Here is a 144179-nt window from a genome sequence, read left to right as displayed (position 1 = left end):
GGAAGTTAATATAGAGCTAAGAAACCAATACAATTCTGAGTTCAAGAAATACGTTTTCACCAAACAAGTTATTTATAAAAGCTGGATTATTTATTATACCACGCCATCTAACTGTTAGATGTTTTCATCCTTCCTGTGACTATACGAGATTTTCAGTCCTCTCTATAACTGTTCAGTGGAGAAATATATTTACGAGATTTCCCACTCGTAAATCTGTATCGTGGTCAATGGAGTATTTAGTTGTTAATATTACTCGAACCACACACACGTACACACATATATTTTGCTTTGAACAAGGAAAATGCAATTGATTTTTAATTCCTACATGTATTTCTGTAATCGAGTAAATACATGCAGGATCCCTGTACTGTTAACCCCACGATCGATACATACTAGACGCTGGATTCTGCATTCAGTAAGCTGGCATATAAATGTCGGTTTTCTGTAGGTTAGATGTAATGTGTTGTGTAGTTCTAAATGTTTCACGAATAGAACAGAAAAATACACGAACTGCATATTTTTGTAAGTTAGAAACCGTAGATAATTATGACCATAAAATTACCTCCCTTCATGAGTCAAAAAATAAGTAGTGTATGGGGGAAATACTATGACATAAATTTAAAAAATTAATTCGAGGTGGTGATGATAGTTAACAATACTGAAAGGTGATTTTCTGTTTATATTTTTTCGATAAAGCGGTTTTATATATATTTTCTGCCACTTTTTGTACTGAATGTGAGTGAATATCAAAATATTTCGCAGCAGCACACATCGAACGAAAAATAATTACTTCGCCAGTTTCTGTGTTTGTAGCCTTGATCACCCTTCTAGAAACTGTCTTACATCTTCCAGTATTACCACGTGCATTATTCTCGCTGTGAGAGATAGCTTGTAAATTGGATAAATTATTGTTTTGAGGATTTCCATCAATATGATCAATAACAAGACGGTCATTGATCACTCCGAAGAAACATTCATACGTAAATCTATGACATAAATAATGTTTCTTTCCCCCCCCCCCCCGCATGTGAACATTAGATAACCAACATTAGTAATATAACCAACCAGTCTTTTTAACCTGCAGTGTCTGATGACACCATTAATATTTGATTCATAGTTTGTTATGACAGGATGTGGGATAAATATATTTTGCTCCATTATAATAATATTATTTGTTTAAATCATTGTTTGTGTGAAATCTTGATATATAATCCTCCACGGAATTTACTGCATTTTCACTATTATTATTTTTTTGTCATAATATCTTTTAAGCTCTCTGTATCGTTTACCACCGCACTTTCCGCATAATTCTGTTTTGCCTCGCACTCCAACACCACACTGCAGACATGGTATTGGTCCTAGACTCCCCCGCCGGTGCATCCAACAAAATTCACCTCTACAGGATTTATTGCATCGATTTACTGAACCCACCATGAGCCATTTGCATTGAGACATTGTATACATATATTCTTTATTTAAATATTTGTTTGATATATATGAACGAATTCGATAGATTATCCCGAATAAAACCCTCAGGTGGAAATAGATTTAATCTTGACAGAATATCCTCTGACTTACCGATGAAATATTTGGTTGATCCGAAAAACAGAGGTTTGATTAATAAAATTCACGACGCCAAGAAAGAATTTCACACAGATGGTGCATCTCATGTCTGGTCAACGTTCAAGATTATACGCAACAAAAATATCGTTAACGCTATGATGAACGACAAACGAGCGGCAACTATCATTAACTTCCTCTTTGATATTCATCAAGGTAATCGCAAGTATCTTTTCAGAATAAAATTCATCGTGTTGACAGAAACAGATGATTGGATTATCCGTGACAAATATGATCCTGTCCACGGCAATAAAAAAACTGTCGTACTAAGTAGAAATTCCAAACCAGGTCTATTGACTGGCATTGACAAACCGTATTATGAACGAGCATATCCCGTGACCGCGGTTATTTATGGAATCTATGTGTTAAATGAAAAACCCAGCGTTGATAAACTATCACCGATGAAACTTTCAAAAATAAATTGTGTGGCTGAACGAGTAACAGAACATTTTACAAACGCGGCCCGTGGAAACGGTCTAACGGATAAAAGACGTAAAATAATAAACACGTGGGGAGATATGGTTAAAGATACCGGTGCGTCTATCAAAGATGTAGCTGGGTTAGGAAAAATATTAAAATTTCCAATAACCGTAGCGACGATAACAGGGGAGATTTTGTATGAATCAAAATATAAATCAAAAGGAGCCTCAATTACAATTATTGATCATAACGCACACGCGTGGACTAACGCAGTAACAGTGTTTCCACGAAATCGAACTGTTAAATGTTATTCCGGAGGTATGTTTGATTTTATTAACGAAATAAGTAAAAACGATCCTGTGTCAGTATGGTTATTTCAGAGTTCTAACGACGAATCAGATATGAAATTTGATCAGTTTGTGAGACCGAATGGCGTTATTTATCGAACAGATCTTCTTCACGAGAAAATGAAAAATCTTGCACTGCAATATACTGATGACGCTGACGAATTATTGAGTAGCTGTTTTACTATTCCGTCAGTTGCGGCTCATTTTGCTAGAGAGAAAAATTCGTGGAAACCAACTCGGTTTGATTTTCTCAATGACATAGTATCTAGTTGTGTCGAATATGGACACGGCGGATTGTGGAATACTAAATACGATCACAGAGATGTTATTTCAGTTGATATGGTTGCGTGTTATCCCGGAAGTTTTCTTGGATACGGAGATTGTTCTGTGTATTTTGAGCGATTCGGTCATCCGACGCATGAAATGACGCGAGTATCAATAAATGGACCATTACCGGATTTTGACCTAACCGGATTCGCTCGTATCGAGTCATTCGAAATGTCTAAAGGACTTCATCCAATTTGTTATGTTTGGTTTGGAAAACATTTTTCAGATAAAATGTGGACACCAATAGTACTATTGCGGTATATGCTTGATTATACGATATTAACACGGTTGATTGTAAGTGAAGAAATTATATCATATCGAAAACAAACAGAGGTTTGGTTACCACATTCGGACGAAAAAAAATAATTGGCAAGTTTACACAAGGATCAGCATATGATCACAGACGACATTGTGCAAGATTGATCATGGACGATACTGAGTTAGATTTTATAATCGTTGATACAACGAACAAGAACACGTTTATAAGTCGAGAAACAGTTTTCTTGTCAAATGGAAATAAATTAGGTACAATTGTGAGCTACATGGACGGTGAGTCACCTCAGTATACTCATTTAAGATCATCGATGCTCGCGTATGTTTCAATAAATCTATTATCGATGATAAATAAGGTTCTGCGCGTGCCGTCAGAGTTGCTACTGATTCGTTTTATATAAATAAAAAACATTCAATACTGTTAGAAGGATTAAACACATCGTGGGGTTCGTGGAGAATAAAGAATGAATATATGCTCGATTATTCCGAATCCGCTGATGTTGCGGTTAAAGATATTTACTGTAAAAAATGTCAAACGTTGACAACTTCGTTGTTACCATCGGTATACGATCCAATAACCAGACACAAAACAGTTTATCTAAACGGACCTAGCGGTTCTGGTAAAACCACTCGAGCTATCGAACTATTTCAGAATTCAGATATGATTGTACTAACACCTACACATAGACTAGCGAGAGAGATGAAACAACGCGGTGTTAATTCCTGTACTTATCACAGCTTTTTTCGATGGAAGGGTGATGCATGGACATCTTTAAGGATGGGAGAGAAATACATTCCAAGGATCATAATATGGGATGAGATATGCACTGTACCGCTAGAAACATTAAAAACATTTCTTGATTGGTTGTTAACAAGAAATACTGCCGTGATAATGTGCGGCGATCATGGTCAACCACCACCCGTAGCTGGACCATCTCCACATGATTGGCTGAAAAATTTCGTTGACCACGCTGAAGAAGTATCTGATGATCATAGAGCACTTGATGCAGCGTTGAAGGAATTTAAAAAATTAATCAGACTACAACCGAATAAAATTCAGTGTGAAACAATGCGTGAAATAATTTCAGAAACACCCTTGAAAGACTTTCTGCAAACGTGGCGACCAAACGATTTGATAGTTGCAAGCAGAAAGATAGTTCGTGATAAACTTCAACGGGAATTGTTTCAGTTACAACGAGAAAAGTTTCCAACGTTGTCAGTTCCGTTATGTTATCGACCAGCAGATACGCGACGGCAAAATATCGACGTTGATATACCAGGAGAGTCAAGAGGAAAACAGAATCTTGTATTGAATGATATTGTTGCAGTTGATGTTGATGTTGTTGAAGATGCTCTACGTGCTGATAAATCCCCGTGGACGCTTGGATACGCGATGACGATTCATTCATCTCAGGGATTAACTATTACTGATACAGTTGTTTGGATCGTTGATGATCACATCGAATGGTCGAACTTGGTTTATCTCGCAGTGTCTCGAGTTAGAAAAATATCTCAATTGAGACGAATCGTCATGGACTCGTCAGTGATTAGTGATGATATTGACGAAAGTCAAAGCGATATAATAAGAAAAAAATTATCTGGTTATGAACAGTGCGATAAAAAAAATAAACGCAATTTTGATCTTGATGTTGATTTTATTAATGCGCTGAAACAACAACAGAATAATCATTGCGCAAGTTGTAATTGTATAATGCTATGGCGGTATCTGAAAAATGATCCAAGACAATTTACCGTAGATAGAAAAAATAACAATCTTGGTCATACACGAGAAAATATAATGTTGACCTGTCTTGAATGTAATCGACGTAGAGGCGCTAGTGCTAGTTAAGTGATCGCGGTGGTAGTTGTGTATCCGTGGGGATTATTTGTAGTTGTTCACGTGTAAATCCACGTTGAGGAGCAGCTGAATCTAATCTGTAGATTGCAGGTCTACCTGAGGATATTTTGTGTGTGGTAACACTCCAAATAGGATCAGTCGCTCTCGCTTTACCACCTTCAAGTTCACCAGGCTCATATAAATACCTGACTGTGACATCACCCAATATTTTCTGTTTTTCAACATCTTTTCGTTGTGTTGGTATATTTTTTTTCGTAACTGCGCTAGTGGGTTTCATGTTGGTCGTTCTAGTAATCTCATCATTTAATGCAGCTATCACGTTTGGTAATCTTGCCACCCATTCACGAGATCTCGTATCCTGAATAAATTCCTTCGCGTACTGATATCCAAATAACCGCTCGGCAAGTGTTCGATTAAATCGCTCAACAATTGCCTGATCACGATGAATTGCAGTATGTCCTCGTCGTATTTTGGTATTATGTTGTTTCATCAACGATGATACTGGACCAAGAAATTCCTTGCCAGGATCAACCTGTAGTAGCTGTGGCCATCGTAGACCACCTTGTGGTCCACCACCTCGTTGATAAATTCGTTTAAACGCGTCGGCTACCTCAGTTGCTGTTTTAGTCGTTAACGGTTCTGCATCTTTATATCTACTTGCAACATCAACAACAGTTAGCGCGTATTTGTACGTTTTTCTACGTACAGTATCATGTGGTTAAAACAGAATATCAGCTTGATGAACCTCATTAGGAACACTGACACTAAAATGAGCAAATCGAATTTGCTAAGGACGTGGTAGATAAATTTGCCATATTGCCTGCCTGGACAACCACGCTTTAGCAGTAGAATGTTTAACCGCTGCTGCATCAGCGAGTTTACTAATTGCTGCTTTACCCTTCCAGTATCTGATTGGTGAATAATAAATCGATTCCATTTATATATTACCAGCCCCTAGCGCTAATTTACCTTTCATCGCGGATCTTACTAACCAATTAGCTAATGACTCTCTAATATTTTTATTTTTTATGGAATTTAATGCATGAATTAATTTCACATCTGCAATATGTCTATCTTGTAGATTTTGACTTTTATAAGCTACATCATGAACATGACAAGCACGATCAATAGCGTTTACTGGTTCCTCGCCTGGTTTTGGTTGATCCTGATTATCAAGCCTGATATCGAGTCGAGTACCAGGACCGCAATAATTATATCCTGGTAGATGTTTTTCTCCGCTGTATTTAGCCCATGGAGCACCTGGAAACTTTGACATCAAATTTGCAATATCACCACCGCGCCTATTAGGTAAAAACGAAAATTTCTTTCTACCGCATATAGAACATTTTCCACCGTATGCTATTTTTTTATTTTTTGTTATAACCGTAGCTAAATCAGTAGCTGGAGTTTTAACTCTACAGCGTAAGCAATATAAATTCATAGATATTTTATACAACATGGATATAATTGATTTCTCAGCGACAAGAAAACAAGAACCTGTCAAGCACCATCCTGCGTTACCAAATTCCATCAGAATGATAATAATAGGACCATCTGGAAGTGGAAAGACACAGTTGTTACTTAACCTTATAATGAGATGGTTAAAATGGGATAAATTATATTTGGTAGCCCCGTCAGTTGATGATCAGCGATGTTATAATGTACTTAAGGATTTTAATGAAAACGCTAACGACGTTATCGAGTTTATAACCGATATTGATGAAGCACCATCAGTTGATTCCATAGACGGACTTATTAATAATTTAGTTGTATACGACGATGTGATGCTGGACAAACAATCAAACCCAGCCAGGATTTTTTCTCGAGGTAGACATAAAAATACCGACATTATTTATGTTACTCAACGATACACACAGATACCAAAAGTGATCAGAGATAACTGTAATATTTTAGTTGTGTTTAATGGCGTAGACACACATACGTTGCGAACTATTCATCAAACCTGGTGCAGCGGTGACATGGATATAATTAAATTCAGAAATTTCTTTTCACAGGCGCAAGCTACTCCGCATGGGTTTATAACAATAAATTTACACGATCCTAGAACAAGATATCGTATTGGACTTGATAAAATATTTGGATAGATTAATAGCAGCAGAGGGGGTGATGACCTCAGTGAAGGCGTAATTGCGTAAACAGCATGCATAATAAACTAGAAAAAATCACCAACGACAATGGAGTAATATTAATTAGAAAAATTCCAGAGATTTTTCTCAGTAAAGTGTCGACGCTTTTTATTTTTCAATCGTTCGTAGGAGGGTTTATTTTCGACGTTTCGACGCCTTTCAGGCAAAGGTCTGTTCACCCCCTCTGCTGCTATAACACTGACTGTCAACTGAACCACTCCGATTAGTTCTTTCTTGTGGATAGCTATTCATATGCAAATGAATGACTGCGACTGTGCGGTAGCTAACAGTATATAATGTCCTGTTGTCACCGTTGGTCACAGGCCATGCTAATTGACCTTACGCCAGAAGGTAGATCGCTCCGCCTACCGAACACGTGACTTGACAACGTCATCACCTCCGACAAACATTCTGTGAAAATTGGCGGGCGTGATAACATTAAAAGATATACCAGACGATATTGGTGAGCAATATTTGCCATATGAAACAACATTGAGACAGAGACAGAAAGCGAGAGCATTTATCCATCGCTCGCACTTCTCTAAGTTACGTCGGTATGCGGAGAACTCGCCCCCACGTATCTGGAGAAGTCGCCCCAGAGTGGTTGGAGAAGTCGCCCCAATTGGTTGGAGAAGTCATCCCAAAACTTGTCACCCAAATAACCTTTTTATAACAAAATTAAGTCATCTTTTACGTGATTCATGTTTATATTTTTATATATACGCGATCACAAAAGAGATATTAACTAAATTAAAGCAATATCATAGTAATATTTATACGGACGAAATTAAGTCCGTATATAATCTGATGAATGACGACAGTATAGTGATTAAAAAGGATGATAAGTCAAACACTATTATTATTGTGAATCAAGATGATTATGTTAAAGAAGTTGAACGTCAATTAGAAATTAAATAAAAAATTTGAACATGCATTAATGAGATCGCTAAAAATAATAATTCCGTATGTGAGGAATTTGATACTTTCCCTCTTAACATACGTACACCTCAAAAATAATAATTCCGTATATGAGGAATTTGATACCGTCCCTCTTAACATCCGTACACCTCAGTTCTACATATTACCCAAAACTCATACAAATCCTGACCATAATTTACCTTTAAATTTTCCAGGACGACCCATTATATCAGGTTGTAGTTCATATACTGAAAACCTATCCAAATTTATTGATAGTGTTTTACAACCTTTAATGAAATCACTTCCTTCACACATTAAAGATACAACTACTTTCATTAAAAAGTCGAAGTCTATTCTACATCTATCTGATAATTTCAATCCTGGTATCATTAGATGCAACATCACTATATACCAACATTCCGCATGCAGATGGTATTGAAGCGTGCAAATATTTTCTTGATAACAATCATAATAATAGCACACTATCTAGCGAAGATATTTGTAAAATAATAAAAACTTATCTTGGAAAATAATTATTTTCAATTTAATAATACGAATTACATACAGATAATCGGTATTAATATGGTTCCTATATACTCTTCCCTTTCATGGGTGAATTAGAAAAGGATTTTATTCAAAACGAAAGTTTAATCCATCTCTTTGGTTCAGATTTTTAGATGACATATTTATGATCTGGAAGCATTCAACTGAAGAACTGAAGAAAAATGGTTGATCGCCTAAATCATTTTCACCCGACGATTAAATTTACTTATATTGTATCTAGTACATATGTTTCACTTTTAGATGTAAATGTAATATAAAATATTGATAACACTATCTCTACAAATATTATTAATATGCATCTAATGATTTGAAGAGCAGAGCAAAAGGGACAGATAACACGTATTTTTCGTTAAGTACAAAAGCGGAGTTGATCAAACGAAAAAGTTGAAAAGTTAAAAAATTTTATAAAAAGTTGAAAAGTTAAAATTTTTTATAAATTTAATAAGTTATTAAGTTGAAGAAAAAACAACAATAAATAAAGCCTTAACCATGTGGCTATATCTCAGAATTACTATATATGATCCTTAGGGCGACTTCTCCAGGCGAAGTGGGGCGACTTCTCCGAACCGTTGCGAAATTTGTAAATATATACAATAGCCGAGTCGATATCGACAGAAGCAGCTTGTTGGAGGAAAATGGCGGACGTAAACAGTGCTTGGAGGTGTGTATAATAGCGCTCGCTGATTGGTCAATCGAGCAAAATGATTGATAACTGGCGATAGGTCAATTACTTCCGGGTCAGTACGAATGTAGTCCCTGTCTATTTTAGAGCATTTCTTCCTCGCTCATTAACATGAGTTAGATTTAGGCATTCTTGGTGTTGATTGAAAGGAAACTGTTTACTCTTTAAAATATGTGCATTATGGTGTTATTGTCTGTGTGTATTTTGGCGACAGTACACATTGAGTAATAAGGCATTAATTTCAGGATTTGTCTTTACAAAGTTTAATAAATTGTTTATTTTTACGTATGGTGTCAAAATGTCAGGTCAGAGAGAAGTGTTAATTTTTGCAGGGGAAAAATCAGAAGAGAGGTATTAGTTTTTGCAGGAAAAAGTCAAATATATGTGTATTTCTTTGTTAAAGCTTGTGCACTCCGCAGAAAATTTATTTAGCTTTTACATGATAACAAATATGACTAACTTTAATGAAAGATGAAGAAATGCTTAAAACAGAGCGACTGGTAAGTATTTGAAAGTAACGACGGGAAAGCATTTCAAGTTATTTCAAAGACAGAAACCTTAAATATGGCCCTTAAAAATAAAATGAGATTTCCTAAAGCTTCGGGAATCAGTAGAAAATTCGAAAATGTATTTCACTTTTAAATGATACCAGACATAACTTAACTTTATTGTAGGATGAAGAAATGCATTTCAAAATAGGCAATGGAGATATTACCAACCAATTTGAATATCGATTTCGCACCCGCCCCTTGAATAATTGCCCACATATTGTAATCATTTTCTCACAAATTTCAAATAAAAGATATAAATTATAATACCAATTTTATTTTCGTTTTAAAATCGATGATATAATAAAGAGATATCATAGAAAAATAAAATTAAACTGAATTGTGAAACAATAAGAAAACGTGCGTTCTTGCGGTAGACTCGTGATGTAGCCGTCTCGGTAATGTTCTCGCTTAATCACGCAGTGCCACGTGATGCTACCGAGGTCCTTTCATAACAGAGGACCTGGTGGGGAGTTGCCAGTCTTTGATTTGTATATGTTTCTAATAACATATTGTAAGGAATCAACAATGGAAAAGCTGCTTCAGAAGTGTCCATATACTTAAGTAAATAATTTAGAAACCGTTGTACTTTGTGAACACTGACCCATGTGACCTTGATCTGTTCCATTTGGTTTCAGTTACAGTTTGTATGTGACATCTGGGGAATAAATGAGGCATTTTTTTATCAAACAGGTTGCATCTTTAGAAAGCTCAGTGTGCATCGTGAAACTATTTCACTTTTCATATTTGTGTGGTACTAATATGGTGGGTGAGATGAAATTAGGGCACTAATGTATATACTTCTCTATCGAAGAGTGGTATGGTAATTATTCAAAAGAATGATCAAATTACACTATGTTTAAATAACAGCTATAACACTCGAAATAAATTTTACAATAACACCATTTGTTGGTCCTCGAGAGATAATTGAACATGAACAAAACCCTTTATTTTTTTAATTAAATAACGTGCATTGTTATGAACAGAATAACACATCAATATTGATGCTATGGGCAAAACAATGTTACTGGTGCCTATTTTTCTCTTCTTCATATACTTACTCATGTGGAACTTACAACTCTTAGGATATCGAAATAAAATCAACTAAATTTACAACGGACGAATTAAGGAGAAAGAGAAAATATAGCAGAAACTGTTCCTTTTATTTATTTTCAATAAAAATATGAAAACTATTTATTATGAAAATACAGATTCAGAGGCTTTCATGTACTGATGTATGAGAAATCAACATACGGTTTCAATCATATAATTTATCAGTGGCCTCTAGGTAATTTTTGAGGCAAGTTTTGTGTTTATCTGTCCTAGCATAAAACTAGTTGCTATGTAAGAAATGTACATGCTAAAAAAATCACTATTTACATTAATTTATTTATTTTTCTTTTTTCGGTGGAGGGGGCGTGGCTTGTGAAATTTAGGTTCAAATGAATCGCCATGCTTTTCTATGAAGTAAATGTGTGGCAGCTACTCCGAAGAATGGTCTAAATGCATTAGATTTAAATTATTCATCTCTATAACTGCAAATAAGTAATGCAATAATGGCTGGTCCTGAAGGTTCCGCTTCTTAGATTTGAAATGTCGATTTAAGATAGCAAAGTACATGGCGATGTTGTTTCTCAACTTTCACAATGTAGAGAAAGTTAACATACACCTATATGGCTTTCACCTATTTGGCTGACATTTATTTATTTGTTTATTTTTTTAAATTATTATCGCCGTTAGGAAAGTCAAGTGCTCTATGAAACAGACAGTTTATGAAAGCGACTGATCCTGTTTGCACAGAAGATTAACCTGAAAATGCACAAATGGTTGTAACTTTACCTGATCTTAAAATATGGAAATGAATTTTCACTGTGCAGGCATTAATGTTTGTTGAATGTGCATCGATATAATGTTAAAGCATTTTTAAAACTATCATTTTTATTGATTTTTATTTTTTGTGTTGTTTTTAAAAATAATTTACGTCTGAAGATCTAAAAGTGAAATAGCTAGGAATCGCCCGCGGGATACATACGAGAAGCAATTGGACCAAGATCGGTCTTTTCTGTAAAGCTAGAACAAAAAGAATGAACAGAATGGATTGATTACGCGATATTTCTGAAAAGGGACCAAAAATAATCCAAACAAAGCATGCAGCATAAATTTCATGAGCAACAAAATTAGTAGTTGTCTGTCACGTGACACGTTCATTCTTATAAATGATATGCAAACATCGAAGTCTGTGTTGTTTTTGTTTTTTAATTTTGTAAATCTATTTTGACGGAAAAGCCCGAGGATGCTCTGGTTGATATAGGAACAGCGTTTTACTCGCAAATCCAAACCAACCCCCTATCATCCTGATAACAAGGTATAGCAATTTGTAGGTTGTTTCCCTTCAACATATGCAATCGTCTTTCAAGTTTTGATTCTGTGGAAAAGTACGAAACAATTGTGGGTTACTTCAGCCTGGCTTACAGTACGGTCAGTTTTCTTAAAGTTGTAGTTTGTCCATATTGGCACAGTCTCAATAAGATGGATTAATTAATGTTAATCTTTTTTCGATGGATTATCAGCGGGGAAATAAAAAAAATATATTGGCAAAGCAAACCGACGACACCGACGACTTCATACAGGTTAGCTTACCCCGTCCTGACATCTCGAATATCGCCACTGCCATCACAGGCTGAAAACTGTTAGAAACTTGCAGAAAGTTATTTTTTATCTCGACTTAACCTTGCTTTCGAAAGAATTTGCTAAAGATAACAAGTTAAATAGAAAATGTAACGGTTAAGTTTGCAGATCAAACGCTGTTATAGTAAATTTCTTGCTTTTTTCGTGAGTAATCATCGATGACATAACAGAAATTACGTTTCAAAGCAAGGTTGCCCACGGGGTACAACGGTGTTTGCAGGCAGTAGTATTGTTTATGGCGTTATGGCGGGCTGGGGTTGGTTTTATGATACATGTTTCAAGTTTTTTATTGATCGAAACGTCCTCAGCTTTCCTCTCACAGTTAAAGAAAGCATCAACAACAACAAGAACAAAATTTTTCTTTAAAAAACAGATGTCAGTCGTGCTCATTTTTAATTGTGTTCAGATACGTGGTTCTTTTTACGTTGTATTAATTATCAATGTCACAACGACTGCATAACGTGTCACCACTAATAGCAACGTAAGCAATAGTTTGAGGTTTTTGACGCCGAATGACTCATTCGATAATCTTAACTCAAACGTTACCGTTAAAAGTTATTAACAAATATAAAATGAAGGTTTTTCATTGATTATTGAAACGGCGTTGAATGTTATATTCTACGCATATGAAACATTTGCAGGATGTTATCTTCCCACATCTAGCCAGGTATTCGTTCGCCAAAACTGACAGATTTGGGAAGTATCACTAGAAATAGCTAATGTGTATATCATAGGACTTTTCCATCAAGCTGAGAAAGAAACATATGTAATCACCGCCATTGAGAACTGTGTTTACATGGCACAATATGGCGGCAGGAGGAGACCAAGTCACAATTGGAGCATTTTCGTCCCTTTTCTGTTGCAACTTACACGGTGCACATCATACAGACATTTTGCTAATTATCGAATATTGACGATGTATTATGTTTATTAATACTTTACGTGACGGATTTTATATACTCCTCAATCCTAATTTTGCGTCATGAATAAATTGGCAATAATCGGAAGCATCTGAGTATTTCTTACTTTCGTTCTCTTGCTGTAGTAATGACATGCTTAGGAATAAGTTAACATGTAGTGTTTCATGAGAACAGAAGATTTTTTCCTAGAGCAGATTGTTACGAAAAACTGAGTGCAAATTGTATACGCCCACTACCTGAAATCTTTTCTTTTCATTTCAATACTTCTCCACAGTCATTCATCCTCAATCATCCATACATAAATGTCTCATTTTCTGATCGTATGCTTCCAGTGCTTTCGTCGACTGTGATCACTCGATTCAAATGCAGTTTGACAACTGTGCTCATCTGAACGTACAGGAGATATTATGGGTCTACCATTTATTTCCTGTTTTATAATAGGTCCAATAATAAAGGAGTAAATTACCACAATTCTAACGAATGTGATGTCGATAATGCAGATTTGTATAATCAATGTATAACATAAACATTTAAACTGAATCGGTCAGTGTCCATCCTTCTGACTGCTCGCTGCAACCAATGCATCTTATACATAAACACCTGTATTTTTTTCTCTCTTTCTTTCTGTTTGTCCCGCTTGCCAAACAAGAAGTAGTGAGTTCGAAACTGTGGTGGAATCCGAATTTGTTTATACTTTTATGTAATTTTATGCTCAAACTTTCTTGTAAACTCGCTCATCCCAATTTTTTTAATTATTTCTTTTTGTTCAATAAGTTTTATGTTGAAACTTTCTTTTATTGCTCCCGTTCTAGGAAAGGGAATCCGACTGCCAAATAAAAGGTTACAAGTTCGAAACTCGGTAGCGGCATCCCAATTTATTCGAACATTTTTTGTAATTTTATGTTCAAACTTTCTTTTCAACTCGCTCATCCCAAAGTTTTTGTACTTATTTTTACTCCCGTCCTAAGACGCGCAATTAACCTAGTCCCTTAAGAATTATATATCTTTCTGTATATGTCTGTCCGTCTTCTTTTGTGCAAAAATGAAGGATCAAATTGATTTCATATGTATGTTGCACGACCAGAAAACTAACGATTAAAGGCACAGATAACCTAACAACTAAGTAAATCTTTTGCAGTTTATGAATTTCACGTGGCAACAACGCAAGTACACCAGGAATTAGCAACGACTGGGAGCAATCACAATGCTGAGTGAAGATACATCATTACCAGAGGACACGAATGCATTCTCACACAGTAACCTGGACAAATTAAAGCAATTAAAATGCTGCTTGAAGACACGTCATCACTAGATGACACGAACACATTCTTACACAGTAACCTGGACAAATTAAAACAATCAAAATGCAGAGTGAAGATACATTATTACTAGAGAACACGAATACATTCTCAAAAAGTAACCTGGATAAATCAAATAAACAATACTAAAATGTGCAATTAAATTTCAAGTTGAGGATAAAGTATAAAAAGGATTAGAAAACTGAGGTGCAAATTATACGTATAAGGTGATACATTTCACATACTGACAGTTTGAATATTGTTACGGTAATTTTAAGATCGTTCTGAATTCTCCTTTGGCATGTTTAGCGAAATGTGTTGTATGTATGTATGGATGGATGGATGGATGGATGCATGGATGTATGTATGTATGTATGTATGTATGTATGCATGTGAGTGCCCGGATGCGGGAGGTCGTGGGTTCGTACCCCGGCCGAGTCATACCAAAGACTTCTAAAAATGGTACTAACAGCTGCCTCGCTAGGGGCTCAGCATTAGGGGGTTAGTGTTAGGACTGGTCGGCCTGGTGTCAGAATAATGTGACTGGGTGGGACATCATGTTACATGTCTGCGGCATGATGCCCCAGTGCTAGACATCACTTTAAACTGCCACACTGCAGACATCGTAGCGATATGACTGGAAAATTGTTAAAGCTACGTTAAAAATCTAAATCACACACACACACACACACACATGTATGTGAGTGTTATTTTTTGTAACATTCGTTAAACGAGTTATACTGTACTAAGGTGTAAGGGAAATAATCGCAGTTTGCTAGGTACAATGTACCTCAGGGTAGTTGCTGCCCATTCAGTCTACAGCTTTTAGACGAACATGATCAACATTGAGATGAAAGAAACAACAGCTTACAAAATTGCTTCTCCTACCACCTGGCCCACGTGATCAATATATCGTTATACTCATATAGAGATGGTTGATCTAACTGCAAGCTGCATAGACCTAGTTCTGACATCGCCTAATGTACTGGTAGATCTGATCTATGTAGTTCATTAGGAGAAATCAATAGAACAAACAACATACACTTTCGTCTGCTGGCGCATTATGTGACAACAGATCATGGTCTATGCCGTTGCAGTTCTATCCGACTTATAAGCGAGTAAGGAGCAGCAGAGGGGGCGAATCGGACATTTTGTCCAATCGTTATTTGGCTTAATTAATACTTTCTGAAACTCAACGATCTATTGTCGTCAGCGCCTGGTAAAAAAAAACGACGACGTCGTTGGGGGATCGTCCAATCGTCATTTGGTTTAATTAACACCTTCTGCGCGCCGATCCCCAGCGTCGTCAGCGTCCGGTAAGCACATCGACGACCGCGTCGATGTCGTCGCCCCCTCTGCTGCTAAGGAGTTATTTACAATGATCTTACAAACAGAGTGATCACTAACTCCTCCTCTTGTAGATCAATTAGGTTATTTGACTGATCGGTAAGTCTAAAATTAATTTTCGTTAAAAACCGATCATGGCATCGCATATAGACCGGATTAATCGGACTCTCAACGATTAAAAATCCCGGAGGGGCTGTTGGTGAAAATGAATAAAGAATATACCCCTGTTGAGCTTGATTTGATTGCTTGGTATCCACCTGGTAACTCCCTTCGATAGCATCACACACTAGATTAATCGCTATCACCGATGCAATATTTACGTTGTATGGAGCAATATGCCTACCACCATCTCCGTTATCGTGTTTGAGGATATAAGTTGATGGACCGAGAAAATCATTAAGAGACTTTCTTAGTTCTGGCGCGTTGTATCCTGGAAACTTGAAATCGGGTAAATCGGCTTCTGTGATATTATACTCGGTTAGGAATTTTTGTTTATCATTATCGCTTCTATCGGATATCATTTTAACTAATCGTTCATTGATATATTCCATGTCTGATATAAGTTGATTTAACACCTCAACGTGTTTTCGTGCTTTTGTCTCCCGTAGCTGTTCTAGTTGTGATTGGTAAATACGATTAATCTCGCTAAAAATATCAGTGATATCATTTAAATTAACTGTTAATGTGACGACCGATTCAGGGGTTTTGTCATGATGAAACTCCCACTTCATGGCATTTCCGTCTTGAAATATAAACCAACTGGGTAATAACGTGCTTTTTATAATAAATAATTTATCTCGATAACTGGTAATAATTTCATGATACGATTTCTCATTCGTGTGCAAGTCCGCGGGGTTTTCCTTAGGCCATCCTAGTATGGTTCTTATTGAACTGTTATAAATATCAACCATATACCCCGGTGTGCTTATTTCAATCGTCGACGATAACGTCGGTTCATGAACCGTAATAGCGATTTTTGATTCTTTTCCTGTGATCGATTTTATCCTGCGTTGAAATTCTTTATTGATTTGTTCTATTTGGTATGACCCAGTTGGTATTGTAACCTCATTCCAGTCTGGGGTCCCATCGGGTTTATTTGTCCATGCAAAAACCAGCGAGTTATTAGGTTGTTGTCCGTTAAATGCGTCCGCTCGGATATTAGGCCAACTGTGATATACTCGCAATTTTGCCAGCGCTATTTCCTTTACTGGAACCGGCGATGGGAAGTTCACACTGAATTCGGGTTTCGTTGACGTTATTGATATCATATTTGTTTGTACCGGAGTGGTGTTCTCCGCGATCCGCTGAAGTAATTGAAACCCTTCGGGGTTCAGCGACATTATTATTATTTGTTGTCTTTAGTGTCTAATTTCAACAACCAGGTGGTTCCGGCTTCCAGTTGAAAATCCTCGATTTTTGACATCGCGGAGCTATACAACTGGACCATCGTGGAGAATTCAACATCGGATACGAACAAATTATCAATTGACAACGAGATCAACCCGGATAATTTCGAGTACGCGTCGGATACTATTTGATGTTTTACTGTATACTCGTTGAGTTTTTTCTGAAAACACGATGATATCTTCCTAGTGATTGCGTTGGCGACTCCAGCAACTGTTGTCATCGCGGAGACAGCGATTGGAACAGCGATCGGGGCTATCGTGGTCACCGTGGATAAAATAACACCGGCGCCAGCTACTATACCCGACACCGAGTACACGACCGCGTCGATGGCGGTTATTTTTCGGCGGTATTTTTTTATTTTTGCACGGTATTGTTCGGAAAGCGTTTTCAAGTTCGCGGAGAATTCTTTTGCGGTATCGAATCGATATTGATGTGACGTCGGTGATACCTCTGATTCAATTACCTTGGTGGTCATTTTTATTTTAAAAGAGCTAGTGTTTTTAATTACTTAGATCCACTACAAATTCCGCATACCATGTGATGTTTGCCCTAAATAGACTGCTATCAACGGCTTTAATTATAAACCGTTCGATTGTATCCTTGTCAATGATTGTTGATATTGTATTGTTAAACCCGGATGAACTCGGCGATGATATACTGAACTGCATCGCCGAAATCAATGTCAATCGATAAATGCCCTTAACAATTGCGGTGACATCTATTGCATTACGCGTAGGAGTCCAATCGAATGATCCGTATTGAACCGTGTATACGCCACTGCCGATGATCCCATGAGGTGTTTTCATTTTTTCGAGTTGCTCTGTCATTCTAGGTAGTCTGTCCTTAATCGCTTCAACATCAGTTTTGATTGTTTTTATTTCCCCTCCATACGCGTCTACATTTTTTTTGTTCGCTTCAATATTAGTTTCGAGTTGCTCTGTTATTCTCGGTAGTCCGTCTTTAATCGCTTCAACATCAGTTTTGATTATTTCTATTCTCCGCAAATTCGCGTCTATATTATTCTTGTTCGTTGCAACATTAGTTTTGATTGTTTCTATTTCCCGTGTATTCTCGGTCATACTTTTTTTGTTCGCTGCAACATCAAGTTTGATTGTTCCTATTTCATATGTATGTACGTCTATACCTTTTTTGTTCGCTGCAACATCAGTTTTGATTAATCCTATTCCCCGCCAATACGCGTCTACCTTTTTTTTGTTCGCTTCAATATCGGTTTTGATTGTTCCTATTTCCTGTGTATGCGCGTCCACACCCTTTTTGTTCGCTTCAATATCAGTTTTGATTGTTCCTATTTCCTGTGTATGCGCGTCCATATTATTTATGATCGTTGTAACATCAGTTTTGATTGTTTCTATTTTCCGTCCATGCGAGTCTACATTATTTATGATCGTTGCAACATTAGCGCCGATTATTTCTATTTCCCGTTCATGCGCGTCTACACTCCTTTTGTTTGTTGCAACATCAGTTTTGATTGTTTTTATTTCCTGTCCATACGCAGTGATATCATTTATAGTTATTGTAATCTCATCCGGCTTGGTATTTTTTTTACCAAAGAATTTATCAAAGTTGTCATCGATCCTGTTAACATTTTTTCGCAACGGGGGTAAATTGGCCGACATCGCCATAAGTTCCGAAATAGCGTTTGTTATTATTGCAAAATTCGGTTCGGTTGCCGTCGGGGGTCCCCGAAAAAAACTATTGACAATGTCTCGCATTTCGCCGATGTGCGTTATCATCGACCTGAACTGTTCTCCATGCAAGTTAAATTCACCACGTAAACCCTTTAACGAATCCGACATGGTTACATAATTGTTGCCAAGTGTACTTATTTTTCCATTTATTGTCAAGATGGATTCACCCGGTTTGAGTCGTCCGTCGCCGGTATACAGCGCGATAGCGTTCTCGGCGGCATCACGCTGTCGTATTAAAACGTCATTCAGTGACACATTACCGGATTTCAATTTACCCTGGCGGTCTTGAAATACAACTATTTCGCCCGGGTCAACACTTGTTAGATTCAACATATCAGCGATTTCATCCTCAATTAGTTTTTTTATGTCGGCGGCGGCCGTTTCCGTGGATTCTTTCAGCGCCGAAACCGGTCGTCCCCAAATATCAATCATTATTATTGTAAATGTTATTCTCTAAAATCCGTTGAGCTTCTACGACCCTACTAGTGTATTCGTTTACAACCACATGAGGTGGTTTCCGCGATGATGAAATCGCCGCGAGTACGTTCAATACCTCACGACCACATATCGGTGGGTCACTTAATTGCTGTGTTGGCAGCGTGGAATAAAAAACCGGGGCTGAACACGCCGGGGCTGAACACGCCCGGATATACCGCATGAACTCTTTCGGCGGAGCTAACCCGTATGAATCAAAATAGACGATCGCACGCGGATCAATCGCGTATGCAACCCAATGAGTCCCCGCTCCGGAGGACCCATCGAGGTTAATTATGCCTGTTTCAGTATTCCTTGGGGCCGCCGGTAATTGATCCCTCATAAAAACACCTCTGAAGTTTTTTATCGCTAACGCGTTTGCGGCGTCTATTAAATCAAAATTAGACATTGGAGTCATAGACTCAGGAGTCATTGACTCTTGAGTTAATAAACGGTTCCCGGTAGTCTTAGACCCTTTCCCGAATACCATGAATACGGGGTTCCCGGTAGTCTTAGACCCTTTCCGGCCACGGGTCGTTTTTTTTTGTAGCCTTTCCCGGTTGCCTTCTTCAATGCCATTCCCGCCGCGGTACCAACGGCTCCTAACGCCGCCGCCTTAGCCACTGCTGGTGCGGCCGCGGCAATCAACGCTGGAATCGCAGCTAACAGCGGAAATATCCCACCGGTCTTTTCCATGTTTTTAATTGCTGCGGCGGAAAAATCTATTTGAACACCCTTTTTATTCTTCATCGCATCATTGAAATGTTTTATTTGACGCGCCGTCAACGATATCTTATGATTACCACCCGCCATCTGCGACGGCTTCAGCGTTATTGTGGTCCCGCATTGTTTAGCCGACTTTGATCGTAATTTCTTGACTTGACCATCAGTCAACTCTACACTGACGACACTATACGACATTTTATTGTAAACGCGTTTGTGTTTTCAATTACATGTTTTCCACTGGCGCATCAACGATTCTCATTCGTCCACCAACACCTTCTAGCAGCATTGATTTATCGCTGAGAATGACAGCAACCGCTCTATAATTAACATTAACCGGGGCTATATGAGCTCGGAAGTGTATATCAACGACGGATTGTCTCGTTAAATCAAGATGTTCCAGCGAAAAATAATAAATCGGATACCGGTTTTTAAAATCAAGTTGTGATATTTGCAAACCAGTGTCGACGTTTTGATCACGACCCATATATGACAGCAATCGATGATACACACGTGCGATATGGTTGTCACCGTAATTAAGCTGTATATCCTCGGATGGTTCCTGTTGTCCGTTTATTCTCAGCGAAACATCCCTGACTCCTAATTGATCAAATATCATATGGCTGTGTTCTTGATTACCCAATCGATTCCTATTCTGTAGCGCTATGAATATATGACGCGGGGCTGAAACACCCTGTTTTGATGCTAGGTGCCATGTAAACGTATCGGCGACGTTATCCTCTTTAGCATCAGTTGTTACCGCTAGCCAACTCAACAGCGATTTCCCTCCCTGTTCCATAAATGCTAACAATCGTGCTTCCGTGGTAACTGATGGAGTCAGCACCGGCATCCACAATGCCATTTTAGTTAAAATGACTTTACCGGCAGCGACGCCAGCAGCACGCCATATTGCATTGTTATCATCGCCCCTTCGCGTCAGCGCGATTGTATGCTTAGCCCCATAGACAACTTTTCTGACATTTCTGCAGAATCCAAATATGTGATGGAGTGGAATCGCGCATGAAAACTTTCGGCGTGGTCCTTGCAACATCCCTACTCGTGTTGCAAACCCTAGATTAAAATTATCGTTAGTACTTTTTATGATATTGAAATCAGCGCCTGGTCTTGCTCTGCGGTCTGGGTTATTTGCTTCAGCTTGATTAGCAACTGAAGTATCTTGTGGTGTCAGCACGTTGATGTACTGAAGATGGTCAGCGTTATCGGTGGAGTCCTTTGCGAACATTATAGATGGGCCCGCCGATCTTGTATAATCATCCGAGTATCTCGCCAACCCAATTATCGTCGTTGCAACATCAACCTCGCGTTCTATTGATTCAATTTCTCGCCCGTCAATAAGATATCTAGCGCTCTCAAATAACGCCATGATACCGTTGTTGACGAAGCCAACTCGAACACGATGGTCATCTGCGTATGGTGCATTATCGGCAGCATTTGTCACGAGTTCTCCCTCGATTTCGATAAACGCTTCACACGGCAAAAAATATTTACTGGTATCTTGGACTTGAAGTTCAATTCGCGATCGTAGGTCGGGTTGCGCTGCATAATAAGAATAATATTGATAATCACGGACAGAATCATCCCTGCGCACTGGGGCATCCATATCAAACGCGGGATCAGCGGTACGTGCAAACATTCTATTATTTATCATGTTGATGTTTTCAATTGCGATTTTTTCGTCGTAAATTCTTTGAATTTAAACCACTCCCCGCTATCGCGTTCATGAGCGCGTTGGTTGCCGCATCGGCGGATGGCGAAGTCGCCAACGACGGAGTCGCCGCCAACGACTCTAATTTTTCTTCCACGGCGTTATTTATTACTTTACTGACATTTGCAGGCATCACTGTCGTTGATGGCATTACCGGTGGTTTCTGTTTTCTTTTTGAGAATCTCTTAGATTTCACCAATGACATTAGTTTGTCCCGCGCGGCTGAAAGCGCCTTTCCGGCAACATCTCCAATGGCACTAATACCCTTATCACGAATAACATCAATAGCCTTCATTCCTAATTGTTTGGCTAACGGCGCTACTTTTGGAGCCATTCTTGTAAATAACCCCGCAATGGTGCTACCGAGACCATCTCCATAGTACGCGCGGTAAACAGGCAATCGCGAGTTTACCACGTAGACGAGTACTGGTTTATCATGGTTGTAGTGTATGATCATCCTTATTAAAAACACCAGTTTTCCAATTAATCATCCACGAGTTCGTCTATGAGCGTTCGATATGCATTAATGTCCATAATACCGCCTGCAAATAACCGCTTGCAAATATCAGCGGCCTCATTGATTATTTCTGTAGAGTTATTTCCGGCTCGTTTTCCTCCAATTAGTACCTCTAGCCGTGATATATCACTGAGAACACTACCAGGACAGGTAACGCCGTAGGATTCTTTACCAACAGAGTATCCTTTTCCTTTTTTTGGTGTTATACTTTTTACTTCCTTGTGGAATTCATCGTAATCGGGATCACCACGATGTGGTAATGCTTCTTTATGTTTACTCGCTAAATACACTATTCTTACCCAGTCCTTTAACGACTTTATACTTTTCTCGTAACCGCTATTGATATGCTTCTTATCTCGTATGATCTTAGCAAAATTGTTGGCAGCAAAATTAATTAATTCTTCCCTGCTGCTGAAGCCTCTAATTTGATCTATTGTGTTCTTCTTGAGTATAACACGGGGTATATTTTCCTCTTTTTCTTCCGGTTCTCTTGCGGTGGCGCCTAGTTCTTCTTCTGGTATTTCTTTTTCTGGTTCTTTCGCAGTAGCACCTAATTCTTCCTCGTCGGCCATTGTAACATAAGGTTCTTGTGGTTCGGTTATAGCGAGTGGTGGTGGCCTCCGTGTTGTAGCAGCCGCTATTTTTGCAGGGAGTGTTTCTAAAGACCTTTTTGTTTGTTTTGTCTCTGCCGCTATCTTTTCAAGCGCACCAAGAACGGGCACAGTTGCCGCTGTAACATCCTTAGTCGCTTTAGTTACCGGGGCAAAGAGTTGTTCGCTTCCAACAGCAAAATCAGTTTGCATTTGTTGTCGCGTTTGAAGTTTTTCTCTCACTCTGTCTCGTAACGGTATAAACTTTTTAAGCGCTGCTAGCCGCTCTCTGGCTAGCCGAGTAGTAAGTGATTCACCTACCATTATTGTAAATTGATCCGCAATTTTCTAATTTTCCGCCGAGTGTACCATCGGGGGCTCCACGGAGTTTTCGTCTATAATCCTTCTAATGTTTTTGATCTTACTAGAAATCTCCCGGCGTCGTTCATAAACACGTCCGAGTTTTTTTCGTATTATTTCAACGGCAGTGAATAGTCCAATGAATGCATTTGCGTCATTGTGGTACAGGTTCTCATTAATCGTATGTTGTAATCGTTTTATAAAAAAATACTCGCGGGCCAGGGTAAAACGCCCCCGTTTCGACTGTTCGTTAATAATCTCATAATCGGATAATATTTTTTCACTGTCGAGACTATCAGATAATTCAATTCCTTGATTTTTTAATTTTGAAATCTCAGTTAATGTATTATTGATGTCTTCGATATTCATTATTCTTATAAAACATCTTATTTCTAATATCAAAAATTTTAAGTTAAAATTTAATAAAATTATTGGGGGTCATTTTTGACCCCGTTTTTTGTATGGACAGTACAATGCCGTAAATCTCCACTCGAGTGTTGTGGCAGATTACAGGCATACATGGACAGTACAATGCCGTAAATCTGCCGTAGTGTTGTGGCAGATTACAGGCATACATGGACAGTACAATGCCGTAAATCTCCACTCGAGTGTTGTGGCAGATTACAGGCATACATATATACTTAATTAAGGACATTCACATCTTGGAACCCCAAACATACATCTCCGGGAGGGAGGCCTAGGGTGACAAACGTCATCGTAGACCGCCCAGAAGATATGCTTGGGGACATCACTACATGTACTTAATTAAGGATAAATATATTTACAATGAAATGATTGATGGATGATGGGGACGGCACAAGACAGCACAAACATAAAACGGCGGGGCGGAACTCTACGGCCAATTCAACCAATCAAAAGCAACCCAATTAAATTAACCCGGTTGCATGATTGTGAACAAAAGACAACCACACGCCCGGGTCAAGAGCGTGGGTTAGTTTTGATTAGTTGAATTGGCTTTCGAAAGCCCCAGGCTTATAACGAGTCATCTTATATATAAAGTGACTAATACAGCGGCGTCAGTCACAAGGTGTGTGTTAATTTGAATTCCCTTGAATCGTTGAATCCTTAAATACTTATTAATGGTGTTTCACGGCATTTAAATGAAACCAAATACTCAAATAAAACACTAAAAAAAAGAATACAGCTGTTAGATAACAGCGTGTATTTCATTAGTTTTCATCGTAAAATGATTAATTAATCGTAACATTAATTGGACTTCAAGGGACGTAACTCTTGTCATGCGACGCTATCACAAAACGAGTTATCTCCCTTTGATGTTATATATGAAAATCGAATTCTGTGACCCGTCTTTTTTGAGATCGCTGTTTGATATACTCGTTCTGCTACTCTTCGTATTGAGGCGATACAAATGTCAAAATATTTTCCTGCCTCATTCATCGACTGAAATATTTTTTCCTCGTGAGTTGTTGTATCAAATGACTTTACGGGTTTTGCTTTCTTTGAGTATTTACCAGTTTCCCCTTTTTTGGTATTTTGACTTTGCGAGATAGCTTGCAAATTTGTAAGAGAATTATCAGTCTTATTATTATTAATATGATCAATAACAAGCCCATTCTCGATTAATCCGTTAAATGCTTCAAATACCGCCCTATGAACAAAATACTTCTTTTTTCCGACACCAAACATCAAATACCCCTGATTATTTTTCCATCCAACCGGCTTCTTCAGTCTGCGGTTTCTAACAATACCGTCGCGAGATGTCTCGTAATTAACAAACACAGGGTGAGGTCTGAACTCTTGGTCCATTTGTATAATAATACTACTTGTCTAATTCATTATTTGGTTTAATTATAAACCTTTCAATGTAGTCTTGAGGAGTTTTGATGATTTTGTCCTTGACTGAGTCAAGGACGGAGTCGGCGGTGGGGTCGATGACGGCGTTTTTTATTCGTTTATCGTAATAACGCTTTAACTCTCTGTATCGCTTTCCGCCACAATTGATACACAACTGCGATTTTCCTCTTACACCAACGTGGCAAACCAAGCACGGGAGGGGGCCAAGAGAGTCATTACGAACGCTTTGTAAATGATACCCGCAGAATTCACCTCTGCATGATTTATTGCACGGGGTTGTCGACCCAATCATCAACCATTTGTATTTATTCATTATACTATATTCTTTTATTTAAATACTTGTTTTAATTATATGGATGAGTTTGAGAGATTAGCAGTAATTAAGCCCTGGAAAAATATTAAGTTCAATCTCGATAGAGTCCTCAAGGACACACCAAAAGCGTTAATAAACGATAAAACCCTGTTGAGTAAAATACGCGATTGTATCAATGAATTCAAACGTGATGGTGCATCTCATAGTTGGTCAACATTTCGAATTGATGGTGTTGTTGATGCTACCATGAACGACAACCGCGCAGCAACGATAATATCACAACTTGACGGTAAAAAGTATTTCTTCAGAGTAAAATTCATTGTCCGGGTGGAATCAGGTGATTGGATCATACGTGATAAATTTGAACCAGTTCTCAGCGACAAGAAAACAGTCACTGTCAGCCGCGACTCCAAGCCGGGGTTGTTAACCGGAATTGACAGACCATACTATGAACGAGCGTATCCTGAAACAGCAGTTGTTTATGGAATATACCCGTTAAATAAGAAACCTGATATCGGAAAACTGAAACCGATGAAACAGTCAACGGGGATAAATTGTGTAGCAGAACGAATAATAGAGCATTTTACAAATGCATGTCGAGGAAACAAATTGACTGATTTACGACGTAGCAAAATCAACCAGTGGGAACTAACCGTAAAAGAGCGTGGAGCGACCATCAGCGACATAGCGAGATTAGAAACGTCGTTGAGATTTCCAATAACCGTTACAACGATAACCGGTGAAGTATTATACGAATCGAAGTATAAATCGAAGGGAGCCCCAATCAAAATTATTGATCATAACGAACACGCATGGACGCCCGCGATCACAATATTTCCACGGGATAGAACAGTAAAGTATATACCCGAAGAATTCCTGGGAGAACAATTCTCCAGGGATGGTTTTCTCGCGGAGAGGAAACTATTTGATGCTATTGCCTACTTGTGTAAAAACGACCCTGTATCAGTGTGGTTACTTCGCAGCGCTGAAAACGATGCGGATACCTTTGATCAGTTTGTAAGACCAAACGGCGAATTATATCGCACTGAAGCATTTCACAACAGGATGAAAAAAACCGCCATGGAATTTGAAGAGCATGATGAACAACTGCTAACAAATTGTTTTACGATTCCATCGGTTGTAGCTCATGTTGCAGCAAGGAAAAATGCGTGGAGACCAACGCGCAGGGAATTTCTACCGGATGTACAATCCAGTTGTTTGGAATACTATCACGGTGGACTTTGGAACACTGAATACAACCGCGACGCTATGATCTCGGTTGATATGGTTGCCTGTTATCCAGCGAGTTTTCTCGGGTATGGATCCGCCGCTAAGTACTTTAGACGATTTGGACACCCCAGTCATGAAATGACTCGTGTTGCTATTAGTGGACCACTGCCTGATTTTGATTTAACGGGATTCGCTCGCATAGTATCATTTGAATTCGCGGCAGGACTCCATCGCTGTTGCTATATTTGGATCGGTAGACACATGGCTGAAAAGAAGTGGATGCCAATAGCGCTGCTACGGTATATGATTGATTGTAGCATGCTAGTTTCGTTGATTGTCAGTGACGCAATTATATCATACCGGGCGCAGACTGAAGTCTGGTTACCAGAACCGGAGCGTCTAGATAGCATAATTGACGAGTCCAGAAAAAACATTGATGCCGACGAGGAATATATCATCGAATGGTCCAGGAGGATATTTAACCAACGAAACAGAGAGGCAAAAGATCTCGGTAGAAGAATAATTGGTAAGTTCACACAAGGTGGAAAAAACCACGACTACAAACGATATTGCTCACGGCTGATTATAGATGACGCAGAATATGATTTCGTAATCAAGGACGCAGTGGCAAAAAATAGATACGTGAACTGCAAAACAGCTTTCTTGTCCAATGGAACGAGGTTGGGTACAGTTGTTACCTACAGCGACGGAGACAGCCCGGCGTATCCACATTTGAGGGCGTCTATGCTGGGTTATGCCGCTATCAATTTATTCTCGATGATAAATAGATTCCCCGATACCGCGGTTAGAGTAGCCGTTGATTCGTTTTATGTTGACGTAGCGTATAAGGAAAACGTAGCCGAGTTTACTAGTCCGGACGAGAGTTGGGGTACATGGAGAATTAAAAATGAAATACGACGCGATTATTCCCCGTCGGCAGATGTCACCGTTGAGAACAACTACTTACGCGGTGATAAGTTGTCAGAATGGTCTAATGCACCATCGTGTTCTGATCCAATTTGTAGACACAAAACAGTTTATTTAAGCGGCTGTGGCGGGTCGGGAAAGACGACTCGGGCAATTGAATTATTTCGTACGCGGGCAAGTATAATCGTGCTTACACCGACCCATAGACTAGCGCGAGAGATAAAACAACGAAATGTTGACGCCGTTACTTATCACAGCTTTTTTCGATACAGCGGCGGTGAGTGGACTCCTGATCGAATGGGTGAAAAATTTATTCCCGACATTATCATCTGGGATGAGATATGTACTGTTTCGTTAGATACTTTACAAATGTTTCTTAAGTGGTTGCTGCGCGCGAATACAGCGGTAATCATGTGTGGGGACCATGGCCAACCACCACCATTTGTCGGCGAGGGTCCACATGATTGGTTGAGCGGGTTCGTAGACTATTATGAAGAAACCGATACTGATTATCGAGCACTTGATGAACAACTGCGCGAGGTTAAAAAACTAATCAGATTACAGCCGGATAAAATTCAATGTGAAATAATTCGCGAGGTGATTCCGGAAACGCCGTTAAATGAATTCTGGGAAACATGGAGACCAAACGATTTGATTGTAGCGAGTAGAAAGATAGTCAGAGACACACTTCAGCGGAGGTTGTTTGCGTTGCATAAGGAAAAGTTTCCAACGCGTCCAGTGCCGTTATGTTATAGACCCGCGGACACACGGCGCCAGAACATTGAAGTTGAAATCCCGGGCCCGACAGCGTCGGGGGTAAAAAAACAAATTCTCGTGCTGAATGATATCGTGCTCGTTGATATCGGTGTCGTCGAGGACGCGCTACGTGCTGATAAATCCCCGTGGACGCTAGGATACGCAACAACAATACATTCCTCGCAGGGACTAACCATCACGGACACAATTGTTTGGATGGTTGATAATCGCATCGAATGGTCGAATCTAGTCTATCTTGCAGTGTCCCGAGTACGGAGAATAAATCAGCTTCGAAGAATTGTTGTTGACGAAGTCAGTGACGGAGTCACCAACGACAACGACATTATCGATGCAAGCGTCATTGATAGAAAACTCTCGGGTTACCGCCAACAGGATAAAAAAAAACAGCGGCGTTTTGATATTGATGCCGAATTAATAATTGCGTTACGACAACAACAGAATAATCACTGCGCGAGTTGTAATTGTGTAATGCGCTGGCGTTATTCGGATAAAGACGCTTGCCAATTTACCGTGGACAGAATCGATAACAGTCTCGGTCATGTTAAAAACAATGTGAGGTTGACATGTCTTGAGTGCAATAGACGCAACGGCGCTAGTTAAGACCACGCGGGGGTAATTGAGTATCGTCAGGTATCACTTGTAGTTGCTCGCGTGCAAATCCGCGCTGAGGAGCAGTTGAATCCAGTCTGTAGATCGGTGGTCTACCAGTTGATCGTGTTATCGTTGATATGTTATGTGTGGTAACACTCCAAATAGGATCAGTAGCTCTTTTTTTACCGCCTTCAAGCTCTCCTGGTTCATATAGATATCTAACAGTGACATCGCCAAGAATCGGCTTGGAAACGCTATTTATTTTTGATTTTCCGGGTATATAGTCGTATTTAATCGCGTCGCTGGGCTTCATGTTGATTGCTCGGGTAATCTCGTTATTTAACGCTGCAATTACACCTGGCAACCTTTTAACCCATTCACGAGATCGTTTTTCTTGGATGAATTCCTTCGCGTATTGATATCCAAATAACCGTTCAGCGAGAGTTCGATTGAATCGTTCAACAATTGCCTGAAAACGATGTAGCGCAGTATGACCTCGTCGTATCGCGACGCTATGATGTTTCAGCGTTGATAAAACAGCGCCGCGAAATTCACTACCGGGATCAACTTGTAATAGATTTGGCCAGCGCAGAGGGCCTCTTCGATAAATTCTTTCAAACGCAGCGGCTACTTCAGTTGCCGACTTTGTTTTTAACGGCTCCGCTTGTTTGTATCGACTCGCAACATCAACTACGGTTAGCGCGTATTTGTAACCGTTGTCATGCGGCAGAAATAATATATCAGCCTGATGAACTTCATTAGGTACGCTGACATCAAAGCGCGAGAAGTTGATTTGTTTAGGCGGTGGTAGATAGATTTGCCATATAGCCTGTTTGGATAACCAATTAGCCGCAGTGGTCTTTGTTACCTTTGCAGCGCTTGCAAGCTTACCAATTGCGGCCTTCCCCTTCCAGTATCCTCTCGGAGAATAATAGATGGATTCCATGTTGTTATTAATTACCAGCGCCCATCATTAATTTACCTTTCATAGCTGATTTTACCAACCATGAGGCCAATTTTTCTTTGACGGATTTATCAGGAATAGCATTTAATGCGTGAATTAATTTTACATCCGCGATATGACGCTGTTGCAGATCGCTACTTTTGTAAGCAACATCATGAGCATGACACGCATTATCGATAGCGTTTATTGGATACTCACCGGGTTTGGGCTGATTTTGATCATCGAGTCTAATATCTAATCGTGTTCCGGGGCCACAGTAGCTATATCCTGGGAGGTGTTTTTCTCCTGGATACTTTGCCCACGGTGTTCCGGGGAGTTTTGCCAATTTGGCTGCGATGTCACCTCCTCGCTTTTTTTTAAAACATCCCCGGGTCTAGCAGAAATAAATCTAAATTTCTTTGTACCGCATTGTACACACTTACCAGTAAGCGCCGATCTGTTATTTCTTGTTGTAGCGGTTGTCATATCATTTGTGCCAGTACGTACTCTACACTTCACACAATATAGATCCATAATTTATGTATAGAAATATGAATATAATTGATTTTTCGGCGACTAAAACAAGAGAACCAGTTAAGCATGTTGCAGCGTTACCAAACTCGATCCGGATGATTATCATCGGACCATCTGGATCCGGCAAGACGCAATTGTTACTCAATTTAATAATGAGATGGATGAAGTGGGATAAGTTGTATTTGGTTGCTCCTAGCGTAGATGATCAACGATGCTACGAGGTGTTGAAAGATTTCAACGAGAATGCATCAGCGATCGCTAAAAAAAATGTCATCGAGTTTATTACAGATATCAATGATGCACCGGGTATTGATGATATTGATGGCGACGTTAACAATCTAGTCGTGTACGATGATGTTATGTTAGACAATCAAAAAAACCCAGCTAGGATATTTTCCAGAGGCAGGCATAAAAACACTGACGTGATATATGTCACTCAACGATACACTCAGATTCCAAAAGTAATTAGAGACAACTGTAATATTCTTGCTGTGTTCAACGGCGTTGATACACACACGCTACGAAATATTTGGCAGACATGGTGCGGCGGTGACATGGACTTTAATGTTTTTCGAAACTTTTTTAGTCATGCTCAGTCGACCCCACATGGATTCGTAACGATAAATTTACATGATCCTCGGACACGATATCGTATCGGACTTGACCAAATATTCGGTTAGTTGTAAATAATTTTCATTGTAAATAACCACTTAGCAGCAGAGGGGGCGACGACATCGACGCGGTCGTCGATGTGCTTACCGGACGCTGACGACGCTGGGGATCGGCGCGCAGAAGGTGTTAATTAAACCAAATGACGATTGGACGATCCCCCAACGACGTCGTCGTTTTTTTTTTACCAGGCGCTGACGACACTAGATCGTTGAGTTGCAGAAAGCATTAATTAAGCCAAATAACGATTGGACAAAATGTCCGATTCGCCCCCTCTGCTGCTTAAGGACGGCATCTGTATTCCTAGTAGGCCGCTTTTACTGATGGTAGTTAGTACTTTCAGCCACGTGACATACTAGCTTTAAGCAAGAAGGCTGTGACCTCATCAAGCATTAGAGAGTACAGACTGTTGACAGAAATCTATCTATATCACAAGATCACAAAACTCTTGTATAATAAATGAATATGATAAAATGTACATTACAGTCAGGGACATTAAATACACATTCTTTCGTAATGCTTTTTGCCAGAGTATATTTTTATTGGCATAAAGATCTTTAAACAGATTACAACTATCATTGCTTTACTTAAAACTTCTCTAGAGATACATGTATAATAAAAATATCACAGCTCTTTGAAAGGCAAATGAGATAATAAAAAATTTGCATAAAGTCACTGGATTTATGTGATCTGAGAATGCGACTATCGATCATAAAAATCAAGTGGCTCATACCTGCAAATTAGAGGTGTTGTTTCCATCAGTATGTTTATAAAGTCCCAAGTAATCTTGTTACGAATTTAATTATATTAACAAAATGTTATCAATTTTAATAACAAAATAATTCATTTTTTTTTACAAGAACAGTTGTATTTATCACAAATAAACGCTGAATAATACAAATATAATTATGCCTATGATTCTTTAATCATGTTTGATACGTGTCATCTAATGTTCAAATGGGATGTTGTGAAGGACATTCGGGTCAAAACCAACTTCTGGAAAAATTTATATTTTTTTTAAATGACAATTTTTATTTATTTACTAGCATACGTTAATGTGCCATGTGCATGTATTCCTTTATAAGACCGAGGATCATCCCTAGATTTTAGGAAAGCAGATGTTTTCTGTTTTGAATTTTACGTAATTTTTCAAATCAACTGAATATTTTCTCGTTTGTTGAGTAAGTGTATCTTACGTTTACTGGCATTAAATGTAGGAAACCAATTCGTCCCCCTGACTTTATTCAGCTCAAGAATTTATCTTGCGTTATGACCATTTTATTACACTTTCTGTTCATGTGTTGTTATTTCTGTTAAGTTGTGTAAATGAATCACATACATATTATCTGGAAGAGGGCAATATTTTATTGGTTTGAATTAAATAAAATCCAAATCGATGAATGTTAAATGTTATCTGGAAGAGGACATATATTTTTTATTGGTTTTAATTAAATAAAATCCAAATCGATGACTGTTAGATGTTTACGGTGAATATGTTTCTCAGAGCAAAGTAAAAATTGACAACGCATAAAATGTGCTACTCTAAACGGCAACAGTTTAAACACGCATTACTCAATAACAGTATATTGCCGCCGCAGCAGTAATCACTGGAGTAGCAGTAGCTAACAGCATAGCATTTATACATTGTAACTATAAAATTATTTATCTCCAGTACGATACGATTGTTTTGATCCTAATGGAACTGATGAAGGAATTAGAAATGGCAAAGTTATAGAAGAACTGAAAACAGCTTAGACACTTGATTACTTGAATAGAAAGATTATAAGAATATGATATTGATTTTGCACGATACGCTACTTCTCACCCAGAAAAATGAAACATTTCAAAACCCACAAAGAACCTAATCTTAATGATCTTTACCAACCTTCTAAATAAAAAAATAAACCACAAGTGCATATTCGTTGCACTTGTGGTGGGTGCTAGTGTGTTTACTGCTTACAAACTTCTTAGAAAGCATCCAATTTTGTCAGTGTGACAAAGCTGTTTCTGAAATACTAACTTATGGTATATAGACAACTAACCACAGACAAGAAAACGATCACTCAAAGATTTAAATACCCCATTCAAACATCTCATTGCACCACATAAATTTAGAGCAGCTTTATAGATTGTAATTGCAAAGCCAAGTCCAAATAAGTTGATCGTATCGGTTGTTGATATGAAAGTAAAAGATGTTCATAATTCAGTGGCAAACAATTTAGATCGAATGTTTAAGAAAGACAAAACAAATCAAATGGATGCTTCGATCTTTCCAAGCTGAGTAAGTATAAAATCTCCATGACATATCCATATCAAGATTGGTAGTATTTGTTTTGGTTAGAACAATATTTAACAAAGGTGTTATAAATTATAAACTTAATTGTTAAGTTGAGGACAAGTGTAATGTGCAAAATACTGGCACTGTCCTGTTAACGGTTTACACAAATAAGTTTAGAATAAAATTGAACTTTCAGAGTCAAACAAGTAATTGTATTTAACCTAACATTTTCAAAAACCTCTTACGTGATAGAAGGTGGCAATCAAGACTACAAGCTGAAAACATTTGCTTCTAGAATGTTACAATTACTTTGGAATCAGCTGTAAAGTAAGACAATGTTCAACGTACCTGGTAATACAGCTCTAACGACACAAAAACTTGATTCTCAGAAAATGAGCTTAAAAGTTTAATGGATGTTCTAATACTGTGTATAAACGTAATATAAAATGTTTATAATTTAGCAATGGAAAAAATTTAGTGGCTGTTGAAAGCCTACCAGATGTGGTTTGTTCCTTGTTCCTGTCCAATTGATACAACATTGTAAAGATGCTCATTGATGAACAACGAAAGCACACAAAACTCTTAACTCAGGTATTGAAAACATTTACGCCGATAGCCTTTGAACCAGGCTTGATTTAAGAAGCACGCATGATAATAGATTGCACATACTATATATGGATTCAACAACAAAAAAAAAGAAAGAAAAAAAATTATTCCGTGTATAATGGATGCTCAGGTGTACGTTGAGAACAATCAGCTAAAATCAATTGTTTTATGCACGTATAAATGTATTTGAAAGAACACCACATGAAGCATGGTAATATATGAATTAACTAACGATGTCTGGACCAAATATGATAGAGAATGAATAGTTACTTTTTAACTACATTGTTCTTATCAGTCGAACTCTTCTGTGCAACAAAACTTGCAATTGAAAGTGGTTATTCGAAGATGACAAGGTTCTAGTGATAGATCCGTAGAATAAATTTGAAAGGTAATTCGAGCTACTGGTTGATTTGTAGCAAGGAGCTTTGTTTATTGATGACTTACACTCCTGATGATGTAAAATAAGAAACTTACCAAGCTGTGTTTTAATGGATGACATTTTGAAATCTCAATATGGGCGATCATGCAAATGTACGAGTCTATAATCAAACGTATCAGGGAGAATACACCAGTTCTGTTTGTTTTGTACTGCAAGAGAAAAACTGAAACTGTGTAGAAACGTACATTTAAACAGAACAAAGGAAACAACTTTAACTCTTTCTATGATAATGTAATGACATGCCTATATGGTAACGTGTTTACGCTGTCAGCAAGAAACAATTGTCATCATAAGCAGGCAATGCTACCATTTCATTTTGAGGGGGAATATATATATATATATATATATATATATATATATATATATATATATATATATATATATATATATATATATATATATATATATATATATATATGTGTGTGTGTGTGTGTGTGTGTGTGTGTGTGATAATTGTAAATAAATCTCTTGATAGCAGTGGCATGGCAACTGCAAATGCAACTACAACTGCCCAGTGTGAGTCCAAAATTCACATCAAAGAAACTTTTATATTGAAAGTGGCCCCAATCAATCATTAACTTTTTGCGAGGTGTGTCAGAATTCCTTACTGCGCCACTGCTTGATTGTTTTCTTTTTCATGAAATAAGCATTCTTTGTACAGCTCTGATTTTAAGTTTTGTTTGATCCCATATTTTTTAAGTAATAAAATCCTTTCTAATTTGAACAGTTTTGAATTCATCTGTAAAAGCCCAAACAATTTATTAATTTAAGGGATACCAAATATGGTGTAAACTGGATAGTCTCTAGTATCGTAGAACCTGATTTTGTCATTAATTACTGTACAAGTTTTATGTTTAAACATTGATATACAATGAATCAGTACACACTCAATCATTACCAGTCATATGCAGTCTTATGCTATGTTTTGTTTCTCAACTTATTAATAAAATTCACACAACCATCTGGATCATTTCTCGTACATTTGTTTAGTGAATTTGTCTTTCTTGGTTTATAAAATAACATGTAGCATGTCATCGTCAATTCCTTACTTGTCAGAAGTTTATGACATTTTGTCTGTACATGATTCTGGTGCTCTTCTTTTCCGGAGATTGTCCTATTTTCAACAGTTTATCATCAATTTGAATAAGTCATGTTCGATGTCCTTCGAAGCTGTTTGTCTTGTTGCATTGTAAGAGTTTATAAAGCTGTTTGTCTTGTTGCAATGTAAGAGTTTAGCTAAAGCTGTTTGTCTTGTTGCAATGTAAAGAGTTTAGCTAAAGCTGTTTGTCTTGTTACATTGTAAGAGTTTAGCTAAAGCTGTTTGTCTTGTTGCAATGTAAAGAGTTTAGCTAAAGCTGTTTGTCTTGTTGCATTGTAAGAGTTTAGCTAAAGCTGTTTGTCTTGTTGAAATGTAAAGAGTTTAGCTAAAGCTGTTTGTCTTGTTGCATTGTAAGAGTTTAGCTAAAGCTGTTTGTCTTGTTGCATTGTAAGAGTTTATAAAGCTGTTTGTCTTGTTGCAATGTAAGAGTTTAGCTAAAGCTGTTTGTCTTGTTGCAATGTAAAGAGTTTAGCTAAAGCTGTTTGTCTTGTTACATTGTAAGAGTTTAGCTAAAGCTGTTTGTCTTGTTGCAATGTAAAGAGTTTAGCTAAAGCTGTTTGTCTTGTTGCATTGTAAGAGTTTAGCTAAAGCTGTTTGTCTTGTTGAAATGTAAAGAGTTTAGCTAAAGCTGTTTGTCTTGTTGCATTGTAAGAGTTTAGCTAAAGCTGTTTGTCTTGTTGCATTGTAAGAGTTTAGCTAAAGCTGTTTGTCTTGTTGCATTGTAAGAGTTTAGCTAAAGCTGTTTGTCTTGTTGCAATGTAAAGAGTTTAGCTAAAGCTGTTTGTCTTGTTGCAATGTAAAGAGTTTAGCTAAAGCTGTTTGTCTTGTTGCAATGTAAGAGTTTAGCTAAAGCTGTTTGTCTTGTTGCAATGTAAAGAGTTTAGCTAAAGCTGTTGTTCAAATAAGATAATTCTCCATCTTTATCAGTTTAAAGCTTCAGATCTATGTAGCAAAGCAAAATTCATATTTCTCCTTGCTTTTGAATGTACATGAAGTTGTCGTAGTGCTGGTTTTGTATACTTGTCATTTTTTTATCAATTTTTGTGATGCTAATAATTCATTTTCATCTGGAATCTAGGCTTATGGCTAGTCCTGTAAACTGTAATATAAACATTCAGTATTTCTAAATCCTTTTTCTGAAATGCAAGCAGTTGCCAATAAAAATTTTTCTTTTTACCAGATTGTAATGGTACATATATAACGAATTATATTGCAAACGACCTTTGTAGTCTCGATCATTGTTTTATAGTGACATAATTGTTGTGATTTAATTTAGCTTGTATTGTATATTTTTATGCTTATTTCACCTCTTAGTCCACTTGAAGGACATGTTATGGACTCTTACAAGTTTAAATTCGAAACCCATATGAAACTTTCATCATCAGCAAGTGCAGTGTAATATTTTCCTGTGTCAGATTTTGGAGGTTTTGTAATTGTTTTATTCATACATTCCTAAGCTCCTCAAATGTACCACACATTAATGTATATTTCTTGACATAATATTGGTGCTGATGACCTGATGTGTATACCTTGAAATGTTCATTTTTAATGTTCATATTTAATGTCATTAAATGTTTTAATAGTAAACTGATAAGAACAACTTTCTATCAATGTAAATGGGTTTTTTATATACTTTTTTAAACTATCCATATTTGCATGGATAAATGTAATTTCTCAGGTATTTAGATTGCATATCTTTGAACTGTTGAAGTGTGAACTTTGCATCACATTACCGTTTAGCCACCAGTGATATATACATATCCCTATGAATTTATAGTTGCCGATGATTTACTGTTATCTATGATTTACAGTCATTTCTAATTGTTCTTTTAACTATTATATCTCTACCATCTGTCATGAACTTGTCAGTTATGAAATCTTTTCTTAATGAAATATACGGTATTCATTAATGTTGTTTAGCATTTTTACCTCTTTATCTGGGTCATTTTTTGTGTCTAAATGAACATATAACTGTCATAATGGGACAAGTAATGAATAAACAATGGTATGTATACTTTGATGCTTAAAATTAAAATTGCATTCATTATGTGTTGGTCCTCTATTTACCAAGTTATCAAGGTCATACACATCTTGAGCATGCAGTTTACTGTTTGTTATTATGTTTTCTGTAATTCTCTCATACAAATGTAGCACACATTTCTTCAATTAAAATGTAATCTTCTGTCAACATCAAAGATTTTGCATTTGTATGGCCTTGATTCTTCATATTATGATTCTGAAGTCTAACCCAGTGCATCATTAAATACTTTAATACAATCTGTAGTATGTAAACCTTAGGTGTGTATCTGCAGATTGATTTTGTGTATTAAAAAAAAACTGAATTGAACCAGTTTTATTGTCAACGAGGTGTCATAACCACATTTTGAGGTGTTCCTTAGACACATCATATTGTCAATGCAAAGTATGTCTCTTTCAATAAGATGCTTTCAGAATCATAATATATAACCAAACAAGCTTTTAAATGATGCAGTGAATTTAAGTTTTTACATTGTACAACTGTGCCTTCCTCAGTCATTATAACTATTAAGTTATCTACATGCAACATAGTTTTTTGTTTGAAATAATTTTCTGGAGGAACCATGGGGGTGTAGTAGCTAGTGAGCTAGAAATGTGAACAAACAAGTGTGGGGTTCAAATCCTACTCTCAGATCATCCCAGGTCAGCTACAATGGTGTGTAATTGTGCAAGAAACTTTACTCCAATTGCCATGGCACTGATTAACATACTTGTGTTGATGTGCTGCAAAACACCAAACCAAACCAAGCATCAAATCAACTTGGATCATGTACAAAGGTATGCCCTTGTTTACGGTATTTTAGCTAACCAGCCTTGGGACTAAATAACCTACTTGTGTTGCTGTGCCGTAAAACACCAAAACAAAACCAATATTTCTTGTACTGAAGCAACATTTTTTAACAATATTATTTTTGCCATGTCTGTTATTCTGTGATAACAATGAATGAGACATAATGATTCCAAAATTTAGTACCTTCCATTTTTATAATCATTATGACCGCCATACTGAAACTGAAATATAATTAGCATGTAACATATATATTTATCTCCATTTCTTTTATTCTAGCAGGATTGTTCTGTCTCTTGCAATTCAGAATTTTGAATAATATAAGAAATATTTCAATCCACATTTCATCAGTTTAATTTAAATTTATAAATTTCACTCGTTTAGTTTAAGTTACAAAAATGTAAATCTACATTTCACTATTTTTCATGACTGTTTAAAATATAACCTGACAATTATCATGAATTTAGCAAAATCTCACCTGTTCTATTTGGTCAAACAATGCCCTGGGGCAGCCAACTTTAGAGTTTTGGACACACTTAACCAACTCCTGGGACAAAAGGTCTTTCTTACATAATCAGCTGGACTGTTGCTGAATCACTTCAAATTCACTGTACGTGAGACAATTCTCTTAAGAGACTGAATCTGTTTTACAGGACATTGAATATGAAGCAATATCAACTCAAGTTCCTTAGCATAACTGAACAATTGGATCAATTATAGAAATTGTGTGGTCAGCGATTAAAGACGCTGATCTCCATATGACCAAAGGGATTTTTTAGTGTGTGAAAAAGGTCAAATATACAATTTTGAAAGAGCAGGAAATAATATAACAGCAATACCAATATCAGGTTTCTAACTAATATAAGTTGGGTGATTGAATTGGAAAACATATCAATATCCAGTTTTGGGGTTTAAGGAAGGCTTTGACAAATCTAGGTAAACAGGTCAGCATCATGACATATATGGGTAACTGGGTCATATGTCATGCTGTTTCAGCACCATTCAGTTTTTGTATGACCTGGAGAGAAGGGGCTGTACTTTATTTAGCAATAGTTAACCAATATCATATTCTGTAGGCAAGGGGTTGTGGGATAATTATATATATATATATATATATATATATATATATATATATATATATATATATATATATATATATATATATATATATATATATATATAGGTACAAGTGAATAGCCAGAAGAGATGAGAAAAAGAACAAGATACAAGTTTTAGATATGAAATGGGAACTTCATAAAAGGACTTAAAGTTCTAGTCAATAGAGAGATAGGATACCTAATAGATATAAGGGAGTGAAAGATAGATATTATACATGGACAACAATACCAAGAAACCATGCAGCCAAACAGTAGTGTAGAAATTGGAGAGGTGGACAGAACTTTTGAGTGTGTATATTAGATATAAACTGTAACTTGCAAAATTACTTAGTGTTTTTGATAAAATAGCACTAGGCTCCCCTCATCCTGAAGTCAACAGACAATACCTAACAGGTCAGATGTGGTAGAGAACCCAGCAGGACAGACAGACAAGACCCAACGGGTCAAAATTATATGCTGTTCTTTTCCCATTAATTTCTCAATTGTAAGTGGTTCATTTATATATACATCTTTTCTTTGGTCAAATAATATTAATCCCATTTTGACATTCTCTTTAAAGAAGTAGACACAATTAGAAACATTAAGTTTTTTTATCTGTAACATTTCTCAATTTGTTAAAAATCATACATGGATAAAATCTACAAGAAACAAGGGTTACATTGTTATAATTAAAAATGTCTGTACTACTAAAGAAAGTAATTTCAAAAAGCATAACCAACATGCTCAATGCAGCACCAATTACATACTATGGTCCAGGGATATTGGGATAATTTAATTTTGAAACAAGGGTACGTTCAGTGACACATTGTATGGCCATCCTGTATTTAATAGTATTCCATCTTGATAATTAAAATTTGTATGAAGAAATAATCTGGTCACAGAGAGCTTGAAATTTGACCTTCTGACCTCCACATTTTGATGGGATTCTTTCTTGCCAGCAACCCATAGAGTTTGGTCCAGGTCTATAATGCAGAACTAATGTTACTCTGCTGAAACGTATTTTATTCTTCCAGTTGCAGTGACCTTGCCCTTTGACCCCAAAATTCCTTATCCTAAGTGCAAGCTATCTACAAAGTATGTGATGTAGAAACCATTTCTCTTCTTTCTGTAACAGTTACCTTGACCTCTAACCTTCTGACCCCAATATCCATAAGGCTTTTCTTGCCCAAGTGCAAGCCATCCATAACATTTTATGAGAGTAGATGGTGGAAAGCATGAATTATTGCATACAAACCAATTTTCTTCTGGAGTGTGATGTCTCACCCAGTCACATTATTCTGACTCCAGGCTGACCAGTCCTAACACTAACCTCTTAAAGCGAGGCAGCTGTTAGACCCATTTTAATAAGCCTTTGGTATGACTCAATTGGGGTTCAAAACCACGACCTCCAGCATCTGAGGTGGACATTCTAACCACTTAGGCCACCAAAGCGGTCAATGCACAGCAATTAATATGGAAAGTTTGCCATTAAATAAACATTTATTCTTACTTCAACTGCACTGCACAAGAGTATTTTGTGTATCCTAAGACGTATATAGAAGAATTTATGAGGTCAAAAATTAAAAAAAAAATACCTGTCCAATGATAATAAAGCTAAAATGTTGGTCATAGTGTCCTTCTTTGTTTGTAAGGGTGAGGTACACAGAGCAGATACACTATAAAAATGATGTTCAACAGTTACTAAAGCATAAAACATTGGTCACAGCGACTTTCTTTGCAATACGGATGTTGTACTTTTCAAGACGCATCTGCTCACTATATTTCATGACTAGGAAAGCAAGCATGAATAAAGCATGCCCAAAACTCATGTGGTCAGGAACCAATAAACACAAAAATGTTGTTGCTGTTGTTGTGGAGTTTAACGCCATTTTTCAGCACACAATAGGCTATACATGGTGGTCAGTATTAATGGTGGAGGACGAACCAGGGAAAACCACAGAAAGAACCACTGACCCACGAGAAGCTACTGGCAAGCTTTCTCACATACCCACATTAGCTGAATCCGAGACTCGAACCAGCGCAGACAGATGTGAGATGGCAGTGATCCGTAACAAAGAGCGCTTTAGACCACTCGGCCACTCTGGGCCCCCACAAAAATGTAACCAAAGCCAGGAAAACATCAAGCATATGTCAAGATGAGTTTCTTTTGTTGTCAGAGTGTGGCATTAGCAGAGCAACAAGGGAGTAGCACTCATCAAAATATATCCCCTTATACATTTTTATCAATTCTAGCAAGAATAGTATGCACATGGCAGGCGTAAAATACAGGTGACAGTGATACTTGTGTATTATTCATCAAGGTGTATATCCTCACCAAGGTTCATAACTCCCAGTATAATAAAACGTATGCATGATGTAAAAGAATTACGTGGTAATGAGCTAAATGTAAAGCTTAACTAAAACCAGCAAAATGTGAAATGTAGGCCACAGTGACCATTTTTTGTTGTAATTGTGTTGTACTAACAGAGATGCATACAATAGTTTAGTTTGATGATTCTATTATAAATTGTGCTTCAGGAAAAAATTATGACACAAAGTCCTATTATGTTTGCATTCATCAAAATTCCAAGTTAATCTTTATTTTCAAAAGTGGATTAATTGATTTATAAAACAATAATTCTGATGAATCTATTTTGATTCCAATCAGATACGTACGTACATACATACATACATACATACATACATACATACATACATACACACATACACACATATATACATATCTTTCTTTGTATGCAGAATGAGGTTTTAACATCAACTGAATTAGGGTATTTCCATATTCTGAAAAACCATATATCTTTAAACAATGTTTTAGCAACAAAAGCCAGTCAGATATATTATTTTGTGACGGTTCATACAATTCTTGATACAATAAAGTTAATTATACAGTATCACTACATCTTATTATGTACTTAAAGTTTTCAATATTCCCAAGCCTTTTTTAATTTCATAGGCAAACAGTCATTTCCCCATATGCGGAACCATTTAGTTTTAACAATTTTACATTCAACATGTACATCACCATTAACCAAAATGTGCCTCCAATATAATTTTTTATCACAATTCCTAAACTTCATATGCATATGAAGCGATAGCAGAGGTGCATGCATCAAATAAATGCATACAATCTCTTGTATTCAGTGTAAGATTTCAGATATGAATGTTAAGTGCCTTTATTCATTTACCTGCCAGATTCAGCTGTGTTGTAAAGAAAACCCCAAAACAACAGGACCAAGATAATGAAAGCTTTCAACAATTTATGCAAAATTTTCCACCATGATACCATTTTTCAGAATTCAAGAGTCCCCCACCCTCTTGATAAAAGGAATTTTGGTCATTTTAAGTCTCCATCTCTATAGTACCAATTAAATTATAAGCTGTAATCCTCAGAGAGTTTCTGAGAACAAAACCATACCACCTGTGAAAAGAATAATCCTATAAGTAAACCTTTTGTGCAGAAACCACTTTTCATCTTTCATTTAAAATGCCTTTCCTTTTGATCTTTCTATACTCTCAAATTGATAGACTTGGGAAAAAGACTAACAAGATTCAAAATGCCTTGACTTCTGATCTTTCTACCCCCCAAACTGATAGACTCTTTCTTGGGGAAAAGACTAACAAGATTCAAAATGCCTTGACTTTTGATCTTTCTGCTCCCAAATTGATAGACTTGGGGCAAAGACTAAGATGATTGTCTCAAGCAGCAGATGCACCAGCAAGGTGTGAATAGGGCAAGAGTCTAATCACTAATTAAAACCTAAAGCCGACATGTCAGTCAATGATAGAGACTCCACCAACTCTAATCTAGATCAAACAGCCAGTGGATCTCAATGGAAACAATGTGAGTATCATATCAACAAGAATACCATGAACAGCACATTACATGTTTAGTAGCCCACAAAATCATTAGGCTTCTACGTTACTGCAGGTGCAAGCCATCCACAAAGTTTGGTCCAGATGCGCAAGATAGAACTAATGTTACTGTACAGAAAGCATTTTTCTTCTTTCAGAGTGATGCTGACCATTGACCCGAAACCTGACAGATTTTTCATTATCCTAAGTGAAAGTCATCCACAAAGTTTGGTAACTTGAGATGATGTGGAAACAAAACTCATAACAGATGCGCACACACAGACAACATGATAACATAATAAGCTTTATGGTGGGCACATAAAAACATGACACCCAAATTATGATAGCAATGCAAACAAATATGACATTAAACCATCAAATTGTTCCTCACTATAATGACAAAACTTGCAATCAAGTTACAATTTTCTGGGACATGAAGGGAATACAATATGAGTGGACTTATTATCCAGACATTTTCAATGCTGATCAGTTACACATGCAATTTTAAAACCAACACAACACTTCTGATTTATTTTATAAATTTTATTCCATCTGAGCTTTTAACATTGCAAGGCTCAGGTAATGACTAATTTCAAGAATGATGTAATGCAAGCAATTGTAAAATGTCACATTATAGCAACAACAGAAAACTCCTAGAACAATCCACATTGTTGACTGGTTTAAGTGATTGTTTATGTTACATTCTAGAAATAAAGATGCTTGGAGAGAAATGTCAATATAAATAATTCAGACAGCGATGAAAATGTTGACTGAACTGATCTAGTCATTCAACCATGAAGAGCATTGCCATCTATTGACAGTTTATGCACTGAAACAAAATGGTCATATCCTGACTCTATTAAAACTCTCAGATGCAACATCTGTGTGCCACCTGGAACGCTGAACTCCTCATGTTGCAGTGTTCTATCAGTTTTCTCCAACACTGAAAGAAGAGAATGGACACTGTCAAAATTCAAAGCCTGAAAGAGAGTTGGTTGATATCAAATCAGTTAAGATTGATAAATAAATCAATATAATTAAATATATGCAGAATACAATATGTTGGAACCAATTCAGTATTCATCTTTTGTCACATTCTAACTACACATTTACAATGAAGCACCACCAAAATAATACTGAAACCACCTCATTATATCAAAAAAAATTCTAAAGAACATAGTTTTCCTCAGGGATTCCTATGTGTAACAACTCAAGGACATATCTGATATAATATCAACATATGTACTCCGGGAAAGCTTGCTTGGAGTTTTCCCATTCAACAAGTGGCACCGACGCAAACAAAAGCTGTTTCACTTTATTTTCATTACACCATATGCAACTCAACACTTTGCTTTAAAGTCTGTATTTACCATCTAATAGAAAAATATAAATTAGTCCTTATTGGCAGGTCTCTCTTAGGTGGTTACTGTCCGTACCTGCTTATAAGTCAAGACCAAGTACAAAATACATGCCCCCGTATCTACCAGCACATAATATACCAGCAGCTCCTGGTCTATGCAGTTTGTAAAGAATAATCAGTAGAACAACACAGACCCTGATCTGCTGGTGCATTATGTGATCATTGCAAATCATGGTTTATTTTGTTTATAGCTGAACCTGAATTTGAAGCAAGTACATATAGTAGGATGTTTTGTTTCAATGCAATTTAGTTAGAGTAAGGTGTGGGTCCCAAAAAAAAACTGGATTGAAAGTTGGCACAAAAGTTAACATAAAAATTACACTGACACTTTTAATGAGAAGCTTCAAACAAAAAAACTGAATACAATTTATTGACTCAATTCATACGAAGTTTGATCTTTTTTCTCAGTTTTGTGCCCAACTCTCATTTTAATTAGGCATGTGAAACTACCAGGAACACGCCTGATTTAAACTTCATCTGAGATTGAGGGATTAAAATAGATTTGTTATTTTCTAAATATGGATATACATTTTAAAATATCTTCATTTGTGCTGTCTTGCAGGCAAAAACTTTCCAAATAATGTACAAATGCATGAAATTCAATAAACACAGGCTAGTAATACATCTAAAGAAATTTCCCTATGACCCCCATGAGCCTCAACTAGGGTAGTGTTCCTACTACTGGATTCCTACTGGGAATAGGGGAATACCAGATGTTTGTATATTCCAAATGCAGTGCAACTGAGATAAAGAACTGCAATATAAGTTATGGACCAAATGAAAAATGAATTAGGTACAGTGCTATGGTGCTACATGTTCTGTTTTTAACTGAAAACGTAACCAGTATATGTGTCCACGTTATAATTCTTGACCCCTTGGCCCCAGCCTGGGACTTGAGTTGTACTAAAAGACTAGGAGTATTCCAGTATTCCAAATATGTACTGAATTGATTTATAAAATGATATGTGAAGGAAAAAATGCTTTAACCAAAATGTGCCTCCGATATAATTTTGAATTCCACTTTGCAACATTCTATGTCACAAAATTTCACTTAGATCAAGTAAGCAACTAAGTACTCACCTGACTGGAATCATCCTAGCCATTCAACAATAAATTACACTATATGCACATCACTTGCAACTTTTAACATATTACAAGCTCAGGCCTATAATATATATACAGAGGAAATTCGTCATAATACAATAATTAGGGTCCTTTTTTCAAAGAACAACTCACTGACACATATACGTGTATTCATGTCTAATGTATATGATGAATAGGGTATCAATACTGTTTATTATCGTACCGTTGTGGCATGCAGTTCATCCATAATGCATGTAATTCCACTGAAAAATTGCACACAGATTTAAAATATTCAATAATTTTGTCTCAAATCACTGTGTCAGAATTCATCTTTAATAATATATAGCATGAACAGAGTATTAACATAGTTTACTTGCCGTCTGATAATGTACTGTCGGGGCTTGCAGTTAATCCATAATACATGTAATCCCATTGCAAAATTTGCATACATATTTAAACTATTCAATAATTTTGTCACAGATCATTATGTGTCTGAATTCAATGGGAAAATTGAACAGCAAAATTAGGTTAAGAAAGACAAAACACATGTAAGGTTCATTATGTTCCAGGGTCTTTGAACGGTTTCTGTACAAATTTCATACTGCTAAATTTTCTCATGTGTTTCCATGTACATTTATCCATTGTAAATTTCCAAAAATTATTGCCTATTCGTTTGAATGACTACAGTTAGAATAATTAACAATCAACACATGCTTTCAGTGTGCATATAACTTTTACTTCAGATTTTGTGAATATCAAAAGAAACGTGTGAAAACTGCTATACTAATCATTGCACAAAGTGCTGAGAATGACTTGGCATTTGTGAACTTGGTTTTCCATAATGGTAAATACTTTTATACAAAAATAGGAATTTAATAACGAGTTCATAAGCAACACCATACACATGTAAAACCCGAGAACTAAGTGCAGTAGGCCTGCAATGGTCATGAGTCACTTTTATTAAAAAAATTCAAGTTGAATGCATGCCAAATTTCATACCCTATCTGTTGACCAGCTAATAAAGCCAACCTTATTTACTGTTCAACTGATTGCATCTAATAACACCGCAAAGCCCAGCAAGCATCTTGGTGGCTTTCATTTTTTGATGTTTATTAAATTGCGAGAATCTTTTATCAACCACTGCATTGGCTGCTGCTTGGTTGTGTATGCAGTTAAAGAAGAAACACATGTTGGCTATTGTTTGAGCAGTGATTGTATACAGAATTAATTGAAGACAATCACAAAGACGACTTACTGTCTTTACTCATGGATCAGTAATAAGTAACATTTCCGATAATGTTTATTTTGGCATAACACTTCAAGAACCTGGTGAAATTGTTAAATTTCTGAAGCCACACCACGATCTTATATTTAAATTCATATGTGAACTCTTCCCCAAAATGATAATAAATGTTTTACACACTATTTCTCGTACTTTAAAAAAAATATTTTTCCAGGTATGAGAAAAAAACACGTATATGTATTTCAAATTTCAGGAACCATGCCACGATCATATTACACTTAATATATACATACTACCTGCAAGAGTGCCCCGCTATATAAAAGTTTCAAGTTTACACAATTTCTGGATACAAGACTGGATATGTATCTAACTGTAATAATTTATCAATGATATATTTTATGTCTCCAGGGAATCATGTTATACACTGTATGTGCTTATGTAAAAACTACTAACATGTTTTCTCTATCTTTTGTTAATACATATAACGGGTGGAATGGGGATACATTTTCAGATACTTCCCGGAAACGCTTCCCCTGGGGGTTACTAATAAATCCATTAATATAATCAAGAAGAAGAAAACTACCAATGGTGGTATGGTTGGATTGCAAAAACATTGTTCTGTCTTCATTGTATAGTAATTCTTATGATACATCCTATGTACATCACTATACAGTATGAGTCTTTAACAAAAGAACTAAATGCAAGGATTAATGTAGATTACTGGAGTTTGATATGCAGGTAACAGTGTCTTTTATATGAATTGAAGAGTAAAGTGTACTTCTCTTGAAGCATATATATATATATATATATATATATATATATATATATATATATATACATACATACATGCATACATATATGCAAAGAAACATGACTTCTGGAAAATAAAATATAGGTGACATTGACATAATTTTGACCTAAGGATGTAACCCTCTTCATAATGCATCTATAATCCAAATTACATGACCCTGCAGATAACAGTGTCTGAAAAACTAAACCAAACACCAGGGTTAACACAGGTCATTCTGTGAAAAATAAGTCAAAATAACCAAGTTTTCACTGAGGGGTATAGTACTCATTATGCATATTTATCACATGACTGATTGCAATCTAATGTGCATGGCATTAACTCATTAAGCCCTGGAGGTTTTTGTCGTTTTTGATTAAAATGCGAGCAGGAAACACATTTTGGAGGCTATTTCTGAATACATCCTAATACATCGAATTTCAATAAATTTTCTATTAGCCTAATGCTTAGTTGTATTAGAAACATCATTTTCCATTGGTTATTTTGCTCACGCATGAGCAGAAGGATAAAAGTTGGAGTTTTTTTTTTTTTCGTTAATGGGTCCATCATTTTCGTATGGAGACCACTCTTTATTCCAAATGCCCTCCTTATCCTAGTTTCTGCAAAGCTTCACCTGTCTGTGTGCAGTTCAGACCGGTCTGCCTTAGATCTGAGGCCAAAAGGTCTAAAATCCGGACACAAAATCGGATTCCGACCACGGGCGAATTTTAGGTGAAAAATAAACTGGTCCAAAAAACTAGGTTTTTCCCTCTGTATTTTGTAGCCCAACTAAAATGTCCAGATTATTTGGTATCATTGTAGAGCTATATCTGTCTACTTTTTTGTAATACCACCCACTTTGGTGTATCTTATATGACCTTGATGCTGCAGAGCTCAGAAGTAGGGTACAGCCTCATCACGCCTACAGGCAGAATTGCGGCTGAATGAGTTAAACCCTTAATGCACAAGAAATGAATTAATCTGACCAATCTTTGATGGGGGGGGGGGGCAAGTGGCTGAGTGGTCTAAAGCGCTCTCCATTACGGATCATTGCCATCTCACCTCTGTCTGCTTGGGTTCAAGTCTCGGATTCAGCCAATGTGGGTATGTGAGAAAGCTTGCCAGTAGCTTCTCATGGGTCGGTGGTTCTTTCCGGGGTTTTCCCAGGTTCTTCCTCCACCATTAATACTGGCAGCAATGCATAGTCTATCGTGTGCTGAAAAATGTCGTTAAACCCTACAACAACAACAAAAAATCTTTGATGGTCCATCTATATTAGCTGAGTTTGATTCCTGAAAGACTGGTAAACCCAGTCAGAGTCTTGCCCAATGTAACTTTTTAGTGTATCAACACAAGATCACACATTAAATGTGATTAGAATGCACAGAACAGTTTGAATTTCAAAGTAGGCTGGAAATTTTTGCCACTGTGAAAGGCTGATCTAGAAAATATCACAGTGACCATTCACTTACTATGATCCAGTCCAAATTCACTAAAAGGTGTCATGCAAAAACAGTGTATCCTCATTAATCTAGACTGGTTATCATTTGTCCAAACAAAATTCCTGGGAAGTTTTCCTTGAATATTCTTAAAAACAATATGTGATTCCTTTCTAATTCTTGCATGAAGCATATATGTATAGGAACAAAATATCAGGATTAACTTAATTTCAGTATATATTTTCCAAGGAATGGCTGTGAAATTTTCTGGTAGTTTCTCACAACCAAGTAAAGCCACAGACTCAAATTTTTTTCTTCTGTGCTTTATAACTGTGGCAGTGATATGGCAGCTTATGTTCATATTCCTGGCTGCAGACCATGAAACATATATTCTCTGATTGAATGAAAGGATGAATGAATCAAACAATTTTTTTTTTAAAAATCAATTGTAATCAGTTCTATATTAAGCACAAATTTAGAAACAGTTGGCAGTGAATCAAAGAACATAACTTCTTGAAAATTCAATGCTTTTTATGCATAAAACATGGACTATACAAACAAAAGCACAGACTATACAAACAAAAACAAGGCCTATACAAACATAAACATGGACTATATAAACAAAAACAAGGCCTATACAAACATAAACATGGACTATTTTACAGTTAGCTAATCAAAAGATAATAATTTTCTTTCCCTACAATTAAAAGTTTGGTCAAGCTATGTGGTCTAAAACTCGAGTTTTTTGCAGCTACACAAAATTATTGGTTTTTTATTCCAGAGTTACACTGAGGTATAAAAGTTACCGAGCAGAAACCACAAAATATAATGTTGTACATGAAGCAAGGTGATGTAGCATTATAGCTGGCAGATGACAAACTCAAAGCCAAAATGAACGTCCTTACCTCTCTCTGTCAATGGTTCAAACTTCAGTGGTTCTGGGGCTTGACTCTTCTCAAATATAATCTTCTTAACTGGAACAGAGAGCAATTTATCAAAAACTAATGAATCATTTGCTTTTTATCTTTATCATATGTAATAATGTCTATTCCAGGGGTCTCAAACATGCGGCCTGCCAAGCCATATCCTGTGACCCGCAAAATGATTGGCATCACAAGGTATCATGAGAGATAGCAAAGGTGGTGTGGTCCTTGGGCCATTGAAAATGGCCTCATGCGGTCCTCAGGGTGGTTTGAGTTTGAGACCCCTGGTCTAACCCAAATGTAAATGTTATTTTAAAAATCTGGCCCTCATATGATAGAAACAACTTATGTTTTATTTTCATTTTTATTGACATGTCATATTAAGGTGAAAAAAAATTCAATGAAACTTCTGTAAACAAGCAAGATCATATACGATTACCGGTAACCTATTAACTTTACAAAAGGGAATTCAAATTAATAAAGATGCATATTAACCTATTCCCATCTTTTACTCATGTCCATGGAGTTGAATTAACCACAATACTCCACTCATTCAATAACTTGCACACAACGGGGTCCACAAACATAGAGCGCACTTTAAGCAAGGCATGAGTTACTAAGGGACCTCAAAAAATTTAAGAGAAAAAAATCGTTTTGACATCGAGAAAACTGGTGGGGGGCTGTGTTAGGGAACTGGGCTGTTTTTTGACTGAATCCTCATTTTACAATCACGTCGATAAATATTTTTAATAATGCGCTTTTTCTAATGAAGTTACTCATTATTCTGTTTAAATAACATTTATTTTCAAAATGTCCAACATAGGAAAGATTGTTCCAACTGTTTTCAACAACCATCATGTCTATGCGAAAAAAAATGTGTGTATTATGTCACCACTTTTTGTTTTCTTTATGAGTCTGTTTCCCGTAATGGTGTTTAAAATTATCCTGCCAAATCGGGAGACCCCAGACCAGGGAACTAAACTAACTGTTGATTCACCACCAAACAAAATTCCATTTTTTCAAAAACACACAACATTTATTTCGTGAGACAATCATCTACGCTGAAACTCAAGTTCTGTATTGCTTAATTTGTACAATATTGATTTTGTGATTTCATTGGAATTAAAAATGAAACTTCTTCTCATCCTTGAGAATATCTCTAAGTGCCAGTTCAAGAATTCTCTGAAACTTGCTTGCCCACAATGGTCCATTTCGCTTGGCTGCCTTGTTATCTTTGATCACAGTTATGAAAGTTGGTTAATTTATGGCAGTTTATGTTACATACAAAATAACATTTATATGTGTTCGATTGATCAAATGAAGTGAATTCACCTGACATATGACCTGGGCAGCTAGATTTTAAGTTTGCAGGATTTTCGTGCCTTTCAACTTTTCTTTTATTCCACCTCCTTTATTTGATTCTAAAGACATAATTAACGTGGTAATAAAAAGGTGGCCAGCTTTTAATTCACTGCAACAATACAACAAATACTAAAATAAGTCAGTTATCAAAATACAGTCAGCACTTAATTAGGTTCTCAGATAAATACTCACGGACATAGCAGTTACGGTAGATTGATGCATTTTATGTTTAATTACAAGAGGACACATTGCATTTATGACGATTAAACTTAAAAGGAACTAAAAGATAGAAACAGAAAGCACATTTTTAATTTTTTTATTTTATTTAATGTGTACAGTATTTATTTAGTAAAGTACTGACTCTACTTGGCGTAAGTGACGTTTTGATTGATCATTATTTCCTTACATATCGTTAATTGCAGTGTACTAGGAAAGTCGTTTGGAAAAAAAATGTAAAATATTGTATGATCTATTTTTAAAATTTGATATTTCATAGTGTTGATTAAAATTTCCAGGTCCTATCTACTGTTTTCAATGATAAAACAAGAGATACATTGAAGTTTCTGTTTTGATCACAATTTTCTTCAAGTTCAATAAATAGGGATCAATTTTTGGGGTATTTTCTGGCTTAAAAAATGGGATCCACGCCTGACCTGCATTATAAGTGGGTTTGCGAGTTATCAGGGCACGAGTTATCGAGGGAGTGGTGTTCTCTGTAGTATCCAGGTGTTACAGGTGTAGTCAGGCATGTGAAGCACACTGTGTAATATCCAGGTGTTACAGGTGTAGTCAGGCATGTGAAGCACACTACTGGTAATATCCAGGTGTTACAGGTGTAGTCAGGCATGTGAAGCACCTTTTAAAAAGCCCCATTATTAACGCAATTAATGGCAGTAATTTTATGTAAAGTAGGTTTGATAAAAGAAAATCAGAAAATCACCAGTGAGCTCTTAGCAGGGTTATTGATTTTGCAATGAAAGAGAGAAAATATGCAAAACAAACTGCTTACAAATTTCTTTATGGATGTTGTTTAAAACAGAAAAACAATTAAAGAGAAGTGAATCACAGGAAAAATAAACCAACTAATCAAGTGATCCACTTACTCATCATAGGAATTTTTTTTAATATGTTAATCATTTCCATGCATACTGAAATGATGATGACAACTATAATATTGTCTTTGTTGTATTCCATGCAGGCTATTATAAAGATGACAACAGTAATTTTCACTATTGGATCTGTCTTTGTTTTAAAATGTGCCAGTAAAATGATCCCCTAGATACACAGTAAGGAAACAGAATAAAAAAATATGTTCAACTTTATGTACATTTGCACCTTCATGACCTTTGGTTATTCAATCCCCAGTATTATCTAAAGTTTTCTTCTAGTACCCCAGACTTTGGATAATCAAGAGTCTACTAAATATATTTTTTTAGTTTTAGAAAACAAAATATCTATCAGAAAGGGGAGAAGTTTTCTATTTACATCCAGAAAGGCTTGTCATAAACCTTGCACCTGAATGCATAAGCATACACCTTCAAAAATCAGTAACACTGGTGAAAGCTTCCCTTGGAACCAAAGTACATAACATAAATCTGTGTTCTGATTTACTGACTATAGAGATCTATTTTAGAACAGTATGCATTTCCCAATAACTAATGGAATCTATACTAGACTATAGAAATTATACCTGTTATAGTGCGTGCTATTGCCACACACCAGTGAAAGACAACATCACATGATATGATGGACTAAATCTATTATATTGCCTTCTCCAATGGTAAGTGTTCTCCTTATAGTGTTGAAACCTTCAACTATATAACCCATCAGACAACACTATAAGAGAACAGTTCAGTTCAACTCAAACAAAATACAGCACTGGACAAACTACAGGAGAACAGTTTAGCTGTGATGACATATCAGGGTCTATGCTGTTTGCATTTTTATTCAACTTATAAGCGAGTATACATGGCATGTGCTTGAGCTACGTGGTTGCATCTGACCATGTCACTTAACAAAGAAAGTGCTATTATCTTCACAAAACCTTGTGGATTTGTGTAAATAGGTACTTGTGAAAGGTAAACTAACAAATAATTTTGTTTCAATAATTATATTTCAACAAGGATGACACCAAGTTCAGGGTTAACCATAGCCTGAAGGAGATCTGCAGGATAACTTATCACTAGGAGAACAGGTCATACTGTATACACTTGCTTACAAGACGAGTCCAACTGCAAACTACACAGACCCAGATCTGTCGTTGCAAAATATGCCAATAGATATGGGTCTGTGTACATGTAGTTTGTTAGGAGTAATCAGTAGAACAAACAACACAGACCCTGATCTGCTGGCGCATTATGCGATGGCAGATCAGGATCTTTGTTGTTTGCAGTTTGATGCAATGTACAAGTGAGTAAATATGGTACTAATGGAAGAATTGTGACAAAGCTTACCATTGTAACATGCCAGATTTATCCTTTTGACCTCCATCATGGATCCAAAGGTCAGCACAAACTCCTGGGGAAACAGCCCTGTAGTTGTCCAAAATGTTTCATCACTCCTGCAAAACATGCAAATGTATCAATACTGCAGTTCAACACATTTTTTAATAAAAGGCCGATACAGTGAAAGAGACAAGAATAAACTAATACAAAACCTGTCTTGAGAAACCATTGCTATGAAACCACCTGTTTTGAGACACCAGAATCTCCCTGCACAGATTATATAGTGTCATGACCTATTATGAGAGACCACCTGTCTTGAGAGGCCATTATTTTTTGTCAGATGGGGTGGTCCTTCAAGACAGGTTTTACTGTACTAAGAACCCACTTATTTCATGGTAATAAATTTGTGAAATTTTGCAAACAAGGATATTTTAGTTGGCACTTAAATTTATGGATTGGGTAAGCAGATCTTAGAAGGATAACTGCTATTGGGTCTGTAAATTCATGGCTTATGGCAATCATCAAATCCACAAAAAGTGAATTTCCCTTTACTAATTTTCTGGGTTAAGTGGATCCCAAAAAGTCTGACCAGCCTGTAGTGTTAAATGCTAACATTTGTGAAGAATGAAGCAACCAAATGAAATACAAGTAAAACAATGTTTTTTTTTAGTACACAATGCTAGACTGTGTGAATATTGATTTAAAAAATGATAGTTTAGGCAAGACAGCATTATTTAATAAGACTTTGTTCCATTGTTTAATGATCAATGGAAAAAAGGAGTAATTATCAATTATTAATTAAAGCTGTTGCTTTGATCTCAGGGAACGAAAGAGGCAAGACAGCATCATTTCATGGCAGTAACTGTAGTTTGTTCCACTGTACAATGGCCAGAAGGAAATAGAGTAATTAGAACAACTGGCTGTTGCTTCAGCCTCTGTGAATGAAAGAGGGTGCATCTGATAAGTTTGGTTGTTTGTGTTACTCAGGTGGTAAGCAGTGTCTCATATTCCTTTGATTTGGCCATACTGTTTGTTATTATTAAGATATGGTAGTTCAATCTATGCAATCATAACTGATATCTAAACCAATTTAGTATGAATCAATGCTGCTAATTTCTGACCAGGTAAGGTACATATATGTCCAACTTGGTGTCTGGTACAACAGATGTGTACAAGATTTGGCATATTTCACTGTGCTAATTTCTCACTATGTAAGTACATCCAAATTGGTGTCTGATACAACAGATGTGTAAGATTTTGCATGATTCATTATGTGAGGTAAATATATGCCAAATTGGGTATCTGGTTCGATACAGGTGTAAGACTTAGCATTTGCAAGGATTGGAATCTATTTAACACATTTGTCCATCAATTTTAAAGAATAGCAAGATGTTATTGAATCTTGTTCCTCTCTATGTTATTCCCAAGACTGAGGTATTGGTTGGTATCATCTGCAAACAAATTTACTGTTGAAGGTCATTGATGTGTAGTAGAAACAGTACTGGGCCAAGCACAGAACCCTGTGAGCTCCTATTGTGACTGGTATATCAGATATGTATACATCTTCAAGTATTACTAACTGACAACGTAATATCAGGAATGCTATAATCCAGTTGTGTATCTTACTTCTGATTCCATGCTGGCTTAATTTATAAATTAGTTTTAGGTGATTTACTTTAACAAAAGCTTTGCTTAAGTCAAGCAATGTATCATACAGATGGCTCTATGAAAGAACCCTTATGTTAGATGTAACTACATGTTCCAAAATTGTACATAAAATGCAAAAATGTGAAATAAGGCTACAGATTTGCAGCATCACTTTTATTATCATTTTTAAACGGAAGACAGACATTTGCTTGTTAAGAATTGGACCCAAATTAAGGATTTTCAGTAGGTAATGTGGAGAATAGATGCTATTTCATTTTTGATTTGCTGAATTACTATTGACCTTATAAAGTCTGGACCAGCTGCTTTTGTGCGATCAAGATTTGCCAGTGGTTTAGGTCTGTCATTTATAGAAATATCTATGTCTGTCATTGCTAGGTACAGTACAGCTCATACAATTTTTTAATTTTTTTTTTTAATTTTTCCATGCATTGTGGTGGAGAGACAGAGAGAGAGAGAGAGACATTCCTAGATACATGTATATCCCATAAGGCTGTCTGAAGAGGACTGTAAATGAATGTACATTATGTTAGAGATAATAGTTATAAATGTTTTAAATATGTCTTTGGTATTATAAGTGCTAAAATCTATTATAATATATTAGTATTACACATACATACAGTACTCATGATATCTACTCTTAAATACTATAATATTTTCTGCAGATTTTACATACAGTGGAAGCTTGTTCTAAAGAAAAGCATCAGAACTGGAAGCTTTCATTTTTTAAATTGCTATGTTATTGGTTGTGGCAGATGAAGGTTTCCATGTGATGTGGATCTCAAGTTACATTGAGTTGAATAAGCCCTGAAGATATGTTGATGCAGTTCCATGTACAGTGTAGACATTGTAGTACAAGAACTGTCTTTTGAAAATCTTTCATATATTGTAAATCATTTTATTTCTATAAACAATACTTCTCATGCGATGTCCATTTTTGAAGTTTATAAATCCTGTCAAGACGAGATTTGGCACAGTTTCTCCATACAGCTGAACAATAACACATTGATGGAGGAATATATGAATTGTAGAATAGAATTCAAGTTTCTGTGGGAAAATATTTCTTGATTCTACTGAGCAGAGCAAGTTTGGATGATGGTGCTTATCAACACGTCAAAATGGTCATCCCATTGCAAATTATCATTTATAGATATGATTAGAAGCTTTCAAGTTTGACATTTTCTAACTGAGAATTATTTATTGTAAGAGACAATTGGGTTTCTAATTTATTCAGTGTATGTGCCATTCCCAAAGACAATATACGGTCTGAGTCTGATCATGCTTGGATAAGTTCAATATCAGAACTACATGTAAACAAGGCCAGACCATCTATAAACATATATGCATGTGTGAATTCATTATTTAAAGGAAGATCATGTACATAAAGAAGAAACGAGAGGGCCTAAAACAGAGCCTTGAAGAACCCCTGAATGAATAGTATAAGTCTGTGAGCTAATATTGCTAATGGTTACTTGCTGAGACCTTTGTTAAAGGTATGATCTAAACTAATTTAAATTATTATCAAACCTGTGGCTTTCTTGAAGTCAAGTAAATAAACCTAGTCAAAGAACCACTATCTATTTCTTATAACCAAAGATCATTTAAGTTGGTGAATTCTATCTGGCATGAGTGATATTTTAAAATCCTGAATGTGCCTAATGATATAAAATGTAGGTTTAAAACAATTCATAGACTTGCTTCACTAATCACTTTTCAAACAATTCTTATAATAATGGTAAAATGAATATTGGTTTGTAGTTCCCAAGAGCCTCCTCTTTCCCCTTTATAAAGATTGGTGTAATTTTTGCACATTTCAAAGTATCTAGATAGTAACCAATCAATATAATTAAGTTCATTATATACATTAATGACTTTCTCAATACTGTGCAGTAATTTTAAGAATTCATGGACCAATACCATCGAGTCCAAATAATCTACACATGCAGTAGACCTGGTTCCATCAGAATCTAGCTGGCTCAAAGTTGTTTATATATTCAACCTTGTGCTGTCGTTTAAAGTGTGTCCCGCCATCACTGCTGACAGACTAAGAACACTGTTCGTGGAGTAAATTCACTGTTTCTGTTCTTTTATTTAAATAGCAGAAGTTGTCATTTGGAATTCATCTGTTCATACTTCAGAGGAACACTTTTCCTTTGTAACAACAGGATAAAGTCCAAAGGAAGCCAAAAATTATCCCTCTTATCAAGCTGGAGCATAAATCTCTTCAGATTTCTTTGAATAAGTTAAAATGCAGAACTCCAAGAAGTGCCAGTGATCAAGTTTCCACAAATCATGATGCAAACTTCATGGGCTACATTGTTCAAACAGAATTGGGAATTCATGTGAATTTTTTGGATCGGCAGTACAACTGTAGCTGGAAATATAAGTATATTACCTAGAGGCTGATCAACCTTTTCAAAACATACCAGTACTGAATGTACAAGACTTTTCTTAAACAATTTTTTTTATTGTCAAATATATAATTTACATAAAGATGATTAATTCTTCAAATGGTATCGTTTGGTATCTTCCATATGTGGTCTGCATGCATTGGTTATTCAAATGTCCATCAATACATGTGCATAATTACAATGCTGACCGGCTCACTCATGGTGAAGAAGCAATTGAAGTGCTTGCCAAGTCGCAGTGGTGATTTCTAAAAATGAATCCCTCCGCCACAGAGCAAGTGTGGAGGGGATTAGCTGCCCCACCAAGATGCATGGAGAAACAAAATATCACATGAACTGTACTGTGCTTCCATTGTTTGTCAGACATATGAATGTCATTTATATAGTTCATGACAGGAATAATCATGATCTGACCTGACAGATCAAGGGAGTAGCTTAAATGTAACTAAAACTGTTTATTCAAAATGGCCATTTTTTCTAAGTTTCTGATATGGACTTTCCCATTTTAGTTAAAACAACATGATGAGAGTCCTGGCAAACATTATTTATAATCAAAGTTTCTTCACTTAAATTTTTTTTTATTTTGCTTCATATTGGAAGTGATTTCTTTGTTATTTATACCAAGAATAAGTTCAAGATAACCTGTATGTTTCCTTAGGTGTTTTATCTGACCAGATATCTCATTAAAATGAGGTGATTTATGTCAGAATTCTTAGATTTCTTATATTTTTTATATGGATAATCTCTCTTCCTAAGAAACTTTTTTTGAGTTCTTTTGTGATCCATGAGCATTGTGAGAAATCATATTATTTTTAGAAAATAACTGGCAGGCCAAAAGAGGAATTATGTAGTGTCTGCACCAGCTGCCCCATGGAACCAGATATTGCACAAATGTTAACTGTTGTTAATTCTATGTGGTATTTTTGCTACATGTAGTTGCAGACACAAAAATGTAAATCACATTATGTCTTAATGTTCTCCTCTACTACTTAAAAATATACTGCACACAGTCAGTAGTAATGATCACGAAGTAACTGGTTCTGTGCAGTAACTGGTGCAGACCCTCTAGTGACTAGAATTTGAACTGCGGTGGAAGTGCTAGAAACCAACAAATCAGGACTTAGATAAGCGATGTTTAAGTTGTATGTAGAATAATGAGAGAAGGCGGTTCAATTATATGAATGATGGATGAAATAATTATGAATTGAATGAATGTAGAATAGCCTTGAAAATTGCAAGGTCTGGTCTATTTACCAGTTCAGGTCATAAGTTGTTCCTGATTCTAGCCATTCTAGAGATAAAGAGTCTTAATAAAAGTCTGTTTTGGAGTACAGAATACTGTACCTATGTTTGTGGTGATATGAATGTAGGAAGAATTTTTTTTAGAACCCATCTGTTTCTAATTTTATGTACATACAACAAATTGGCATTTTGTGTCTGTCCTCAGGTTCTGGAAGCTTGTTTATTTACAGTATGATAATCTATTACAAACATTTACTGCAGCATTTCAGCACTTCCATGTACTGCTGTCATCATACATCATATCAAGAAGTTCATGCAGCTATCAGATTTTACAGTTGGAAGAAACACTCTCATCACAGTAAAAAAAATCTTAGATTTATTTTCATACACATTTCAGCAAGTGATCAAATCTCATTCATGCCATATCCATATCCAATCCTATTTTAGTACTGTTCATTCATAAAGTCATGTTGAGCACATATTTGTGCTGCATTAAGGATCCCAATGGCAGGGGACACTGTGCACTCTCCCTCCAAATTTGGGGGACACACATCTTAGAGGTTCAAAAGAAAACAAAAGAAGTTGTTATTGCTGTTGTAGGGTTTAATGCCATATTCAGTACAATATATGTTATATATGGCGGCCAGTATAAATGGTGGAGGAAGAACCCAGGAAAACCCCAGAAAGAACCACCAACCAACAAGAAGCTACTGGCAAGCTTTCTCATATACACACAATGGCTGAACCCAAGACTCAAACCCAAACAGACAGAGGTGAGATGGCAGTGATCTGTAGCAGTGAGTGCTTTAGACCACGCGGCCACTTGGGGCCCCAAAAATAAAAGTAGATAATGCACTAATAATACTATAAAAATTAGATGATCTTATTTCCTGTAACAGTTTTGCCACCATAACTTTGTGGTAAGCATTGTACTATCATATTTTTCAAGGACGCTTAAATTATTGCCATTCAAGTTTAATCATGTGCTCAAATAACTCATGAAAACAGTAAAATGCTTGAATATCTGTTTAACCTAAAATGCACCATGGAATTGTTCGCTTCGGATTTTGCTCTCATTTAACTTTAGTGTACATTCATTATTCACCAGCATTCAACATAATAAATACACGTTTCCTGAATGACTTTTCCTGTCACATGAAGAAATCATTCTTTAATGACAAGTTAAGTATTCACATAAATTTAGTCTTTTTTGTCATTTTGGAACCTCAAAATAAATTGAATCTACCTGGCTGAAATGGTATCTTTAACCTCAAAAACACAATATACTATTAGTCGTTTAGCATTTACATTGCAATCAGGCCAAGTAACATAAACCTTAAAAGTTCTTATTGCCAGATACATTGTTTTAAATAGATATTACTTGCCATCTTACTAGGTGTTATCACCTTTTGTGACTTTCCACTGCTAGCATCAACAGAGACATGAACTGACATCTACCAATGAAAAAATACATGATACCATAATATTCATTGTAAGTGTATTTTTATATTGTTATTTCTGAAATGCAGGCACAGGGTCAATATATGGGGGGTAATTATGTCTTCTGAATCAAAGGAGGTGGAATAAAAGAAAAGTTAAAAGGCATGAAAATCCTACAAACCTAAAATCTAGCAGCCCAGGTTGCATGTCGGATGAACTCACTTCAATTGATCAATCGAACACCTATAAATGTTATTGTGTATGTAACATAAACTACCTTAAATTAACCAACACTTTCATAACTGTGATCAAAGATAACAAAGCAGCCAAGCGAAATGAATACTTCGTAAAATAAAGTGCTGCCAAGTGTGTGAGATATTCCTGAAACTTTGACTATTCATTCCAAAGTCAACCAACATCAGAACATGCTATACAAGCCCGATATTTGGGTAGTAAGACAAAGCACTAAAACAAAAATAATGTGCAATGTCTTACGCTGTAGGACTATGCCAAACTTGTAATGTTTCAATGTGGGTTCTCAGAACTATAGTATAAAGGCAAGTTAATGAATTCTCTCATCTCTTCAGATCTATTAAAGATGCCTTCCACATAAAGTTTACATGGGTTGGGGTTAACTACCATAACATAAATAACGTGATACGTCTTACATTCCAGGACTTGAGTTAACTACAAACATGTAATAAAACATAATATCATAAATCATTTAATGGATCTACTACAGTTCGGCCATTCTTAATTAAATTTATCATTTTAATTTTAAATCTTTTTATTAAATAATGTGCCTTCACACAAAACTTCCATTTTGTTTATCTGCTGACTTTTTACTTTCATACCGTATTTCTCATTTGCCGCGATAATAAGACATTCTCTATAGACCGCCTCTTGTCACGCTTCATCTCGAAACATTCAACACTTTGTGCAAATCCGTTGATCGGAAATGAAATTAATTCTTCATGAGCAAAACCTCACACGTTTATTACTGATACAGCATGATTACAATGAAAAAGTAAAAATTCTGAAACTTTCTGGGGTACAGTATGTTTTCTAAGTAGCAACGCGGTAATAGGACCGGCCTATTGATGTTATGGTTACTCATACAGTGCTAATCATATTTTCAGAATCACTATTTAGTACCCATCAATTATGTTTTCTGGGGGATATCTATCGTCACAAGATGTTGCAAGAACAATCTGTGCTCCTGCTGATTTGCTCGCAACGTCAAACATCTTCAGCTCTCCAAGCGAACTTGGTTGTTTACTTCCGTTGCTCTAAGAATGTAGACTACTATGCCAAATTTCCCATCGAACATTTAACCTAATTCATCATGTATAACGCGAACCAGTCTAAATATGGCGGGAAATTCCAAATTGGGGACGAATATTATGGTATCATATCGTCGTTTTCAGTTCTCATTTAATTGTAAACCGCAGGTACATTATCTTCTTTGTGTATTTTGTACATATTTATGTAATGTTATTACATGAAATAAAGGCCAATACTCTTTATAATTTAGGAAAAGAAAATGAAAAAGTAAGAAAAACCAAAGAATGAGACCATTTACTAAATGTTGGGGCAGTTGCACACACGCGAACGAAACTGTTCTGCAAAAGTACTGAATCTGGCACTGTGAGAACAATCCGAACAGCAGCCAAAGCTTTAGCTAGAGGAGCTGATGAAAAATGTGGTTGTTATCGACCTTTCAAAAGCTTCCTGCATCATTTGAACAAGAAGGAGATACTAGAACGCTTTGTTGGAAACAGATTCAGTATTCTCTTTCACGATGCTGAAATCATGTTTTATTTGAGACATGACATTGTTAATTTTCTTGATAATGTTCATGGTACAACAAACTTACTTTTGCTTGGAGTGTCTGCTGATGCAAAAGAAAAGCTACATATTGCTGGATGTAAGGCTCTGGGATTATGCAGCAAATTCTTCACAGCACCATTTTGGCGCTTAATTGAATCCAGTTCCCACATTTTAGATTTAAACAGATACTATCTTGAACTGGAAGCTTTCTTGGAAACCGCTGCTAAAGATCCAGCTTCTTTCATGACTGGAAGTCACACCCCATTTCCAGCTGACCTGATTGACAAGAATGCCATATTCGAGAAACTCACTGAAAGAAATGACAATATTGACAATCTTGTGCACCAGTTGTTGGTATTGTTGTTTACCTCCTGGAAAAATTACCTTTGCAGAAGTGTTAAAGATCATTTGCCAGGAGGTAAGTTACATGAACCTTCAGAGAAACTGAAAGAAGAGAGTGAGTCAGCAGCAAAACACAAGTTTCCAGAACGTATATTTGGCTTGGTAGACTCTAAGATGAAACACCAAACAAATGCAACTCAAATTTGCAATGAGGCATTCATAATGTTTACCACCAACAGGACACTTGAATGGTTGGACCAAAAAGAAGCAGATGAGAAAGCACAACTTTTGCGAGATGCACACCACTTGGGCAGAAAATTGCGGGAGAACTATAAAAAGAGGGCCATGGAAATAGCTGCATACAGACTACAGACTATGAAAGACAGACAAGAGAAAAAAAAAGAACTGGAAAAGAAGAACTTACAAGAGAAAGAAAAATTATTGGAGTCAATAATTTATTATGGGTTGTGGCAGAGCCATGAGGCTATGAATAGCAAGCTTGAAGAAATACATACAAATAAAGAAAAAGAAAAAGCCTTAAGCATGCAGCTAAAATTTAGGAAATTGGTGTTGCAGCAATACTATGATGATCCCTCTGTCTTTAACCTTTCCCATGCTGGCAAGAAACACAATGTTTAGGATCTGCAAACAAATGTGGGAAAACTCATATCAGATGCTCTTGACATTCCTCCTCCGAGTAGCATAGATGACAGGTTACCACTTCTGACTGGCAAATATGTAAAGCATTATTTTTCGCAAGATGAGCAACGAGTTTGTTACAGAGGGCTAGTTATATCAACTGTACCTGGCTTTGCACAGTGGTATAACATCGTGTATGATGATGATGATGCTGTATACACGTACAAATTATTAGATGACTATTCATTAGGTGAACTGGAAATCATAGGTAATACATGAATCGTTGATGACCTTTGAGCTAGGAAAAATTAAATTCACAACACATGACAAATACAGTACTCTTTGATATGTCCTTGTGTAAGGCACTTAATACTGATTGCCTTAGCATTATGCCATGCTCTGAAATACCAACGTGATCATAACACGCCTTATATAATAAAATATGTGCCTTTTACTGATTGCTGTAATAATTGTATAATGTTTTAAGATTTCAGTATTAGCAGCAGTCATAGAGGTGATGATGGTGTTGGTAGTTATAGTAGATGAACCTAATGACAGTAAATTAACAAAGATTATGTGTGGTAGCACATTTTATGTTAACGGACATAATCATTTAAGTACAAACATGGTGTAAAAATCAACAATGTTGCTTCTGACTAAATATGACCTAATTTACATGCATTATTTGAAAAACAAAAACCTGAACAATAATTTAACATTACAAAAAATATACGAAGTAGTTGTTTACATGCACGAGTTACAAATCAGATACACAGTAGGACAGACTATAACAAGTATGTAAATATTCAAATAACAATTTACTCATTTGGTTTCCTTGCAGTTGAACAATCCAGACACAGTGGGAACTGAAGTCAAGTCAGAAGTTGGATGTGCCACCTGTTAAGAAGTTTTTTTTCTCAATATGTTGCCATTCGCTAACTGTATTGCATTCTTGGTCATTGGAAAGGGCCCACTGAGTTATCTCCCCCTTATCATGGTCCCTTTTCAACTATTTTGCATTTCTGAATTTTAATATTTTATAAGCATGGCTATTGTTGAAATAATTTATACATGAAACAGTTGTAATGAAGGTCTAACAGTTGTGTTAGATTTCATGAAACTAAATATGGGGCCATGAAAAGGGTACACACATTCCTCAGCAGACTGACAACAAATTTGATTTGTTACAGCTTTTTTTTGTTCTAATTAACATTGAAGCTATAAACATATTTTTGGGCAATAACAAGAGTTATAGACTCTGTTCATTGTCATGAAATCAAGTGGGACCATGTTTTTCTGAAAATTGACAAAAATGCATTTTGAGAATTTCCCACCCCACACTCATTTCATATCCCGAAATCACGCCGAGGTGCATCACAGAGACAGTTGAGACTTAATTTTTATAATTCCTGGATGCATCTCAATTGAAAAATAACTTGATTTACTTGCAGAAACTGGTATTTCAATTTTCATGTCCTATGTCTACATTTAGTCCGAGCACCGGAGTCTGACGTTTTATCAATAAAGTACGGCAAAATCTCTGACAACATGAAATCGCCTTATCAGTAATATAAATGAACACTTATATTACCAATAAGGTGATTTCATCTTGTCAGAGATTTCGCCGTACTTTATTGATAAAACGTTAGAATCCTGTGGTCCGAGTTTCCTCTGTCCCTTGCCTAGTCCTACATGTAAGACCTCAACGTTTATGTTTATGTTTTGGACGTCAGGGACATAGCACTAAAACAAAAATAACATGTGCTGTGTCTTACATTTTAGGACAAACCCTTGCCACCCCATTTTGTATATTTGGACATTTATGTTGGGGTGTAGGATGAGAGGAAACTCGGACTAGAGAACATCATGAGAGACTATATAGAACCATTTAATTTTGGGGGGAGTATCAGTATGTAACAGTATTGTGAGTCTGGGCCACAAACAGGGTGGGGCCAGTCGGACGAAATTCCGGGGGCCCCATGACGGTAAGGGCGCCCACTGCCAAAGAGAAGAAATTTTCTGGTGTAATTCATAGGGGCCTACTGGAGAAGTTTTCCTAGTGCCCACAAATCCTGTCCGTGGCCCTGGAGAGGGTAAACAACCTATAGTACAAGTCATATGGGTCATGTATGCAGATTTATTCATTTTAAATTAAATATTAATTGTTTTAAAATTTAACACTAATTTTCTTTAACCAAAGTTTATTCAATCCTGATTATTGAATGCTCTGCACTTTAACTGTCACCAAAAAACTTCCAGATGAAAATTATCACCATGGACTTTTACAATGGTGGCCATATACTAAATTAGTGGAATCGTTACGGTCAAGGGTAGTGTGAATTTGTTCATCAATATGCATAGGTTGTGACATCACAGTGTGTAACATTCAATCCAGATTGTACTTTCTCACACCTTTAGGTTCATTTCCTCTACAAATATCTATATATTTTAACATTGATTTTGCTTTATGCACCTCTCGGGGCACTTAAATAATGACCTTCCAGAGGAATATGGCTGTATATGAATCCAAATGAAGTGAATACTTGCCACTTAAAGGTATGGAGAATCAAATTCTAAAAAATGGCACCCGTTACTGAAATGGCCGATGTTGAATGCCTACATACCCCGTGTGACTTCTACTATAGGATAGTCATTAAAACCAGGATTATTTTTTTCTTTCTTTTTTTTTTTCAATAGTTGGGGACCTGAAATTTGCTTTTGTCTTAAGAGCCCACTCCCAGTAATGGTCAGTTCCTAATGTCCGCTCATAAATTGTAATGAGAGTATATTATTTCATAATTAAATTTGATCCTTGCAGCACCGGTGAGAGAAACAAGCAAAGACAGTGTTTTAATTAGTCTAAATTTCTTCTGACCTTTCCAGTCCTATTTTAGATATTTAACATTTATGTTGGAGTGTGGTCCTATTAATAAATGATAAAAAAAATTATGTAGTCAGAAGGGTCAGAGGAAACATAGATTTTGTTTTCATGTCTCTAATACACGTATGTACTGTGAATTAAACCACATGCACTTTTGGGTGGGATAGCAAACTAAATTGAAATTTTCTTGTATAGGAATTCTTTCCCATTACCATTCTTTGTGCATTTGACATTTCAGTTAAACTAAGTTATATACATTAAAAACCCTGTACTATGTTTGTTATTTGTGTATATGCATATGAAGGTTCAGTAGTGGGGTATTTAATATGACAACATTACATATGATGCATTCGTGTATATGCATATGATGGTTCAGTAGTGGGGTATTTAATATGACAACATTACATATGATGCATTCGTGTATATGCATATGAAGGTTCAGTAGCGGGGTATTTAATATGACAACATTACATATGATGCATTAGATTTACTTTAGCTGATGGACCAACAAGTTGTTCTCTGCCTTTTTTTTTCCCCGACATCGCTGCCAGTAATGTCAGAAGAAGAAAAAAGGCAGATAACAACTTGTTGGTCTACTTCAGCTGAGTACGTAAGTGCAGTGTTTGCAAAAGTGACAGCTAGAATAAGCTTATTTCATATTTGTTGCTATTTTTCTTGCCAGTACCTGAATTGACCAGGATAATTAGTAGAATTTTGCTGAATTTAACAGCACCTTGGCATAAAGGCCTCTTCAGATATGGCTGCTGTTTCTAAAAAAGCAACGTTTAAATAACTTCATTGTTATAACCTAAATTAAAAGTTTTTACAGCATTTGGTTGACATTACTAAGATGGAACAATATTTACAAGATTTTCTCTTAAAAAACTGCATAACAGAATTTGAAAAAACTTTGACAGAAAGCGTCCTTTATATCGGTCTCAGACAAATGATGCTAACCAACAAGCAAGGCAGCTGCTAGTATAATTTTTATAAGTCTTTGTTATTACTCAGATGGGGTACGAACCCACAACCTCCTGCATCCAAGGTGGATACTTTAACCACTTAGGCCACCGGAGTGGTCTCATGTATTTTTGTATTTGTTGATCTAAAAAGAGATTGTGTACTATATGAATGTATGCACATGTGTGTGTATTATTTTTTTACTACACTGCATTTATTGTCCCTGGATTATGTGAGATTGTAAGGTGACCAGGAGAGCTTAATGGGATGGTCTGTTGTCTGTCTTCCATGTGTTTATTAGCACAAGTTTGTTATCGCTATGCATCCTAAGGTAAAGGATAGCCATAAGACTTTGCCATGGTCTAGAAAATGGTGCTACATGCACAGCCTTAGTGGTCATCTGGAAAATCTTGTTATCACTCCTTTTGAATGAATGGTCATATCAACATAGGGTTTTCACTGAAAAGATTTTTATGATGTCTTTTTGCTCCTAACTGAAAATGATCCTGATCTGACAGCCAGAATGGTTGCCATAGCACCCATCCTGTAATTCTTTTTATCACTACTTTTCCAGAAATGAAAATTATATTGATGTTAGATTTTCACCAGAATAACTTTTTGTAATGTCTTTTGGGTCCTAAACGAAATTGGAGCCACTCGGACATTCAATATGAAAATTTTAAATTTATTATTTATAACTTGCATTAAAAATACTACAGTTTACAAATATTTTACAAAAAACTAACGACTTAAATCATAGATTAACTGAGTGCAATTTTAAAAAAATAATGTAATACTATCTTACCCAGATTGACAAGTTTTAAGAAAGTGAGACCTGGAAATGGTTCATTCATATATCAATGCATCAGTATTTTTGCCATTTTGAAACACACATCAATACTTAAGTTACTTTTAATCCTTAACAGCCACGAATAATTAATAATTGTTTGCCCCGTTATTCTTTATGTGTATCATTATGTAGCATAAATTGTGTATACATGGCGTTGGAGTATCATTTCATCCCAGTCGGTCAGTAATCTGGATATGTACTGTGTATTGATTGTTCCATCCTTCGTTTCTTACAGGTATGTAAATTCTGAAGGAGAACAAAAAGACAGAAGAGGAAATCAAGCACAAAGAGAAAAAGATGTCTGCAAACTATATGACCTCTGATAAAAGTCACTCGAACAACAGAGATATGCATACCCTTAGCTGTAACTCTTATGTACCACAGCCCTTGATGGACCTTTGCATTCAATACGTTGCCAAAAATATTCTCGTTGTGGAAAGCTTTACTGGCCTTCCAGCTATTATTGGCCAAAAAATCTTTGAAGCTGCCGAAAGGATTGGCACTTTTGTGAATCAAAATACCATGGAAAGTCTTAGATTATTCAGCTCTGCCTATGGGGAGGAGGTGTTATCATCATTGAACATTGAGGGCCATTATCTGGGAATCAACTACTATTCGGATCAACTGTGTCAGTTCAACCAGTTGGTTGCACTTAACTGCTCACATTGTGGACTGGGTGATGAACATGAGTTATTGAGTTATATTGGTCACCTCATCAGGTATGATTAGAATTTGTTCATGATTCATCGATTGATTGATTTATTGATGATGTTCATTTATATGTTGATTGATTGAATGTGCTCATTGATTGATTGATTTATGGTATTGTTTAATTACTTGTAAATGCATCATCAGATGAAGAGTTTTCAGTCTCTTATGCATAGAAAAAATTATGAGCATTAAGGGAATGCAACCAACCATGTCAAAGGCATTTTAATTGAGTAATGGGTAACTGGGGCATTTGGTTTGCCATTTCTGCCATATTAAATTATGACTATTTAGATGTTGCCTGACTCACTTATTTCTCAGTGGGGTTTTTTTTGCGTGGTGAAGAGGGGGGTAATTTTGTATTATGTAATAAATTATTTTGTTTATATATAATGCAGCTAGGTTGGTTGAGTACCCAGTTATCAAACTTGACATGTGTAACACGCTCTATACACATGATTAGTTATTAATAATCGTAGAAAATGGTGATCTCAAGTGCCAAAATAAATGAGCCCAGAAATGTATGTAAACTGGAGTGGAATCATTTTTATATATGACAAAAATTAAATTTTTTTTTTATTTATTCTTGATGGATTTTTAAATAGCATTATGTGCTTACAATACTATATAAGTCTACTTAGTGAAATTGTCAACTGCAAGTAAGGTGATGAGATATATAAGTGCTTGGGCCTCTTGTTTTGTCAGAAGGTCACAGCCATATTGACTAAAACAAGAACAATGGGAATTCACTGAGAAAAGCAATGGATACAGGCTACTGTAGCTGAAGTTACTAGTTGTTTTATCATCAACATTGATGATTCTCTATCATAATCACATAAAAATCATCGTGCACATTATCTGTCCTGTTCTTCATCTTAGGCAAATTAACTTTCAAATCCATTTCAGCTTGAAATGGTTGTCTCTCAGAGATAACGGCATGTCAGACTTTGGAATTCAGAAAATAACAGCACCATTCCGGATATTTGGCCATGGACCTAAAAATCTGGTGTACGTGGATCTTTCAGGTATTATAAATAGGTCCACATGGTGGACAGTGGTACAGCGTGTTATTTTAGCAGGAAGCAGTTCTCAGTTGACTTTGGTCTGGATGATACCCTAGATACTGAGATCTCATAATTTTTTTCTTTTAAAAATATCTTGTTGGCTAACTGGGGTGGAAGTTTTGTTAGCTTGTAGCAAGGCGTTGCATCAGTTCTGCATTCATTCTTTGGTCATCCCTTTGTCCTCCCTGACCGTACATCAACATCTGCTATTTTGACTTTGCTGGAACAACTGGACCAGTTTGATTAAACATGGTAGGATGGGCTATATTGATCAAACTTTGTGGGATTATCCCTTATGTCTTGGTCTTTTAAATTTTTGGGAGCAACAAAAGAACATCCTGGCATCAAGGTCATGATTGTGTTTGTACAGGCAGGGATCCTCTCACAAATGTGACCCATATTGATTTTGGAAAATCCAAGTCACTTTTTGACCAAAATGAGCTCCATGCTTAGTACAGTTGATGTAAGTCTAAAACTATGCTACACTAACTATTGCCAGTATTACTAAAATGAACAAAATTGATCAAACTATTTTTCAGAAATTGTTTTATCTACCCACTTGTGCCTCTTGTTTGTAGCTTAATATCAATGAGGAAAGAGTAAATCGTTTACATTGTAAGTTAGAAAGTGAGACAATAAACCCATTTTTTCCTACATAATCAAAAGACTGTCACAACAGACACTTGCTGGCATTCAAGAGATATTAAAAAAAAAAAGCAAGAGCATTCTGTTCAAATTGTATCTTAATTTTTGGCTACATTTTACTATTTCATCAATGTTGCTATTCTTAGCTAACTTGGCCATAAGTCCATGTTAGCTTATGGTATGGACCTATGTTTTTGTTGTTCATAAATCAACATTTGCTTTTCTATATCAGTTATAAAGTACCGTCACAGTTGTTGAACCCACCTTAAATTCTGTGAAACCTAAGAGCTAAAATATGGCCTTAGATGATCATGGTCTTGGACAACAACTTCACTAATGAATGAGTGATCCCCACATATATATGAGATGATTTTCAGGTTTCTGTTCTGATTTTTTAAATAAATTTATGAATATATCATATTATGGTCAAGAACTTGCATCTGATTGGCTGGAAGCCATATTTGTGATTTGAATTTTTTTGTCAGACTTTTGGTGAATAAGCTTCTGACATAAAGATAATGAGTTTTAGTGTGAATAAGACCAAGGATTTCAACTTTGGCATCAGATGACAGGTTTCTAACCTCTAACCCCCCCATTCTTGACTCATGGCCACTCTTGTTGTCTCAAGCGGTGGAGATCCATTTACTATTTTTCTTTATTGCACATCAGTTTCTAAAATTATTGCCAACAGTTGGTGTTAGCAATGGACACAGTCACAATACAAGCAATAAAAACTTTACAATGGGAATTGATTTCTATTGTTAAACAACATATTTGGCAACCAAATCAGTCATGGTGTGTAGTCATCTGCTGAATTACAGTGCAAAACCAGTGCTAGTATAGTGTATATTCCTGATTGAATTAATGATAAAAGAGACTAAATTTATGGGAAAACTTTAAGAAATAAACAGTTTGGCATTTAATCAATGAATTATTTGAAAAGGAAAATCATTCAGAAAAATGGACATTATTATAATAAATGCTGGTAGAAAAAGAGTGAACTCTGGAGTTAAAAGAGAGCAAGATTTGGGACAAACAATTCCATGGTGTGGATCTTTTCAAGCAAACTAGGTATTCAAAAATGTTTTGTTTTTATGGATTGATTGAGCATTTAATAAAATGTTTATAACTGTTCAATGAAAAAATGATAGTGTACATGGCAAAAATGAAATTTATATTTAGGCATGTAAATTTTCATGGAATTTTGGACAAATATGGGCATTGAGATACAAAACAAGTTCAACATGTTGTCCTTCCTTTCATGGCTCTAGTTCACTTTTTTTTTGCATCCCAAGCAAATTTAAACCTAAAGTTAAAATATAATTGCCTCCATTCTTTTTTCTGACCTGTTTCCAAAAGGTTCAGAAACAGATGCAGGGTAAATTCTAGAATGCATTGTTGTGAAATTCGTGTTATTTTCTCAAAACATCATGCTGATAAATTAACAGAATGCAGTTGTCAAACCATATTTTCAAGTCATCTCTGTCATTAAATCTTCCTAAGTCAGAAAAAAATCTCTTCCTCTGAGCTAAAAGCTTCAGCAGCATTCATATGGTAGTAATTACCTATATACATGTCATTCCATCATTCTCTCTTTTTAGACTTCCTGGGGGTGAGGAGATTGATTTGCATGAAAAAGGTCACATTTTGTTAAAAGATAATTATATACATTTGGCTTCTACAGTTTAACTTCATACAGCTTTGGTTGATGAATACCCAGAACTTTGTGTGAATGTGGATAAGGAAAGATTGCTAGCTACTGCTTTAGGTGTCACAGGTTAAAGGTCAGAGTCAGTGTCATGGATGTATTCAAGGACAATTTTTGTATACATGCAAGATCATCTACCCTCTTTTGAGAAAGCCTGTTTATTCCAGCTCTACTTCTGGACAGGAAAAAGTTTTCGGCTCACCTGTATGATTGTTCAAGGCACCTTATGCTACCCTCTCTCTCCCCCCCCCCCCACCCCCATACCCCCAGCTTCATAGTTAATAGTGGCTATGGCACATGTGTTAACAAATGTACATCTTTTTGTTGGTCATTTTCTTAGACATCATTACTTGTACAGCCAGAAAAGTTCATATACACATACATCACCACCATTTACAACAAGTATGACCATATCACCTATTTATTTGCACTCCAGTGATAATGTACTGACCTTGTGTTTAATTCACTTTCTGGGTAACTGTTGCTTGTACAGTCTTGGGTGAATTTTGAAGAGTATTACAACACCCAACTGAAAGAAAGTAACTGGTCTGGTTTCACACTCCAGGTTTTGTTTAGGCCAGCTTCTGTGGCATTCTTGCTTCTAGTCATGAAACTAGAACTGCACTTCAACCTTAGATGTACTATACCACAATATAAAAAGTAGATTAGTGTGACCTACTCTTTTAAGCTCTCATGATTGTGGACACTTTTTTTTAAAATTTAGGTTAGTATCCAAGACACTTGCTTGTATCATCATGAAACTTGATGTGTGGTGATAGAGTGGATTCAAGAATGTAGCAATATTTGCATGACATTAAAGACCTGGCAAAGACTGAGATAACCGCAAATAAAACATAAGAACAGGGACAATATATTCTTCTGTTTTTATTTTTTTTTTTTTATAATTTTTAGATAATGCAGAAGTTGGAGAAAAGTCCCTGCAGTATCTAGCAACCTATCCGGCCCTTCGCTGTGTCACTGTCAATGGTACAACCATAAAACAGCCAGTAAGAATTCTTCCCTACATTAAGTTGAAAACAATTCAGGTCCTCTAGAATTGTTGATTGTGACAAGGTATTCACAAATAGGAAGTTTTCTATGTAAACATATAGACACTTACCCCTGTAAGGACTTAAGAGGATATTAACTGAAAGAAGGTAAAAATGGTTTCCAAGCAGTAATACGAGTTCTCCATCATCTATGGATACTTGTACTAGAGATAACGAAGAAACCCATTGATTGGTGATCAAAAGGTCAGAGGTCAACATCAGTATGACTAAAAGAAGTAATGGTATTTGCTCAATGACTTTTTTACTTCTACATAACTTTGTGGATTGCTTGTGCTTGGGATAAGGAAGGATCCTTTTGATTTGGGTGTCAAAAGGTAAAAGGTCAAGGTCACTGCCTGAAAGGAGGAAAGTGGTTTCTACAAACAAATTTCAGTTATCTACTTACTGTTTAGCACTTACAGGACATATAATCTGCTGTTCATGGTACTCTTGTTTTATTTATATTATCTTAACATTAGAAGTATTGAAATATAAATATTAAATTGATTTGTATTATATCATTTTTGATACCTGATTTCATTGCCTTCATTGGACTCACGAGTCCTAACCATTTATTCAGTCTAACTGGAAAACTTTTTATGCATCCAATGAGTCACAGTTGTTTTTATACAGAAAGTAAACACTTAAAGCATGTAATGATAATCTAGGCTCTTAACTAAAGAAAAAACAAATGAATTGGCTTTAGCAAAGGCATGGATAATTCATTTCTTAAGGTATGTTGCAGTTAATGAAATAGACCTTAGAACATGACAAGTTGTAACATGATTAATAAATGAAGGTTGCAAATATCACCATTAGTTACTGATACTATATGCATTTGCTGTAAGAGCTGGAAACCTACCCCATTGCACACCTTTTATGCTGAAATCAATATCTTAGATAATATTTCCTCTGCAGAATGAAAATTGATTTGCGTCTGCAGCCTAATTAGCATGTCACCATACTGAAAGTATGTCACTGTGAGCTGTTTTTTTACCATGTATGCCAGGCATGTGCAATTTTTTCCAGGGCACGGACCTGATAAGGGATTTTTAAGGGCACACCATATGAAGTAAATAAGCAGATAAAACAAGGTCATCGCCTGGATCTGATCCACTGGCCGTAGGTTTTACATGCCTGATGTATGCATTACCCCAGGCATCATAGTTCTTGTAGGCAGTAACCAGTGTACACCATTGCGTGTAAGAGTTTCTCAGACACTTACTTTTTAGGTTAAGAAACTCTATGTTAATATGTTTTGAGGAATACTACACCAACATAGCATATATAGATCACTGTGACCTATTTCTTCTCCATTGATCATGTATACTTTTAATGATTACATCAGTTTCTAAGACACTTATACAGTCTTGTAAATTTGTGCATGTATGGTGAGGAGTAATGCACCATTGTGCCTGAAGGTCAGTGTGACCTAGTTTTCACACTCCTGTGATCAAGTACACTTTGACATTTAGATCAATTTGTGGGATACATTTTTCCTGTAGGATCATGAAGATAGGTCTGTGTATGCAATGTATGAGTACACCACCATACAGAATATAGGTCACTCAGCTCATTTTCACACCACTGATCATGTGCTTTTTGGCATTGAGGCACTGGGTCACAGTATTGCTTGTACATTCTTGAGAATCGATAGGGCATGCATCTATTAGATAACTAAACTATGCCAAAAGTAGATCACTGTAACTACATTTCATGCTCTAGTAATCATATACCTTATTCATGTTTAAGCGAGCTTTTTGGTCATCTATATTTATGCAGACATGGACTCTTTATTTGGCAGTTCTCCGTAATGTGGTATCTAGTATAATGCTGTTATGGACCCTGATTTTTTCTTTGATAATTTGGAACACAGATGATGAGAAAAGAAGCTATTATTCAGTGTTGCACCACAAGTTTCTCACTATTGTTTTGTCCTATATCCCCCGTTGTGTGGCCCTTAGGATATGCTTTTTCATCACGAAAAACTAAAAAATACACGTACATTTGTATTGAACGGATGTCCATCCGCATCTCTGTTGCCACTAGAAACACTCATTGTTGCTAAAGGTGATAAAAATTGTAAGATGGCAATGAATAATTGAAAACAATCGCTGCCACAGTAACATTTTCAAAGATAAAGTCAACCCTGCAGCAAGGAAGTTTTAATTTATTTTGAGGTTGAATTAATGACAAAATGCACAATTTGTCATTTACGTATAAAAAAAAGTAATAATTTGAAAAGAAAAGTAACTCAAGAAAACATTGGTAGTTATTTCAGTAGTTGCTGGTAGTAATGAGTGTACACTGGAGTTTAGTGATGGTAAGATCTTAAATAGAAAGTTTCTTGGTGCAGCTCATTTTAGATTAACCAGATATCCAAACATCTAATTTGTTGGGGGGGGGTTTTGAGTTACTTGTCCACAATATGTTTATTGCAATATTGAAGGAAAATATGAAAATACAAAGCAAACAACAGAGCTAGAATGGCAAAACTGTAGAAGCAAAGAGAATTATCTTATTTTTTAGCAGTATTTGACATACGCTATCTACTTACTATATATGTACAGATATCCAGTATTTAAACCTATCAGTTGATGAATTCATCAGTGCACGAAAAATTGGCTACATTGATTGGTTTCAGTTTTCTTTTGACTCTTGGTTGAAGAACAGTAGTGCTGAACATTTTTGCAAAGTAAGGCATGGTAATCAAATGTGATCGAGCATGTGATACCCGTATTTATTGATTGGAGCCAACAAATGCGGTCAGAACAATATACTGAAGAAGTTTTTAGTCTGGTTGCAAGCCCACAAATAATGACCAGTTTTTCTTAGTTTGCCATTTTGACCCATGCTTTTTGAAAGTATTGTAACGGCTTAGAATCTAGGGAAAAGCCATGATGGCACTTTTAGATGGATCAGTTGCAGAAAAAAATGTGTATAAAATAAATAAAGTAGAGGAACTCTCACATTGTTGCTATATAAATTTATGTATGCAAGTCTTAGTTGGCACTGTGTAGTCATCTAAATCATGTATATTTTGGAAAGTACACAAATGTCAGTCATGTCAAAATAAAGTGGTGAAAATATGTGGCATAAGAAGGAAGGTCAGCTTTGGGTTTCTGACTCCTGTTTTGTGATCATCTTAAAATTTCTTTTGTAGAATGGCCTTGTCGGACCATGGACTTTGGTGGAAAAGAGCAACAATTTTACAGGCTCACACAGCTTGGTTAGTGAAGGTTGGGCGGCAGGTGTTGTGCAGGCTTGGATGCAGGCAGCTGTAAACAGGGCAAATAAACCTATTCCTGTGTCAAACACATCCAAATTTTGTGAGTTTCTTTCTTAACCTCTTATGTACTTTGTTTATGTGACATAGCCAAGAATTGTTGATAGAGTACAGCAGTTCCATCCGAATATGTAGAAGGGGCTCGAGTGTTTTTATACGGGTGGACCAAACATTTGTGATGGCACACTGAAATATGAAAGATGTATCCACATTGCACAGTGTCAAAATAATCAGTGTAAATTTTATACCTTTTCATGGTTGTCCTGTTCTTCTAGTGAATTTACCTGTGATATACATTATGTACATAAGTACTTGGCCAATAAAGACTGATGGTTTATCTCTATGGGTTACACTGCATTAAACCAGCCACCTCATGTGCATAAATAAGTGTCTAATAAAGCTTCTTTCTCTTCATCCTGTCCACATTTGGAGTTTTTCATTTGAAGTGATAGTACATTGAACAGTATAGCATCCTCTTGGTTGTTTTAGGGTGACCTGTCATGGAGTTTTGCCCAAATGGCAAGAACGCATTTACACATATTCTTCAATACTTTTGTTTGAAAATTACATCACACTTGAGTAATCTTAGATAAGCAAAGTTTGGTACATTACATTTGGAATGTTCTGCTATCTTTGATCTCTTCCAATTTAAAAGGTGATACAAGTTCTTAGACCAAGAAACAAAGTTGTTTTTCTTATGGTGAGAATTTTCATGGAAACCTTGTTTGCATGTCAGCATTTGCCTCATCTGAAGATGCCCCCTGCCTTGCAGCAACCATGATAAAAACATTGTTTGAGTAAGAAATTGTAACTCTGACTCCAACTGGATAAAGATAGTTCAACAAAGTAGTTGCAATTGTCAGACTATGGATAGAAATATAGACGTAAAGTGATTCTAATTTACGTTTCATTATATGTTTGCATTGTAAAATAGATTCAAGTTGCTGTTATAGAATCACTATTGTCTATAATAATAAAAAAAGACCCAAATCAATGTAAAAGTTGGAGAAACTTTTGAAATCTCTACCTGAGGCTTGACTATCTTTTGCAGGGCAGTTGTCTAAGGTTTTTGAGCATGTCCATACTTAGCTCACCTGGCCATATGGCATGGCCTTGCATGATGCAGCATCATGAATTGGCTGTCATACATCTGTCACCAATTGCTATCACATTAAGCTTCTTTAAAACCACAGCACCAATTTGGATCAAATTTGCCACAAAGCATCCTGGCATGAAGGTCTTTAAACTTCATATAAATGATGCAGATCCACTCTGTTACTAATAAAAACTCTTTAAAATCTGTCTTAGAACCTGCTGAACAGAAACTTTTTAAATTTGACAGAAAGCATATGGACAAGAAGACCTTTCAAGTTTTTACAGACTGTGCTGATATGGCTGCACTTAATAAAAATAGAAAAGCCACTGTTGCTAAAAATAGAAAATCTTAAATTAGAGTTACTCCAAAATTGATGAATAGAATTTCACTTAGCTCGACAGAAAGCATCCTGACATAAAGACCTTCCAAATACTATTCTGTCGTCAAATATGGCCACAGTTACTAAAAATAGAAAACTTTTAAAAGACTTTTTCAAAAACTACTTAACAGAATTTGACCAAATTTGACAGGAATCATCATATCCTGGAAGACTTTTAGATTTATAAATTTAATGCAAATCCACTGTCCAAAAATAGAAAACATGCTGGCATAGACATCTTTGAATTTTTCCTGGTCTGCCTTCCAATATGGCTGCAGTTACTAAAATATAGAAAAACCTTTAAATGATTTCGTCATCACAATAACCACTCAATAAAATCTGACCACTTCTTTTTACAAAGAGCATCCTGGTATGGACGTTTTTTCAATTTTTACAGATGATCCTACTGTGCCATTTAACATACTCTTTATGAATACTAAAATTCCACTACAGTATATCTGTGTAACCAGCTTAGCTCAGGATCCATTGAACACATTCTGATGCAATTTGCTGTGTATATTGTCTTAATACCTAGATGTGCCTTTAACTGGTTTTGTAATACCATTGCTGTTGCTTAGCTGTTTATGAGTGGAAAACACCCTAACCATGTGATGGGAATTCATCCTCCCAATAGGGTTAACTGGAAGCTTTCAGAACACTGGATTGACCCTGGGACACCCTACATGCTGCCCATGCATACTGTCCTTCATTCATATGCATGTCACATGGTTGTAATGTCTTCAATGTCTACATCAATGAAAATTAGCATTTGGATTATACCCCTTGTTTACATCAATGAAAATTAGCATTTGGATTATACCCCTTGTTTGCATCAATGAAAATTAGCATTTGGATTATACCCCTTGTTTACATCAATGAAAATTAGCATTTGGATTATACCCCTTGTTTACATCAATGAAAATTAGCATTTGGATTATACCCCTTGTTTACATCAATGAAAATTAGCATTTGGATTATACCCCTTGTTTACATCAATGAAAATTAGCATTTGGATTATACCCCTTGTTTGCATCAATGAAAATTAGCATTTGGATTATACCCCTTGTTTGCATCAGGTGGCGCTATACAGTTTCGCATTTTGCATAGGGTTAGGAATTTAAAGAAAAAGAATGTCCCCGGCTTTCCTCACTGGTTATACTGGCTATTTAAAAAAGACCTTGTATATCTTAGGTATAATGCAAAGAACCTTTAATTCCCTTTATTTTGGTGTATGATTGATGGGTGTACTATGGGTTATAGAGTATACAGCTTGGCCTTACTTCAAATGTGCACCTTTCAAAAAAGTGCTAGCTCTACTTGGTCATTTTCACTTCCTGAACTTCAGGGGTCAATTGTATAAAAAAGAGCCGATAACTTTTTTTACATTTTATATATTTGGTAATTCATTCATTGCACTTTCAGAAGCTGGTATTGTCTAGTCTGGCAAAATTCATTTTCCCTATTTTAATGGCTGCTATGTATAGTGTACTTTAGACTAATTCAGACTGATTTTTTAACACAAGGGAGCAGTCATTTTAGTTAGCAGTGTGCTTAAATCATGTAAAATTTCCAAAAGTACAATATCCAAAAGAAATATCATCCACATTACATTACTGTAGCATAGAGGTATGCAAACATTCTCTCCACTGTGCATGTTTTAAATGCGAACTACTTCACCTTACATACGTCACTCTCTCAAAAGCACATATTATCTGGTGAGCGCCACCATAAAGAAGATGTAGGTATTATTTTTTTATGATTTAATTATGTTTATATGGCTGAAACATTTAAGTCGCAAGCATCAAAACAATCCTTATGAATAATTCTCCTGCCTTTTTCCCCACAGAACAGTATTTATGAGTGTCAGAGTCTCTAACAAGTCCAGCCTACCCCCCCCCCCATGATAAAAGTGAGCTATTTTAAGAATGCACATTACATTTTGTAAACATAGCAACCAATGTTATGCTGAATGATAGGAACATGAAACTAGCCAGAATTATTTCTGAGATATCAACAATGAATTTTACAATTAGAAAAGGGAGGTAACTCATCAGCTTCATAAAGGTCAAAGGTCAAAGTGTAAAATATTTGCCTATTGTTTAATATGGAAAAAGCGAATTCACTTTCTCATCATTTATTTTTTTATTTCATTGCAAATAAATGAAAAGAAACATTTTCACCATATATTTCTGTCACTTATTGCAACAGTTTTAAATTTAAGTTGACTCTATTCCTATATTCTAAGTCTTCTAATTTCCCCATAATTAAGGTCACTACTCACACAAACATACCTCATGGCAAATTATGTAAGCAAGAGAAAAACGATCATAATTAGCTTATTTTCATGCTTAAATGCAATATGAATGTACCATTTTATTCAGAACATCATACATAATTATATGAAAATAAAAAAAAATAATTGCAAACATTTTTTTATTTTCTTTAAGGTGGCGCTATACAGTTTCGCATTTTGCATAGGGTTAGGAATTTAAAGAAAAAGAATGTCCCCGGCTTTCCTCACTGGTTATACTGGCTATTTAAAAAAGACCTTGTATATCTTAGGTATAATGCAAAGAACCTTTAATTCCCTTTATTTTGGTGTATGATTGATGGGTGTACTATGGGTTATAGAGTATACAGCTTGGCCTTACTTCAAATGTGCACCTTTCAAAAAAGTGCTAGCTCTACTTGGTCATTTTCACTTCCTGAACTTCAGGGGTCAATTGTATAAAAAAGAGCCGATAACTTTTTTTACATTTTATATATTTGGTAATTCATTCATTGCACTTTCAGAAGCTGGTATTGTCTAGTCTGGCAAAATTCATTTTCCCTATTTTAATAGCTGCTATGTATAGTGTACTTTAGACTAATTCAGACTGATTTTTTAACACAAGGGAGCAGTCATTTTAGTTAGCAGTGTGCTTAAATCATGTAAAATTTCCAAAAGTACAATATCCAAAAGAAATATCATCCACATTACATTAATGTAGCATAGAGGTATGCAAACATTCTCTCCACTGTGCATGTTTTAAATGCGAACTACTTCACCTTACATACGTCACTCTCTCAAAAGCACATATTATCTGGTGAGCGCCACCTCAATGAAAATTAGCATTTGGATTATACCCCTTGTTTACATCAATGAAAATTAGCATTTGGATTATACCCCTTGTTTACATCAATGAAAATTAGCATTTGGATTATACCCCTTGTTTACATCAATGAAAATTAGCATTTGGATTATACCCCTTGTTTACATCAATGAAAATTAGCATTTGGATTATACCCCTTGTTTGCATCAATGAAAATTAGCATTTGGATTATATACCCCTTGTTTACATTAATGAAAATTAGCATTTGAATTATACCCCTTGTTTACATCAATGAAAATTAGCATTTGGATTATACCCCTTGTTTACATTAATGAAAATTAGCATTTGGATTATACCCCTTGTTTGCATCAATGAAAATTAGCATTTGGATTATACCCCTTGTTTGCATCAATGAAAATTAGCATTTGGATTATACCCCTTGTTTGCATCAATGAAAATTAGCATTTGGATTATACCCCTTGTTTACATCAATGAAAATTAGCATTTGGATTATACCCCTTGTTTAGGTGGCGCTATACAGTTTCGCATTTTGCATAGGGTTAGGAATTTAAAGAAAAAGAATGTCCCCGGCTTTCCTCACTGGTTATACTGGCTATTTAAAAAAGACCTTGTATATCTTAGGTATAATGCAAAGAACCTTTAATTCCCTTTATTTTGGTGTATGATTGATGGGTGTACTATGGGTTATAGAGTATACAGCTTGGCCTTACTTCAAATGTGCACCTTTCAAAAAAGTGCTAGCTCTACTTGGTCATTTTCACTTCCTGAACTTCAGAGGTCAATTGTATAAAAAAGAGCCGATAACTTTTTTTACATTTTATATATTTGGTAATTCATTCATTGCACTTTCAGAAGCTGGTATTGTCTAGTCTGGCAAAATTCATTTTCCCTATTTTAATGGCTGCTATGTATAGTGTACTTTAGACTAATTCAGACTGATTTTTTAACACAAGGGAGCAGTCATTTTAGTTAGCAGTGTGCTTAAATCATGTAAAATTTCCAAAAGTACAATATCCAAAAGAAATATCATCCACAGTACATTAATGTAGCATAGAGGTATGCAAACATTCTCTCCACTGTGCATGTTTTAAATGCGAACTACTTCACCTTACATACGTCACTCTCTCAAAAGTACATATTATCTGGTGAGCGCCACCATAAAGAAGATGTAGGTATTATTTTTTATGATTTAATTATGTTTTTATGGCTGAAACATTTAAGTCGCAAGCATCAAAACAATCCTTATGAATAATTCTCCTGCCTTTTTCCCCAAAGAACAGTATTTATGAGTGTCAGAGTCTCTAACGAGTCCAGCCTACCCCCCCCCCATGATAAAAGTGAGCTATTTTAAGAATGCACATTACATTTTGTAAACATAGCAACCAATGTTATGCTGAATGATAGGAACATGAAACTAGCCAGGATTATTTCTGAGATATCAGCAATGAATTTTACAATTAGAAAAGGGAGGTAACTCATCAGCTTCATAAAGGTCAAAGGTCAAAGTGTAAAATATTTGCCTATTGTTTAATATGGAAAAAGCGAATTCACTTTCTCATCATTTATTTTTTTATTTCATTGCAAATAAATGAAAAGAAACATTTTCACCATATATTTCTGTCACTTATTGCAACAGTTTTAAATTTAAGTTGACTCTATTCCTATATTCTAAGTCTTCTAATTTCCCCATAATTAAGGTCACTACTCACACAAACATACCTCATGGCAAATTATGTAAGCAAGAGAAAAACGATCATAATTAGCTTATTTTCATGCTTAAATGCAATATGAATGTACCATTTTATTCAGAACATCATACATAATTATATGAAAATAAAAAAAAATAATTGCAAACATTTTTTTATTTTCTTTAAGGTGGCGCTATACAGTTTCGCATTTTGCATAGGGTTAGGAATTTAAAGAAAAAGAATGTCCCCGGCTTTCCTCACTGGTTATACTGGCTATTTAAAAAAGACCTTGTATATCTTAGGTATAATGCAAAGAACCTTTAATTCCCTTTATTTTGGTGTATGATTGATGGGTGTACTATGGGTTATAGAGTATACAGCTTGGCCTTACTTCAAATGTGCACCTTTCAAAAAAGTGCTAGCTCTACTTGGTCATTTTCACTTCCTGAACTTCAGAGGTCAATTGTATAAAAAAGAGCCGATAACTTTTTTTACATTTTATATATTCGGTAATTCATTCATTGCACTTTCAGAAGCTGGTATTGTCTAGTCTGGCAAAATTCATTTTCCCTATTTTAATAGCTGCTATGTATAGTGTACTTTAGACTAATTCAGACTGATTTTTTAACACAAGGGAGCAGTCATTTTAGTTAGCAGTGTGCTTAAATCATGTAAAATTTCCAAAAGTACAATATCCAAAAGAAATATCATCCACATTACATTAATGTAGCATAGAGGTATGCAAACATTCTCTCCACTGTGCATGTTTTAAATGCGAACTACTTCACCTTACATACGTCACTCTCTCAAAAGCACATATTATCTGGTGAGCGCCACCTCAATGAAAATTAGCATTTGGATTATACCCCTTGTTTACATCAATGAAAATTAGCATTTGGATTATACCCCTTGTTTACATCAATGAAAATTAGCATTTGGATTATACCCCTTGTTTACATCAATGAAAATTAGCATTTGGATTATACCCCTTGTTTACATCAATGAAAATTAGCATTTGGATTATACCCCTTGTTTGCATCAATGAAAATTAGCATTTGGATTATATACCCCTTGTTTACATCAATGAAAATTAGCATTTGAATTATACCCCTTGTTTACATCAATGAAAATTAGCATTTGGATTATACCCCTTGTTTACATCAATGAAAATTAGCATTTGGATTATACCCCTTGTTTGCATCAATGAAAATTAGCATTTGGATTATACCCCTTGTTTGCATCAATGAAAATTAGCATTTGGATTATACCCCTTGTTTGCATCAATGAAAATTAGCATTTGGATTATACCCCTTGTTTACATCAATGAAAATTAGCATTTGGATTATACCCCTTGTTTAGGTGGCGCTATACAGTTTCGCATTTTGCATAGGGTTAGGAATTTAAAGAAAAAGAATGTCCCCGGCTTTCCTCACTGGTTATACTGGCTATTTAAAAAAGACCTTGTATATCTTAGGTATAATGCAAAGAACCTTTAATTCCCTTTATTTTGGTGTATGATTGATGGGTGTACTATGGGTTATAGAGTATACAGCTTGGCCTTACTTCAAATGTGCACCTTTCAAAAAAGTGCTAGCTCTACTTGGTCATTTTCACTTCCTGAACTTCAGAGGTCAATTGTATAAAAAAGAGCCGATAACTTTTTTTACATTTTATATATTTGGTAATTCATTCATTGCACTTTCAGAAGCTGGTATTGTCTAGTCTGGCAAAATTCATTTTCCCTATTTTAATGGCTGCTATGTATAGTGTACTTTAGACTAATTCAGACTGATTTTTTAACACAAGGGAGCAGTCATTTTAGTTAGCAGTGTGCTTAAATCATGTAAAATTTCCAAAAGTACAATATCCAAAAGAAATATCATCCACAGTACATTAATGTAGCATAGAGGTATGCAAACATTCTCTCCACTGTGCATGTTTTAAATGCGAACTACTTCACCTTACATACGTCACTCTCTCAAAAGTACATATTATCTGGTGAGCGCCACCATAAAGAAGATGTAGGTATTATTTTTTATGATTTAATTATGTTTTTATGGCTGAAACATTTAAGTCGCAAGCATCAAAACAATCCTTATGAATAATTCTCCTGCCTTTTTCCCCAAAGAACAGTATTTATGAGTGTCAGAGTCTCTAACGAGTCCAGCCTACCCCCCCCCCCCATGATAAAAGTGAGCTATTTTAAGAATGCACATTACATTTTGTAAACATAGCAACCAATGTTATGCTGAATGATAGGAACATGAAACTAGCCAGGATTATTTCTGAGATATCAGCAATGAATTTTACAATTAGAAAAGGGAGGTAACTCATCAGCTTCATAAAGGTCAAAGGTCAAAGTGTAAAATATTTGCCTATTGTTTAATATGGAAAAAGCGAATTCACTTTCTCATCATTTATTTTTTTATTTCATTGCAAATAAATGAAAAGAAACATTTTCACCATATATTTCTGTCACTTATTGCAACAGTTTTAAATTTAAGTTGACTCTATTCCTATATTCTAAGTCTTCTAATTTCCCCATAATTAAGGTCACTACTCACACAAACATACCTCATGGCAAATTATGTAAGCAAGAGAAAAACGATCATAATTAGCTTATTTTCATGCTTAAATGCAATATGAATGTACCATTTTATTCAGAACATCATACATAATTATATGAAAATAAAAAAAAATAATTGCAAACATTTTTTTATTTTCTTTAAGGTGGCGCTATACAGTTTCGCATTTTGCATAGGGTTAGGAATTTAAAGAAAAAGAATGTCCCCGGCTTTCCTCACTGGTTATACTGGCTATTTAAAAAAGACCTTGTATATCTTAGGTATAATGCAAAGAACCTTTAATTCCCTTTATTTTGGTGTATGATTGATGGGTGTACTATGGGTTATAGAGTATACAGCTTGGCCTTACTTCAAATGTGCACCTTTCAAAAAAGTGCTAGCTCTACTTGGTCATTTTCACTTCCTGAACTTCAGAGGTCAATTGTATAAAAAAGAGCCGATAACTTTTTTTACATTTTATATATTCGGTAATTCATTCATTGCACTTTCAGAAGCTGGTATTGTCTAGTCTGGCAAAATTCATTTTCCCTATTTTAATGGCTGCTATGTATAGTGTACTTTAGACTAATTCAGACTGATTTTTTAACACAAGGGAGCAGTCATTTTAGTTAGCAGTGTGCTTAAATCATGTAAAATTTCCAAAAGTACAATATCCAAAAGAAATATCATCCACAGTACATTAATGTAGCATAGAGGTATGCAAACATTCTCTCCACTGTGCATGTTTTAAATGCGAACTACTTCACCTTACATACGTCACTCTCTCAAAAGCACATATTATCTGGTGAGCGCCACCTCAATGAAAATTAGCATTTGGATTATACCCCTTGTTTACATCAATGAAAATTAGCATTTGGATTATACCCCTTGTTTACATCAATGAAAATTAGCATTTGGATTATACCCCTTGTTTACATCAATGAAAATTAGCATTTGGATTATACCCCTTGTTTACATCAATGAAAATTAGCATTTGGATTATACCCCTTGTTTGCATCAATGAAAATTAGCATTTGGATTATATACCCCTTGTTTACATCAATGAAAATTAGCATTTGAATTATACCCCTTGTTTACATCAATGAAAATTAGCATTTGGATTATACCCCTTGTTTACATCAATGAAAATTAGCATTTGGATTATACCCCTTCTTTGCATCAATGAAAATTAGCATTTGGATTATACCCCTTGTTTGCATCAATGAAAATTAGCATTTGGATTATACCCCTTGTTTGCATCAATGAAAATTAGCATTTGGATTATACCCCTTGTTTACATCAATGAAAATTAGCATTTGGATTATACCCCTTGTTTAGGTGGCGCTATACAGTTTCGCATTTTGCATAGGGTTAGGAATTTAAAGAAAAAGAATGTCCCCGGCTTTCCTCACTGGTTATACTGGCTATTTAAAAAAGACCTTGTATATCTTAGGTATAATGCAAAGAACCTTTAATTCCCTTTATTTTGGTGTATGATTGATGGGTGTACTATGGGTTATAGAGTATACAGCTTGGCCTTACTTCAAATGTGCACCTTTCAAAAAAGTGCTAGCTCTACTTGGTCATTTTCACTTCCTGAACTTCAGGGGTCAATTGTATAAAAAAGAGCCGATAACTTTTTTTACATTTTATATATTTGGTAATTCATTCATTGCACTTTCAGAAGCTGGTATTGTCTAGTCTGGCAAAATTCATTTTCCCTATTTTAATGGCTGCTATGTATAGTGTACTTTAGACTAATTCAGACTGATTTTTTAACACAAGGGAGCAGTCATTTTAGTTAGCAGTGTGCTTAAATCATGTAAAATTTCCAAAAGTACAATATCCAAAAGAAATATCATCCACAGTACATTAATGTAGCATAGAGGTATGCAAACATTCTCTCCACTGTGCATGTTTTAAATGCGAACTACTTCACCTTACATACGTCACTCTCTCAAAAGTACATATTATCTGGTGAGCGCCACCATAAAGAAGATGTAGGTATTATTTTTTATGATTTAATTATGTTTTTATGGCTGAAACATTTAAGTCGCAAGCATCAAAACAATCCTTATGAATAATTCTCCTGCCTTTTTCCCCAAAGAACAGTATTTATGAGTGTCAGAGTCTCTAACGAGTCCAGCCTACCCCCCCCCCCCCATGATAAAAGTGAGCTATTTTAAGAATGCACATTACATTTTGTAAACATAGCAACCAATGTTATGCTGAATGATAGGAACATGAAACTAGCCAGAATTATTTCTGAGATATCAGCAATGAATTTTACAATTAGAAAAGGGAGGTAACTCATCAGCTTCATAAAGGTCAAAGGTCAAAGTGTAAAATATTTGCCTATTGTTTAATATGGAAAAAGCGAATTCACTTTCTCATCATTTATTTTTTTATTTCATTGCAAATAAATGAAAAGAAACATTTTCACCATATATTTCTGTCACTTATTGCAACAGTTTTAAATTTAAGTTGACTCTATTCCTATATTCTAAGTCTTCTAATTTCCCCATAATTAAGGTCACTACTCACACAAACATACCTCATGGCAAATTATGTAAGCAAGAGAAAAACGATCATAATTAGCTTATTTTCATGCTTAAATGCAATATGAATGTACCATTTTATTCAGAACATCATACATAATTATATGAAAATAAAAAAAAATAATTGCAAACATTTTTTTATTTTCTTTAAGGTGGCGCTATACAGTTTCGCATTTTGCATAGGGTTAGGAATTTAAAGAAAAAGAATGTCCCCGGCTTTCCTCACTGGTTATACTGGCTATTTAAAAAAGACCTTGTATATCTTAGGTATAATGCAAAGAACCTTTAATTCCCTTTATTTTGGTGTATGATTGATGGGTGTACTATGGGTTATAGAGTATACAGCTTGGCCTTACTTCAAATGTGCACCTTTCAAAAAAGTGCTAGCTCTACTTGGTCATTTTCACTTCCTGAACTTCAGGGGTCAATTGTATAAAAAAGAGCCGATAACTTTTTTTACATTTTATATATTTGGTAATTCATTCATTGCACTTTCAGAAGCTGGTATTGTCTAGTCTGGCAAAATTCATTTTCCCTATTTTAATAGCTGCTATGTATAGTGTACTTTAGACTAATTCAGACTGATTTTTTAACACAAGGGAGCAGTCATTTTAGTTAGCAGTGTGCTTAAATCATGTAAAATTTCCAAAAGTACAATATCCAAAAGAAATATCATCCACATTACATTAATGTAGCATAGAGGTATGCAAACATTCTCTCCACTGTGCATGTTTTAAATGCGAACTACTTCACCTTACATACGTCACTCTCTCAAAAGCACATATTATCTGGTGAGCGCCACCTCAATGAAAATTAGCATTTGGATTATACCCCTTGTTTACATCAATGAAAATTAGCATTTGGATTATACCCCTTGTTTACATCAATGAAAATTAGCATTTGGATTATACCCCTTGTTTACATCAATGAAAATTAGCATTTGGATTATACCCCTTGTTTACATCAATGAAAATTAGCATTTGGATTATACCCCTTGTTTGCATCAATGAAAATTAGCATTTGGATTATATACCCCTTGTTTACATCAATGAAAATTAGCATTTGAATTATACCCCTTGTTTACATCAATGAAAATTAGCATTTGGATTATACCCCTTGTTTACATCAATGAAAATTAGCATTTGGATTATACCCCTTGTTTGCATCAATGAAAATTAGCATTTGGATTATACCCCTTGTTTGCATCAATGAAAATTAGCATTTGGATTATACCCCTTGTTTGCATCAATGAAAATTAGCATTTGGATTATACCCCTTGTTTACATCAATGAAAATTAGCATTTGGATTATACCCCTTGTTTAGGTGGCGCTATACAGTTTCGCATTTTGCATAGGGTTAGGAATTTAAAGAAAAAGAATGTCCCCGGCTTTCCTCACTGGTTATACTGGCTATTTAAAAAAGACCTTGTATATCTTAGGTATAATGCAAAGAACCTTTAATTCCCTTTATTTTGGTGTATGATTGATGGGTGTACTATGGGTTATAGAGTATACAGCTTGGCCTTACTTCAAATGTGCACCTTTCAAAAAAGTGCTAGCTCTACTTGGTCATTTTCACTTCCTGAACTTCAGAGGTCAATTGTATAAAAAAGAGCCGATAACTTTTTTTACATTTTATATATTTGGTAATTCATTCATTGCACTTTCAGAAGCTGGTATTGTCTAGTCTGGCAAAATTCATTTTCCCTATTTTAATGGCTGCTATGTATAGTGTACTTTAGACTAATTCAGACTGATTTTTTAACACAAGGGAGCAGTCATTTTAGTTAGCAGTGTGCTTAAATCATGTAAAATTTCCAAAAGTACAATATCCAAAAGAAATATCATCCACAGTACATTAATGTAGCATAGAGGTATGCAAACATTCTCTCCACTGTGCATGTTTTAAATGCGAACTACTTCACCTTACATACGTCACTCTCTCAAAAGTACATATTATCTGGTGAGCGCCACCATAAAGAAGATGTAGGTATTATTTTTTATGATTTAATTATGTTTTTATGGCTGAAACATTTAAGTCGCAAGCATCAAAACAATCCTTATGAATAATTCTCCTGCCTTTTTCCCCAAAGAACAGTATTTATGAGTGTCAGAGTCTCTAACGAGTCCAGCCTACCCCCCCCCCCATGATAAAAGTGAGCTATTTTAAGAATGCACATTACATTTTGTAAACATAGCAACCAATGTTATGCTGAATGATAGGAACATGAAACTAGCCAGGATTATTTCTGAGATATCAGCAATGAATTTTACAATTAGAAAAGGGAGGTAACTCATCAGCTTCATAAAGGTCAAAGGTCAAAGTGTAAAATATTTGCCTATTGTTTAATATGGAAAAAGCGAATTCACTTTCTCATCATTTATTTTTTTATTTCATTGCAAATAAATGAAAAGAAACATTTTCACCATATATTTCTGTCACTTATTGCAACAGTTTTAAATTTAAGTTGACTCTATTCCTATATTCTAAGTCTTCTAATTTCCCCATAATTAAGGTCACTACTCACACAAACATACCTCATGGCAAATTATGTAAGCAAGAGAAAAACGATCATAATTAGCTTATTTTCATGCTTAAATGCAATATGAATGTACCATTTTATTCAGAACATCATACATAATTATATGAAAATAAAAAAAAATAATTGCAAACATTTTTTTATTTTCTTTAAGGTGGCGCTATACAGTTTCGCATTTTGCATAGGGTTAGGAATTTAAAGAAAAAGAATGTCCCCGGCTTTCCTCACTGGTTATACTGGCTATTTAAAAAAGACCTTGTATATCTTAGGTATAATGCAAAGAACCTTTAATTCCCTTTATTTTGGTGTATGATTGATGGGTGTACTATGGGTTATAGAGTATACAGCTTGGCCTTACTTCAAATGTGCACCTTTCAAAAAAGTGCTAGCTCTACTTGGTCATTTTCACTTCCTGAACTTCAGGGGTCAATTGTATAAAAAAGAGCCGATAACTTTTTTTACATTTTATATATTTGGTAATTCATTCATTGCACTTTCAGAAGCTGGTATTGTCTAGTCTGGCAAAATTCATTTTCCCTATTTTAATAGCTGCTATGTATAGTGTACTTTAGACTAATTCAGACTGATTTTTTAACACAAGGGAGCAGTCATTTTAGTTAGCAGTGTGCTTAAATCATGTAAAATTTCCAAAAGTACAATATCCAAAAGAAATATCATCCACATTACATTAATGTAGCATAGAGGTATGCAAACATTCTCTCCACTGTGCATGTTTTAAATGCGAACTACTTCACCTTACATACGTCACTCTCTCAAAAGCACATATTATCTGGTGAGCGCCACCTCAATGAAAATTAGCATTTGGATTATACCCCTTGTTTACATCAATGAAAATTAGCATTTGGATTATACCCCTTGTTTACATCAATGAAAATTAGCATTTGGATTATACCCCTTGTTTACATCAATGAAAATTAGCATTTGGATTATACCCCTTGTTTACATCAATGAAAATTAGCATTTGGATTATACCCCTTGTTTGCATCAATGAAAATTAGCATTTGGATTATATACCCCTTGTTTACATCAATGAAAATTAGCATTTGAATTATACCCCTTGTTTACATCAATGAAAATTAGCATTTGGATTATACCCCTTGTTTACATCAATGAAAATTAGCATTTGGATTATACCCCTTGTTTGCATCAATGAAAATTAGCATTTGGATTATACCCCTTGTTTGCATCAATGAAAATTAGCATTTGGATTATACCCCTTGTTTGCATCAATGAAAATTAGCATTTGGATTATACCCCTTGTTTACATCAATGAAAATTAGCATTTGGATTATACCCCTTGTTTAGGTGGCGCTATACAGTTTCGCATTTTGCATAGGGTTAGGAATTTAAAGAAAAAGAATGTCCCCGGCTTTCCTCACTGGTTATACTGGCTATTTAAAAAAGACCTTGTATATCTTAGGTATAATGCAAAGAACCTTTAATTCCCTTTATTTTGGTGTATGATTGATGGGTGTACTATGGGTTATAGAGTATACAGCTTGGCCTTACTTCAAATGTGCACCTTTCAAAAAAGTGCTAGCTCTACTTGGTCATTTTCACTTCCTGAACTTCAGAGGTCAATTGTATAAAAAAGAGCCGATAACTTTTTTTACATTTTATATATTTGGTAATTCATTCATTGCACTTTCAGAAGCTGGTATTGTCTAGTCTGGCAAAATTCATTTTCCCTATTTTAATGGCTGCTATGTATAGTGTACTTTAGACTAATTCAGACTGATTTTTTAACACAAGGGAGCAGTCATTTTAGTTAGCAGTGTGCTTAAATCATGTAAAATTTCCAAAAGTACAATATCCAAAAGAAATATCATCCACAGTACATTAATGTAGCATAGAGGTATGCAAACATTCTCTCCACTGTGCATGTTTTAAATGCGAACTACTTCACCTTACATACGTCACTCTCTCAAAAGTACATATTATCTGGTGAGCGCCACCATAAAGAAGATGTAGGTATTATTTTTTATGATTTAATTATGTTTTTATGGCTGAAACATTTAAGTCGCAAGCATCAAAACAATCCTTATGAATAATTCTCCTGCCTTTTTCCCCAAAGAACAGTATTTATGAGTGTCAGAGTCTCTAACGAGTCCAGCCTACCCCCCCCCCATGATAAAAGTGAGCTATTTTAAGAATGCACATTACATTTTGTAAACATAGCAACCAATGTTATGCTGAATGATAGGAACATGAAACTAGCCAGGATTATTTCTGAGATATCAGCAATGAATTTTACAATTAGAAAAGGGAGGTAACTCATCAGCTTCATAAAGGTCAAAGGTCAAAGTGTAAAATATTTGCCTATTGTTTAATATGGAAAAAGCGAATTCACTTTCTCATCATTTATTTTTTTATTTCATTGCAAATAAATGAAAAGAAACATTTTCACCATATATTTCTGTCACTTATTGCAACAGTTTTAAATTTAAGTTGACTCTATTCCTATATTCTAAGTCTTCTAATTTCCCCATAATTAAGGTCACTACTCACACAAACATACCTCATGGCAAATTATGTAAGCAAGAGAAAAACGATCATAATTAGCTTATTTTCATGCTTAAATGCAATATGAATGTACCATTTTATTCAGAACATCATACATAATTATATGAAAATAAAAAAAAATAATTGCAAACATTTTTTTATTTTCTTTAAGGTGGCGCTATACAGTTTCGCATTTTGCATAGGGTTAGGAATTTAAAGAAAAAGAATGTCCCCGGCTTTCCTCACTGGTTATACTGGCTATTTAAAAAAGACCTTGTATATCTTAGGTATAATGCAAAGAACCTTTAATTCCCTTTATTTTGGTGTATGATTGATGGGTGTACTATGGGTTATAGAGTATACAGCTTGGCCTTACTTCAAATGTGCACCTTTCAAAAAAGTGCTAGCTCTACTTGGTCATTTTCACTTCCTGAACTTCAGGGGTCAATTGTATAAAAAAGAGCCGATAACTTTTTTTACATTTTATATATTTGGTAATTCATTCATTGCACTTTCAGAAGCTGGTATTGTCTAGTCTGGCAAAATTCATTTTCCCTATTTTAATAGCTGCTATGTATAGTGTACTTTAGACTAATTCAGACTGATTTTTTAACACAAGGGAGCAGTCATTTTAGTTAGCAGTGTGCTTAAATCATGTAAAATTTCCAAAAGTACAATATCCAAAAGAAATATCATCCACATTACATTAATGTAGCATAGAGGTATGCAAACATTCTCTCCACTGTGCATGTTTTAAATGCGAACTACTTCACCTTACATACGTCACTCTCTCAAAAGCACATATTATCTGGTGAGCGCCACCTCAATGAAAATTAGCATTTGGATTATACCCCTTGTTTACATCAATGAAAATTAGCATTTGGATTATACCCCTTGTTTACATCAATGAAAATTAGCATTTGGATTATACCCCTTGTTTACATCAATGAAAATTAGCATTTGGATTATACCCCTTGTTTACATCAATGAAAATTAGCATTTGGATTATACCCCTTGTTTGCATCAATGAAAATTAGCATTTGGATTATATACCCCTTGTTTACATCAATGAAAATTAGCATTTGAATTATACCCCTTGTTTACATCAATGAAAATTAGCATTTGGATTATACCCCTTGTTTACATCAATGAAAATTAGCATTTGGATTATACCCCTTGTTTGCATCAATGAAAATTAGCATTTGGATTATACCCCTTGTTTGCATCAATGAAAATTAGCATTTGGATTATACCCCTTGTTTGCATCAATGAAAATTAGCATTTGGATTATACCCCTTGTTTACATCAATGAAAATTAGCATTTGGATTATACCCCTTGTTTAGGTGGCGCTATACAGTTTCGCATTTTGCATAGGGTTAGGAATTTAAAGAAAAAGAATGTCCCCGGCTTTCCTCACTGGTTATACTGGCTATTTAAAAAAGACCTTGTATATCTTAGGTATAATGCAAAGAACCTTTAATTCCCTTTATTTTGGTGTATGATTGATGGGTGTACTATGGGTTATAGAGTATACAGCTTGGCCTTACTTCAAATGTGCACCTTTCAAAAAAGTGCTAGCTCTACTTGGTCATTTTCACTTCCTGAACTTCAGAGGTCAATTGTATAAAAAAGAGCCGATAACTTTTTTTACATTTTATATATTTGGTAATTCATTCATTGCACTTTCAGAAGCTGGTATTGTCTAGTCTGGCAAAATTCATTTTCCCTATTTTAATGGCTGCTATGTATAGTGTACTTTAGACTAATTCAGACTGATTTTTTAACACAAGGGAGCAGTCATTTTAGTTAGCAGTGTGCTTAAATCATGTAAAATTTCCAAAAGTACAATATCCAAAAGAAATATCATCCACAGTACATTAATGTAGCATAGAGGTATGCAAACATTCTCTCCACTGTGCATGTTTTAAATGCGAACTACTTCACCTTACATACGTCACTCTCTCAAAAGTACATATTATCTGGTGAGCGCCACCATAAAGAAGATGTAGGTATTATTTTTTATGATTTAATTATGTTTTTATGGCTGAAACATTTAAGTCGCAAGCATCAAAACAATCCTTATGAATAATTCTCCTGCCTTTTTCCCCAAAGAACAGTATTTATGAGTGTCAGAGTCTCTAACGAGTCCAGCCTACCCCCCCCCCCCATGATAAAAGTGAGCTATTTTAAGAATGCACATTACATTTTGTAAACATAGCAACCAATGTTATGCTGAATGATAGGAACATGAAACTAGCCAGGATTATTTCTGAGATATCAGCAATGAATTTTACAATTAGAAAAGGGAGGTAACTCATCAGCTTCATAAAGGTCAAAGGTCAAAGTGTAAAATATTTGCCTATTGTTTAATATGGAAAAAGCGAATTCACTTTCTCATCATTTATTTTTTTATTTCATTGCAAATAAATGAAAAGAAACATTTTCACCATATATTTCTGTCACTTATTGCAACAGTTTTAAATTTAAGTTGACTCTATTCCTATATTCTAAGTCTTCTAATTTCCCCATAATTAAGGTCACTACTCACACAAACATACCTCATGGCAAATTATGTAAGCAAGAGAAAAACGATCATAATTAGCTTATTTTCATGCTTAAATGCAATATGAATGTACCATTTTATTCAGAACATCATACATAATTATATGAAAATAAAAAAAAATAATTGCAAACATTTTTTTATTTTCTTTAAGGTGGCGCTATACAGTTTCGCATTTTGCATAGGGTTAGGAATTTAAAGAAAAAGAATGTCCCCGGCTTTCCTCACTGGTTATACTGGCTATTTAAAAAAGACCTTGTATATCTTAGGTATAATGCAAAGAACCTTTAATTCCCTTTATTTTGGTGTATGATTGATGGGTGTACTATGGGTTATAGAGTATACAGCTTGGCCTTACTTCAAATGTGCACCTTTCAAAAAAGTGCTAGCTCTACTTGGTCATTTTCACTTCCTGAACTTCAGAGGTCAATTGTATAAAAAAGAGCCGATAACTTTTTTTACATTTTATATATTCGGTAATTCATTCATTGCACTTTCAGAAGCTGGTATTGTCTAGTCTGGCAAAATTCATTTTCCCTATTTTAATGGCTGCTATGTATAGTGTACTTTAGACTAATTCAGACTGATTTTTTAACACAAGGGAGCAGTCATTTTAGTTAGCAGTGTGCTTAAATCATGTAAAATTTCCAAAAGTACAATATCCAAAAGAAATATCATCCACAGTACATTAATGTAGCATAGAGGTATGCAAACATTCTCTCCACTGTGCATGTTTTAAATGCAAACTACTTCACCTTACATACGTCACTCTCTCAAAAGCACATATTATCTGGTGAGCGCCACCTCAATGAAAATTAGCATTTGGATTATACCCCTTGTTTACATCAATGAAAATTAGCATTTGGATTATACCCCTTGTTTACATCAATGAAAATTAGCATTTGGATTATACCCCTTGTTTACATCAATGAAAATTAGCATTTGGATTATACCCCTTGTTTACATCAATGAAAATTAGCATTTGGATTATACCCCTTGTTTGCATCAATGAAAATTAGCATTTGGATTATATACCCCTTGTTTACATCAATGAAAATTAGCATTTGAATTATACCCCTTGTTTACATCAATGAAAATTAGCATTTGGATTATACCCCTTGTTTACATCAATGAAAATTAGCATTTGGATTATACCCCTTGTTTGCATCAATGAAAATTAGCATTTGGATTATACCCCTTGTTTGCATCAATGAAAATTAGCATTTGGATTATACCCCTTGTTTGCATCAATGAAAATTAGCATTTGGATTATACCCCTTGTTTACATCAATGAAAATTAGCATTTGGATTATACCCCTTGTTTAGGTGGCGCTATACAGTTTCGCATTTTGCATAGGGTTAGGAATTTAAAGAAAAAGAATGTCCCCGGCTTTCCTCACTGGTTATACTGGCTATTTAAAAAAGACCTTGTATATCTTAGGTATAATGCAAAGAACCTTTAATTCCCTTTATTTTGGTGTATGATTGATGGGTGTACTATGGGTTATAGAGTATACAGCTTGGCCTTACTTCAAATGTGCACCTTTCAAAAAAGTGCTAGCTCTACTTGGTCATTTTCACTTCCTGAACTTCAGAGGTCAATTGTATAAAAAAGAGCCGATAACTTTTTTTACATTTTATATATTTGGTAATTCATTCATTGCACTTTCAGAAGCTGGTATTGTCTAGTCTGGCAAAATTCATTTTCCCTATTTTAATGGCTGCTATGTATAGTGTACTTTAGACTAATTCAGACTGATTTTTTAACACAAGGGAGCAGTCATTTTAGTTAGCAGTGTGCTTAAATCATGTAAAATTTCCAAAAGTACAATATCCAAAAGAAATATCATCCACAGTACATTAATGTAGCATAGAGGTATGCAAACATTCTCTCCACTGTGCATGTTTTAAATGCGAACTACTTCACCTTACATACGTCACTCTCTCAAAAGTACATATTATCTGGTGAGCGCCACCATAAAGAAGATGTAGGTATTATTTTTTATGATTTAATTATGTTTTTATGGCTGAAACATTTAAGTCGCAAGCATCAAAACAATCCTTATGAATAATTCTCCTGCCTTTTTCCCCAAAGAACAGTATTTATGAGTGTCAGAGTCTCTAACGAGTCCAGCCTACCCCCCCCCCATGATAAAAGTGAGCTATTTTAAGAATGCACATTACATTTTGTAAACATAGCAACCAATGTTATGCTGAATGATAGGAACATGAAACTAGCCAGGATTATTTCTGAGATATCAGCAATGAATTTTACAATTAGAAAAGGGAGGTAACTCATCAGCTTCATAAAGGTCAAAGGTCAAAGTGTAAAATATTTGCCTATTGTTTAATATGGAAAAAGCGAATTCACTTTCTCATCATTTATTTTTTTATTTCATTGCAAATAAATGAAAAGAAACATTTTCACCATATATTTCTGTCACTTATTGCAACAGTTTTAAATTTAAGTTGACTCTATTCCTATATTCTAAGTCTTCTAATTTCCCCATAATTAAGGTCACTACTCACACAAACATACCTCATGGCAAATTATGTAAGCAAGAGAAAAACGATCATAATTAGCTTATTTTCATGCTTAAATGCAATATGAATGTACCATTTTATTCAGAACATCATACATAATTATATGAAAATAAAAAAAAATAATTGCAAACATTTTTTTATTTTCTTTAAGGTGGCGCTATACAGTTTCGCATTTTGCATAGGGTTAGGAATTTAAAGAAAAAGAATGTCCCCGGCTTTCCTCACTGGTTATACTGGCTATTTAAAAAAGACCTTGTATATCTTAGGTATAATGCAAAGAACCTTTAATTCCCTTTATTTTGGTGTATGATTGATGGGTGTACTATGGGTTATAGAGTATACAGCTTGGCCTTACTTCAAATGTGCACCTTTCAAAAAAGTGCTAGCTCTACTTGGTCATTTTCACTTCCTGAACTTCAGGGGTCAATTGTATAAAAAAGAGCCGATAACTTTTTTTACATTTTATATATTTGGTAATTCATTCATTGCACTTTCAGAAGCTGGTATTGTCTAGTCTGGCAAAATTCATTTTCCCTATTTTAATAGCTGCTATGTATAGTGTACTTTAGACTAATTCAGACTGATTTTTTAACACAAGGGAGCAGTCATTTTAGTTAGCAGTGTGCTTAAATCATGTAAAATTTCCAAAAGTACAATATCCAAAAGAAATATCATCCACATTACATTAATGTAGCATAGAGGTATGCAAACATTCTCTCCACTGTGCATGTTTTAAATGCGAACTACTTCACCTTACATACGTCACTCTCTCAAAAGCACATATTATCTGGTGAGCGCCACCTCAATGAAAATTAGCATTTGGATTATACCCCTTGTTTACATCAATGAAAATTAGCATTTGGATTATACCCCTTGTTTACATCAATGAAAATTAGCATTTGGATTATACCCCTTGTTTACATCAATGAAAATTAGCATTTGGATTATACCCCTTGTTTACATCAATGAAAATTAGCATTTGGATTATACCCCTTGTTTGCATCAATGAAAATTAGCATTTGGATTATATACCCCTTGTTTACATCAATGAAAATTAGCATTTGAATTATACCCCTTGTTTACATCAATGAAAATTAGCATTTGGATTATACCCCTTGTTTACATCAATGAAAATTAGCATTTGGATTATACCCCTTGTTTGCATCAATGAAAATTAGCATTTGGATTATACCCCTTGTTTGCATCAATGAAAATTAGCATTTGGATTATACCCCTTGTTTGCATCAATGAAAATTAGCATTTGGATTATACCCCTTGTTTACATCAATGAAAATTAGCATTTGGATTATACCCCTTGTTTAGGTGGCGCTATACAGTTTCGCATTTTGCATAGGGTTAGGAATTTAAAGAAAAAGAATGTCCCCGGCTTTCCTCACTGGTTATACTGGCTATTTAAAAAAGACCTTGTATATCTTAGGTATAATGCAAAGAACCTTTAATTCCCTTTATTTTGGTGTATGATTGATGGGTGTACTATGGGTTATAGAGTATACAGCTTGGCCTTACTTCAAATGTGCACCTTTCAAAAAAGTGCTAGCTCTACTTGGTCATTTTCACTTCCTGAACTTCAGAGGTCAATTGTATAAAAAAGAGCCGATAACTTTTTTTACATTTTATATATTTGGTAATTCATTCATTGCACTTTCAGAAGCTGGTATTGTCTAGTCTGGCAAAATTCATTTTCCCTATTTTAATGGCTGCTATGTATAGTGTACTTTAGACTAATTCAGACTGATTTTTTAACACAAGGGAGCAGTCATTTTAGTTAGCAGTGTGCTTAAATCATGTAAAATTTCCAAAAGTACAATATCCAAAAGAAATATCATCCACAGTACATTAATGTAGCATAGAGGTATGCAAACATTCTCTCCACTGTGCATGTTTTAAATGCGAACTACTTCACCTTACATACGTCACTCTCTCAAAAGTACATATTATCTGGTGAGCGCCACCATAAAGAAGATGTAGGTATTATTTTTTATGATTTAATTATGTTTTTATGGCTGAAACATTTAAGTCGCAAGCATCAAAACAATCCTTATGAATAATTCTCCTGCCTTTTTCCCCAAAGAACAGTATTTATGAGTGTCAGAGTCTCTAACGAGTCCAGCCTACCCCCCCCCCATGATAAAAGTGAGCTATTTTAAGAATGCACATTACATTTTGTAAACATAGCAACCAATGTTATGCTGAATGATAGGAACATGAAACTAGCCAGGATTATTTCTGAGATATCAGCAATGAATTTTACAATTAGAAAAGGGAGGTAACTCATCAGCTTCATAAAGGTCAAAGGTCAAAGTGTAAAATATTTGCCTATTGTTTAATATGGAAAAAGCGAATTCACTTTCTCATCATTTATTTTTTTATTTCATTGCAAATAAATGAAAAGAAACATTTTCACCATATATTTCTGTCACTTATTGCAACAGTTTTAAATTTAAGTTGACTCTATTCCTATATTCTAAGTCTTCTAATTTCCCCATAATTAAGGTCACTACTCACACAAACATACCTCATGGCAAATTATGTAAGCAAGAGAAAAACGATCATAATTAGCTTATTTTCATGCTTAAATGCAATATGAATGTACCATTTTATTCAGAACATCATACATAATTATATGAAAATAAAGAAAAATAATTGCAAACATTTTTTTATTTTCTTTAAGGTGGCGCTATACAGTTTCGCATTTTGCATAGGGTTAGGAATTTAAAGAAAAAGAATGTCCCCGGCTTTCCTCACTGGTTATACTGGCTATTTAAAAAAGACCTTGTATATCTTAGGTATAATGCAAAGAACCTTTAATTCCCTTTATTTTGGTGTATGATTGATGGGTGTACTATGGGTTATAGAGTATACAGCTTGGCCTTACTTCAAATGTGCACCTTTCAAAAAAGTGCTAGCTCTACTTGGTCATTTTCACTTCCTGAACTTCAGGGGTCAATTGTATAAAAAAGAGCCGATAACTTTTTTTACATTTTATATATTTGGTAATTCATTCATTGCACTTTCAGAAGCTGGTATTGTCTAGTCTGGCAAAATTCATTTTCCCTATTTTAATAGCTGCTATGTATAGTGTACTTTAGACTAATTCAGACTGATTTTTTAACACAAGGGAGCAGTCATTTTAGTTAGCAGTGTGCTTAAATCATGTAAAATTTCCAAAAGTACAATATCCAAAAGAAATATCATCCACATTACATTAATGTAGCATAGAGGTATGCAAACATTCTCTCCACTGTGCATGTTATTAAATGCGAACTACTTCACCTTACATACGTCACTCTCTCAAAAGCACATATTATCTGGTGAGCGCCACCTCAATGAAAATTAGCATTTGGATTATACCCCTTGTTTACATCAATGAAAATTAGCATTTGGATTATACCCCTTGTTTACATCAATGAAAATTAGCATTTGGATTATACCCCTTGTTTACATCAATGAAAATTAGCATTTGGATTATACCCCTTGTTTACATCAATGAAAATTAGCATTTGGATTATACCCCTTGTTTGCATCAATGAAAATTAGCATTTGGATTATATACCCCTTGTTTACATCAATGAAAATTAGCATTTGAATTATACCCCTTGTTTACATCAATGAAAATTAGCATTTGGATTATACCCCTTGTTTACATCAATGAAAATTAGCATTTGGATTATACCCCTTGTTTGCATCAATGAAAATTAGCATTTGGATTATACCCCTTGTTTGCATCAATGAAAATTAGCATTTGGATTATACCCCTTGTTTGCATCAATGAAAATTAGCATTTGGATTATACCCCTTGTTTACATCAATGAAAATTAGCATTTGGATTATACCCCTTGTTTAGGTGGCGCTATACAGTTTCGCATTTTGCATAGGGTTAGGAATTTAAAGAAAAAGAATGTCCCCGGCTTTCCTCACTGGTTATACTGGCTATTTAAAAAAGACCTTGTATATCTTAGGTATAATGCAAAGAACCTTTAATTCCCTTTATTTTGGTGTATGACTGATGGGTGTACTATGGGTTATAGAGTATACAGCTTGGCCTTACTTCAAATGTGCACCTTTCAAAAAAGTGCTAGCTCTACTTGGTCATTTTCACTTCCTGAACTTCAGATGTCAATTGTATAAAAAAGAGCCGATAACTTTTTTTACATTTTATATATTTGGTAATTCATTCATTGCACTTTCAGAAGCTGGTATTGTCTAGTCTGGCAAAATTCATTTTCCCTATTTTAATGGCTGCTATGTATAGTGTACTTTAGACTAATTCAGACTGATTTTTTAACACAAGGGAGCAGTCATTTTAGTTAGCAGTGTGCTTAAATCATGTAAAATTTCCAAAAGTACAATATCCAAAAGAAATATCATCCACAGTACATTAATGTAGCATAGAGGTATGCAAACATTCTCTCCACTGTGCATGTTTTAAATGCGAACTACTTCACCTTACATACGTCACTCTCTCAAAAGTACATATTATCTGGTGAGCGCCACCTTACATCAATGAAAATTAGCATTTGGATTATACCCCTTGTTTACATCAATGAAAATTAGCATTTGGATTATACCCCTTGTTTACATCAATGAAAATTAGCATTTGGATTATACCCCTTGTTTACATCAATGAAAATTAGCATTTGGATTATACCCCTTGTTTACATCAATGAAAATTAGCATTTGGATTATACCCCTTGTTTGCATCAATGAAAATTAGCATTTGGATTATACCCCTTGTTTGCATCAATGAAAATTAGCATTTGGATTATACCCCTTGTTTACATCAATGAAAATTAGCATTTGGATTATACCCCTTGTTTACATCAATGAAAATTAGCATTTGAATTATACCCCTTGTTTACATCAATGAAAATTAGCATTTGGATTATGGTGGCGCTCACCAGATAATATGTGCTTTTGAGAGAGTGACGTATGTAAGGTGAAGTAGTTCGCATTTAAAACATGCACAGTGGAGAGAATGTTTGCATACCTCTATGCTACATTAATGTAATGTGGATGATATTTCTTTTGGATATTGTACTTTTGGAAATTTTACATGATTTAAGCACACTGCTAACTAAAATGACTGCTCCCTTGTGTTAAAAAATCAGTCTGAATTAGTCTAAAGTACACTATACATAGCAGCTATTAAAATAGGGAAAATGAATTTTGCCAGACTAGACAATACCAGCTTCTGAAAGTGCAATGAATGAATTACCAAATATATAAAATGTAAAAAAAGTTATCGGCTCTTTTTTATACAATTGACCCCTGAAGTTCAGGAAGTGAAAATGACCAAGTAGAGCTAGCACTTTTTTGAAAGGTGCACATTTGAAGTAAGGCCAAGCTGTATACTCTATAACCCATAGTACACCCATCAATCATACACCAAAATAAAGGGAATTAAAGGTTCTTTGCATTATACCTAAGATATACAAGGTCTTTTTTAAATAGCCAGTATAACCAGTGAGGAAAGCCGGGGACATTCTTTTTCTTTAAATTCCTAACCCTATGCAAAATGCGAAACTGTATAGCGCCACCTTAAAGAAAATAAAAAAATGTTTGCAATTATTTTTTTTTATTTTCATATAATTATGTATGATGTTCTGAATAAAATGGTACATTCATATTGCATTTAAGCATGAAAATAAGCTAATTATGATCGTTTTTCTCTTGCTTACATAATTTGCCATGAGGTATGTTTGTGTGAGTAGTGACCTTAATTATGGGGAAATTAGAAGACTTAGAATATAGGAATAGAGTCAACTTAAATTTAAAACTGTTGCAATAAGTGACAGAAATATATGGTGAAAATGTTTCTTTTCATTTATTTGCAATGAAATAAAAAAATAAATGATGAGAAAGTGAATTCACTTCTTCCATATTAAACAATAGGCAAATATTTTACACTTTGACCTTTGACCTTTATGAAGCTGATGAGTTACCTCCCTTTTCTAATTGTAAAATTCATTGTTGATATCTCAGAAATAATTCTGGCTAGTTTCATGTTCCTATCATTCAGCATAACATTGGTTGCTATGTTTACAAAATGTAATGTTCATTCTTAAAATAGCTCACTTTTATCATGGGGGGGGGGGTAGGCTGGACTTGTTAGAGACTCTGACACTCATAAATACTGTTCTGTGGGGAAAAAGGCAGGAGAATTATTCATAAGGATTGTTTTGATGCTTGCGACTTAAATGTTTCAGCCATATAAACATAATTAAATCATAAAAAAATAATACCTACATCTTCTTTATGGTGGCGCTCACCAGATAATATGTGCTTTTGAGAGAGTGACGTATGTAAGGTGAAGTAGTTCGCATTTAAAACATGCACAGTGGAGAGAATGTTTGCATACCTCTATGCTACAGTAATGTAATGTGGATGATATTTCTTTTGGATATTGTACTTTTGGAAATTTTACATGATTTAAGCACACTGCTAACTAAAATGACTGCTCCCTTGTGTTAAAAAATCAGTCTGAATTAGTCTAAAGTACACTATACATAGCAGCTATTAAAATAGGGAAAATGAATTTTGCCAGACTAGACAATACCAGCTTCTGAAAGTGCAATGAATGAATTACCAAATATATAAAATGTAAAAAAAGTTATCGGCTCTTTTTTATACAATTGACCTCTGAAGTTCAGGAAGTGAAAATGACCAAGTAGAGCTAGCACTTTTTTGAAAGGTGCACATTTGAAGTAAGGCCAAGCTGTATACTCTATAACCCATAGTACACCCATCAATCATACACCAAAATAAAGGGAATTAAAGGTTCTTTGCATTATACCTAAGATATACAAGGTCTTTTTTAAATAGCCAGTATAACCAGTGAGGAAAGCCGGGGACATTCTTTTTCTTTAAATTCCTAACCCTATGCAAAATGCGAAACTGTATAGCGCCACCTATACCCCTTGTTTACATCAATGAAAATTAGCATTTGGATTATACCCCTTGTTTGCATCAATGAAAATTAGCATTTGGATTATACCCCTTGTTTACATCAATGAAAATTAGCATTTGGATTATACCCCTTGTTTGCATCAATGAAAATTAGCATTTGGATTATACCCCTTGTTTACATCAATGAAAATTAGCATTTGGATTATACCCCTTGTTTACATCAATGAAAATTAGCATTTGGATTATACCCCTTGTTTACATCAATGAAAATTAGCATTTGAATTATACCCCTTGTTTACATCAATGAAAATTAGCATTTGGATTATACCCCTTGTTTACATCAATGAAAATTAGCATTTGGATTATACCCCTTGTTTACATCAATGAAAATTAGCATTTGAATTATACCCCTTGTTTGCATCAATGAAAATTAGCATTTGGATTATACTCCTGATTGAGTTTTTTCTATATTGATTTAAGCTCTCTTGAGAGTTATTAGTTTTTGTTTCATACACATTGTTTACATCTTTGCATTTTATTCTTCTATTTTCCCCTTCACAGGACTTTAGTGATTCTAATTTGGTTGTGCATTTTTCTATTCAGAGCATTTATGCTGTTAAATTTTCCCTATCCATTTTCAATTGTGGTATATGGACTCATCTCAGTTCATATTATTGTTCATTATGACTCGCTGTCATTCACATTACCTATACTGTGACTTGTGGGTTTTTTTTAATACTTGGTAAAGCAAGTTGCCAACCACGTTTTACCTTTATATTACATTCTGTTATCGAACAGGTTATTTTCAGTATTAGTTTTGGATAGCTTTCATTGCTTTTTACAGTCAGCAAATGTGCCTGTTTTTTTACTGTTGCTAAATTTAGTAGTCCCTAGCTATCATTAACCCAGGTTGACTAGATTGTCATATTTTTGTATAGTGAGCTTAGCATTGCTTCCTTTTTTGCATTTAAACATTGTTAAAAGACCCAAGTAAGGTGACTTCTTGCTGAAATTATCATCTTAGTGTAGACTTATTCCACACATCATTTTGTGTTTTCTTTTTGTTGCGTTTACTTTTTTGGTATAAAAATATTTTTTTCATCTTTTACAGTGAAGATCTGTTTGTCCATGATTGTAGATTGTAATGATCGGTTGTAAACAACATCTTACTTAGTTGACTTTTGTCTATGATTTTATTATGACTATATTTTAAGATAATGATCATTTATAAGCAACATCTTTACTTGGATTTAAGCTCAGGACAATTTCTTGGGGGAAAAACATGTTTTGCCTGATGTTTGTCAGGTTATTTGCTAACATTTTAGTAAACAGACCTGACCTTGTTTATGAATTTGATGAAAATTTTCATTGTGTCATAAGTCAGGTGACAGCCTGTATATAAGGAAGAAGACAAACAATTAATCATTCCCATTTTAAAATCAGTCTTTGAGAATTCAACTTTAGTTGTGTTCATTTATAATGTGTGAGGAATATTTATTCAAATTATTCATTGGAATTTCAAAGTGCTCATTGACATCTGGGAATAAAACACTATTTTGGTATTATTGTGAATTCATTGAAAGACATTGTGGGTTATATCATGATGATATATCTAGACTTGTCAAATCGGTACATTCAAGGCTATCGGTACATCAGCACATTAAAGACCACACATTTATTCTGAACACTACACTGTTGGACTTGTGATAGAACTTTTGTGATTATCTGGGATTTAGTTCTCAATACTATAAGTTACATTTAAATTTTCACTTTGTAATATAGGGATATAAATTATTTATTAGACTTTATAAAACTTGATGGTTTCGCTTTTTTCTTTTACTTAGTTTAAGACCATAGAGTTGTAAAAGCGGGAACAATGTCTAAGCAGGATGTGGGTAGTTGTGGTCGCAGGAAATCCACTCTGAGGCTTGGTCTGGAATAATGGTCAATAGCTGCATTCTTTGTAACATACAAGATGGCTACCAGCCTTGGTTTCATGATCTCATCCTCCAGTAAGGTCCCCTTCTTCAGAACGGTGCAGTAGAGAGGATGCTAAACAACTAATCTTTGGCCTTCTTCTCTGGATTTTCCTAGTTTCCAAGACTGGGGAAAAAGCCTGTCTAATTATTGACCCTTCCTCCCTCTACAGCTTTTTGTTGGAGGAACCATTCAAGATGGAAACCACAGCCTCAGTCAGAAAGCCACAAGACCTGAAATTTGAGCAGTATCCATCGATCTTTAGGATGCATACCTTCACATCCCTTCTTTCCTCCTCACAGGATGTTTCTCCAGTTTTTGCTTGGATGAGGAGGTTTTCCAACTGAAGCTGCACCATTCAGACTAGACTCCACATCAGAGATTTTACCATGGACATGAGGATAGTTGCAGCCAATTTAAGATCAACAGGTATCTTAATCCTTCAATATTTTGATACTTAATCTACTATAGCCATCTAGGGTCTTTCAGATTAGACCTGTCACTATTGATGTATAGTGACCAGGCTGCACCTTATTAGAAAAATAGAAATCAGAGCTCACTCTATCTGGTCTATGTGGGGATAAATTTTCTCACAACACGATTAGTCCATGTTCCCCTGGACAGAATAGACAAGATCCTGTCCCTTTTGGAGATACTGAGAGTTAAGACGACATTGCCAGCTCATCTTTTTCTGATACTGCTGGGGACCAAGAAGTCTGCAGGGGGCTTGGCATACTGCTCTTGTATCCTCTCAAGTTTCTTCTTTTGGTGGTTTAGAAACCACACAGGGACAAAGATGCTTCAGATTGAGGGTGGGACACTCATATTGAGCTGGAAGGGCTGATTCTTCAGGATGCATGGTTCTTTGAAGAATCTACCATCCACACTGACAGAGACTGGAAATGAGGTCAGTGTTCTTAGACCTTCATTGTGTATCTACAAACTATGAGGAATCTCTTGCTGAGCTCCTTTGGAAGGGATTACCCTCAGAGTCTGCCACAATTTCAGCAGGAAGAATGTTTTGGTGGACAGTCTGTCAAGGAAATGGAGTATAGTCCTCACAGAATGGACATTCCATCAATCCATAATAGAATCCCTGTTCCAGCTTTGCTGGACTTTGCCACTAAGTCGAACAGCAAGCTCCCTTTTCATGTTTTCCAAGTCCCTGACCAGAGGGCCTGGGCAGTGGATGCTTTTAGCCTGGAGTGGGATTGTCTGTTCACTTGTGCCTTCCCTCCATTCAGAATAATCCCACAAGTTCTACACAAAGTCAGGCACTCCACTGCTTTACCTCATAACTGATAGACCCTCTGTGGCCCCATTATTTGTGGTTCAGCGATTTTCTGGTGGATCATCCTTAGATTTTGCCTCAGAGGAGCGGACCTTCTGTCACATCATTGGTGCTCTCTAGAACAGAACAGCCCACAGATCCTCTACATTTACATCTCAAATGATCTTTCTACAAAGAACTGTTTTTGAGCAAAATTGTCAAGTACATCATTCAGTCCAGGAGAAACTCAACATCTACAGTGTACAATGCTAAATACCATATTGCCAGCCTATAAGTGCATGCGGAGTATCAAGTCAAATTCACTAATTTGGTAATTTTTCTATTCTTTGTCCATATATAAATTGATTCGGAGTATAAGACGAAGTTAGGCCAATAAATTGGCTTTGTTTTTTACACTAGTAACTTCCGGTTTCATGAATATTAAAGATGTCACTATAATATTCCATATTACTGGCAATCATGAAATCACATCACCGATACTAACATGCTTGTGATTTTACTACTGTACAAGGCACTGCTATATTCTGTTATCAGTCAACACAGCTGAATAAACAGACCGTGTTTGTTTTAATTATGATATCCATTGCAACAAGAACCACATCGTTGTGCATTTATGTACATGTGAAGTAAAGGTCTAAAGCTTAAAACTGATTAATCCAGTTGAAACCAGTCTTGAGTGCAAGATTCAACAAATGAGATAAACTCAGTGAGGCTAACAATAAGAAAATATGGCTATTCATAGGGAAATCAGAAATGTGAAGAAAATTAAGAGACAGAAAACAGAAAAGTTACAAATGAAAAATAAATAAAAATACTTTTTATTATACTTTAACATATCTGTGAAATACAGTATCAAATTTACACAAATGTACAGTTTTATAATACATATTAATTAACATTTCAATTATAATTGAAAGCACATCAATGTTGTAATTCATTTTATTACCTGTTGTAGAACTGTTACACATTCTAACTAAAATGATTAAGAGATAACTTAATCAGCTCCAATATCTGAAAATGTATCAGAATGAAAAATGGCAGCTATCTCAGGGCTCAGATAATTGGAAATTTTCTCATTATCATCTGTCTCCATCCCGTGTTTGTGAAGCTGTGCTTTCCTGCCATCATCCAATGTTCCCACAACTTCAGAAGCTCAGCTTTGAAACAGTGATTAATGGATGTGTTTAATGGTTGTAATAACTTTGTTGTACCACATGGAATGATGCCTAATGATGTCATCTTGGTTTCAAGCTTCACTTTTGTCGCCACTAATGTGTGCACACATAGAATCCATAATGAGGAGAGACTTCTTAGTGAGGAAAATCCACCAACTCAATGTGCGAAACATCTATCTAACTACTTCCCCATCATGTTATTGTCCATCCATCCTTTTGGATTTACTTAAATCATTATTCCTCTGGGGAATTTACCCTTTGGCATTGTTTTTCTTTTAAAATAAACATTGATGGTGACTTTCTGTCATCGGCAAAACATGAGAGAACTATGGTGAAGTTTGACTTCTCATAATATGTTGTCCTAATAGTAACGCTGTTAGATCCTTTATGCTGAACTGTTCTGTTCATTGGAATGTCAAATGTTAACGGCACTTCGTCCATGTTTATTACGTTAGTCATTTCCAAATTATCAGTCAATCTTGTCACAGAAATTGTTCAGTTTTTCCAGAAAGTCTACTGGTAGTTTCTGTGCCATAGTAGTGCATTGTCTTATACTAAGGCCCCTTCTTTGCATGAACCTAAAACACTATGAGTACTTCCACTGAAACTTTCAATTCCTTATTTTGTTGTGATTTCATTTGCCTTGAGTCTGAGGTCAGCAGAGTTCATTCCATGACACGTGGCCCATTGTGTCAAGACATATTCTTGTAATTTATCCTCAGTATTAATCCATCTTGCTTTGCAGCCATGATTTTCTTTCTTTGTTGTTTTTTTTTTTTGTAGTGCATAATGCAATCTTAGCTTTACACCAATCCCGGACACATTTTTCACTTGCACCATATTTCCTGTGAGCAGCCATATTCTTACCTTTCTCTTCCACGAACTTTACAACTTCCAGCTTAAAAGCTGCTGTGTAAGACTTGTGTGATGTGACAGAAGGCATTGTGAGATAAGTTGTATGATTTTTATGGGGATATTTATATGAATGATTATGGCGGAAACATACCTAACTCATTAAAATGTGCCAGTACTATAGCAATGAAAACAATGCCCATGGCTAAATTAATTATTTACATCCAGAGAAGGGAGTGAGCATCATTTCCTGTGGTTCCATTTGATATTAAAAACAGGTAGCATAATTGATGCAGATTAATGATAAAGAACAATGGGGTGCTGGCAATATGGTTAAACAATTGCAGCAACTGGCTTTGATTATTGTTGGAAACCAAAGACCAATTTATCAACTACTAGTATAATCAAAGAGAAACACCAAAATGATAACTGGTTAAGAATGAATATAGGTGATGTGTTGACATTAAAATTTGCTTTAATTGAAATACAAAACTAAAAATGGATCATTGATGATCTACGAGTAGTCCATCTTTATATCTGATTTTTGTTTAGTTTAAACCATATATATTTGAGAAACTTTGTCAAATACAATTATAAACGTATGATTTGGAGGATTCATTAGAATGCATAATCTTTGGTATTTTATAAATAATCCTAGAATGCTCTAGTTAATATGGATTACATCCCTTTGTAGGATCAATTATATCAATGAAAAAGCTATACTGGTAATCGCATGTGTCCAACAATATACTTGAAAATCAAATATCAATAGACCAGTTGCTAAAACGTGATCAGAAATAATGATTTATGGTTAAAAGGGATAAATAAAACAAAATTATTTCATATCCTTTTTAGGAACAAACAATATGCTTTGAATTAGTACAGTACACTATAGAGTATAGACCATAAGTGTGCTATGTGGCCTGGTGAATTTTTTACCAGTAATTGTTTTCTTTTATTTCATGTTTGAGAAATAAGAAAATACACACAGAATGCAAACTAAATAATGACAAAATTTATAAATATAAATGCAGTCATATTTGTTTATAAGAATTTATTGACATAGTAATTGAACAAGAAATGGTACTTCTGAGTGACCTGTTTTCAATTATGCCAGTCATAGAGCAAATTTAATAGCATACCAGGTACTGTATTCCATATATAAGACGATGCAATTTCAATAACATAATCCTATATAAGTTGATTCAGAGTAAAAGACGAAGACCTCACTTTCAAGTCAAAAAGTATCAACTTATAGGCCAGAAAATACAGTAGTGAATCTTTTGTGATTGGTGTAGTAGATATGTCAGTCATAGCTGTCCCCCTGTGAACACAGTGCCTGACTTTCTTCTCTTCCTTTTTAAAGAGAAACATTGCTTGATTTCATGCAGCTCTAGACAACACTCATGACCACCCTGGTGGCCTAGTGGTGAGAGCATCCGCCTCGGATGCAAGAGGTCATGGGTTCAAATCCCCAGCCAAGTCATACCAAAGACTTATAAAAATGGCAATAACAACTGCCACGCTAGGTGCTCAGCATTAAGAGGTTAGTGTTAGGACTTCTTCGCCAGGTGTCAGGATAATTTGACTGGGTGGGACGTCATGCTACATGTCTGCAGCATGATGCTCCAGTGCAAGACATCACTTTAAACTGCCACACTGCAGACATCATAATGATATGACTGAATTGTTTTAAAAGCTACGTTAAAGATCCAAATCACACACACAATGACAACTTTCACAAATTTTCTAAAGGCCCAGCCATTACTTAACAGACCTGATCAGGTATTTCAAGCTGCAAAAACCAGTGTCTTTCTCTCGAATGCCTGCATGGAATCTTTCCTATGTTTTGCGATCTCCTAATAAAATATCTATGAACCTTTGGGTGAAGCTTCTTTTGAGAAACTTACCCACTGAGATGGCTTTCTTCATGTCCTGTCCATAGAGCAGGGTTATATCAGGTTCATTGTGAATTACAAGTCAGTTTTCTTTGCCCTTTTAGCAAAAACTAGATTCCATCAGTTGTTCCACTCCAGATTGAGATCTCCCTTCTCAGCCATATCTCTGGTGATGACACTTTTGTGTCCAGTTAGGGCTTTATATTTTTATTTGGCAACCTCCTAAGGGAGAAGGCAGGGTAGAAAGTGTCTTTTCCTCTCTATTAATGGTTCAGCTGATATTTCAGCTTCCACCATTTTTAAGTGAATCGCATTAACTATCAAGAGAACTTACCTGTCCCTTATTGATAGGGACCGGCATTTCATGAAAATTAAAGCTAATGAAGTTTGAGCGATTGCTGCCTCACGGGCCTATCTAATTCATTTGTCTTTGGAGGTTGTGATGAAAGCCATGTTTTGGTACTCTCACACTAATTTCTCCTTTTACCCTCGCTCATTTTCTCACCTGCATTTTCTCATTTTCTCCAAGGGTACAATTGTCCTCACTTGCAAAGTGGCCCTTCTGGATTCCATCCTGCAGAAGTCTCCTCCTCTGCAACAAGGTGATAAAATGAAAATTTAGGAGGAACTTCCAGTATTGTGAATTAGATCCAAAATAATTATAAATGTTCTATCACAATTCCAAAAGAAAAGAGTATTCCAAATGAATTCCAGGTCTAGAATGTGCAGATGTACCAACAGCCTTGAATGTGCTGGTCCTACAGTGCCAGTCTGTTATCCAATATGGCAACCATCTTAAAAATCTTATCACATTTCTACTTGAATAGAAAGTCATTCTGAAGAGGGTTTTTCACCAGATGACTTCTTATGATGTCCAGTTGGTCTTAAATAAAATGGTACTGATCTGATGTCCATTACAGCTACTACATCTTGTACATCTTATTGCTAATCCAGTCGAATGGAAAGTCTTATTTTGAAAATACTTTTATATCTACTCCCGTTCATTTGAATGGCTATATCAACATGGGAGTTTTCACTATGGTGACTTCTTATGATACCAAGTTTGATCCCACTGTTTTCCAGCAATATTTTTTCATATTTATGACCCCTGTTTGTCGTAGAACTTTCCATTGAATTCCATCCTGTGGGCAGAAGCATCAATTGTATAGACATATTTCTAGTGACAGGCTAACCTGTTACTTTAAAGAAAGCAACAAAGTAGAAGGTATTGGTGATGGAGTGGAGTGTATTAGAGACAGGTTTCTGGCATACAACTAAAGATTCTTTTAAGGGAATTCAGGTATTAGGATTGTTACTGGAGTGCAATCAGGAAAACTTTGCTGACATTTGAGTTGGTAGCTAAGCAATTATGTTCACACTGGTCATGGCAAATTCCAATATTGATTTGCATTAGGACAAGAAATAAAACCTTTGCAGACAAATTATAGCCTCCTCCCTGCCCACCTTCCACAAATACATGCAAAACATGATTTTTAACATTTTTTTTAATGATGTTGGTTCTGTGGGCTGTAATACTGAGGTTGTTAGAATAAATAGACAGAAAAAGAATAAATTTTGTGGCAGCCCAGGGCATGATGCAAGTAATATTTCCTGTCACTTGATCAGAAATTTATATAAGAACAGTCCAGCTTTTTGTGCAGTCAATATTTAGGAGAATGAATGTGAGAAACAGAAATCAGGTCTTGAATGATCTTCATTCTTACACATTCCCCACTCAAATAAGGGTGGTACATGGTGAGGTTGATGCAAAATTCCTGATCAAGTTAGGGTGGTACATGGCAAGGGTGATGCAAAATGATCTTTCTCATTATCTTCAGCTTTGAGTCAGACCGCTCCTTTGGGGTTGCTAAATAAAAACAATAACAAATCGTATGCATTTCAAGAACATTGACTGATCGGTTTTTCTTTTTTCTTGTTTTTTTTTCTTCATGATCTTTGTTAAAAGAAGAAATGGGGTGTGTTACTTAAGATACTCTGGTATATCCACAAGATGAAATTAGCAGATTATTAGTCACCCGACTTAACTATTTCATTTGTAATAGAGATGTTGAAGTTGGTAAGGCAACAAAAATTGTATTTCCATTCGGCCAATCATTCCCATTTTTCGTTGTTGACCATGCACTTAATTGGCTGCTTTAGCCCCATACTTTAGGTGCTTAGAACATTTTATGTACTTATTATTATAATATATATAACATTTTATGTACTTATCATTATAATATATATAACATTTGAAGTGGGGGGGGATCTGAAGCAAAAGGTAGTACTGGTCTTTCTGCACCCTTGCATTAATGCAAAATTGTTTTAACACAAACTTTTGAAACTGATTGAGTAGGAAATTTCGTTTCATTAAAAAGAAAAAAGCCCAGCAGGAACTAAGTTTATAAAGTGCAGATCCAACAGGAACTATAAATTTTATCCAGTATGGATGAAAAATGTTACAGTCTTTTACTTAATGTAATTTAGAGTATTAGCTCTCCATGTATAAACCATCTCTAAAAATGGACATCCTTCCACTTTACTTTATACTTGACTGGCCAACACACCCCACCCCTCTCTGTCCCTCTCCCTCTCTCTCTCTCAGACTAAGTGGCTTAATGGTCGACCATGCGGGTTCAGGTCCTACTATTGGATCGGCCTGGGTTGGCTACCGATTGTGTCCTTGAGCGAGGCTTTTTTTGTCTCCAGTTGTCTCAACACTAAATAAACTATTTCTGATGCTATAATATTAATAGAATTCCATATTTATTTGTTTAGATTCAAGAAAGCGAAAAAGGTCTGAAGTTGCCAAGGTCCACAACAGTTTCTGCAAAGATGATTTGAACAAAAGACTATTGATTGCTGTCAGACGTGACTGTAATTTGACAAATGAATTTGTGACACCCCTGTCATCCAAAAATGTTTGTCAGAAAGGAGGAGTGTTGAATGCCACAGCTCATCATTGTGAATACCTTGAAAGTCTGCATCATGCATTCCATAAATACAGTAAACGTACATGTATTTCCAAAACTAGAGGAGGCATAGAATTGGGATCATCACAAACAAATTCAAGTCAGCCAGCCAGTAACCTACCTTTAAGAAATAATTTAAGGAATGGTGCTGGTTGGGCTAACTGCATTGGTAAACCAAAACTAAAATTACCCCAGTATTGCCAAGATGGAGTAAAGAGTGGAAGAAAACTGGGTGTGAGAAATATCTCGTCTATTTCTTCCGATGTGAATGATCAAGAGCTGATGAGACAGTACATGACATCCATACCTCCAAACGATAGCAAGTCCAAAAACTTACTGGATGTTCTCTCCAGCTTATAGCTTGTAACTGTGAGGTCAAGTGAGTTTATGGTTTGGTCCTTTGTATGTTGTCCATCATGTATCATCTGTTCACAATTGCAATTTAAAATGTCTTTTCTCTGATCATTTTGTGTGACTTTTTGTCATTTTTTAGATTGTCGTTTAGACTGGTGAAAGTTGTACAGCTTGAGCGGCAATGAAAAAAATCCAGGTGCACATGCTCCAGTACTGCGATAAAGTCTGTGCAAATCATGTTGATTTGCTATTAAACAGTCACTGTTACTAAAAATAGAGAATTCTTACATGACTTCTCAAAATACGCAGAAGTATAAGCTATTGGTAGTTTTGGGCAAAATAAGGATAACTCATAACTCTTCTGGTATAAAATAAGATACTGTTTAATTTAATGATTTGGAAGACTTGGCAAATTGAAAAGTGGGCCCATTTAAATTTATTTATACTGTCAATATTGTAGTATTTTGCATTCATTGTTTTCTCTTATAAGCTGTATACAAAATGTTAGCGAAAACAGGTCCTGGAAATCTATGTTTGTGGTCTTTGAAAGCTGGGGGAAAGTCTTTGAATTTATCATTCAGAGTTCAGTATTAACCCTGAGAGCCACTTAACAGAATTTGACCAAATTTGATTGAAAGCATCCTATCTTGAAGGCTTTCACATTTATAGAAAGTATGCTGATCCACCATTAGATATGGCAGTCATTACTAAAAATAGAAAACATTATACAACTTTATCTCCCCAAACTGCCTATCAGAATATGATCAACTCTGAAAAAAGGGCATCCTTTAACAGAGCCCTTTCAGTATCTGAGAAATTATGTTGAAGTCCTGTCAAATAAGAATGATGGTATAAAAACTGGAAATGCCTTTAAACAATTTCTTTCTTACTGATCAAGACTTTTTGTCCTACCGTTCTTGCGTTTGACCTCTCCGGTGGCCTAGTGGTTAGAGCATCAGATGCAGGAGGTCATGGGTTCAAACCCCAACCGAGTCACACCAAAGACTTATAAAAAAGGTACTAACAACTGCCTCGCTTGGTGCTCAGCATTAAAAGGTTAGTGTTAGGACTGGTAGGCTTGGTGTCAGGATGATGTGACTGCGTGGGACATCATGCTACATGTCTGCAGCATGATGCCCCATTGCTAGACATCACTATAAACTGACACACTACAGACATCGTAGCAGTATGACTGCAAAATTGTTAAAGCTACATTAAAAATGCAAAACATACACACACACACTCTGGCATTTGTTTATTGGGCCAATCTCGCATCAACTTGTGATGCTTGGAGGGAAAAAAAAGTGGTGGCATACTGTATATATTCACTTTTAAGTTGATTCAGACTGCAAACAACAAAGAGTCTGCAGGTCAGGGACTATGCTATTTGTTTTACTGATTACTCCTAACAAATTGCACAGACCCAGATCTGCTGGTGCATTATGGAGCAGTAGATCTGCACCTGTGTAGTTTGCAGATGAACTTGTCTTATAAACGAGTATATATGGTAGCTTGTTTATTTGACACTGGAAGGGGCATATAGTGTTGTTCTTATTAATTCATTCATCCATCTGTCTATTCATCATACTTTGGTTAAGTTTGGCAGTCAGTGCGTTGTTGACTGTAGGGTCAGTCAGTGTATTGTTGACTGTAGGGTCAGTCAGTGCATTGTTGACTGTAGGGTCACACAACATAGTAATATGTGGACACCTCTTAATAAGTACGATGCTCTGGAACCACAAGCAAGCCAGCGTGACGTGATTTCATGCTTGAATTACTTCCATTAAATTTTCATTTAGGTTATTTGTCATGCATTTGGGTTGCAGGATTTAGCAATTTTGTAGATACAGTCAAACTGGTGAATAGTGGCTACCCATGGGAAAAGGTCAAACTAGTATACATATACAAGTGACCTCTGTAAGCAGGTTCAGGTTTCAAACTTAGTTTTTCAACAAATACAATTATTGCTATTATTATTATTATTATTAATGGGTATTTATTTTTAATTTTCTGACAGGATTGTACAAATTCACTTATACACCACCTGACAGTGTTGACTGTAGGGTCAGTCAGTGTATTGTTGACTGTAGGGTCAGTCAGTGCATTGTTGACTGTAGGGTCACACAACGTAGTAATATGTGGACACCTCTTAATAATTATGATGCTCTTGAACCAAAAGCAAGCCAGCGTGACATGATTTCATGCTTGAATTACTTCCATTAAATTTTCATTTAGGTTATTTGTCATGCATTTGGGCTGCAGGATTTAGCAATTTTGTAGATACAGTCAAACTGGTGAATAGTGACCTCAGTAAGCAGGTTCATGTTTCAAACTTAGTTTTTCAACAAATACCATTATTGCTATTATTATTATTATTAATGGGCATTTATTTTTAATTTTCTGACAGGATTGTACAAATTCACTTATACACCACCTGACATAGTGTTTTGGGAGTTATGCAGACTTGTTGAGAAGTCCCAATTCTTTGTTTACACAGTCTATATATAAATAGATATAAATGTGAATAAATATCACGTACTCACACACACACACACACACACACACACATGAAGAATATCCATAAGTTTTAACACACATCAACAAAAAGCGTTACCCAAATTGGAAAATTATCCAAAAATTAATTCTTTGCACAGTTCATATTAATAAATATAAATCAAAAAAAAAGCTCATAGTTTCTCACACACAGAGACACAAATGAAGCATATACACAGGTCTTGAAACATATTTTTTACAAATAGGGTATTACCCAAATTGGAAATGATACATTAGACAAAAGCTGGCTAGCAATTTTATAATATGGTATTTTTAGACATAGCACAATACCTACCAGAGTATACCACAATTATATATGGGCCAAAAATAAATGTCCTTTGGAAGGAGCCTGATACTTTTTGAAACTGTCAGTAACTGGAAAAACATCGTGTGCTGATTTATAGCAAAATCATACCATATTATCCATATTTGGAGAAAAGAAAGTAGCTTGAGATAAAATAGAACATTTTAACTCAGCTCAAAAGAAAATTTCACCCCACCTCTTGAAAAATTAAATGGTCAGTACCGTAGGGTAGATAAATTCATCATGTGTATGTTAGTTGTTGAATAAGCTGCAATTTAAAACTAGAACCAAAGCAGGATGATTAAGCTTACTCTATATGGACACCCTGTCAAAGATATTATGATGGCATTAAAGAACATGTAGATACAAACAGGGAGTATTGACACTGAAGCCTAGAATTTACCAAGTATACTATTGATATAATAGGCAGGGTACACTAGGCAAGATAATTATCAGAGTGACAGTAAACATAAAACACACTCAACAAACAAGTATTTAGTGGACTTGAGAAATTACATGAAATTCAAACTGAAAACAACTGCTCTCATGACAATATTACAATGATTCAGAGTCTTACGAAGGAATACATGAACTTAACACTTTAACATGCTCTGGTAAATAACTATTTAAAAAATGACAGTTTGATTTGGCCTGAATGTATTTCACAGCATCCCACAAGGTTGGCATATGTCACGTGTCAAACGTGTGATGTAAGGATTATAAATATAATTATATTGATAATATTCAAATTTAATTTTTGACAGATACAACTTTTGTAAATATAATTTTCTAATTTTGAGAAGTGAAAACATGCTGTTAATATCGTTCAATTCATAATAAAATTAGTCGGGAATTCATATATCCCAACCATTATGCTTTTGGCATGATCATTATGCTTTTTCACCAAATCACATATATATTCGTCTGTATGTGGATTATGCTTGTTTGTACATGTAAAAATAAAATAATGAAAGTATTATTTTTCATTGTTATTACCATCTCTTTAATCCCACTTGTACAAATATTCCTCAAAAGAACACTGCTGCATAGGAATAGTATAAAGTACATTTGCCATCCTAGACCTACATGTGGTTTCCTAATTTTTTTTTTTTTATAGCAGCTCTATTTGACACAATTCCAAGAAAACAGACTGGTTTTATCTATTTGAAATTTTGCCTGACAAAGTCATGAAAGTAATTTAGTTAGAAGACCGTTTTATACTTTTAAAGAAAATGGAGCCAGATGTTAAGCAAAAGAGGCTTTATCAACATGGCTCATGGATGTTATATGTTTTCAACACTCGGCATTTCAAAGGAAGAAATAATCTTGTCTTGAATTCCTGGAAATTGTTTTTGGAAAGTAGAGTTCCAATCCCTTCAAGGGACTTGTGTTAGTTATACTGGTCATAGACCAGGAGAGCTGATGGGATGGCCTGTTGTCTGTTGTACGTCTATCTGTTGGCACAAGTTTGTTATTGCTTCTCCGCCTAAACTATTTGGAGGATTCCCATGCAACTTTTCACGACATCATATTCAATCCATATTGAAAATCTTGTTCTCACCACTCCAGAACGGTCTGTCATATTAGTATTGGGTTTTCATGAAAAGACATCTTATAATGTATTGTTGGTCCTAAATGAAATGTCAACCTGATATTTAGTAGGGTCACCACATGAAGCTATCTGGAAAATCTTGTTATATCGTTTTATCAAAACCAAAAGTTATATTGAGATTGTGTTTTCATTGGAAGACTTCTTATTGTGTCTAGTTGATCCCAAATGATCCTGATCTGATCCAAAAGATCCAACACAGCAGCTATGATGAAAATCTTGTTATCAATACTCTTCCTGAATGAAAGTCATATTAACACAGGGTTTACACCAGAAGAATTCAAATGTGTACTAATCAAACTGGAAAATGGGTGCTGCTTGCATATCCAATATGACTGTAAAAATCTTATCACAAGTCCAGAATTTATGCTCGTGTCAACATGGACTTTTTTTTATACTAATAGACTTATGATTTCTAATTGATCCAAGACGAAAATGGTGCTGCCCAGACATCTAATATGGCCACCAGTGACCATCTTGAAATCTTTGTAGTTCACTTGAATGAATGATCATATCAACATGGGTTTTTCACATAAAGACATCTTTGGATGTTAGTTGGTTCTGCATGAAAACGGTGTATATCTGACTTAATCGATGACTGGTCATATTGACATTGTGCTTTTCCCAAAAGACTTGTTGTGATGCATAGTTTGTCCTAGTGGTAATGGTGCCAGTGTGATATTTAATATGGCCACCATGGTAGCCATCTTGAATATCTTGTTAATGTTACTCCTCAAAAATAGAAATTCATATAAACATGAGGTTTTCACCATATTCTTGGTCCGACCATATTTACGGGCTTATAAGACGATACTTTTTGACCAGAAAATCTTAGCTTAATCTTCTACGCCAAATTTACTTGCATTTTATGATCCTGATCTGAAAGGTTACTGAGTTACAGGTATGATAAAATTTGTGATGCTATGTGGAAAGACCTGCACAGTTGACACAAATAACATGTGGCTTTGTTTGCAGAGATGATTGATTTACAGTTGAACTAGTTATACATTAGAACTGTGTTGTTAGGGTGCTCACAACAAAATGGCATGTGAAATGTGAACAGTTTCAATCTGTACACTGGTATTTTTAAAGGAAATTTTTGCCATGGATTACTGAGGCATGCTTGGTGTCATCTGATTAGAGATGAAAATGTATAATTACAACATTTTGCATTTTTATTATAATGGAGACATAAAAAAATTCATTCATACAAAAACCGTAATATAATTTTACTTATTTTGGGAAGATGTCACTGATATGTTAATTTGGTATAAGATAACCCATCATACTCCTTAAAAAAATTAATGTACATATAAATGTCAATTTTGGTTTTAAAACTTCCATCAGAGATAAATCTATAAACAAGTTCATTAACTGTTTAAAATGTTCATAAATATGAAGATTTTGTAACTACTAGGACCATAATAGGCACTATTAGTTGAAGTCATAGATTCATTGTAATAGCCTGGCACTTCAAAACGTGAAAACTCAAATGTGCATTGTTTCTCATTGTGAATTTAGTATGATCTTCTGTGGCAAACTTAAATTAGTTTAAATATTTACTGTGTGCTTCTGCTGAACACGTGTCTTAAATAAAAATGTGATGGATAAATTAATAAAATATAAATTAATAAAATATCCAATTCCTGGAATTTACAAGAGTTATATATTATCTGTACTATACCTGAATACTTTTCTCTACATTTTTCTTTTCTTTATTGAAATTTTGCCAAATATTTTGAATGATGACACAAATTAAACATTTACATAACAGACAAATAATCAAGACCGCTCAAGTGGTTAGAGTGTCTACCTCAGATGTGTGAGGTTTTTGTGGGTTCAAACACCAGCTGAGTTATACCAACGACTTGTAAAAATGGTACTAACAGCTGCCTCGCTAGGCGCTCAGCATTAAGAGGTTAGTATTAGGACTGGTTGGCCTGGTGTCGGGATAATGTGACTGGGTGGGACATCATGCTACACGTCTGCAGCATGATGCCCCAGTGCTAGACATCACTATGAACTGTCACAGTGCAGGCATCGTAGCGATAGGACTGAAAAATTGTTAAAGCTACATTAAAAATCAAAATCACACACACACGTAAGTCTTTGGTATGACTCGTAAGGGGATTGAACCCACGACCTCCCGCGGATGCTCTAACCACTAGGCCACCAGAGCGGTTACCCTAGGTAGAGATAATACAGTAGAGATATAGACATATATAACACATAGACATAGATTGATGAACATCACTCTATCACACAAACAACTATACAACCGACTAAAATAAATTTAGGCAAGAAAGCAAATATTTTCGAGACATATGAGTGGTGCTTAAAAAGGGCCCGTTGGGTTTCTTCTCTTTTCAAACAAATCCAAAATATACTATCCACACAAACGTATGCGAACACATACAAACACACACTCTACTATGCACACCAACGTACGCCAAAGCACACAAACACACACACACACCACAAATGAAAGAAGAAAAAACAAGCCCAAAATATACTATCCACAGAGAGGGAAGATGATAAAAAACAACCCCCAAATATACTATCCACACAAACGTACGCGAAAGCATACAAACACAATATCTACTATCCACACAAATGTACGCGAACGCATACGAACCCCAAATATACCATCCACACACGGGAAGAAGAAAAAAACAAACCCCAAATATACTATCTATGCAAACGTACGCGAACGCATACACACACTCTACTATTCACACAAACTTACGCGAACGCATACAAAACACACACACCACAGAGGGAAGAAGAAAAAACAAACCCCAAATATACTATCCATGCGAATGCATACACACTCTACTGTCCACACAAACGTACGCGAACGCATACAAACCCCAAATATACTATCCACATAGAGGGAAGAGGAAAAAGAAAGAAGAAAAAAAAAACATTCTACTATCCACACAGAAGGGAAGGGTACAAAATATCTACTATCAAACATACCCCAATATTTACTATAGAAAACCCAATATCTACTATCCACACAAACGTACGCGAACGCATACAAACACACACTCTACTATTAATAAAAAGGAATGGGTACAAAAACAATATCTACTATAAAAATACCCCAATATTTACTATATAAATAACACAATATCTACTATCCACACAAACGTACGCGAATGTTGTTGTTGTTGTAGTGTTTAACGCCATTTTTCAGCACACGATAGGCTATACATGGCGGCCAGTATTAATGGTGGAGGAAGAACCCTGAAAAACCCAGGGAAGAACCACCGACCCACGAGAAGCTACTGGCAGGCTTTCACACGTACCCACGCTAGCCGAGCCTTGGACTCGAACCCACGCAGACAGAGGTGAGATGGCAGTGATCCGTAACGGAGAGCGCTTTAGACCACTCGGCCACTCGGGGCCCCCGTACGCGAATGCATACAAATACACGGACTCTACTATCTACACAGAAGGGAAGGGTTGTTGTAGAGTTTAACGCCATTTTTCGTCACAAGATGGGATATGCATGGCTGTCAGTATTAATGGTGGAAGAAGAACCCGGAAAAGACCCCGAAAGAACCACCGACCCACGAGATGCTACTGGCAAGCTTTCTCACATACCCACATTGGCCGAACCCGAGACTCGAACCCACGCAGACAGAGGTGAGATGGCAGTGATCCGTAACCGTGAGAGCTTTAGACCACTCCGCCACTCGAGGCCCTGAAGGGAAGGGTAAGAAACCCAATATCTACTATCCACATAAACGTACGCACATGCATACAAACACACACTCTACTATCCACGCAGAAGGTACGGGTAAAACACCAATATATACTATCAAAAATACCCCAATATTTACTATGAAAAACCACTATCTACTATCCACACAAACGTACGCGCACGCATACGAACCCTAAAATCTAATATCCACACAAAAGTACGCGAATGCATGCTGAAAATCTTCATCCGATTTGTCATGTCTGCTTTGGCAAACATTTTTCAGAAAAAAAATGTGGGCACCAACAGTATTATTACGATGTATACTCTATGTAAAAATACTATTATTGTTAACAGTAAGTGAAGGAATTATATCGTATCGTCCGCAGAAAGAAGTTTGGTTAACACAACAAAAGAAATATTCTGATGATGAAAATCCTGATATAACTGATTTTGAAAATAAAATAACAAAAGATCTTGGCAGAAAAATAATTGGTAAACTTACCCAAGGAGGATCATATGATCATAAACGACATTGTACAAGATTAATTATAGATGATGCTGAACGGGATTTTATAATTGTTGATACAACGAATAGAAATACGTTTATAAGTCAAAGTAATGTTAATTTATCAGACGGAACTAAATTAGGTACAATTGTAAGTTATACTGATGGCGAGTCAAAGCAGTTTCCTCATTTAAGATCTTCAATGCTCGCGTACGTTTCGATAAGTCTATTATCGATTATAAATAGAGTTTCTGAGTTTGTTGTCAGAGTCGCTACGGATTCGTTTTATATCAATAAAAATAATCAGGATTGCTAGAACAACTACATAAAGCCCACGTATGCATCATGGGGTGAATGGAGAATAAAACAAGAAAATATACTTTATTGTTCTAAATCCGCCGACGTTGAAATTAAGGATATTAATTACCAAAAAATCAAATATTAAAATTGTTATATTCGCCATTGGTATATGATCCTGTATCTAGACATAAAACAGTTTATCTCAATGGGCCCTGAGGTTCTGGTAAAACAACTCGTGTGATTAAATTATTCTTGAACAGTTGTTCAGAAGCAGTTGTATTAACATCTACACACAGACTCAAGAGAAATGAGAGAAAGAAATATTAAATCATGCACTTATCACATTCTTTCGATGGAAGGGAGATACACTGACTCATGAACGAATGGGAGAGAAATATATTCCAATGAATATTGTTTGGGATGAAATATGCACTGTTTCATTAGAAACGTTAAAACTATTTCTTAATTGGTTATTGTCAAAAAATGCTGTTGTAATAATGTGCGGTGATCATGGTCAAATAAGGCTTTTCGTTGGAATGTCTCCACATAAATGGCTGAGAAATTTTGTAGATTATTATGAAGAAATAACGAATGATCATAGAGCACTTGATCCAGAATTAGGAGAGTTTCAGAAATTAATCAGACTACAACCGAATAAAATTCAATGTGAAATAATGCGTAAAATAATTTAAGAAACTCCCATTAACAGTATTTGGAATTTATGGAGACCAAATGATTTGACAGTGGCAAGCAGAAAGATAGTTCGTGATACACTTCAACAACAATTATTTATGCTACATAAAGAAAAAATTTAAAATCTACCCGTACCATTGTGTTATCGACCAGCAGATACGCGACGACAAAATATCGAAGTTGATATACCAGGATCGTCAGAAAAACAAAATCTTGTATTAAATGATATTGTTTTAGTTCCTGTCACTGTTGTTGAGAACGCGTTAACTGTGAGGGGGAAAAAACTCCGTGGACGCTAGGATATGCAATGACAATTCATTCATCACAAGGAACAACAATCTCTGATACGAATGTTTGGATCGTCAGTGATCGTATCGAATGGTCAAACTTAGTTTATCTCGAAGTGTCTCGAGTCAGAAGAATATCTCAGCCGTGGAGAATTGTCATAGACTTCACAGAAAATAATGATCAAATTCAGGAAACTAACGATGATATAGTAAAAAAAAAAATAGTTATAAACAGTGTGACAAAATAATAAACGCGACTTTGATCTCGATGCTGAATTTATCATGACATTAAATCAACAACAGGATAATCATTGTGGCAATATTCAAAAAATAATCCAAGACAATTTACCGTAGACAGAATCAATAGTAATTTTGGTCATACGCGCGAAAATATGATGATGACCGGTCTTGAATGTAATCGACGTCGAGGTGCTAGTTTACAAAAGTGAATGCGGTGGTAATTGCTTCTTCAAGAATTACTTGTAATTGCTCGCGTACAAATTCACGTTGAGGAGCAGTTGAATCTAATCTGTAGATTGCAGGTCTAACCGTAGATCTTACCACGCTAGAAATTGTATGTTTCGTAATACTCCAAATAGGATCAGTCGCTCTTTTTTACCACCTTCAGGTTCGCCGGGTTCATATAAATACCTGACAGTAACATTACCTAATACTGGTTATTCTGAAAAGTCGTGTCGTTGTATTGGTATATGTTATTTTGTAATTGTTGTAATGGGTTTCATGGCAGTTGTTCAAGTAATTCCATTATTTAATGCAGCTATCACACTTGGTAATCTTGCAACCCACTCTCGAGATCTCATATCTTTCTGAATTATTTCCTTCGCATATTGATATCCAAACAATCTCTCAGAAAGTGTTCGATTATGTTGTTGTGGGGTTTAACGCCATTTTTCAGCACACGATCGGCTATACGTGGCGGCCAGTATTAATGGTGGAGGAAGAACCCGGAAAGAACCATCGACCCACGAGAAGCTACTGGCAAGCTTTCTCACATACCCGCATTGGCTGACTCCAAGACTCGAACCGCCACAGACAGGTGAGATGGCAGTGATCCGTAACGGAGAGCGCTTTAAACCACTTGACCACTGGGGGCCCCTAGTGTTCGATTAAATCGTTCAACAATTGCCTCATCACGATGAATTTCGGTATGTCCTCGTCTGATTTTGACGTTATGTTTTTTAATCAGAGATGATACTGCATCAAGATATTCTTTGCAAGATCAACCATTAGCAACTGTGGCCATCGCAAGGGTCCTCGTTGATAAATTAGTTCAAGAGCAGGTACAACTTCAGATAATGTTTTAGTTGATAATGGCTCTGCTTCCTTATATTTACTTGCAACATCAACGACAGTTAACGCATATTTGTATGTACGTGATTGACGTCTACCAATTTTAATAGTATCGTGTGGTAAAAAAATAAATATCTGCTTGATGAACGTCATTAGGAGTGCTGACAGCAAGATGTGCATGCTGAATTCGTTTAGGCGGTGGTAGATAAATTTGCCGTATTGCCTATCGTGCTAACCAATGTTCAGCAACAAAACGTGTAACATTTGCTGCATCAGCAAGTTTACTAATCGCTGCGCTACCCCTCCAATATCCTCTTGGGCTATATTAAATCGATTCCATTATTTTATAATAATCGGTTGATTAATTACCGGCCCTTAATACTAGTTTACCTTTCATCGCAGATCTTATCAACCAATTACCTAATGAATCTCTATAAAAAAAATAAAATACGGAATTTAACGAGTGAATCAACTTCACTCTGCAATATGTCGTTGTTGCAGATCTGGATTTTATAAGCTACATCATGAACTTGACATTCTTGATCAATAACATTTATTGGATACTCTCCAGGTCTTGGTTGATCTCGCTCGTCAAGTCAGATATCAAGTCGGGTTCAAGGACCACAATAATTATATACAGGAAAATGTTTTTCTCCTGGGTTTTTAGCCCAAGGAGTTCCTGGTAATTTATCTATATCCTCTCTATTTCTCATTTTAAATCCAAACCAGTAGATTTATAGTCCCTCCCACGGTGTTTTGGGCTCCGAATTTAGCTTTTTTAATTCTATTAAGTATGTTTGCACATTTAATTAGTATTGGGCTAGGTCGGGCTAGCCATCTTGTTTTTGCCATATATAATGTTTCCTTTTTAATATAATGGGTCTTGTTTTAGATTTTCCGAGTTAAATTTAATAGTTTAACAACAATTTAAGAACTATTTATGGAAGAGCATTGTATACAGTAGCGTACTAATGGGGAGGGGGGAGGGTGCAGTTGCCTCATGTACCAGAGGTCTTGGGCAGCCAAACTACTGATAAAAAAATTACCCTTAGCACTGATTGGATACATCTTTCTGTGAGCTTCAGGGCCAACCACCAGTCATCCACGTGTATGGAGTATGACCACCAGAGATCTGGACAATTGTTATGTCATGCCAAAACTTACAACAAATGGACAAATCACCACCCAAGTTAGGAGAAATTCAAGATTATGTTACATAGAAACTGACTACACATACTATTGACATGAAATTATAAAACTTTTTTAAAAAAACAACACATCCGTTTATAATTATTCAGAAGACATGCATATAACCAGACTGTCCTTTAGGAGATCAACTGAAAAATTTGCAAGCAATACAGATTTCAGCAGTTAAAATATTTCCAATTTCAATTATTATAATAATCTAGCAATTGTTTATAAAGTCCGGAGGGACCTTCCAGATCTTGTACGATTTTGAAAAGTCACTAGGACCACCAAAATTTATTAAATATAAGCTTTCCCAGAAGGTTCATATTGAAGATGATATAAAAATTATGTAGAGTTAGGGTGCCAAGATCTGTTTACAAAATGGTAATTTTATGTCATAAACGGACCAGGTAGTTTTAGTTCGTGTTATTAAATTGTGTGCGCGATTTTGCATTTTTACACATTTTTAAAACAATTTGATTCATATCGCTACAATGTCTGCAATGTATCAGTTTATAGTTATGTCTATCATTGTGGCATCATGCTGCAGACGTGTAGCATCACGTCTCACCCAGTCACATTATCCTAACACCAGGCCGACCAGTCCCGGCGCTGACCTCTTAATGCTGAACGCCAGGCGAGGTAGCTGTTTGTACCATTTTTACAAGTCTTGTATAACTCGGCCGGGGTTTATTAAATTGTGAAATAAACTATTTTAAAGTTAAATTCTGAATCTGAATTGCTAAAAAATAAAAAAAATTGAAACTTACTTTATTCAGTATGTTCATATTGTTTACCAGTAAACAGATGAAAGATCTGAGAGAAGTAAAAATGATAACATCAGCAAGGCTTGTCTGGCAACAGTAATATTACTCATTAGAATTACTTTAAAATGGTTACGGTAAGCGTCTGTCTCAGAAAGTGAAACATGTTGAAATGTTAATCACATTTACTTCAAGCAATCTCAATTATGAAAGGCAGCATTAATTTGGAATAAAAGATTTATAAAATTCGTGTCAAAGATAAATAGACATCTTGAACAGATCATATCTGGAAAAAATGCTTCCATTTTTTTCTATAACCCCCCACCCCTCAATTATTAGAACACTAAAATAACTAGTCGACTTGAGAAATATAAGGCCTGACAATCAATGGACATGTCAAATTTGATATAGATCCTTTTCAATTAAAAGTTCCTTATGTTCTTTGCATTAATGTACCATTGTTCTGAAACATTCTAATAGTGCTAGGCAACAATCAAATATGTCCAAAGACAAGGTGTTCCAGAAGAGATTTTATTATTAATGTACACTCTAGTAGCATTCATTGTACACATCACTGGCAGCTCACAACAACTAAAAGTAGAATCTGAAAATGTAAAAATGAAGAATTTCATTTGAAAAAAATAAGAAACCCTTCCAAATAAATCTAAGCATGAAGGACGACTAGACAAAATACAAGGATAACTATGTTAAATTCCTGTCTACAGTTATATAAAATATCAGATATAAAACATGTAATGTCTCTGGAAAAAAAAGGTAGCGCCTGTAAATTCCTTTAAGCATATGGTCAAAATCAGTTTTACAAATCACATTGCCTCAAAAAGTGCAGGATTTTCTTAAGTGTTGCATCATCATACAGTTTCTCCACGAGCGTGCATGAAAATGCATGTACTTGTTTTTCACATGGTGGAGGTCAACACAAATGACAGAATGTGTTCCACAGGTGTGATATGCACTGGTTTACCCTACAGTAGGTATGCAGTCCTGTCTATGTGGCCAGTACTCTGAACACAATACCACCACATCTTTAAATTGATTTACACAAAGGATGCCAATCGCCAAAAACAGGTTGGATGTTCTTAGATTTGGAGTTTCCATTACACATTACTACATATGAAGATCATTTTGATTCATACCATGTGAAATATTCCATTTGGGGATAGCCGACTACGAGGCAGCTCTGGCTGCTTGATCTGCCTTATTACCCATTATACCAGTGTAACCAGACATCCAACAGTACAAAATACTTTTTTTTTTCAGATTGCTTGAGCAAATCATGCTTATCTGATGTTCGGATGTTAAAGGTATGTTGGATGTAAGATTTTGCAATTATGATCATTTTTGTTATTGGATTCAGTTTACCAGTATTTACCGTTTATGTTGGAACACCGTATTTGTTGGGACACCATCAGTTAAGTTTGAAAGTATTTTTTGTGCACTATGTTCTGGAACACGTTTCTTCGCGTCATAAGTTGTGGAACACCTTCATTCGAAAATTACATGTCAAAAAATGCACTCCAACTGAAATTTTATTTAAAAAATATAAAACTGTACTGAGATAAAACTTTAATCAATCCACTGCAGCATTATCTCTTCAACATAACCTTTCTCCTACACATTCTTTCGGAACACGAATATTTTATCTAGCTTTCTCATGCCGTTAGAGACAACGCATCACCTGAAGCGGAAACTGCAAGGACTAAAGTCAGATTTGGCAAATCTGCACAAGTCGTTACAACTCTCACTCCACCATTAATACTGGCCGCCATGTATAGCCCTATCGTGCTGAAAAATGGCGTTAAACCCCACAACAACAACAACAACAACAACTCTCACTTTTGACCCCAATCTTGTCAGTCCGTCCAGGATTGAGATTCAACGTGCACTAGAATTTCATCCATGTTGATGATCATATTGTTGGCGAGATTGTCTATTTCTCTTCTTGCCTTGACGAATTCGTCAAATTATTTTATTTTCTCCAATTAAAATTTCAAAATTCCCGTGAAAACGATGAAAAGGAACCAAAGCTAAACTCCATATCTCGGCCCTCTTTGCATATTGAAAAAAAAATAAACACATTAAAAGAATCCAGAGTCGGCTTCCGAGGTCGGCTTGCTTTGCAATAAAATAACCTTGGTATTGATATTCTTTAAAAGCAAAAAAAAAGTGTCCAAGTCGGCTTCAGAGATCGGCTTTGTAATAAAAATAACCTTTGATGTCCTGTCAGTAAGTTCAAAGAATGAGTTTGCTGCTTGCTACCAATCACCACCTGGGCTTCTATTTGCTTGGCATCTGCAGTTACAATACAAATGGGATTTGATGTCTGCGGGTAAATATTATAGACAGTAACTTACTTTAATGATACGCTTGTATTCTGATTCTCCATCTTGAGAAGTAAAGTCTTACCTTATTATTGCCAATGGCACGTACAAAGTCCACCGAACAGGAGTTTTGTAAGTCCACAGTTTTTTTTTTAAAAAAATTGTTTTCATTTTTCTGCACATTTATCTGCTTATCCTTTTGCACCTTGAATACATTAACCCCCTTTTGTCTATGTTAAATTGAAGGCTTTTTTCCTTCAATTTTTTTCTTGCCACATCGCACTACCAAATTTTCAAATTCCAATTTTCCTTTTGCATTTTAGTAGAATGACCAAGTAGTTACTACCTTGTTTCAGAGTTTTGTATTTAAATTTCATTGTTAATAAGAGAAACATAATTAGTGGTGTGAGATCTACTCCCACAAATTAGTCTTCAAACTGAACTCGCCTACTTGTACTAAAATGGCTACAAATCTTGTACCTGGGGAACAATTAGAGCAACGCCAAGTAGGCTCAAAACTTCGCAATCATTTCCAAACAAGGTTAGAGGGCCCAGAAAGGAAACAATTGCTTATCACCCGCCAGGTTGTGAAACCCTAAATTTCGGGAAGATAGAAAGCTGCCCCAGACGGACTGAAATTTTAACAGCATTGAGACTACAGGAGATAGGAATCTATGAAATCGAGGGCCTGCAGAATTGAGGCCCCAATAAATTCATCCTATATCCCAAATACCCAAACACCCTACTCATTAAAGAAATTCTTTGAGGTTAAAAGGAATAGGGCCGAGGTAACCCAAAGTGAGCCTATCAGAGAGGTTGAGTTAAAGACAATATATATTCATATATCTGGACTCCCTCTCGAGATGAGTAGCGAAAATGACAAATTCAAAATAGTAGTAACGAACAGCAAAATGGCCACTGTATATGGGTTCCAAAGTGTAAAGACTGGGGTCAGGCTTATAACGGTACTAAGGCACGATGCCAAAAGAGTACCTACATTTTTCTATAGCATGGACTTTCGCCTTAAAACATGGTATAGAGGGGAGGAGAAAGAAAGACTATGTACAAGATGTAGACAAATAGGTCATACGCTAAGAGATTGTAAGGGCTTTGTATGGCAAGGAAAGAGCCCAAACCTACGCAGGAGTGGTAAGTAGTTAAGGGGGGCACTTTACGTACAATGGGAATTAGCATTACAGACCCCCCCTGGGTTAGATTACGTACAATGGAAATTTAACATGGCGAAAAATCGTGGGTCAGATTACGTACAAGGGGAATTAACATGGCGATAAATCGTGGGTCACTCTACGTACAAGGGGAATTAACATGGCGATAAATTGTGGGTCACTTTACGTACAAGGGGGAATTAACATGGGGAATAGAGTTTGGGCTTGTTTAGGGACAATGGGAATTGAACATGGGACTTTTTTTTTTTTTAAAATTTTTTAAAAAGGGGTAGGCAATGGAAAGACTATCTCGTTTCGAGAAATATGGCTGGCCCTGAAAAGGGCCTTTGGGTTTATGTTAATATTAATATTAACATAGATGGCATCTGTCACATCTTCTTCTTCTTCTTAAACTCCTTCTAACTGCCGGTCCATACACAAGTACCCTCTTGAGACATCCTTGTCTTTCTATATAAACTCTCCTCATCCATAGACTTGTATCTGTCCTATCAACAACAGTCCACTTGGACCGGACATACATGAGCATGTCCGTCCTGAACATCATTGTTGACACAAGGGTTGAAGATTGAACGTCGGTCCACATCTTGAGGCTCCGAGAAACAGGTGAATCAATGCAGTGAACGGCGCTTATTTATAGGCAGAGGTAGGATTGAAACGGATTGAGTTCATTCACCAATCCTAACACGCGTTACAAAATTCAGCCAGCCGCATCCAATCCGAAGAGAGCAGTCTGTGACGTCACGTAGTCAATATAGATTTGCTAGCGCTTGTGTGCAGTCAATCTATGCGACAGTGATTCAACATGACGGAAACTCAGAAAACGATCCAATGGGGTGCACCAGCAGGGGAGACTGCCCAAGGGAACCCGGACTTACTTTCAGAAGAGGTGAATTGGGATTTTGTGGATTTTCTCTCTTCGCAAGAATTTGTTCCGGAACCTGCGTTACCTTCTTCATTACCGCAAGTGGAGAATTTTAGACAGAGACAGAAAGAAGAATTGGAGAAATTTATACAACGACAAAAGGAAGCGGAACAGGCTTTTCTCCTACAGCAACAGCAAGAAGAAGAGGTAAGAAAAAAAACAACAGCAGCAACAGCAAGAAGAAGAAGTAGCAGCAAAGAAACAAGAGGGTGAAAATCAAACGGTCACGGTACTTTTGGACATTTTAGCGGAGTTAAGAAGTCTGAAACAAATGTATCAGACTTCTTTATTACGACCGAAGAGAATACGACCTTCCCGAGCTAAACACGTCAACCCTGTGACTAAGCCTACCGTACCACCCTTAGTGATTTCAACCCAATCATTATCATCATCATCATCAACATTACGCAGTCCAGAAGTAGGCCTTGGCCGTGGCAAAGGCTTAAGGCAGTTAAAGTTGATTGCTTAAACTCACCCCTTCACCAAAAAAAGGCCCTTTTCAGGGCCACCCACATTTCTCGAAAAGAAATACAATTTCAATTTGCCAATAACTCCAAAAAAAAAAAAATAACCCACCCATTTTACCCTTATAGTACGTGTCTGTGTATGAGTGCGTGAGTGTAGCTTCTTATTTTAAAATCAAAACTCAAAGACACTTACCTTATATCATTCATTTATTCTTTTATAAATATTTACAATCCAATTCACAATTAACAACACAACACTTTAATTAAAAGTTCATTGACTTCTTCTGTCTCCTTGTTTAGTCTCTCTGTTTTTTAAATTTCTTCACCGTCTTTTCCTCATTTTCTTCCCTTCTTCTTTTCTTCTCCTCTTTCTTTGCCTCTTGTAAATATAATTGTCTTCTTTCTTCCTTTGAAGAATCCCTCTTTTCTTCCGAAGAATTCCTCTCTTCTTCTGAAGAATCCCTCTTTTCTTCTGACTCCTCTTGTTTCTTTTTTGGGCAATCTGGAGACCAATGTCCTTTTTCTTTACAATAATAACAGGTATCTTGACTTTTGTCTTTTTTAGTCCCTGTTTTTGTTCTTTTCTGACGGTCTGGACACTCTGAAGACCAATGCCCTTTCTTCTGACAGATATAGCAAGTATCTTGACTTTTATCTCTAAAGGAAGGAGAGTAGTCCGTAGGCTGGTCTGAAGAGAATTTTCTAATGACCCCTCGCAAAGCTCTGACGAAACGTTCGATTTGGTTAGTCTCTTCCATCGTTGTGCTCGGCTTGAGAGTGAAATGAATAGTGAAAGGACAAGACACACACCCTTTTATATACGCTGGTCTGCTATGACTATAAAGTAGCTCATGGTGTTTGAACTTGAGTCATTTGACTTTTTGCTTTCAAGATGAAACGATCTAATTCATTCGAGAAGAAAGAAGAAGAAGAAAGTAAGAGGCAGAAACGTGATCTATCGCCTCGTACCAGGGCTGAAATTTTGGCACAAATTCATGCCAGTGATTTTGAAGAGGACATGAGTGAACCAGAATCCGAACCCTCTAAACCAAGTTCACCACCCTTAGTCAACCCTGAAAAGTACTATTCCATTCGAGAGACGGAAAAGCGCTCCTCTAGAAAATTTAGAACCACGGCTTACAAATACACGGTGAAGTTTAAAGATTTCAAGGCTGAAGTGCCGTTAGAGAAAGCAGAAGTGTTCATCACTGAGGTGTGGGATTCTTTGCTCACTGCACTCAAGCAGCAATGTCAACCCAAAGAAGACGATCGCTTGAGACTTTCCATACAACACGACGGTTTGAAATCCCCTGTTTGGATCGAGTTTAGCACCCCTGCAGAATTGACCGCTTCCAAAGTCATGGACAAGATTCAACACGTGCAACAATCTAATGACAAGTTTGACATCACCGATGGAAAAGCCACATTGGACATGACCCACGTCTCTCCTCCTCAAGGAACTGGACGCAAAAAGATGTTATTGGTGGACGACCTTCGCAACACCAAAAAGAGTCTCGTCCGAATTAACAACTCTCATGACCAGATGTGTTTAGCCCGTGCCATCGTGGTGGGACGAACCTATGCCGACAAGAACGACACGGTAGAATGGAAAAGAACCTGGAACACTATTCAACGTTCCCATCGAGCCAAACAACGAAACGAAGCAGAACTCCTGTTGCAACAAGCTGGCCTGTCCAAAGACACACCCTGTGGCATTCCTGAGATGCAAAAATTGCAAGATGCCCTAGCTCCACGCTACACCTTAAAAGTGCACCCTCAAGAAATGCGCGGGCCTCTGTTGTTTCGAGGCCAACATTTTAAGGACGGAAAATACATTCATGTTTATTATCACGATGACCATTTCGATACGATTACCAGTATCACCGGATTCCTGGGATACAGTTATTACTGTGAGAAATGTGACCATGGTTATAATAATCGAGAGCAACACAAACATTGTGGATCGAAATGCCGAGGATGTTTGGCCTCTCCACCCTGTCTGAGCGAAGAACCAGTGCCTTGTTCGACTTGTCTGCGCACGTTTGTTAGCCCTACCTGTTACCAACAACATCTGAAAACGCAAGGTTCACAGAAGAAATGTGCTTGTCAACTGCTGAGATTGTGCCCTACGTGTGGACAAGTCATACGTACCAATAATACCAAGGCACACGTATGTTCAGGAAAGAAAAAATGTCACATTTGTCACCACATCGTGGACTTGGAACACCAATGTTACGTGCAAAAATACCAACCCCCACCAGAGAAAGAGGACGGTCACAAGAAGAAAGGCAATTTCATCTTTTTCGATTTCGAATGCATGCAAGAAACCGGCATTCACATTCCTAATTTCTGCGTGGCTCATCGAGCGTGCGAGAAGTGCATTCAGGAACCTATCTTCAGTCATTGCCCTCACTGCAGCAAAATTCCTGGAGGGCGTGAAAAAATCTTTCGGGGACCGAACACGTTAGCCGATTTTGCCCAATGGGTCTTAGACACCATCGACAAGACGTGGAGCCAAGAGGACATCGAACTTTACGGAGATTGTCATCGTCATGCCACGGTGATGGCTCACAATTTCTCCGGATACGATGGACAGTTTCTTTTGAGGTACTATACGGAACAAGGCACCGAGCGTCCTAAAGTCACTTTGAACGGAGCCAAAATCATTTTCATGCAAGTGGGACAAGTGCAGTTTAAAGATTCGATGAGCTATTTGGCCATGCCTTTGAGTCGAATGCCTAAAACGTTTGGAATGACAGAAATGGCTAAAGGGTACTTTCCACACTTTTTCAATACGGAAGCCAATCAACATGCCGTTCTACCCCATTTGCCTGAGGCTCACTATTACGACCCCGACAACATGCGTACCGAACAACGAGAAGCTTTTTACGCTTGGTACCAGGCTCACGCCTCGGACCCTTTCGACTTTCAGGAAGAAATGCTAAAGTATTGTCGTTCCGACGTGGACATTTTACGGCGTTGCTGTGGAAAATTTCGAGAACTGTTCATGGAACACGGAGGGGTCGATCCTTTGAAAGAAGCTTGCACCATTGCCAAAGCGTGTTCCCTAGTGTATCGACAACGATTCATGCCTGAAAACACCGTGGCTGTCATCAGCCCTCAAACAACCCACTATGTCAAACGTCAATACTCGGTCAAAGCCCTACGTTGGTTACATTACTTGTGCGACAAGGAAGACAAGTGGATTCAGCATGCCCGCAACGGAGGGGGCGAAAAGACCATCGGAACGTATTCGGTCGATGGCTGGGACTTAGAAAACCCCAAGATCGTGTACGAGTTTAACGGTTGCTTATTTCACGGATGTCCCGTCTGTTACCCTGACCGTGGCACTAAAAATCAGTTTTTGCAACGAACCATGGAAGACTTGTACCAGGACACTTGTCAGCGACGCCTAAAGTTAGAACAGCAAGGATACCAAGTGGTGGAAATGTGGGAACACGAGTACGATCACCGTTTGAAAACCGATCCCGAGTTTAAACGCCTCGTGGAAAGTTACCAGTTCATGGACCCGCTGAACCCGAGGGATAGTTTGTACGGAGGAAGGACCAATGCCACCTGTTTGCTGTACCAAGCCGACGAAGAGAAAGGAGAAGAAATCAAATACTTGGACGTGTGTTCGCTGTATCCATACGTGTGCAAATATTGTCGCTTTCCTGTAGGGCACCCGCAATTGCTGACGGAACACATCGACCTGAAAAACATTCGACAATACGAAGGCTTGATCAAGTGTAAAGTTTTGCCTCCCACGAACCTATACCATCCCGTCTTACCTCACCATTGTCAAGGCAAACTGATGTTTCCCTTGTGCCGTACTTGTGCCGAAACGTGCAACCAGGACCAACCTTGCCATCACAGCCAGGAAGAACGGGCCTTGACGGGAACCTGGGTCAGCGTAGAATTGTTCAAAGCTATGGACATGGGATACCAACTGTTAGAAGTGTACGAAATTTGCCACTTTCCCAAGACACAACAGTACCACAAGGGTGATCCCAGTCAGAAAGGCATTTTCGCCGACTACGTGGATGCCTTTTTGAAACTGAAGCAACAAGCCAGCGGCTATCCTTCCTGGTGTCACACTCCCGAAGACCAAATAAAATTCAAAGAGAAATACTACGAACAAGAAGGCATCACTTTAGACCACATCGAGAAAAACGAAGGCAGGCGGTCGTTTTCCAAAGTGATGTTAAATTGCTTGTGGGGTAAAATGGCACAACGACCGTGTTTACCCAAGACGGAATATTTGACAGAACCTTCCCGCTACTTCCAGATGATTCACGACAAAACCAAATACATGAAACACGTGGACGTCGTTCGCGAGGATTTGATCTTGGTCAATTACGAAGAAGATCTGGACTTTGTACAAGACGACCCTTTTGGAAATGTCATCATTGCGGCTTACGTGACAGCCCATGCTCGCTTAAAATTGTACGAAGCTTTAGAACTGTTAGGGGAACGCGTCCTGTACTTTGACACGGACAGTTGCATTTACATCCATCACCCGATTCAACATCACCCTAACATCGAAGGAGACCGTTTAGGAGCCTGGACAGACGAGCATCCCGACGACAAGATTCTAAGTTTCGTCAGTGGCGGTCCCAAAAATTACGGCTACGAATACCGGGACAAACAAGGAGAAGTGCACACGACGTGCAAAGTGAAAGGACTGACTCTGAATCATCGTACCAGTCGAGTGGTCAACTTTGGGGTATTGAAAGAAGCCTTGCAATCGGGAGAGGATGGAAACTTTAAAGTGACCACCTATCAACCCAACAAGATTGTACGTTTACCCACTCACCACATCGTCAGTCGACCCCTGGAAAAAGTCTATCAAATCGTGTACCAGAAGCGAGTTCGACTTCCCAATCATTTCACCTTACCGTATGGACACGTTGGTATAAAACATTGGTTGTAAGAGGATAGTCACCCACCAGAAAGATGACTTCGCCACAGCAAGAATCGAGTGAGAAACCCGATGAGAACTCCAAGTTCAAACCATACCATTTTCCAGTCTTCTTACCTGACTATTGTGATTGTGCCCGTCGATTGGACACGTTTCAAAAATGGCCTACGGATAGGGAAGGATTACCTTCTTCGCATGTTTTAGCTAGAACAGGATTTGTCTACTTGGGACCTGAGTCAGGATTGGGATACGAGGTACAGTGTTTCGCTTGCGGACTGAAGTTACGAATGGATCTATGTATCTATAAAGATTCAGCTATTCTGGAGCATACTCGATGGTCTCCGCATTGCCCTTACCTTTCTATGGCCTTTCCACCCATCACACTGCGGTACAATGTTGACGGTACCTTAGAGACGGTACCTTCCAGAACAGGACATAAAAAACGTAAAAAAGGAAAGATGTACAAGCTGGAGACTGCATTGCGACTAGTATAAAAAGGGGCTATGGTCAAGATCGATAGTTCATTGTGACTACCAAGACCGAGCAAACAAGATGAATACTTTCAGAGAAACACAGAACAAGTTGTTTAGAAAGGCACAATTCAAGTGTGAGGCTTCGGAAGTGGAATGCGATTGTGAGCCTTGCGATGGGTACGATGCTGTACGTTGTGACCTGAGCGATGCCGTAAAGCATCATGGGAACTTTAGTGTCCCTACCCCTATCATGGAAAGGGATGCTGTGCGTGTCAAACCTGAGGGATGCGAAAGTGATGCCGCTCGTCCTCTTGGACATTTTACTGGGTTTCGTTTTAAAGGGGAATGTTCACCTTCACGTCTACCCCCCTACGGATGTCATCCAGCCCTGAGCCAACTCCTACCTATGTCACTTAACCCTCATCGAAACGAACCTGTGAAAGACGAATATTCGTTCCCTGTGCGTTTGTCGGAATACTGCGACTTTGAAAATCGTCTTCAATCGTTCAAAGGAAAATGGCCAAAGTATCTGGGAGGACCGACTCCCGAAGAATTAGCCAGAGCCGGATTTTTCTACTTGGGCGAAGGAAATAAAGTCAAGTGCTTCAGTTGCGGTGTGTCACTTCACCACTGGGAACCGCAAGATTCGGCCTACGTAGAACATGCTCGATGGTCACCGAATTGTCATTACTTACCCTTAGTGGGACCGAGACATTGAAGTAACTTACCATGTCGTTGACGAAGAAGAAACCAGATTGGCTAGGAGTCAAATGTTGGACATCACCGAGACCAGTATTTAAACTTCATTTCAAAAACGATATTGAATCATTACCTAAAGAACTGCAAGAGAAGATTTACAAGGAAGTTTGGCAGGGGTTTGCCAGAGTGAAATCTCAATGGGTCACTGTAGAACTTTTGTGTCGAGAAATTCATAAGAGGAAAGTGAAAAAAGTCAACCACTGTGTTAGATTTCTTTGGGTCAAGGGTGCATTCCTCCTATTGTATCGCTTTAGACCGTTTACATCAAAAGAGTTCAGTGACATTCTTGGACGTTACCCTGAATGGCAGTGGTCAGAAATTACTCACTATGTGGATTACTTTTGTGAATTGTACGGACTGACCTATTCATGAATACTTTACAAGAGAACATTCGTGCTTTGCCTGTGGAGTTGAGAGAAAGGATTTACCGAGAGCTGGTCAAAATACAAGTCAAACGTAAAGAACAATTGCATCCGATACGTCACCAGATCTTTAACCACTGGTACCTGAATGGTATAAGAGAACTGATTCGTCAGAAATTCTTTCAATGGTCAGACATTGTTCAAAACTTTGAGGTCGCTAATGATCGACATGTTCATGATTATGGTTACTTCGAGATTCACCTAGTGCAACGCATTGAGGAAGACAAGTTAAAGGATTACAAACATTTGTTACGTGGAATCTACTTAGAGGAAGAGGAAACACCTAAACGAACTCTGACGTTTCGGTTACATTATGCAAGATTTAGATTCGCTACTGGAGAACGAAGATCTCTGGCTAGAAAGTACGAGTATTGCATCCGAAAAAAAGAGAATATAAAAACAGGCTGCCATGCCACGGTTTATGTCACATGTCATCCAACAGATTCCGTGGAAGGAACTCAATGACCATATTCAAACCGTGGATCATTACCATCAATTATTACAAGAACTGTATCCATTCAATTTGGGACGACAAGTGGTGTGTGTCTTAGTGACTTGTTTTCTGGGATTTCGTTTACCAGCCGATTCTTCGTGGACTCTTTACGATCAGTACTTACCACCTCAATGGCCTTAAATGGTCACGAAAAACTTCTTTTGCTCAAAGCCTTGCGGTTTCATCTGGATACTTCTCGACCTCAACAGGAAAAAAAGATTCGTCAACTTTTAGCTACCCAAGACGTGTATGACGATGTGTTTGTAGCTTATGACTTACATCCCCATTGGACAGATGTCCGTGCCTGGAAAGAATGGGGTTTTGAGGCTTGGACCCAAGAAGTGGCCCAGTATGCACGAGAGTTGTTCAAGGAAAAAAGTTACTTTTCAACCCGTGTTAGTGACGGTGCCAGAAGAACCCGTCACTCAGGACAGGACTGTCGTGGACAGACCTGAAAGACCCTTTCGGGAGGACACTTGTGTGACCTTACCCCCTACTATAGAACTGGTTAGAACATTACCCAAAACATGTTGTACAGACACTTGTGTTTATTCCACGTTCATCGTTATCATGTGCATTTTATCCTTGTACTTAAGCCTTTGGCTTTTATGTATTTTTGTCTTTCGTATTCATGTTTGAAAAAAACATTCAATAAACGTGTTCTGAAAAAGTATATAAACTCTTGTCTTGTTTGTTTTTCGTGTCACAAGTGACATTCCTCACACCATGGCTACCTCTACTGTCTCTGCTCCCTCTTCCTCTACTGTCAAAGTCATCGACGAACACTTAGATCGTGCCAGTTGGGAGGCTTTGTATCTTCGCCATCCCTTTAACATGCTCATTGCTGGACCTAGCGGTTCAGGCAAAACCGAATTCGTCAAACGTTTGATCGAACATAAACATCATTTGATCGATCGGCCCCCTCAACGGATCGTGTGGTGTTACAAAGAGTGGCAATCGGCGTACAGCCTCTTGCGAGAAAGTCAAGGCGATTCCATCGTGTTTGTGGAAGGCATTCCTAAAGAAGACGACGGCATCGTCTCTGACTCCCGTCTAACCCATTTGGTCATTTTCGACGACATGTTAGGAGAAGACGAAGAAGAAATTAAATTGTGGTTCACGCGCAAAGGGCATCACCGTAATGCCAGTGTCGTTTACATCACCCAAAATTTGTTTCAACAAAGTAAAGCCCATCGTACCATCAGTCTCAATGCGCATTACGTGGTCTTGTTTAAAAGCCCTCGAGATAAATCGCAAGTGCAAGTCTTAGCCAAACAGTTAGGAACGCCTTGGCTGACTCAGGCGTACGACGATGCCACTCAAACGCCACACGCCTATTTACTCGTCGATTTGAAACCTACGACTCCTGAGGATTTGCGAAGCCCAAAGAAGAAAAAGAAAAAGACCAGGTCCCCAAGAAGAATAACTTCTCCAGTGGCAGGACCCTCCTCTTACCAGACACCACCCCGGAAAAAGAAAAGAAGCCCCCCAAAAAAGAAACAGAAAAAAAGTCCCCAGAAAAAGAAAAGTCCACAGAAGAAAACTAGTCGCAAGAGAGGCACTTCGGCCAGGACGCAACCTTACACTCGCAAACCACGACCTGCCACAGCGGTGACTGCGTCTCCGGCAGCCTCACGTTTATCCACTTCTCCGTTGATGTCACCAGGAACTGAAGAGTACTTGGAGACGTTGATCACACCAAGAACTTCTCCGTTGATGACCTCCAAAAGAACTTCCCCAGTGGCAGGACCTTCCAATTTAGCGGCAGTGGCTGCTGCTCACAAAGTACCTTCTCCCAAAATCAAAGTCCATGAAAGATCGGGCATGTTACAAAGTTTACTGGATTTGTCCAAGCAAGAACTGGCTCGATTTAGTCCGTTGCGTACCCCTGCACGACGTGTCATGCCTGTCCTCAAACTGATACGACGTAAAGACAATCAGTGGCGACGCGTTCCAGTATAAAAAAGGCTTGTGACCGAGTAGGGTATCAGTGTTTTTTGGTGCTCCTAAAGACTCAAAGATGTCACCCTCCAGAAAACCTCAAGGAAAGAAAAGGAAAGGACTGCCACCACGTTTAGCCAAACATGGGGACCTGTTATCTGTCCTGTCCAAAGCTTCTCCACCCCTACGAAAAAAACTCATTCAAACAGCCTCCAAAGAGGTCATCGATACCGTGTGCGAATGTTGTTTGAACGTTTTGAAAGGCACGATCCCTTTGTCCAAACACCAGAAACAATGCTTAGGCAAACATCGTCACGTTCTTCGCCAAATGGTTCAAAAGAAAATTCCCATTCGTCAAAAAAAGAAGATGTTAGTGCAACGTGGAGGCATTTTACCTCTCTTGTTAGGTCCCATACTGAAAGGAGTCTTGGGAACCATGTTGGGAGGACAGGTGGGAGCAAGATAAAAAGGCCCTCGGAAGTCCCAAGATCTCAGATTCGACCCCTGACAACCCCATGGAAGGACGAAAACTAGCTTTAGTGCCTTACAAACGATGGATGGAATACCATCGGTGGCAAGAACAACACACTCCGCATTTGCCTCCCAATCCCCATTTGAGCGAGATGTCCCAGTTACAACACGAATTGCAGTCCTTGATGGATCGCCAAGATTTGTCCGAAACAGAAAAATCGCAAAAGTACGGTCAACTCTTGCAACGACTGCAACTCTTTCACCAGAAAGCTTTAGACGAAACAGCTCTACCCACTCTGAAAGATTTTAAGACCTTGATGAAAAGTCCAGCACCATCACCAGTACCAGTACCACCAGTACCCGTGACCAAGACAGAAAAAGGAAAAGAAGAAGAAGAAGAAGGGTTTCAAACTCCACCAGAAAAAGTACGCAAGTTAACAACACCACCTACCTCCAGAATTGGATGGATTAAAAAGATGATGGCCACCCCTTCTTCATCACAAGAGAAAAAGAAAGTGAAGACAGAAGTGAAGACAGAAGTGAAACAAGAACCGATATCCCCCGCTCAAACATCCTCCTCCTCCTCTTCGACACCTATTGCCGGTCGCACACGCAAAGCATTGCAATCCAAG

The 144179-nt window shown here is 36.2% G+C and overlaps 3 protein-coding genes across 3 annotated transcripts; 2 read left to right on the top strand and 1 right to left on the bottom strand.

The window, feature by feature from the left end:
* Positions 1 to 44027: 44027 nt before the first annotated feature.
* LOC149807297 (intraflagellar transport protein 25 homolog) lies at positions 44028 to 62243 on the bottom strand. The gene is made up of 4 exons (XM_089964942.1): positions 62111 to 62243; positions 54210 to 54316; positions 50377 to 50445; positions 44028 to 44442 (listed from the first exon to the last, which is right to left on the bottom strand). Exons 1-4 carry the CDS (start codon positions 62200 to 62202, stop codon positions 44288 to 44290), a joined length of 423 nt encoding a protein of 140 aa, XP_089821068.1. The 5' UTR covers positions 62203 to 62243; the 3' UTR covers positions 44028 to 44287.
* Positions 62244 to 62578: 335 nt separating this feature from the next.
* LOC149807296 (uncharacterized) lies at positions 62579 to 63805 on the top strand (the record flags this gene model as incomplete). The annotated part of the gene is made up of 1 exon (XM_089951050.1): positions 62579 to 63805. A coding segment is annotated over one exon (1188 nt), but the record flags the coding sequence as incomplete, so codon positions are not given.
* A 4923-nt stretch (positions 63806 to 68728) lies between these two features.
* Positions 68729 to 119765, top strand: LOC149807295 (leucine-rich repeat-containing protein 42-like). The gene is made up of 5 exons (XM_089964931.1): positions 68729 to 69176; positions 70072 to 70190; positions 73495 to 73589; positions 76795 to 76960; positions 115382 to 119765. The coding sequence occupies exons 1-5, from the start codon at positions 68755 to 68757 to the stop codon at positions 115933 to 115935; spliced, it is 1356 nt and encodes a 451-aa protein (XP_089821057.1). The 5' UTR covers positions 68729 to 68754; the 3' UTR covers positions 115936 to 119765.
* Positions 119766 to 144179: the final 24414 nt, after the last annotated feature.

The sequence above is a fragment of the Sinohyriopsis cumingii genome, chromosome 1 (assembly GCF_028554795.1).
Source record: "Sinohyriopsis cumingii isolate HCF-2022 chromosome 1, ASM2855479v2, whole genome shotgun sequence".
NCBI classification, from domain to species: Eukaryota; Metazoa; Mollusca; class Bivalvia; order Unionida; family Unionidae; genus Sinohyriopsis; species Sinohyriopsis cumingii.
This window is presented reverse-complemented; position numbering and strand designations above follow the sequence as displayed.

What these genes read in the sequence shown, in the direction of transcription:
- LOC149807297 (XM_089964942.1), bottom strand. Translation starts at nt 62,202, where the DNA reads ATGTTTGACGTTGCGAGCAAATCAGCAGGAGCACAGATTGTTCTTGCA. An exon ending in AAATCTGGCATGTTACAATG is followed by an intron (nt 50,446 to 54,209) that starts GTAAGCTTTGTC and finishes TCTCTGTTCCAG; the next exon opens with TTAAGAAGATTATATTTGAG. An exon ending in TGAACCATTGACAGAGAGAG is followed by an intron (nt 44,443 to 50,376) that starts GTAAGGACGTTC and finishes CTCTTCTTTCAG; the next exon opens with TGTTGGAGAAAACTGATAGA.
- LOC149807295 (XM_089964931.1), top strand. Translation starts at nt 68,755, where the DNA reads ATGTCTGCAAACTATATGACCTCTGATAAAAGTCACTCGAACAACAGA. An exon ending in GGTGTACGTGGATCTTTCAG is followed by an intron (nt 70,191 to 73,494) that starts GTATTATAAATA and finishes TATAATTTTTAG; the next exon opens with ATAATGCAGAAGTTGGAGAA. An exon ending in GTACAACCATAAAACAGCCA is followed by an intron (nt 73,590 to 76,794) that starts GTAAGAATTCTT and finishes TTTCTTTTGTAG; the next exon opens with AATGGCCTTGTCGGACCATG.